We start from the raw sequence: 144,179 nt of genomic DNA, 5'->3' as shown, positions 1-144,179 counted from the left end.
AAATAGCTCACAAGACCGACCTCAAAAGTAACACAGCCGGGTTGAGCTACTGTTTGTATTGTGAGATTTGGCATATTGGTCACCCAGCTATATAAAGAATTGACCCGGGCGGTGTTGATCTACACACAATGCCATTTTCATATCAAATCTAACCAATTTGCTTTTATTTTACTTGCAGCTAATTCAAACTCTATAACGAACACCAAAAAAACCAAAACATGCTTATGAATCTTCATTAACCATTTTAACGATTTAAACTCCAATGTTTAAAGTTCAACAACTCCGATTAACTTTAGTTACCCGATATACCCTTCCGTTCAAAAACTCTCACCTCAAATATCTAATTAGTTGTATTCCCCAACTAAATTACCCTGCAATTAAGTTCATGACATTATCACATATACATATAAGTTGCTTTGGGTAGTAACTTGCCTTAGTACACTTTCAATCATTTTGGATACACCAACCCGTGCCCATTAGTGGCGCATATACAATGGGTTGACCTTAATCAACCACAACTCCTCATCATTATGTGTCTCCGTCCTAAACTAACAACACACTTCTCATTTTTACTCAATATCCCTGTTTCATCATCTATTTTCTTAAAAGCTCATTCTTTCATAACAAACTTTCTGTTTCCTGCACTAAAATCTTACAAATAGTATTAAGTACAAGGCATTTAACAACCCATGATAAACCCACTTACACTTATAACGGGTCAAAAAGGCCCGTCTCCACAAGTTAAAGCTATGCAATTCAAATATTCTAAATCTCGGATTTGCAATTTAGAGACGAGTATATTTAAGATAATTTAGCCCATTAAATGTAAGCTAAACTTACCTTTGTCCGAGGAGCTTGAGTGCATTATGTCCATTTGAACGGTTGACTTCCAAGCTTTAACATACCTACCTTGAAGACAAGTCAACTTTCAAATAACTAGAATACACAATATGGATGTTTAAATCACTCAACAATAATGTTCTTTTATAAAAAGTCCAACCTACAAGGTTCATCATTTCACATATAGCCCGTTTGCACAACACTAACATAATATCATACTTGGAATGATTTCAATACCTCAAACACATATAAATAGATATAATATACCATTATATATGAATATTCAAGTTTGACTCAAAGACGTATTTCTATTCATTATTAAATAATATTTTTACAAGACTTATTTTTTAGTAGCTCTAAACTGCGCAGCTGCTTTAAATGGTTCATTTGACCTGCCTAAGGATCATATGTTTCTTTGTTCTAAAAGTATGTAGAAACTAAACGCATAGAGATTTCCAGCTATATATAATACACCTCAAACGGAGTTACGGTTGGTTTTATACATATTTTTGAAAAACAGACCCGCGGCATATTCGCTTCCAAACAGCTCTTCACTTTCTTTTGAATGAGGCATTTTAACAAACAACTTATGTACAACATTTTGGATAATTAATTTTCCGAAATCCCCAACTTACCCATGAACCCTAAGATCACAAATCATCAAATTGATTGATTCTAACCACACATGATTCTACTACATGAAGTTTCTAAGCAAACAACATCAATATTGTTCAATTTCGTTCATGCCCATAAAACCCCACTTGTAGGTTCTAGGTGAATATAATGGAACTTAAACAAAGAGATGATACTTACAATGAACATATTATGTTATGGAAACAAGATTATGATGTTATAAATCGAAATCAACATCACAACGCATTTGATCTTCTTTAAAAGCATCCCCCTTCTCTCTTGTTTTGTCTTCTTGTTGCCCCAATTCTATGGCAGCCGCATACATACATCATCATCATCACCATCGTACTCAGTATATCCCACCAATAGCAAAGCTATGATAGGGTCTGAGGAGGGTAAGATGTAGACAACCTTACCTCAACCCCATAGGGATAGAGAGGCTGCTTCCGGTGAGACCCCCGGCTCGATAGTAGTTTTGCATCAAGCCTTGGACATAAGACACATAAGACACAATCATCGGGACACCGGCTGATTGGTGCATGTACCGTTGTCTTTCGGCTATCAACGCCACCACATGATGCCTGATTAACCTTCCGCCACTTTTAACGTTATTTTCACGAGATTAGTAAAATAACGTCAAAATTAGTGCAATTTTACTTTTGTCCACCCAAGGGTTCACACATATATACATTATATGTGCGCACCGCAAGCAGGGCGTTGTTCTTAATTACAAATCTTCTTCAATGATTTTCCTGTAATTCTTAATCCGAATTTTATGAGAGCTTAATAACTGATAGTAGATGTTGTCGTTTTCAACTATTATTGACAAACCCTAATTTTTCCAAGCCGAATAGCAATTACAGATAAGGCATTCATCTTATTTACAGTTACAATAATAGATTTGCAGTTCTGTTTTTTAGGTTATTGTCAGTCACATATGGTGAAATCTAATTTGAATAACAATGAGTGATACGTGTGACTTGGTTTTATTCAATTGATTAACCCAAAGTTATGTACATTGCAATTAAGTTCTTAGTAATGGATTAGTGTTATGATTTACATTATCATACTATATATGAACAAATCAGATTGAATAATGTTTACTGATCTATAACAAAGTTAGGATCTTTAATGTAATCTATACATGACCTGGTAAATCTAAGTTTATTAAAACAACACATATCATAATGCATTCCTTACACAGTAATTTTAATGTTATATTACTTGTGAAGCCCATCATAAAGAGATTCTAAGATGTCTTAACAGACATTGAAGAATGTCTCTAAACCCCTGTTTATTCTTAAGATGGTTTTGGAACTAATGATGTTTTTATTTAAATGTGAATATTTTCTTTCTACAAACAAATTAGATTTTATCAAAGTTGCATTAAGTTAAACTCCATACAATTGTAATACTATTATCTTTATTTGACTTTCATTTGCATCATAAAAAAAAAAAGAAAAAAGAAAAGAATAGAAAAGTTTTGACATAATGTTTCTCTGTTAAATTTTACTTGAATTCTTAGCTATAAAAAAAAGTGTCATAACTTTACACTGTAAATTAAATACATAAAAGTATAAGGGGTAAATTGGTTTGCATCAGGGGCTGCCAAGGGCAATATGGTAATTTGGAGTATTATGGATAATCAAAAATGTGGTCAAACTGGTTAGATGTGTGATGTTGACTTTTTTTTTTGCAATGCTGACTTTTTTGGGTCAATCCAATATTCTGGCACGTTTAGAAAGTTTATGACAGGGCGGATTATTCAACTTACCAAGGTAAGCCAAAAGGTTTTTGCTACTACCATAATGTTCGAAGAATTTTATTAATTTGCATATGGTTTTAAGTATTAAAACTTTAAGAAATTCTTGCTAAAACTTTAAGTATATAAGTTGGTTTTCTGGTTTGTGTTTACAGTTTTCAAATACTTGCTAAAACTGTAAGAAATCACCCCAAGTTCATAATATTCTTCTCTCTTTTTGTTTCCAGAATGTCGACGCTTAACTTGATTTCATGAATGAAAGTGCCGTTAACACTTAACAGCATAGCAGAAGTGAACAAAAACAACTGAGGTAAATACATTCCATTCTTTTTTAATTTAATATTTCGTTTCAAAAATTAATAATAGTTATCTTAGCTTATTCAAATTGTAGGTCAAGTCTGTTATCATTACCGGTTAATTATAAGTATTTTACTTGACATGGAGTGGCATTATAATGCTTGTACGACTTGTAACAAGAAGGTTGCTACTATATATATTCTCAGTGACTATGTAGATGGATCTGATAAGGTGGAACAAACATAGATTATCCAATGTTCTATTATCTGTGCAATCTAACAAATGTCTATTGTTCCCAGGTAATGCAAAGCTACTTATATGCATGTATGATTGTATACTACTAACAATTAGTTTGTTACTATGTAATTTTTTTTTTTATGAGTCAGCATTTTCTTTATATTCGTTGAAACCAACCAAACGATTTACAATGAAGTGGCAGGTAAGCGGGCAACAAGCTGCGCCGCAACCCCCTTTTGGATAGCAAACTCAATCCTACTAAAAACAAAATTTTGATTCTTATGAGTCGATAAATTGCTATGCATGACTTTTTGAACTCTGTTTAGAAGGTCCACGACATCTGGAGCTATGTAATCTATTTTTCAGTAACCAATTTATTTTTTATTAGATTTTTCAGGATCAAAATTCCGTAAATGCAGCAAGGCAGTACCAGAGTTCTTTCTCTAACTGTCTTTGATCGTGAAGCTACATTAATGATGAAAAAGGCTGCTAAAGACTTGATTGATAGGATAATGGCTTTATAATTTTATCTAATTTAAAGTATCTGATTTTTAATTTAACTAACTGCTTATTCTGTTTTTTTTTATTTCAATTTTTCTATGGGATGATACTCTACCAATGGTTCCATTTGAACTAACTGGTTTGGTTGGGAAAAAAATTTCGCTTTTAAATGACCAAGTACCACAAACAACAGGTGCTTCACCATAACCAAATACACCGACAATTCCTTAGTACTTTCTCAGCTCGAAGCAACATACTATATGTATATTATATCTTCATTTCTTCATTATTTAATATATCACTTTACGTTTAAGTTATAAATTGACCCCCTCAAAGTCAAAACAGTATGACATCTGGTATTTTTTATTACCAAAACTCATTGATTTCCAAGGTCACATTGTTATATGTTAGTTTGTCATTTTTTATATATGATGTCTTAAACCTAAGTTTATTAACAACCTTAGTTTATAATGCATTCATTAAACTATAGTTTTAATGTTATTTTACCTGCGTAGGCTTTTGTTAGATGTTGAAATGATGATGACTCATTAGTTTCCCGCATTTTGGATAAATATTGGTAACTTCTCTTAGTTATTATAGTTGGCTTGGTGTAACTTGTGAAGTATGGTTAAACCATAATTGACTTAATGTTGTCACATTATGCACTATACATGCTTTGGCTGACTAAATGTTATGATTATATATGAATGTTAATGTTTGTTGGTACAAGCTGTTATTACTTATTCATGTTATTTGGTTTGGTCGTTTGCTCAATGTTTTGTCAACACTATAAATAAAAGTCAATGATAATGATTGTTATGTATAATTCTTTCCGTAAGTCAATAGGAAATGTGCGTCTAGAGTAGAGTATAGATAGGGGTGCATTTGGGCTTACAAAGAAAAAAATTACTCATATTTGGGCAATTAGACTTAACAATAATTTGGCTTTTTAAAATAATTCAATGAAAACATATACGATTCAGTTATGCTTGGAAGTCGTTTTCGCATGTTGTAGATGGAATTAACGTAATGGGGTGAATTGAACCACAATGACTTTTTTCTCCGCGTTATCAAATAGCTTTTATTTGTATATTGAACTTTTAATTACGTATTATTCGATCCTTTTATTTGTTGATGATGTGCTTATGTGCATGCATGTTAAACATAATTAATGATGTTAACTTCAGTTTTTTTGTATCATAATCCCGTGTAGTATACGGGTTTATAACCTAGTTTTCAATATAACCCTTTTAACTTTGGTTATTTACATTTTAGCGCTTCCAAAATGTTTTTACGTAAAAGTTGTCATCTTTATAAAAAGATTGATTTACTTAAATTTTGTTTTAGCTAGGTTATATAGATTAACAAGGTAATAATCATAGTTATTATAATAAATAAAAATGAACAAGTTTCCTCCAACTAGTGCGCGGATCAATCTCATCAATTTACTTATGAGTCGGCACCTGTGGTTGGAAATACTTAAACCCAAACCGCACTTCCTGTAACAGGTGTTGATAAAACCAATCAGCCCACTTTTTGTTATCACGATTAATAAACAGTTTGTTTGCCAAAGTTCTTATATCCCATCTTTGCATAGATAGCACGTTAATGATACGCCTGAAGTACTGTATCCTGTGTTCCCATTTACTACACATACTTTATGCTCGGTGAAGAAACACTAAGTGAACCCTGGGCAGATTATAGATAATCTGGGGGTTAAGTAATGTTTCCCACGAGGATGAGGTTCAGCAGAGAAGATTGTTCTTCAGATGACCTGCAAAACAGACACCGTAAGCTCGTCACTGAGAAGGGGGGGTTCCTCCTTGTGACCACCCTCCGGCGTGAGAATCAGACTAGATTGCTCTGAATATAAGTGTATATTAAGAGATTGCTAGATAAGATGAGATATCAGATGATGTCCTTACCATTCCAAGGTGTTGGAGTATTTATAGCCGAAGGTAGGTTTCCTAGAAGGTACAGTCGGCTGAATAGTATTCCTGTTCCACCAACAGTGGACTACGCACAGGCCATGCTGGTTGGTGGATAGGCTACGGCCAACAGTAAAGGTCGGCTGTACACTGTTCCTTTACTGCCGGCTACGCACTGTTCCACCAACTGTAGGCTGCGCACGTCCCATCGTAAGGGTTGGTGAGTAGGCAGCGGCTAATAGTGACAAACAGTACTAGAGGGTGCTCCTCCTCGTATTGTTGTCGGTGAGCTGTCACCCTGTGATTGGTTCATGGGCTGTTCTGGTCAAATTGTCTGTTCCGCCTATACCTTAGTAGGTATAGTACGAAAGATCTTCCAGAAGCATACGGACTGGCTCATTTAGGCGGGAGTATTCCTGCCTTGCTCATTCCTTCATGTGACTATTGAAGTAGCTAATGCCTTGTGCGTGTAGCCTTGCTGTTAGTGCGGGTAGCCTTCCCTGATGGATTGTATCCGCAGCTGCGGGAACAGGCGGGGTACTTCACCATTGGGAGGCTTTCCCTGCGGGTACAGCTGGCGTACTGCGCGTAAGGTTCTCTGAGCATGGTGGGTCCTGCTGGAGCAGTTGGTCGTTGCGCAGACGTCCCTGTTCAAGGTGAGTCTTGCGGGTCCAACTGGGCTCTGCTGGGACCTACCTCTTCAATTCCCCCAGTCCAATGTTCTTCTCATGAATTATTAATAAGTGAGGTGAACTTTTGGACTTAGCAAGGGGTTTTGAAAAGGGTTTAGTTTTTAGGTTTTCCGTGGTGATTCTCCCCGCGGTTTTCCTGATGTCACGCAGAAATTCCCGACTTTTCTGCTTGATCTTAGGGTATGAAGCGGGTAGGTTTCTAACATTCTCGCAAGTCAGGATCGTTGAGTCCCACTTCTGTGGATTCTCCATGGGGTTTTGATAGTTTTCAACATAGTGATCAATTATGCTAAAACCACAAATTCCATCTTGGAGTTTCAAACAATATAGTTCTCGACGTTCCCGTCATGCGGGGATGTTATTCCCGTTTCCGCAAGCATGGCCCAGAAGATCCTTCTTGGTTTAAATTCCCTGCAGAGTGCTAAGTATGTGAAGGGTTTTGCCTTGACACTGTACCCGCACTCGTCTTACGGTTACTTTATTCCCAAGGTATTCCTGGTGTCAATTCCCTGCGGGTGCTAAGTATGTGAAGGGTTTTGCCTTGACACTGTACCCGCAACCGTCTTATGGTTACTTGGTTACCAAGGTAAGGGGTATTTTCCCGCTTACTTTTGAATCTTTTTGAATTTTTTTGAAATTCGAAGAGTTGGTGAAAGGATAAGAACAGTCCAAACGTCTGAAACGTCGTGCGACGGTTTCTTCTGACTGTGTCAGGACGTGCAGGAAGTTATGGTGACGTGACAGTACCTGGTCATTCCAGACGTTTTTTCAGGCGCGTGGGCGCGTTTTTTCGGGCGCGTGGCCGCGAAATTAATGGTACGCGTCCTTTCAACAGCTGTTGCTAGCTTGCTTTTTGCCACGTGTCATAGTTTCATTGCTCCTTCGATTTCTCTCTCTTCCGCATTAAATGCATCGCATTAATTGCGATTAGTATATAAAGGGGAGAGGGTTCTTTGTAATCCACACTTTCACTCTTCTCTTCATCTTAAGAACGATTTCCGGCGAATACTCATCTTTCAGTCGAGCATTCTCTTGAAATCGTTTTCTTCTTTCTTTTTGCAAGATGTCGTCTCGTGATCTCGAATCTACAGCCGATGACAAGAGTACTGCTGGCGAGTGCCAGTGTGCTCTGCCTGGCGATCTGTATCAGTACATCGTCAGGAAGTTCATGCTCGAGTCTCTCGAGCCTGAGTTTCCTGAACCCCACCAGACGGTGTATGATGCCCCCAGAGGCAAGATCGGGGTTTATGCTGCATTCTTTGTTTATGGGAATCTTAGGTTCCCATTGACAAAGTTTGTTTACAGTGTCCTTGAGAGGCACGGTGTGCACCTGACTGAGGTGCACCCGATGGCGATTGCCAAGATTCGGCACTTCGAGTGGGTGTGCCGGATTCTGGGCATTGAGCCCTATGTTGACCGCCTGATGACCTTCTACACTTGGAGGTGCATCCAGGGGTGGTACACGTTGATAACCCGGATTAAGGGTTTGAAGATTTGCGCAACCGAGCGCAGTCTTCGCTCGTGGAAGCGAGAGTTCTTCTACATTTCCGCTCGCGCCATCCCCCTTGCCATGAAATTTAAGAATGGGCAAGCACTTCCCAGCCTTCACGCCTCCAACTACGAGGAGGCGGAATGGTTTTCGAAGATATCCCGAGTCCAATCTCCGGTTTACCGGTTTTCGGAGTCCGGGATGGTGATGCTGGGGATGAGCCGGGTGTGGAAGGATGCGGATGCGCATAAGATCCCAATCGTCCTCGAATACGGTTCGAACTCTGTTCCTTACGGTATGCTTTATTTCTTTTTGTTGATTTAGAATCTCTTCTAACTTTTTTCCTGTTTATTTCAGAGGGGAACGACTTGCAGTCGCTCTTGAACCCGCGGGAGGCTGACGGTCCCGCTCGGATGGGTACTCGAGCTCTAGATGAGAACGAGTTGCCCATCCTAGAACAAACGGCGGATCGGTTCGTGGAGGTCTACCCGCTAGGCCACGAGATCCTTAGCGCCAGGCGGCCAGGTAAGGCGCTATTCGACCCTCGACCCCTCAATGTTGAAACCTCTGCTGGAATTCCTTTAATCGTATGTTCTGATGAGGAATCCGCAGATGGTCCTCCGTTGGTGCGGAAGAAGAAGGCTGCCGGCGGGAAGGGGAAGGAGAAGGTGGCCTCCACTGCCGATCCGGCGCCTCGGTCTGATTCGGAGACTGAGAGCGAAGAGGTGGCGGGGAATCCCGGTGGTGATAAGACCACCGCTCCGGAGGCTGCGACTGTCACCTCCGGAGAGCCCCGGATGACGACGGTGAGCGGCGCAAAGAGGCCGGCTCCATCGGGTTCATCCCCGCCTGTCCTGTGACAATCGTCAATTTCAGGTTAACTCCGTTAACTCAACTCCGTCAATTCAAACTTTAAGATCGTTGAATCTATAACGTACACTTCATTACATTTAAACTAGGGTTTAAATGACGCGTAACACTTACTACATGTGTAGTCTTTCGGGATTTGCACCGAAACGCAAACGAGTTGACGCAAACGATTGATAAATAAACGATAAACGTAAAAACAATAATTATGTGATTATTATGTGTTAGGATTATGTGCTATGTGATAAAACTATGGTCATGTTAACTTATTGGGCAAGTATGATGGAATGTTCTAGAAAAACAACACTTGGAAAGAAGAGGGACTAGAGTGTAACTTGTATTATTATAAATACATCACTAATAAACAAACCCTAACTTATTATTAACCTACAACCCTAAATCGGCTCTCTCTCCCTCTCTTGATCCACGGCTGCCGTCCACCTTCATCACACACACACACATCAATCAAGAGATTAATCCAAGAACTAGGTGCTAGGAAGGTATACTTGATCATCTCTTACCTCCTTGTTGTGTAATTTTGATGTTTAATGGGTTGTATGTAAACCCTAACTCAGCCGATTATATGTATGTATGTGATCAATATGATAGTTGTTAGTTGGATAATAGATTGATAACTAGATTGATGTTGTTGCATGATTGATTGTTGTTCTTGATTTGAATTAAAACACAAACCCTAATCTTGTATGTATGGTGTGATTTATATGCATGGATAGTAGTTATGGTGTCTAGAGGGTTATATGGATGCATGATAGTTCATAGATTGTTATGATGTTGAGTTTTGATGTGAACAGATTCTGGACAGAATATATATACGATGTTTAACTGACTGTAACGAAGTGTAAACGTGAAAATTGATTGAGATTGTGAGTACTGCAGTAAACTAGGTTGAGTCTAGTTTCTATAAAGTATAAATTCGTAATTTTTGGATAAGTGGAAGTATACTTTTATGATTTTACAAAAACGTGATGCAAAGCTGAGCTGTTAGACCTGCTGTTAGGTTATATTGTAAATTCTATATCTCATGAACTACGAGGCCAATTGGGTTGGTTCCACTTCTGGAAGTTGACTCACTGAGTTAGGAACCAAACCCAAGTGGTCTTGCATTTATTGGATTTTTCGTTTACCGGGAATTGCAAATAACATTCTGTTGTGCATTAATCTGACAGATATGAGTTTACTGTAGTGTTTTGATCATTATGAGAAATCTATATGGAATAAAAATAATATAAAATATGTTCTGGAAACCTAAGACATGTATGTTTCAGTGGTGATTTTTGGTGAATTAATTGAGATGATATGATCGGTGAAATAGTACAATCTTTCAAGTAGAAATTCTGTCACAATGAAACTAGCTGCTGAGTTGTATAGGAATGCATGAAATATGATAGTTTTTATATAATTGTGGTATTTTGACCAAAATACCCTTGCGGGGAATAATTGCTAGTTGATTGCCATGAATTGACCAAATTGCCCTTATGGGGAATAATAGTTAGTTAGTCTTTGTTTGTTGACCAAAATGCCCTTACGGGAATAATTGCTTGTAAGTATGTTATTAATACATGACACGAAAGTAATTGCTCACTCGTGTATCGTATCACAATTGTACTTGTTTAAATCACACACGGTTCACAAACGAAACACGAAACATGATACGTGCATAGGTATTATGTGCCGAGTCTAGAGACTCGTTAAACGTTCCGATACTTAGAAAATCTCTTTGTTATTTTAGAACGCTAGAGAGTTTTCTACGACGCGCATCACTCGGTGATCTAATTTGGAATATTCTTCGCAAACAGTGAGTTTCACTTACCCCGCTCTTTGAACTGTTTTCAAACGTTTTTCACTTGGGGGAGATAACATACTCCGATAAACGCATTTTTGAGATAAACGCATATTTATGATTTTGTTATAAATTATATATCACTTGTAAAGGCTAAGCGGCAAACGTAACACTTGAAGTCCCACACATCGAACCGGTTAATATTTAGAATAGCGAGTCACTGTTGAGTAGTACTACTGGGTTTGACAAACCCCACCCGACGCTAAGCTCAACTGGAGGTTGAGTGGGTGTAATTTTTGGCTAACACTTACCATGGTCTGGGTTGACCTGGTGACGGGCACTTGATAAACAGTCAGCTTCGGTCTCGAACCACTTAGTAATACTTGTTGTATAGATTAGCTACCTATCGATATATAATTTGACATAACATTATCTGGTAACACTTAAACGCTGTAACGTGGTTACACACTTAAACGCTGTAACGTGGTTACACACTTAAACGCTGTAACGTGGTTACACACTTAAACGCTGTAACGTGGTTACACACTTAAACGCCGTAACGTGGTTACGCAAAACTTTTAAACGCCGTAACGTGGTTACGCAAAACACTTAACGAAAACGCTGAACTCAAACGCTAAACGATTTGTCTTATATAACTTGTGAACTCACCAACCTCGTGTTGACCCCTTTTAGTATGTTATTCTCAGGTAGCCGAGGCGGGCGCGCGGTTTAGGAGCATGCATTAATTGTTAAACATCTTACTCTGCAAACTTAATTTTAACATTTACATTTGGTTTTAAGTCGTCCTGCGTGACGCAACTTTTGAATTAAGGTTTTACGCTTCCGCACTTATTTTTCATTTAAACGTTTTCTTTGGTTTGGTTATAACTAATGATTCCGATCCTGCCAGTTCACACCCTCTGACGGTAAAACTCCGTTAGTGGATTTTGAGGGTGTGACAGATTGGTATCAGAGCCATTGGTTATAGCGAACTAGAAACTGCATGCATACTAGACTATAACCGCGACGACCCATTAGTTATAATGATACGCACTGCATAGGTTTGTGTAGTCTTGAAATCTTATTTCTTTACCTCCTTCACTCTTACGCGCGCATATACCCGGCTTACCTGTAGGAATGTCGACGCCACCCTCATCATCATCCGATTCGATGACGCATGCTCACGGGAAGGAACCGCAGTTACCTACTGCCTCGCCACCTCGTGTAGTCCCGGAACTCGAAGCTCCTGCACCAAAGAGGTACCGCCTATCCGGAGGCTTGTATGACAACAACGTTAGCTGGGAATGGTACCCCAACATGATCAGACGTATGGTCTACCGTGAACAAGTTCCCCCATTGCCTCACCCGAACCACCCTGCTTACCCTAACACTCTACCACCCATAACCGAACCTGTGGAGCGAGTCCTCGCAGCTGTCGTCTCTTGTTTGGAGCGTGATGTGGGTTACATGCGCTACACAAGAGAGAACGTTTCCAGATTGTTAAAAGACGAAACCGAGAATAAGGAGGAGATTGCCCGCATGGCGGCGGCAATGAAAGAAATGCAAGGGGCTAGTGATCAACAGATGAAGGTTATGATGAAGATGCAAGCCGAAATGATAGACTTGAAAGAGCAACTCCAAGAAGCAAGGACCCGAACTGAGATAGCGTTAGAACGTTGCGATATCCTACAAATGCAACTTGCTCAGAACGCAGCAGAACCTGAGGCAGAGCCTGAGGCCGAGCCCGAGGCAGAGCCTGAAGTAGAACCTGAAGAAGATCCCGAAGAGGAGCCTGAGGAGGATCCCGAGGAAGATCCCGAGGAGGAACCCGAAGAAGAACCGGAGGAGGAACCGGCTGAGGAGGAGGCACATTCGGAAGTGTCCTCAGATGACGACATCTAGTGATGATGATACTTAGATGGAGGGGTTGTCTCCATCCTAACTATTATTTTTCTATGATTTTAAGGATTGATTTGAAATACTTTGTAGCGAATACAATGGTTTTAATCATGAATTTCTATTTAGACTAATATGTGGTTGTGATGTGATTTTTTTTTCTTTCTTACCTATCTCTTATTACATGTATGGTGTGTTGTATATGAAAGAAAAATTCATGTTTAACATCTTTATACTGTGATTCTAGGAAATGGCTGGAAGAAACGCTGGACGAGGACGTGGTAACATCAGCATGACTGCAGCTGAACTCCAAACTCTGCTGAATGACCATGTCGCGGCCGCTTTAGCCGCACACGTTCAGAATCAAACAGGAGGTCCGAATGGAACGTGTACCTTCAAGAACTACCGTGACTGCAAGCCCAGTACGTTTAAGGGCACTGAGGGAGCTATAGGCTTCCTGCGTTGGGCTGAGAAGGCCGAGTCGGCCTTTGAGATGTGTAACTGTCCCCCTGCCAGTAGGGTCAAATTCGCTGCTGGGACACTTGAGGATTCCGCCCTCACTTGGTGGAATTCGAACGTCCAGATCCTTGGATTGGAACTGGCTAACGCGATGAACTGGGAGGAGTTCAAAAACATGATGCGAGAGGAGTACTGTCCGAGGGAAGAAATTTCGAAGTTAGAGTCGGAGTTTTGGTCGTTGAAAATGGTGGGTTCAGAGATTGAAGCCTACACTACTCGTTCGCACGAGTTGGCAGTGATGTGTCCGCGGATGGTGGATCCGCCGAGCAAGAGAATAGAGATGTACATTGATGGGTTAGCACCACAGATTCAGGGTATGGTGACGTCTTCCAGACCAGCCACGATCCAACAAGCGATCCGTTTGGCTCACAAACTGACGGATCAGGCTGTGACCCAGGGTGCGTTACCACCGAGGGGTTCGACTGTTAAAGCCCGTGACAACCCGAGTAATGACCACGCCAGCAACAGTAACAACAACAGCAACCCGAACAGCGGGAAGAGAAAGTTCGACAACACCAGATCTTCATCCTCGAACCTCCCACCGCAACAACACTACCGTAAACCCGAGTTCACCCGGAGCTTTAACACTCAGAATCACAACAACAACAACTCCAACAACAACGGTAGCGGGCAGGTTTCGAGCGGATATGCTGGGAAGTATCCAAAGTGCAACAGGTGCAACTATCATCATGTTGGCCAGTGTGACCGTGTCAAGTGTCAAAGATGCGGAAAGATAGGTCACCAAGCGAAAGAATGTAGAGGAGACCTTGCGGCAAAGGGTGCTCCTAAGCAACCGATGACGACTAAGGGATGTTTTGAATGTGGACAGGAAGGTCATTTCCGGAAGGATTGCCCCAAGCTGAAACATAATGACAACAATGGGGGCAATGGAAGTGGCACTAACGGTGGAGGAAATGGCAAAGGAAGAGCGTTTGTGATTGGATCGGGTCAAGCCCGCAATGATCCGCATGTGGTGTCCGGTAAGTTCCCTGTAAACGATTATTTTGCTTCCATTTTGTTTGACACTGGAGCTGATAGGAGTTTTGTGTCGAAAGCCTTTAGCCAACTTTTAGACCTTACTCCAACCCCGTTAGACGCTAAGTTTCCTGTTGAATTAGCTAATGGTAAAACTGTAGTAACAACTCATATACTTGCGGGATGTAAGTTGAAACTGTCAGGTCATGTTTTTGACATCGACCTTATTCCTTTTACGCTTAGTAGTTTCGATGTCGTTGTCGGCATGGACTGGTTATCCGAGAACCGAGCGGAGATTATATGCCATGATAAAATAGTCCATATTACCACCCCTTCCGGCGAGATCATTTCGGTCCGAGGCGAGAGAAGCGGCATGACCAACAGCATCATCACCCTTATGAAAGCACAGAAGTATCTACGAAAGGGTCATCCGGCAATTTTGGCGCAGATTGTTGAGAAACCCGCGGAGGAGAAACGAATTGAAGACATACCGGTTGTGCGAGACTTTCCGGAAGTTTTCCCGGAGGATTTGCCCGGACTCCCTCCTATTCGTCAAGTCGAATTCCAAATCGAGTTGACACCCGGTGCAGCACCCATAGCACGAGCCCCGTATCGACTCGCACCGGCGGAACTTCAGGAGTTGTCCACTCAGTTGCAAGATTTGTTGGATAAGGGTTTTATCCGACCTAGCTCATCACCATGGGGAGCCCCTGTCTTGTTTGTCCGAAAGAAAGACGGGACTTTTCGGATGTGCATCGACTACCGGGAGTTGAACAAGGTGACGGTCAAGAACCGTTATCCTTTACCCCGAATTGATGATTTATTTGACCAGCTTCAGGGATCGAGTTACTACTCGAAGATCGATCTACGATCCGGTTACCACCAGTTGAGAGTGCGCGAAGAAGATATTTCAAAGACGGCTTTCAGAACACGGTATGGTCACTACGAGTTCTCGGTTATGCCTTTTGGCCTAACCAACGCGCCAGCCGTATTTATGGATCTCATGAATCGAGTATGCAAGGCGTACCTCGACAAGTTCGTGATTGTTTTCATCGATGATATTCTCGTCTATTCCAAGAACGAGACTGACCACGAAGAGCACTTAAGGATAATTCTGGAACTACTGAAGAAGGAACAACTGTATGCTAAACTCTCGAAATGTGAATTTTGGCTTCGCGAGGTTCACTTTTTAGGACATGTGATCAACGAGAATGGTATCCATGTCGATCCCGGTAAGGTAGAGGCCATCAAAAACTGGGAAGCACCTAAGACTCCGACTGAGGTGCGACAATTCCTAGGACTGGCCGGCTACTATCGGCGTTTCATCGAGGGATTTTCAAAGATTGCTCAACCCCTCACCGCTTTGACTCACAAGGGCACTAAGTACAACTGGGGTGACGCGCAAGAATCCGCTTTCCAACTATTGAAAACCAAGCTTTGTAGCGCCCCTATTTTAGCCCTCCCCGAGGGAACGGAAAACTTTGAGGTACACTGTGACGCATCTATACAAGGTCTCGGTTGTGTGCTGATGCAACTCGAGAAGGTTATAGCCTACGCCTCTAGACAACTACGGGTTCACGAGAAGAACTACACGACCCATGATTTGGAACTCGGAGCTGTGGTGTTTGCTCTTAAGATATGGAGGCATTACTTGTACGGTACCAAGTTTACCATTTACACCGACCACAAGAGTCTCCAACATATCTACGATCAGAAAGAGCTGAACATGCGACAGCGTCGTTGGGTCGAGCTGCTTAAAGATTATGATTGTGCCATCAAGTACCACCCTGGCAAGGCCAATGTGGTGGCCGACGCCCTCAGCAGAAAAGAAACAGAAAAACCCAGACGAGTAAGAGCATTGCAACTTACGATTCATGCCAGCTTACCCGATCAGATTCGCGATGCGCAACTGGAAGCTTTGAAAGATGATAATCTTCCATCGGAACTCATGCGGGGCATGAGCAAGCAACTTGAAACCAGATCGGACGGGGTCCGATATTTTGAGAACCGGATTTGGGTTCCACGATACGGAGAATTGAGAACTCTAGTGATGGACGAAGCTCACAAGTCCCGATATTCTATCCACCCTGGCTCAGATAAAATGTATCATGATTTAAAGGCACTTTACTGGTGGCCGAACATGAAAGCCGACATTGCCACCTACGTGAGCAAATGCTTGACTTGTGCCAGAGTCAAGATTGAATACCAGAAACCATCTGGTCTACTGCAACAACCGGAACTCCCAATGTGGAAATGGGAGCACATCTCAATGGATTTTATTACGGGTTTGCCTAAGACACCGACGGGATGCGATACCATCTGGGTGATCGTTGACCGGTTGACTAAATCGGCACATTTCCTGGCGATTAAGGAAACGGACAAAATGGAAAGACTGACTCGTGTCTACATGAAGGAAGTAGTGTCGAGACACGGAGTGCCTGTCTCGATCATTTCCGATCGAGATTCTCGTTTTACCTCACACTTTTGGAAGTCGCTGCAAAGCGCACTGGGCACACGTCTCGATATGAGTACAGCATACCATCCTCAGACGGATGGGCAAAGTGAACGGACTATTCAGACCCTGGACGATATGTTGCGTGCATGCGTTTTAGATTTCGGAAAAAGTTGGGAACCCCACTTACCCTTGGTAGAGTTTTCGTATAATAACAGCTACCACGCAAGTATTAAGGCAGCGCCGTTTGAAGCGCTGTACGGACGGAAGTGTCGATCACCACTCTGCTGGGCAGAGGTGGGTGACAGCCAAATCACTGGTCCAGAACTGGTACTCGAAACCTCGGAAAAGATTGTTCAAATCCGAAATCGCATGGCAGCAGCACGGGATCGCCAAAAGAGTTACGCCGACAAGCGCCGAAAACCTCTCGAATTTAAAGTGAACGATCGGGTGTTACTCAAAGTCTCACCTTGGAAAGGTGTAGTTCGCTTTGGTAAGCGAAACAAACTCAACCCACGGTATGTTGGTCCGTACCGGATAACTGAGCGCATTGGTCCGGTGGCGTACCGACTGGACCTACCAACAGAACTCAGTGGCGTACACGATGTATTCCACGTATCAAATTTGAAGAAATGCCTATCTGATGAAACCCAAGTAGTCCCTTTGGAGGAACCGCAAGTTGATGAACAGTTACGGTTCATTGAGGAACCAGTCGAAGTTTTGGATTGGGAAACCAAAAACACTCAAACGCAGCAAAATTCCAATCGTTAAGGTTCGTTGGAAATCGAGACGTGGACCGGAGTTCACGTGGGAACGCGAGGATCAAATGATGAAAAAGTATCCTCACCTTTTTGAAGGGCTAACCAAACACCGAAAACCGCGAAACCCGGCAAACCGTCAAACATCACCGAAGGTATGAATTAAATTTCGGGACGAAATTTCTTTTTACTAGGGGATGATATGACAAACTGAAAATTTTTCTTCTTACTCTTTCAGACTCTCATCACGACTTGACTCAAATTTTCGGGACGAAAATTCTTTAACATGGGAATGATGTGACAATCGTCAATTTCAGGTTAACTCCGTTAACTCAACTCCGTCAATTCAAACTTTAAGATCGTTGAATCTATAACGTACACTTCATTACATTTAAACTAGGGTTTAAATGACGCGTAACACTTACTACATGTGTAGTCTTTCGGGATTTGCACCGAAACGCAAACGAGTTGACGCAAACGATTGATAAATAAACGATAAACGTAAAAACAATAATTATGTGATTATTATGTGTTAGGATTATGTGCTATGTGATAAAACTATGGTCATGTTAACTTATTGGGCAAGTATGATGGAATGTTCTAGAAAAACAACACTTGGAAAGAAGAGGGACTAGAGTGTAACTTGTATTATTATAAATACATCACTAATAAACAAACCCTAACTTATTATTAACCTACAACCCTAAATCGGCTCTCTCTCCCTCTCTTGATCCACGGCTGCCGTCCACCTTCATCACACACACACACATCAATCAAGAGATTAATCCAAGAACTAGGTGCTAGGAAGGTATACTTGATCATCTCTTACCTCCTTGTTGTGTAATTTTGATGTTTAATGGGTTGTATGTAAACCCTAACTCAGCCGATTATATGTATGTATGTGATCAATATGATAGTTGTTAGTTGGATAATAGATTGATAACTAGATTGATGTTGTTGCATGATTGATTGTTGTTCTTGATTTGAATTAAAACACAAACCCTAATCTTGTATGTATGGTGTGATTTATATGCATGGATAGTAGTTATGGTGTCTAGAGGGTTATATGGATGCATGATAGTTCATAGATTGTTATGATGTTGAGTTTTGATGTGAACAGATTCTGGACAGAATATATATACGATGTTTAACTGACTGTAACGAAGTGTAAACGTGAAAATTGATTGAGATTGTGAGTACTGCAGTAAACTAGGTTGAGTCTAGTTTCTATAAAGTATAAATTCGTAATTTTTGGATAAGTGGAAGTATACTTTTATGATTTTACAAAAACGTGATGCAAAGCTGAGCTGTTAGACCTGCTGTTAGGTTATATTGTAAATTCTATATCTCATGAACTACGAGGCCAATTGGGTTGGTTCCACTTCTGGAAGTTGACTCACTGAGTTAGGAACCAAACCCAAGTGGTCTTGCATTTATTGGATTTTTCGTTTACCGGGAATTGCAAATAACATTCTGTTGTGCATTAATCTGACAGATATGAGTTTACTGTAGTGTTTTGATCATTATGAGAAATCTATATGGAATAAAAATAATATAAAATATGTTCTGGAAACCTAAGACATGTATGTTTCAGTGGTGATTTTTGGTGAATTAATTGAGATGATATGATCGGTGAAATAGTACAATCTTTCAAGTAGAAATTCTGTCACAATGAAACTAGCTGCTGAGTTGTATAGGAATGCATGAAATATGATAGTTTTTATATAATTGTGGTATTTTGACCAAAATACCCTTGCGGGGAATAATTGCTAGTTGATTGCCATGAATTGACCAAATTGCCCTTATGGGGAATAATAGTTAGTTAGTCTTTGTTTGTTGACCAAAATGCCCTTACGGGAATAATTGCTTGTAAGTATGTTATTAATACATGACACGAAAGTAATTGCTCACTCGTGTATCGTATCACAATTGTACTTGTTTAAATCACACACGGTTCACAAACGAAACACGAAACATGATACGTGCATAGGTATTATGTGCCGAGTCTAGAGACTCGTTAAACGTTCCGATACTTAGAAAATCTCTTTGTTATTTTAGAACGCTAGAGAGTTTTCTACGACGCGCATCACTCGGTGATCTAATTTGGAATATTCTTCGCAAACAGTGAGTTTCACTTACCCCGCTCTTTGAACTGTTTTCAAACGTTTTTCACTTGGGGGAGATAACATACTCCGATAAACGCATTTTTGAGATAAACGCATATTTATGATTTTGTTATAAATTATATATCACTTGTAAAGGCTAAGCGGCAAACGTAACACTTGAAGTCCCACACATCGAACCGGTTAATATTTAGAATAGCGAGTCACTGTTGAGTAGTACTACTGGGTTTGACAAACCCCACCCGACGCTAAGCTCAACTGGAGGTTGAGTGGGTGTAATTTTTGGCTAACACTTACCATGGTCTGGGTTGACCTGGTGACGGGCACTTGATAAACAGTCAGCTTCGGTCTCGAACCACTTAGTAATACTTGTTGTATAGATTAGCTACCTATCGATATATAATTTGACATAACATTATCTGGTAACACTTAAACGCTGTAACGTGGTTACACACTTAAACGCTGTAACGTGGTTACACACTTAAACGCTGTAACGTGGTTACACACTTAAACGCTGTAACGTGGTTACACACTTAAACGCCGTAACGTGGTTACGCAAAACTTTTAAACGCCGTAACGTGGTTACGCAAAACACTTAACGAAAACGCTGAACTCAAACGCTAAACGATTTGTCTTATATAACTTGTGAACTCACCAACCTCGTGTTGACCCCTTTTAGTATGTTATTCTCAGGTAGCCGAGGCGGGCGCGCGGTTTAGGAGCATGCATTAATTGTTAAACATCTTACTCTGCAAACTTAATTTTAACATTTACATTTGGTTTTAAGTCGTCCTGCGTGACGCAACTTTTGAATTAAGGTTTTACGCTTCCGCACTTATTTTTCATTTAAACGTTTTCTTTGGTTTGGTTATAACTAATGATTCCGATCCTGCCAGTTCACACCCTCTGACGGTAAAACTCCGTTAGTGGATTTTGAGGGTGTGACATGTCCGTACTTTCAGGCTCAAGAAAACCCGTGAGTACAAAACTTCCTTTATATTTTAACTTCATAGTTTTTTCATCATTAATACTTATCTTCTTTCTGCAGGCGTGGATGTTGACGCATTCCAGGGTGGAGCGCAGAGGAGTACCTCCCCGCCAATGACGGTAGGCTTGGTCAGCCTAGCTGAGGCGACGACCCAGGCGTCTGCGCCTGCTTCCGCTGGTTCAGTTGCTCACTCCTTTGAGCCGACTGTTCCAGCTGTGATGACGTCACCGCCGGCTGTGAGTGCTGTTTTTACCGCATCTTTCACCGAGCCGGCGGTTACTTTTGCTGCGGATTCTGCGGCGGCGACCGCGGCAGCTTCTACCATGCCTCCGTCATCGGCAACGACGGCCGAACCTTCAGGTATGCATGGGGCTTACCGCCAACCTCTGCCTCCTTCCCATCTGCCTGACCTATTGGATGGATTTCCCTTGGGTTCAGGTGATGGGTTTGGCGGCTATCGGCCTGTTATTGACCCTACAGGTGCGTAGGGTTCTTTTGGCCCCTTTTATATATTTTTTTGTCATCTTTTCCTAACCGCTTTATGTTTTTTGCAGTGTCGGATTCCAATGAAGTGTATGTTCCACGATGGAACATTCGCCGAGGAACAACCCTTCGCACCCCTGTGGAGTGCGTGGAGTGGGCTCGTCACGCTGCTCCCAGTGGTGCGTTGGGGGAAGCCATGGCTAGCTACCAGGAGGGTAGGCTAACCAATAGCTTCGGGTTCTCCTGGCCCGGATGCAGCCGCGCGTCGAGCTGCTTTGTCGTGAAAACGACAAGTTAAAAGCAGCTCGTCTTAAAGAAGTAGCTCAGGCGCGGGCTGTCCGGGAGGAGAACCAAAGGCTTACCGCAGTGGCTGCGGAAAAGGAGAAGGCCTTCAAGGCCCTCGAGGTTGAAGTTCAGGCCCGGCTCGAGGCCCGTTCCAAGGCTGCCCAAGCTGTTAATGAACAGCTTCGGCTGGCTAAGGAAACTGCAAGGAACGCAACCGAGAGGGCCACCAAGGCTGAAGCTGTTGCTGAGCCTCTACGCGTGGAGAATGAAAAGCTTAAAGCCAAATTAGAGGCTCTCCAGCAGGCTCATGATGCCTTGGCCAATGGAAGACGCCAAAAAGCTCCATGAGATCTTGGACCAGAGGGGGGTGCTTGACCATACTGAGCGGAAGCTAAAGGGCGTCGAAGAGGCTGCGGCTAAAGAAGTGTTGCTTGCCAACCTCAACCAGAGTGAAGCCGAACGCGCCCGTAACGAAGCTCAAGCTGCCCTCCAGTAAGCTATGGTTGCCAAGGAATGGCTTCTTCGAGAAGCGTTGTCTCATGTATGCTTTTCATGTCTTTACGCTTTTCTTTGTAAATAGAAAAGCTTCTGATACTTGTATATTTTCTTTGTAGGTTGTGCATCGGGTCTTCTCAGAAACGTCTTATGACGATGCTATGAGCGCAGCCCTCAACGCTTCTCATGAGGATGGGGAAAAGGCCGGCTTCCTGCTTGGTCTAGGGTTCGTTGAGAAAGGCATCCCGCCTTTTAACTTCCCTTTGTATAATGTGGATACTGAAGCTATTTACGACCAAGCAGTGAACCAGTATGCCGCCTTCCCGCATCCGGTGGTGGAGAAGGTGAACGAAGTCGCTGCTGCTGATGATGGGCTAGCTTTTCTCAAAGCTTTCCTTGAACCACCACGCTCTACTGATGGAGCGGGTCCAAGTGGAAGTGGTCCTGAAGCTTGATTCTGAAGATCCCTTTCCACCATTAGCGTAGATTTTTGCTTTTGTATAGCTATCTTTGTAATATTTGAATTTGATGGAATAAAGATTGTGTTAGTTCTTTGCCTTGTTTATTTTACGCATTTTTTGATCTAACTTAGCAATTTCTTTAGTACTTAGATAAGTTAACTTTTAACGTGGTAAATTATAAGTTTGTTTCGCTTCCTCTTTCATGATTGTGCGGGTATGACCGTCACTTACACTTAGTAGGATGGCTTAACTTTACTTATATCTGACCTGCGTGGAAGTTTTCCTCATCTTTTCCTTTGAAATTTTCTAAGTGTTCAGAATAAGTTAACCTTTGAACGTGGTAGATGGTAGGTTGAAGTTTTGCTTCCTTGTTCGTGATTGTGAGGGTAAGACTGTCACTTGCACTTACAAGGATGGCTAGACTTTACTTACATCAGACCTGCGTGTAGGTTTTCCTTAAAACTTGAGATTTCTAGCGTTGTGTTTATGCGGGTTTTGCCGCCTTCCACACGTAACGACTTACTTCTTCCCCCATTTATGCGGTGAATACCGGCACATTAGTGCGGGAAGTTCATAAGTATAAAGGTAAGGCTATCAACAGATTGTGAAAGGAGAATCATTTCCATTAGAAGTGGCTCTAGGCTTTTTCTTTACAAGTTTGGAATTGATCTACATATAACATTTGCGTAATTGAGCTCCATTCCATGTTCTTGGGATGGGAGTGCCATCGAGCCTTTCGAGCCGGTATGCGCCCTTTCCCAGGACTTCTTTGATAATGTATGGCCCTTCCCAGACCGGGGCCAGCTTTCCCGGGCGTTCTTGGTTCGAAGCCTCGTTGTTACGCAGTATGTAGTCTCCTACATTGAAGTTGCAGAGTTTTACCCGCGTGTTGTAGTACTTTTGCATTTGTCGCTTGTAGTTCTCTTCACGCACTGCGGCTAAGTCTCTGCGTTCCTCGGTTAGCATAAGGTCCAACCGTCTTTCCGCATCATTGTCTTCTGGCTGAATCAAGACCCTTGGTGAGGGTAAACCAATTTCGACCGGGACCATGGCTTCAGTGCCATAAGTGAGACTGAACGGGGTTTCTCCCGTACTGGCCTTCTTTAGCGTTCTGTTTGCCCAAAGGACGTGCGGAAGCTCGTCCACCCAGCCGGATCTGTGTTCCAAGAGTCTTTTCTTGATGCCTTCGACGATGCTCTTATTTGCTCTTTCCACCTCACCATTACCTTGCGGGTGTGCCACTGAGGTAAAGGTGTGGGTGATTTGAAGTTCTTTCAGCCACTGTTGTAGCTTCTTGTCAGCAAAGTTGGTGCCATTATCGCTCACCAAATTCTGGGGAATGCCGGTGATCATCGCTACACCCTCAGCTGTTGGCCAACCCATCATGCCGTGGACTGAGGATACCACGGCGTTGAATCTTGCCATCCCGTCTCTTCCGAAGAGAATGTCGTATGTGTGGTGTGGCTTCCTCATTACGACAAAATCCACGTCTTCTGTGCGTGAGTGATTCCCGTCCGTAAGAGTGACGGGGAAAGATAGGATGCCCAGGGGGGTGTTTGTGCTGCCATCGAACCCTTCCATCGAGGCGCAGATCGTTTCCAGGCGCTCTTTGTCTTCGTCATCTAGCTTGTCGAAGAACTGCTTGTACATCACCGTTGACGAGGCGCCGTTGTCAGCAAGAGTGCGAGAAGTGATGTAGTGCCCCAGCTGGCTTTTGATGACGATAGGGCCTTCTTTGCTGGGTCCTCCTGGCACTCGCGGGAAGCGCACCTCAGCTTCCTTCCACGCACATGGTTCTGTCGTTCGCCTTTTTCTTCCTCTGATCTTGCCATGAACCATGTTGATGCTGATGTCAACGGGCTTTCGTCCGTTGCCTCGGTACCGGTTGTCGTTCCTTCCTCCCTTCTTGATTGATGCCACCAGGTGTGCCAGTCTTCCATCCTTGACGAATGCTTCAACAATATCCTTCAAGGATGTACACTCTTCCGTACTATGACCTTTTGTCCCGTGGAAGTCACAGGATTTGCTCTGATCCGCATTAGGTCGCTGTCGGATCATTGGACCTTTTGGCCATGGTAGCTTTTCAGTGGCAAATATCTCCGTGACGCTTTTGGTGAGTGGCGTCCACCGGTGTTTTTGGCTTGAAGGGTGTGTGTGATTTCTTCCGCCAACAAGAGGGTGAGAGCTGGATGAGGTGTCAAAGTTTACCCTTGACTGCCAGATACCTAACTTCCTCTTTTTGTTCTGCCGGGCGATCCGAACATTGTTTTCTCTAGTCCTCTGCGTGTAGAGGTGTGTACTCTGGGGAAGATCCCTTCCCAGCTGCTTCTCCGTCTCGGCAAAGCGCTTGGCCGCCGTCATGATGGCATCCTATGTTGATGGCATGCCATCTTTACCCGTCAATGTGCGGATAAGCTCTGGGTATTCGGTGCCCTGGATGAAAGCGGTGCGAACAAGATCTTCACTTATGTTGCCGAGACTTAGCTTTTTGGAGTTGAAGCGAGTGATGAAGTCTAGTAAAGATTCATCCTCCTCTCTAACGCAGTTGAGGATCGTCCACTGTTCTTCAGTATATTTCCTCTGCTGGCTGAAGTGCTGGCTGAACTTGTTCTGAAAGTCCTCCCAATCATAAATGTGGAGGACCGGTAAACGGTCGAACCATGCCCTGTCCGCTCCAACCAGAGTCATCTGGAACATATAACACCACGTGGGTTCCGTCCAGTTACTGACGGTTGCCCCCGCAATGAATCTGTTCAAGTGGTCGTCTGGGTCGGATAGGCCATCATAAGTGCCAATGTTGGACATTTGTTTGGCACTTCTCGGGGCGATTGCTTCCGCAATGTCCCTTGCGAACTTTGACTTTCCTGCATTTGTAGCAGTTGGTCTAAAGGTTTTGGAGAAGTCACGCAGGTTTCTCTCCGCATTCGTTGGTTTAAAGGCTTCCCCAAAATTCCTTTTTGGTTGGAAGTCCGTTTCCTTACGCTTCCCTTTCGCCTTATGGCGAGGGTTTGCGTCGGTATCGGATTCTTCCCTCTCATCGTCTGAGTACTCGCACTCACTGTTCATATTGAGATGTTGGCGAGTACTGCCGAATTCGTCAGCCTGTTGAACTGAACGCAAGCGTTCATCCAATTCAGCTTGGAATTCTTTCTGACGTGCCTCGGCCCACGCCTTAACTTGATCTAGTGTTTGGCGAGGGACCCTCGTTCGTTTTTCCAACTGGGCCTCAGTGAACCCCAGTGGAATATTTACTGCACTTGCCCCGGCTTGGGTAACCGGGGTAGTGTTCGTAAGATTTGTATAACCGCCGGTGTTCTCCCCAGTTGCTGGGGTTGTGGTTACCGGGGTTTCTTGGTCGATTACTGGTCTTGGGACCGGAGTAACGTTAACCATTTCTTCAGAAACTTTGAAAAAACTAAGAATTAGTTCTAGCTTTTATGCACGGATGGCGCTAATGAAGAAACACTAAGTGAACCCTGGGCAGATTATAGATAATCTGGGGGTTAAGTAATGTTTCCCACGAGGATGAGGTTCAGCAGAGAAGATTGTTCTTCAGATGACCTGCAAAACAGACACCGTAAGCTCGTCACTGAGAAGGGGGGGTTCCTCCTTGTGACCACCCTCCGGCGTGAGAATCAGACTAGATTGCTCTGAATATAAGTGTATATTAAGAGATTGCTAGATAAGATGAGATATCAGATGATGTCCTTACCATTCCAAGGTGTTGGAGTATTTATAGCTGAAGGTAGGTTTCCTAGAAGGTACAGCCGGCTGAATAGTATTCCTGTTCCACCAACAGTGGACTACGCACAGGCCATGCTGGTTGGTGGATAGGCTACGGCCAACAGTAAAGGTCGGCTGTACACTGTTCCTTTACTGCCGGCTACGCACTGTTCCACCAACTGTAGGCTGCGCACGTCCCATCGTAAGGGTTGGTGAGTAGGCAGCGGCTAATAGTGACAAACAGTACTAGAGGGTGCTCCTCCTCATATTGTTGTCGGTGAGCTGTCACCCTGTGATTGGTTCATGGGCTGTTCTGGTCAAATTGTCTGTTCCGCCTATACCTTAGTAGGTATAGTACGAAAGATCTTCCAGAAGCATACGGACTGGCTCATTTAGGCGGGAGTATTCCTGCCTTGCTCATTCCTTCATGTGACTACTGAAGTAGCTAATGCCTTGTGCGTGTAGCCTTGCTGTTAGTGCGGGTAGCCTTCCCTGATGGCTTGTATCCGCAGCTGCGGGAACAGGCGGGGTACTTCACCATTGGGAGGCTTTCCCTGCGGGTACAGCTGGCGTACTGCGCGTAAGGTTCTCTGAGCATGGTGGGTCCTGCTGGAGCAGTTGGTCGTTGCGCAGACGTCCCTGTTCAAGGTGAGTCTTGCGGGTCCAACTGGGCTCTGCTGGGACCTACCTCTTCACTCGGAATCATACATCCAGGAAATAATATTACCTTTCACCGTCTTTGGACTCACGTACTTCTTCATTTGGTATGCCGATACTCAAACCTTCGCTTGTTTGTAGTACTCACGCTCGTTGTAACGTAAGGTCTCGATCATCTTGTTCATTTTTTATACATTATGTCTGAACATACCATCGGAAGCATGTGGTGCCTTCTTCTCAACCTCCTTTTCTTTCCCTTTACCTTTATCTTGTCTCATATGCTCTTTGGCTACTTGAAAATGTTCTGTCGTGAAGAAAGGAACTTCCTTCTCAGAGTTATTACTAGTATACATGTTAGGATATTACTCAGCTATCACATCCTCGACCTCAACCACTTCAAAATCAAACGACATATTCCCAACCAGAATATTCGTGTCAGTACTTACATTATCCCAAACTCTATCTCCACCCATCCTTCTTTCCCAACTCATCCACCTCATCCTCGTTTAACCCAAGAAGCAAGGCGATATGTTCTTCCAATAAAAAATTATCAACAAACTCGCCTTCTTCGATTTCATCCACGTTCACCATACTCTTAACTATCCCATCCGCGTTAATAAATAGTATCATGTTAGCCTCAATCATGTTTACTGGCTTAACATTCGTATAATCCATATAGACTATTATCTGAAATCCACTCCCACTACCACCAGTCTCAGCTTTACCAGACGACGATGCACTGCCGCCTGGTTGCTGATCACCACCACATCCGGCTGCATCAAGATCTTTGTCGTGATCATCTCCCTTTAATTTCTTCAGCTCATCTTCTTTGCATGTCAATTGGAGAATGATCTGATCCTACTTATCAGTCCTCTCCCCCTAAGCAGCAAAAAGGGCTTTTAAGTTCCCTGTTTTCTCGCTGAATAAACTGAACATTCGAAACATATTACATTGCTTGATCCTTATTTGTTCTTAAAAAGCTCGGTCCGCAACCATTTGATTCTGCTGAAGATGAATCAAATTGAGTAGCTGGAACATCTGACCATGAGGAGTCATCTAATAAAAATTGGGAGGGACAGGTTGCATCGGGCCTGAGGATGTTTGAATGAAATGAATGAATGCTCAAGCCTCTACAATGTAACCGATGGACTAACCGGAGCCATCATTTGTATTTGTGGGCTCAACATGAAAACCTCAGATCTAGCAATGCTATAGTCACCAACGTAACGGTCGGTGAAACAGGTGGAGTAGTCATCACAAATATCGAAATCGTCGGAGTAATAGATATAGAAACGGGTCCGTGGAGACGATACATTAGCAAGAATCGAAGGTCGATCCTGTATCTCAATACCAGTATCCCATCTCACCCTCGGCTTGTCAGGCTGTTCAACCATAAGAGCCTTGCCTTTACGCTTACGAGCGTCAGAACCACCTTCACCACCATCACCGCCATCATTGCCACCAACACCTCCATCCACACCTTCACGCTCTGAATCTGAATCATCGTGAATCCAACGATTATCAGGTGAAGCAATATAGTCAATTCAACAAGGTGACCAATCAACCATTTGTAGCGCGGTCGAGTTCGTGAAGTCGGGCCCCTATAAGTTCTAATCCTCCTCATGGTGTCATCATTCATGTGCTCGAGGACCATAAGATCAGCCCATTTCTCTGGATCTTTAATCAAGTTTGGCTGTAGACGGTTAATAATCAGCTGCAAGAATCTCGGGTACATAACGAACTTATGTCGTCTGGTTGTGTAATTCTCCTTGAGATGGTTGAAGATCATCTCAAAAAAGTTGAAAGGCTTGTTTAACACAAGAGCAGCAAATGCAGACTGCATCATGACTCTACATTCATCATATCTCCCTTACGACCTCCAAGGCAATGAATCAGTAGATGTAAAAGATACTTGTACTGTTCACACAAATTTGCCTTGTTATACATAGATTTCTCCAAATCCCCCTTATACCTTATCCTCACAAACAAACCCCTGATCAACGACCGATCAAATTCACACTTATCATCAACAGTATCCTTAAAACCCAGTACATCTTGAATCACCGATACATCAATCACAACCGGTTTATCCTGAATAACAGCCTCTATATGATTCTCTTCGGCAACATACTTCGCAATATCCCAAAAAGCTCGAATAATACTTTGATGAATATAAGTATCTGTAGATATAGCAAAATAGATCCTTAATCGCTTAAGAAAGCTAATACCCTCCGAGCATAGCAGTACCGAAGAATTCATCTTCTAGAAAAGCACATATATTATACTTTTTATCCCAATCAAGCACTGGTAACTCAGCTTCAGGTTCAGGTTCAACTATGGGTTCTGCAGCTTGAACAACAGGTTCAGGTTGTTGTTCGGAAACAGGCTCGGGAACTATATCTTGCATATTTTCATCCATCCTGTTTTAAAACAAATGTGTTAATAACAAATTCCAATTTTACCCTTAAAATTAACGAATAGCCACTTCATTCGTTATCTTTTACTTAACGAATAGGAGATCAGTCGTTAATATCTTAACGAATAAGAATTCGTTCGTTAATACTTTAACGAATAGGGAAGTTCATTCGTTAATACTTTATGGACATTCGTTATAGAAGCCAATGAATAAGCTTATTCGTTATGAAAGTTCTTATTCGTTAAAATCCTACTAGCGAATGAAAAGACATTCGTTATTCTTAACGAATGATACTTTAATCAGCTGGTGACAATCAAAAGTCTTAAGCATAAATTCCCCTATGATTGAAGATGGGGAATCATCTACATCAACTTCTTGACCACTGAAATAAACATAATTCGATCGGCTCCCACATTTCAATATGGGGAATATTCCATTTGATTATACTGTTCACGTTTCATGGTCGAACTGATCAAATGGGTCTGCCCTATGGTATATGCATCAAAACAAGACTTTCATATTTAGTCTCAGCTCGCAATTTAATGAAGAATGAAAGAGAAAGAAAATCAATGGTTTTTAAGCCACCTCCCATATAAAAGTCTTATTAAGCTACCTCGTATATATATTACATGACTATACGAGGTGCATTCATATAAAAACTAGAATATATAAAAACACGGTTTGGAAGTCAAGTCTCTTTTAATCATCAAAAACTGTATCAAGCTATCTTGTATATAAATTACATGACTATAAAACTGTACAATTTAGACAGTCAAAAAGATGATCGGTTTAACAACACTGATATTAACCAAGTGTTGCAAAAATCACATTATATTAGTGAGACAGAATATTTAGGAGGGAGGTCCTCGTTTTGATCAACTTCCGAAACATGCACTCCAAGCCATTCTCAATGACTTCAATGCTGCAATCCAAAGCCTCAAAGCAAATTTGAGGTTGATCTTTGCATCCCGTTGTTCCTTTCTGAATAAACTTCGAGATTATGGACCATTTCGTTGCTGACTTCAACTTTGAAACAGCCACAGAAAAAAACGACATGAGCATTTCAAACACTGAGATGCTGATTTCACTGACTTCTCTCAGTACTCTAACAACCGAAGAGAGATGGGCGTCAAGGTTCAAGGGTTTTGGACCATAAGTGTGATCGATATGCTTCAAATCCGAAACACCTTTTTTGGCACCCTTCATTAGTTTCTTTAAAACTGAAGTCTCAATAACAAAATTCTCCTTTCTCCTCCTTAGAGCTGATTGAACGTCTCTTACGTGTTCTTTCACATGTGAAACTACGTCTCTGACAGAACCACAGATGTCCAAAAACACCATGGATCGATCGCACAACTCATCGACCAATTTCTGATGTTGATGGTGAGAAAGGGCTTGTTGGGTTAGTGACAAACTGAGAAGATTGTCGACACATCTGTATAATCTATCCATACCCGTAAGACCACTGCATATTGTCTCTGGATCAAGGATACAAGAAATGGATGTCTCCCATGTTTTTAAATTGGTGAGCTCTTCTTCGATTAGAAGTGTGCTCGGGTGCGATCGGGTTGGCAAACTAATAGATCGAATGGCCAGACGGTTAAGCTTTGATAGTGAGAAAGCCATTGTTTTGGTAAAGGTTTGGCCAATGACCAAAACTTCGGGATGGTTGCTACAATATTCTTTTCTAGTTCTATTTATATAAACATAAGATCGCGTAGATAAATACCAGAAATCTATAGAGCATGTGAAACCGCGTGTGCGATCCAAAAAAAGTGCGGTACTTGCCTCCAAATCAGCCTACATATTTCTTATTTCTTGGTGGCATTTGGTAGGATTGAAGTAAAGAACTAACGTGGAAAACAAGATTAATTAATTTACTAATGCAAGCCCACGTATGGCCTGTCTCGTTAGGCCAACATTTAAGATGGCTGAACAATTTTATTTTTTTTTAATGTTTACACGTGAACAAATATGATCATATGACTTGTAAAATTATATAATACACGTGTGGCTTGTTACCCTCCGTCCAAAATTTTGATTGCAATTGCAACTAATTAATTTTTGTCATGCTCATAAACGTTCAAATCTAAGAGGACCTCTGGCTTTTTTTTTTTTTTTTTTTTTTGAGGCATACCAATTCAAACAAGCATGCGTGTTTGATTATGAAGTTTAAGCCATTACTTAGGAAAAGGTTTAATTGGAAATTAGAGTTAAATAGTAACTGCTTAGTCATTATAGGTTCCTACTGTCGATATCTCCACCGGTAACATATCCTTCTTTTTAGTATTAAGTTGCATTGAACTGGTGACTTCAATAACTTAACTTTTTCATCCTACAATTTTCGTTTAAAAGTCTAATAGAACTTTTAGACTCAACATTATAAATCAGTTTAGTAAGTTTTAGCTAACTACTAGCCAGCTTAAGGTTAAAGATTTAATATTATATAAATGTCAATCAAAATATCTTATAGTTGCTCCTCATCTTCTCTCCCGTCATTAAATTTTCTGATTTGTGATTTGAGGCTTTTCATGCGTTTGACCCAAATTCTCGAGAATAGGTCTCACCTAACTCGTATATTCCTTAAATGAGTTATAGCATCTCATTTATTTGTGAAACCCTTTCATAACTAAACAATAATTTTCAGGGGTCATAGGTATCACCAAACCCGGATAGCTCTTAAACAGGTTATAATATATCATTTATTTGTGTTATAATCTGTTAATCGTCAAATAATAATTTTCGCTGGTCATGGGTCTCACCAAACCCGTATATCCCTTAAACGGATTATAAATCTCATTTATTTGTGAAACATTTTTATCATCAAATCTTAATTACATTTATTTCCTCGGCATATTCTTCGTTACGGGATATCATCCCCATCACCGGTTAACTTCTGTTTATCACTCACCATCGTCACCTACATCAACCACCTCATTTTCATAAGATAAATATTTGTGTTCATTTTTATTTCTTTAAAAATCAACATGTTCATGTTTGTATGTTAAAAATCGAAAAAATCTACACATCTCAATTGAAATAGCTCAAACGTTAAAAAATATAATGAACGTAACCAACTAATATATACGTATTAAATTCAACACTACTACAAAATCTCGAATTAGAAGCGATCTACTTTTTATGTCAACGGCGGTAATCATAAAACCGCTTCAAATAAAATTTTTTAGAACACAATAGTTAGAAGCGGTTTGGGTTGGGACCCTTCTAACCCAACCAAATACAAATTAAAGTCAAAACGTTTTCATATTTCTTCCAGCAGCACATGTTCAAATTAAACTAATTCATTCCTTCTAGTATCCAATATGTTTAATTCTTGTCTTCTCCAATAAGTTTAATTCATGTCTTCTACAAATCTTTATTATATCAAACCATAATAAGAAATAAAATAATCAAAGAAAGGAATAAAAAAATGAGAAAGAAAAGAAAAGAAATAAAAAAAAGAATGGAAAATATAAAAGAAAATTTCATCCAACATTAGTGGAGGAAAGAAAATGGAAGGCTTCCACCGTGGTATAAATAGGATTTCTAATTCTTGTCCCAAATCGCTAGATTACAAAATTTGTAAGCTCTTTATAAGGAAGAGAGTTCACATGATAATATTCTTATATGCCAAATCACACCCAGTAGTCCTAGCGGAGGGTGCAAAGCACCCGACGCGCAGGGGCTCGGGCGCAATGTGGCGCTTTAATGGCGCACCTTGCACTTCGCACGCTCTGCACAAATCATTCAAAAACTTTTGATCTCTCTCTAAAATTTTCTTATAAGGCTAGTATTATACCAAGTAATTGTAACGGTACCTCTTCGATCGAAAGAAACTTTTATAACACGAATCCAAAAACTCTACCTAACCAAGGTATGACATTGTGTCATCGTGTAAAGTTTCATGTCTCGTGATTATCGTTATGATTATGGGTTTATACTAATAGAGATATACTACATTGTGTTGGCTTGTTAAATATAAACTTGCAAGGTGAGACATTAGAATTTTTGTATAACTCACGTTTGCGTGAGACAAGATGCTTTTCCAAAACCATCAAACTCATGACGGATAGTTTAAATATTTTCAAATGATTTAAACTACATTACAGTGGTCTCTATAGACTTACGGGATGGTTACTACTGGTATTGTGGGGTTTTGTATACAATGCTTGCCTACTGGGCTATTACACGTTACTTATTGGACAAGTGTTAGCCAATAAGTAATATGACCACAGTCACAGATACGGTCGAGTGACAAGTACCTTTCGGTAATTTATAAGTAGACAGATGTAAAAACATCTTAATGCTGTAACTGTAAAACGTGTCATTTATTAATGAATGTATGTACTCACCAGTATTTCCTGCTGATCAAATATTTTTAAGCATGTTTCAAGTGACTTGTTAGAGACAACGGAATGATGCTTGCGGGCTTCCAGCTTAATTAAGTGGCTTGTCGCCAAAATAAAGAAACGTGTTTTGTAAATTAGGGTTTATCCCTATAAATCTTATGTATGTATAAAAACGGGTTTTTATCCTAGTTTATGAAATAAGAATTATGGTGTTTTTACAACTCTGATCATTTTTCCTAACTACGGTTCTGTTAAGATATTCCGCTGCAAATTATTTTATTAAACACCGATACCATCACTCAACGTTCGCGGCTCCCCTCCCGGGGTATAGGGGTCGGGGGCTGTGACATTTATAAAGCTTTATAATTAAATACGTTTATGAAAGTATGAAAAACATTGACTTTTTAGCCCGGTCTTTGACTTACGAGATCTCATGCTCGATCTTGGTTCGTTTATAGTTGTTTTTTAAAGCTTCATCTCGGCTCATTTATTATTTATTAGCTTTTATCCCTCGTATTACGGGGCTGTTTTATATTTTTCGTTTCTAATATTTATATATTTTTTGAATTTTAATTTTATTTTTTGTACGGAAGCTAATAATATACTTAGGGTTTGATGATAAAAGTGTTTCACAAATAAATAAAATATTATTACCTGTTTAAAATATGCCTAGGTTTGGTGAGACCCAAGACTAGCTTATTTCTTTTTTACTATAAAATTTTTTCTTAATTATAAATAATATCTCTTTTTAAAAAAAATCGGATATTAATTTTTAGTATATGTATATTTTATAGGATTTTCATATAAAATTTGGTAAGATTAATTCTTAATTTAATGAGAGTTATAACCCGTTTAAGGGATATCTGGGTATCACAGTATTAGCGACTGATTATGAGTCACTAATATTAGTCACATAAAAACCAGTCTCTAATATTATCGGTGACTGATAAATCAGTCCTAGATACTATGTACTAAAGACTGATATATGATTCCTTGCAAATTTAGTCTCTAATGTTCACTTTTTGTATTAGCGACTGATTATGAGTCACTAACATTAGTCACATAAAAACCAGTCTCTAATATTATCGGTGACTGATAAATCAGTCCTAGATATTATGTACTAAAGACTGATATATGAGTCCTTGCTAATTTAGTCTCTAACGTTCACTTTTTTTGTAGTGTGAGACCCATACCCATGAATTTGGGTCAAATGCATGAGAAGCCTTCATTTACATATAAAGCAATCTGGTGGCTTGAGAAGGGGTGAGGAGCAACCAGAGATCTTTTAAAGGTTTATATATATATACATATATATATATATAAGATTAATTAATTTATATATATTTTAATTATTTTATGTATTTTTGAAAAAACCTTTAGCGCGCCTAACCTCAGCTTGAGCTCGTGTAGTGTAACACCCCGACCGATGGCGGATTATACATCGGGGCGCCACGTATTGTTTCATTACTCGCGACACTATTTGGGTGTCAATATTTAATAAATACATTTCCTTGCGCACGCGCAGAACATGACATAAAGTAATATAAATCATATCATAACTTAAAATATTCAAATAACATAAACTTGTCTTGTTACATTTTAAACTAGGTCCAAAAGAAAAGAAAACATCCTATGTGTCCTCAAGCTTCCAGAAACAGCTACAGCAAACCTGAACATGTGTTAAAATAAAACGTCAACACTTGCGTGTCGGTGAGAAATCAAGTTTAATACATATAAATAGATAACAATATCTGCGTGCATCATGTGTATAACTGGTGTTCAACAAGGGTGTAATCAGATTGGGATCAAGCCTTAGATCATAGCTCATAGTTCAATCCGTGCTCCCAATTGAGCACAAAAACAAGAAAACTGTGCAAGTGTAAACAAAAGAGAAATCATAAACGATAGTTCTCCCGTGTTCATCTAATGGATCCATGAAAACTGCGGAATAGGCCGACAAGACGGTTGATGATCCACACATACAAATAAACAGCCAAGTCTACGTCCATAACACATGGGGTTTTGCGCGACAAAAGTTTATAAACAAGTTTAAGACTCAAGTTTGTACGAACACATGAACATCCCAAAACATTAAAAATAAAAAGGGATTAGGTACGAGATTACTCACATGTAAACGGTGCGTTGAAAGGTAATGCAAGAACCAACTTTTAAACAAGCACAAGTTAACCTATAAATAAGGGGTTATTGGTTTAACAATTGGTTTTTATGTCTAGAATATATGTAAGTTACTTAAACAAAATATATATATTTACCGAGATCTGGGCAGAACAGAAGAGAAGACGGAGGCAAAGAGAGTGGAGGCGGCTGAGGAACTAGGGCAGAGAGCAAAGGGAGAGAGATATGGGGAGTGTTTAAGTGTAGTGTGTGAAGTGTTAAGAAAATAGCTATATTTATAGGCAAACCCTAGGGAACACAATCCCTAGAAAAGAGGAAAATATCTTATCAAATCAAGCAAAAGATATCAAAAAGCACAAGAAAACAAAAGCAAAAGATATGGAAAGATATGGCAGCTGGGGAACAGGAAAAAGGGCTGACAGGTTACAGAATAAAGCATGGGAGGAGTCAGATAAAACACTGTTCAAGGCATGCAAAAGAAGATTTCAAAAGATTATGTCAGTCACTTTTTCTGTCAACCAATAGGATTGGTGCGCATGCTGCGCCGAAAGTGGCTTTTCGGACAGATGTCGGAACTGACCTAAGGTGCTCAAACAAAAGATAAGATATCTCAAAAGAATACAGGCTGACCTAAACAGAAGAAAAGACTTAAGGTTTAGCGCGAGAAGATACGAGCGCACGCGCTAGGGCGAAGGCAGACAGAACAAGCCTTAGCGTGCCGCGGGAAGAACTTAAATCCTTAGCGCGTCGCGGGAAGAACTACAAATCCTTAGCGCGTCGCGGGAAGAACTACCATTCTTAGCGCGCTGCGGGAAGAACTACAATTCTTAGCGCGCTGCGAGAACAGTTCGCCTCGCGTAGCAGGAACTGGTCTTCACGCAGGCTTCCTTGTAAGGAGTCTGGCGTGTGGAGCTGCGCAGACATCCTTAGGCGGGAAGAACCAAAGGACAAGCAAAAAGTTAAGGAAAAAGGGGGTTCAAGGCTCAAGGGTAAAGCAGAGGGGCGGGACGGCGACAAGAGAGAAAAGAGGCGGGAAGGAATTATTATTATTAGTAAGTAATATAAAAATATATATATAATTTATTTAATGTTAAATTTACAAAGTTTAATAATCAAATTATAAATCATAAAAAGAAGAATCGGATTCGAAAACGGGTACCTGGGTCAGGTCGGATTGGGCAGTTGTCACAGTCTCCCCTACTTTAAGAAATTTCTTCCCGAAATTTAACTCGAAGTAGGATTTGCAGAGAAAAGGTGCGGGTACTTGATCTTCATCTGATCTTCCCTTTCCCAAGTGAACTCGGCTCCGCGCTTGGACTGCCAACGAACTTTAACTATAGGGATGCGACTGCGCTTGGTTTGCTTTACCTCGCGATCCATAATCTCAACAGGCTTCTCAACGAAATGCATAGACTCATCAACTTGGACTTCATCAAGTGGTATGTGGAGGTTCTCGTCAGCTAAACATTTCTTGAGATTGGATACATGGAAAGTTGGATGCACATTGCTGAGCGCGGGCGGCAGGTCTAGTTTGTAGGCAACTTTTCCCACCCTCGCAAGAATCTTGAATGGACCAACATAACGAGGCGCAAGCTTACCTTTCTTCCCAAAGCGGACAACACCCTTCCAGGGCGACACTTTGAGGAGAACAAGATCACCAACTAGAAATTCGAGAGGCTTCCGCCTGCGATCTGCGTAACTCTTCTGTCGGCTTCTGGCAGTCAGCAGATGATCACGGATCTTGGCGATTTTATCGGTTGTCTCTTGAACTTGTTCGGGTCCTGTGATTTGAACTTCACCCACTTCGTTCCAACAAATCGGTGAACGGCACTTTCGACCGTAAAGTGCTTCAAATGGGGCCATACCGATGCTGGAATGATAGCTGTTATTATAAGAGAACTCGACCAGAGGTAGGTGTGAATCCCAATTACCTCCAAAATCAAGAACACAAGATCGAAGCATATCCTCAAGGGTTTGAATGGTTCGCTCAGACTGTCAGTCGGTCTGAGGATGATATGCAGTACTCATGTCCAAACGAGTTCCTAACGCAGATTGGAGAGATTTCCAAAAGCGAGATATAAAACGGCCATCGCGATCGGATATGATGCTCAAAGGAGTACCATGACGGCAGACAATTTCCTTGACATAAAGCTGCGCAAGTTGTTCTACACGGTAGGTTTCACGAATGGGCAGAAAATGGGCAGACTTGGTCAATCGATCCACTATTACCCAAATGCTATCATGTTTGCTTGCGGTCAAGGGTAACTTGGTGATAAAGTCCATTGCTATACTTTCCCATTTCCACGTAGGAATTTCAGGTTGTTCGAGCAAACCAGATGGGCGTTGATGTTCAGCTTTTACCTTAGAACAAGTTAGGCATTTAGCTACGAACACAGCAATATCCTTTTTCATACCAGGCCACCAAAAAGAAAGGCGCAAATCTTTGTACATTTTGTCAGCACCAGGATGAACTGAATACCGAGATTTGTGCGCTTCACTCAGTATGAAAGAGCGAAGATTCTCATCATTGGGGATCCAGATGCGATTGAGATAGCAGAGAATTCCACTCAGATTAGGGACAAAATGCGCTTCCGCGCCACACGCTAACTCGGCGCGAAGGTTGCCACTGCTGATGGATGCGCGCTGCGCGTCACGAATGCGTGATTCAAGATTGCTTTGAATCGGCGCGAAGTGAAGCTGGGTGCGCGGCAAGATACAGTTAAGTTGGCAGGGTTTTCGGCTGAGCGCATCGGCTACCACATTAGCCTTTCCAGGGTGATATCGGATCTCACAATCATAATCGCTGATGAGTTCGTTCCATCGGCGTTGTCTCATGTTAAGTTCCTTTTGATCAAAAATATGCTGAAGGCTTTTATGGTCGGTGTAAAGGATACACTTAGTACCATAGAGGTAGTGTCTCCAGATTTTCAAGGCAAATACAACTGCACCAAGTTCGAGGTCGTGAGTCGTATAGTTCTTTTCATGAATTTTAAGTTGCCTAGACGCGTAAGCGATAACCTTGCCTCGTTGCATAAGTACACAACCGAGACCTTGGTTGGAGGCATCACAATACACGATAAAATCATCATTACCCTCAGGTAAAGCTAGAACAGGAGCTTCGCACAACAATTGCTTGAGCGTCAGAAAGGCTTCTTCTTGCTTCGAGCCCCAAATATACGGTTTGCCTTTGTGCGTTAAAGCTGTTAAAGGCAAAGCGATCTTTGAGAAGTTCGAAATAAATCGCCGGTAGTAACCAGCTAAGCCCAAAAAGGAACGGATTTCGGTAGGAGTGGACGGCGTAATCCAGTTCTTGATTGCTTCAATCTTGGATGGGTCGACATGAATACCTATCTTGTTTACAACATGTCCAAGAAACTGTACTTCATCCGACCAAAACTCACACTTGGAGAGTTTGGCATAGAGTTGCTCAGTTCGAAGCTTTTGCAACACCAACCGAAGATGTTGCTCATGCACGGCCTTGGTTTTAGAATACACCAGAACATCATCGATGAACACGATCACGAATTCGTCAACGGCGGGTGCGTTGGTTAAACCGAAAGACATGACCAAGAATTCAAAATGGCCATAGCGGGTTCGAAAAGCAGTCTTGGGAATATCCTCATCACGGATACGCAACTGGTGATAGCCAGAACGGAGATCGATCTTGGAGAAACAAGAGGCACCTTGGAGTTGATCAAAGAGGTCGTCAATACGCGGTAAGGGATACCGGTTCTTAATGGTGAGCTTGTTCAGCTCGCGGTAATCAATACACATGCGAAACGTACCGTCTTTCTTTTTAACGAACAACACCGGAGCACCCCAGGGCGAAGAGCTAGGGCGAATGAATCCTTTAGCGGTCAACTCTTGGAGTTGACTTGCTAATTCTTGCATTTCAGCGGGTGCAAGTCGATAAGGAGATTTGGCTACGGGGGAAGCACCAGGGACAAGATCAACACGAAACTCGACTTCCCGAGCGGGAGGTAAACCAGAAAGATCATCAGGAAAAACTTCAGGGAAGTCGCGCACGATAGGGATATCAGAAAGTTTCTTCTTTCCTTCATCGGGTTTGACCACATGGGCTAAGAATGCAACACATTTCTTCCGCAAAAGTCTTCGGGCTTCAGTGCATGACATTAGCTTAAGACCGTTAGATGGTTTCTCGCCGTAGATATGCAGATCACCATTTTCCCGAGGAATGCGAATCAACTTCTTGGCGCAAATAACTTCGGCGCGATTTTGCGAGAGCCAATCCATACCGATAATAACATCAAAGCTTCCAAGCGGCATAGGAATGAGGTCGATTCGAAAATCGTTTTCGTTAAGGTTAAGCGTACAATCTTTGATCACAGAGTTTATTAAAATAGTTTCACCATTAGCCAATTCAACAGAGAAGTTTTCGTTTAAGTTTATGCGCGGTCGCGCAAGTTTTTGCTCAAATGCGCGAGAAATAAAACTTCTATAGGCGCTAGTATCAAAAAGTATAGATGCATATTGTCCGTTAAGTAAAAATGAACCATTAACCACGTCATTATTCGCTTGCGCTTGGTGCGCGGTTATATTTAAAGCTCGGCCGCACGTCACTTGGTTCGAAATTTGGTTAACTGGGTTCGCTTGCGTAATCTGAACTTGTAGTCTCGGGCACGCATTCCGGAAATGACTGGGATCACCGCAGTTATAGCACGACCTGGGTCGTGGATTAGGGTATGTTGGTTGTGGGTTTAGCGGGTAAGTTGGTGGTGTTTGCGCGATTGGGTTGGAGGGAAGGACTCTACAGTTTTCAGCAGTGTGACCAGTACGGCCACATCGGTTACATTGTCGACACGGAACTTGAGGTGGGTGGTGAAGTCTACAGGTTGGGCAAAAGGGTTGGTTTCCTGTGTAGGGTTTCTTAGTTGGCGGGGCAGGGAGTGCTGGATTAGTTAAGGCATAGTTGTGGACTACAGTAGGTGTTGGGTAGGTCGACAGTGGGTTAGGCGCGTAAACTGGAGGTTGGTAGGTGGGTTGCTGGACAATGGGCGGGTTGGTAAGCGCATAGGCTTTGCGCCTGCGCTTGAGGTTGTTACGGTTTGAGGGTTCTGGCTTGGTTTCTGTTGGTTCTGGGACAGTCTTGGTGGGTTTGGTCTTCTCAGCTCCCCGCAGGAACAGGGTTCCTGCCCTGACATGGTTGTCGCTGAGCACAGCGGCCAACTCGATGGCGTCAGAGAGGGTTAGTGGGTTCCTGGCCCATACAGAATCTTGGATTTCCATGGGGAGACCCCCAAGGAACTTCTCGATGGCTCGGCGGGAAGGGGTAACTAAGTGTGGGACAAGCAAGCTTAATTCATGGAAGCGCGTCGCGTACTCGCGCGCTTCGCCACTGTACTGTTTCAGGTTCCAAAACTCTTCCTCCAAGCGCTTTACTTCGCTGGGAGGGCAGAATTCTCGCGTCAAGATTTCCTTGAATTCCTCCCAAAGCATGCTAGAAGCAGCCTCTGCGCCACGCGCATGAGCTACTCCGTTCCACCAAGTAAGCGCCCTTGATCCTAGGACACTTGAGGCGTATAAGGTTCGTCGGTCTGGAGGGCATTGGGTATGGAGGAAAGTGTTTTCAATTTTCTCGAGCCACTGGAGCATTACGGTGGCTCCTTCAAGTCCGGTGAATTTCGGAGGGTTACCCGCATTGAAGGATTTAATATTGTATCCGGAGGAGTTGGGATTATTTTGGTTTAAGGCTTGGGCTATCGCGGCGGCCATTTCCTGGGAACGTTGCTGCCTACGTCTGCGAGAGGCTTCTCTCCTTTGATAACGAGCTGATAGCGGAGGCATTCTATAAAAGTTTTAATTTTTGTTAATATCCTGGTATAGGAAATCGTTTTAGCGCATAGTATACCGTCGTAAAGCTTGTCTCGTGAAGTTAAATGCTATCAAATTTTGAAGTAAAATATGAATTTAAATGCAAACTTAATACAGGTAATGAATTCGAATTGGAAATCGACAATTCATGCATCACCATGACTTTCCGAATTCTCAATTTAAAATATACAAGTAAATGAGCATTGAAGTTGACAATTCATGTATCACCATGACTTTTCAAATCTTCAATTTAAAATATCGAGTAAATGAATATTGGAGATTGACAATTCATGTATCACCATGACTTTTCAAATCTTCAATTTAAAACATAAGGTTAATGGTAATTGAAAATCAACTATTCATGTACCACCATGACTTCTCGGATTTTCAATCCCCACAACAAACGAATATGTAAGGAAATAAATTGAAATTTAATAAAAATCGAAAGATCGCGAATAAAACATGAAATCAAGTGCTGCGTATGCGCCAGCATATTTTATAAATATCGAGTAAATAACAATTAGCGCGCAAACATGAGATATTTATCATGCGCGAAAAGGGACTCTTAGGTATTCTAGGTCGTTACGTCTAACCACCTATCCTAAAGTCACGGAGCTCTGATACCAATCTGTAACACCCCGACCGATGGCGGATTATAAATCGGGGCGCCACGTATTGTTTCATTACTCGCGACACTATTTGGGTGTCAATATTTAATAAATATATTTCCTTGCGCACGCGCAGAACATGACATAAAGTAATATAAATCATATCATAACTTAAAATATTCAAATAACATAAACTTGTCTTGTTACATTTTAAACTAGGTCCAAAAGAAAAGAAAACATCCTATGTGTCCTCAAGCTTCCAGAAACAGCTACAGCAAACCTGAACATGTGTTAAAATAAAACGTCAACACTTGCGTGTCGGTGAGAAATCAAGTTTAATACATATAAATAGATAACAATATCTGCGCGCATCATGTGTATAACTGGTGTTCAACAAGGGTGTAATCAGATTGGGATCAAGCCTTAGATCATAGCTCATAGTTCAATCCGTGCTCCCAATTGAGCACAAAAACAAGAAAACTGTGCAAGTGTAAACAAAAGAGAAATCATAAACGATAGTTCTCCCGTGTTCATCTAATGGATCCATGAAAACTGCGGAATAGGCCGACAAGACGGTTGATGATCCACACATACAAATAAACAGCCAAGTCTACGTCCATAACACATGGGGTTTTGCGCGACAAAAGTTTATAAACAAGTTTAAGACTCAAGTTTGTACGAACACATGAACATCCCAAAACATTAAAAATAAAAAGGGATTAGGTACGAGATTACTCACATGTAAACGGTGCGTTGAAAGGTAATGCAAGAACCAACTTTTAAACAAGCACAAGTTAACCTATAAATAAGGGGTTATTGGTTTAACGATTGGTTTTTATGTCTAGAATATATGTAAGTTAGTTAAACAAAATATATATATTTACCGAGATCTGGGCAGAACAGAAGAGAAGACGGAGGCAAAGAGAGTGGTGGCGGCTGAGGAACTAGGGCAGAGAGCAAAGGGAGAGAGATATGGGGAGTGTTTAAGTGTAGTGTGTGAAGTGTTAAGAAAATAGCTATATTTATAGGCAAACCCTAGGGAACACAATCCCTAGAAAAGAGGAAAAGATCTTATCAAATCAAGCAAAAGATATCAAAAAGCACAAGAAAACAAAAGCAAAAGATATGGAAAGATATGGCAGCTGGGGAACAGGAAAAAGGGCTGACGGGTTACAGAATAAAGCATGGGAGGAGTCAGATAAAACACTGTTCAAGGCATGCAAAAGAAGATTTCAAAAGATTATGTCAGTCACTTTTTCTGTCAACCAATAGGATTGGTGCGCATGCTGCGCCGAAAGTGGCTTTTCGGACAGATGTCGGAACTGACCTAAGGTGCTCAAACAAAATATAAGATATCTCAAAAGAATACAGGCTGACCTAAACAGAAGAAAAGACTTAAGGTTTAGCGTGAGAAGATACGAGCGCACGCGCGAGGGCGAAGGCAGACAGAACAAGCCTTAGCGTGCCGCGGGAAGAACTTAAATCCTTAGCGCGTCGCGGGAAGAACTACAAATCCTTAGCGCGTCGCGGGAAGAACTACCATTCTTAGCGCGCTGCGGGAAGAACTACAATTCTTAGCGCGCTGCGAGAACAGTTCGCCTCGCGTAGCAGGAACTGGTCTTCACGCAGGCTTCCTTGTAAGGAGTCTGGCGCGTGGAGCTGCGCAGACATCCTTAGGCGGGAAGAACCAAAGGACAAGCAAAGAGTTAAGGAAAAAGGGGGTTCAAGGCTCAAGGGTAAAGCAGAGGGGCGGGACGGCGACAAGAGAGAAAAGAGGCGGGAAGGAATTATTATTATTAGTAAGTAATATAAAAATATATATATAATTTATTTAATGTTAAATTTACAAAGTTTAATAATCAAATTATAAATCATAAAAAGAAGAATCGGATTCGAAAACGGGTACCTGGGTCGGGTCGGATTGGGCAGTTGTCACATGTAGTACCTTAAACGAGCTAAAGCTCGGCTCGAACTCGTTTGTGCAATGTAATATTAATGCATAAAAATCCAGAAGAGGAAAAACTTAAATTTACACAAGGCTCGTTAAGGCTCTTTGAGTTTAAATGAGTTTCCCATACAATGCCCGAGCTGGGGATCAATAACTAAACGAGCTTGAAGCGATATGGAAAACATTGATTCACTTATAAACAAGTCGGGCCGAGCACGAGCTCAGCTTGTTTTGACTTATGAGAGCTCGGGTTGGAGCTCTGCTCATTTCGACATCTTACTTTAAAGCTCGAGCTTGGCTCATGAGTTGTTTTTTCAAGCCGGAACTTGGCTCATTTTATTTATTTATAGAAACCATTATTGACCTGGCGCTTGTCTTATAGAAGGATATCCGTCTAAAGAGGTGGATGAGTTTTGCGCAAGTTATTTAGACAACATCAAAAGTATAGGTGTCCCTCAACCTCTTCATTGTTGGCTAAACCCCTATAATTACCTAGGTTTGATGATTTGTTGATATTTTGGTTATTTCTTCGTTTATGGATTATTATTCGTGGATTAAAATTATTGTAAACAACTCAATTGAAATTGACCTGATGTGTATGTTGGTCTGATTTATTGGTACTCCATAAGAACAATGGTTGGCGATTTGTTAACGCTTCATATTCTACTTATCTAGAGAGCTGAGAAGTGATAGATGATGGTTGGGCAAAATAAGCACATAAGGCAATCAAGTAAGCACGTATAGGGTCATAAACATATTACTAGAACTTTTCTAACGACCTATCTTATAACCTTCGGCTCTGATACCAATCTGTCACACCTCAACCTAAGACGGAAATGCCGGGGTGCGAACCGTTGGTTCACAGCTCACAATGTACTATCATACAATTTAAATATGACAATATCTAATTATTTATTTATTACAAAATTTCAATCAAGTAGACAAAGTTTAACAAATTACCAAAATAAAAGTAATAGACAAATATCCTTTATTTCATTAACTAAGGTCTCTCTAAGTGTTTTTTCATCTTAGCTTCAAACCAAATGATAATCTGCAAATGCGTACAAAATAATATAGATTTGTCAACATGAGGTTGAGTGAGAAAAGTCACTAGTTTTGACACTAATAATAATGTATAATTAAAATGAGCAAAACTGATATTGTGAGTATAAATCAATCAAACCATGAACAAATAGTTGTGTCAGTTGACCGTTGCCTTGCGAATCGGGTATTGGCTACAATGACTAGCATATACAAATGTGGGTTTCGGTTGAGCATTGCCATGCGAATCAAGATTTGGCTATTAAGACAATGTATGATCATACTATAATATGATTATGATGGACCTCTTCGAATGCGATAAGGTAAACAATTAAACAATTAAGCAATTAACATTTAATTGATAACACACAACACTCACAGTTTGCTAGTGCGAATAATATATAATATGTAAATACTAACAAAGTACACAAGTGTCCCCAAAACATTTATAAGTTGTAAAAAGTGGGGAATGACTTCTCACCTTGACGATTAAGCGAATAAATCGAGAGATAGAATAAACGAGCAAAGTTAACGTGACAAGTTTTCTAATCCAAATAGACCTAAGAATTATATTAAATAAAGTAGAGTCAAAAACGAGAACATAGCCACTGAAATTAATCCAAACGGAGATCTAGAACTCCGGTTATGAGATTTTCAGTAAATAAGCGAGCTGGGACTGACCAGAATCCGAACAGCAAGTCGGGAGCCGGGTTTTGGTCAATACACTCAAAATTTCGAAACAAACATAAAAGTCTTTTGTCTCGAACGCTAATTTTGACCAGAAGGTTGAGTAATCGAATAATCAAAGAATTTGATTATTATGCCCTAAAACGGGTCGGAAAGCAATTGACTGACAAAACCCTGCCAATCAGTAAAATTGATTGAGGGCTTTTGTTATTTATATAAAAATACACATTTTATCAGAAAATAACTTACCTGGAAAGATTAAGGAACAAGGAAATAAACGAGGTCAAGGAGCCTTGAAGCTTGAAAGTCAATGGAGGCTTGAAGAACTTGAATAATTTTGAAGAAATTGATAAAGGAGAAGGGAATTTCGTGGGATATGGGAAGGATGGCTGGAAATAAATAGTTTTTAGGGTGTAGAGATGTGTTTTGATTAAGTATAATAGGTTATAACTTGTTTATGAAGTAATCTGCTCGATTAGGAAACGAAATAAACTATTAATGAGTAAATCGGGTATAATAATTAACAAAATTCGGCTTGGACAACAAGAAAACGAGTTTGGACCTGAAATAACATTTCTTGGAGTTCAAATTTCCTTAATTTAATCGAAAATAGGAAATAATTGGCAAAATTAGTCCCTGTAGTTTCCGAAAATGCGTTTTTAGACATTTTAAACAATTTTAAGAGTTTCTAAGGACTATTTGGCATGATTGAAAGTTGTGAAAGTATAAAATAAGTTAAACTAAGTTAAATATCAATAAATACAATTTTTAAATAGTTTAAAAAGATCCAAATTAAATTCCCGAATTGGTTTAAACATTAACGAGTACAAATACAAAAACTCCGAATTGTTACATCTCCGCCGCCACCAAAACTGTAAGCCCTCGTACCTTTGACATTGCCACCTCAACAGATTGAGTTCTACCGTCGTCATTGCCGCTACCTGCACCATTACTATGGCAATGGTGACGATGTCAATGGGTGAGGTAAGGGTAGCGGTTGCATCGTTCATGACGGCAACGACAATGCAATGGTGGAGGTAGTTATGATTGATGACGACAATAGGTGCGATAACAGTGTTTCCTAGAAGATTCTAATTTCATCTAAATGCATATTGGAATTCTTTTATGTTAAATTTCCTTGGTGTTATTTTCAAATCGTTTTTAACCAAACATATTGAAAATTTTTATGTTTAAAACTTTAAATACACTTTAAAAAAATATCACGTACAAAACGATCAACTTTAGCAAGCAAACATATTAACAACCACCAACATGCAAAGAAAACATTTTGTTGAGAAAGAACAAAATACTAACTAGTTGGTTATACGTAAAATCATAGTTATTTATATGAGCATTTTTCAAATAAATGAAGAATGATTTGTTACACACGAAAGAATAATCAAAGTTTATTTTCTTAACAGTTAAGTGTCATTTTCATACCCGTGGTTTTCTTAATTACGCAACTTAGTACCATTTTAGAATTCATTGAAAACTGGATATCTGACATTTCAAAAACATGTCATTTTAGTACTTTTTTCTAACCTGTATATTTTATCTGTTATGTCAGGGGTAAATTGGTAATTTTGTTTATTCTATTTATTTTATCTTGAGTTAACCGTCAATTTCATGCCTGTGGTTTGTTAGATTACACAGCTTTAGTACCTTTTTCTAATTTATTGCAACCGAATACTCGGTTTAGTTTTGGATACATATGCAAACTAAAAAGACATTGCATATTAAAATTAAAATGTCATCTATAACCCTAAATGAACATATCACCCCTGTCATCTATCATTCAACCCCTACCTATTGTTCATCTTCAAGTTCAATGAATTATGATATGATGTTTGCCTACGTGGTTCGTCAACCAATGTTCAAACATCTTGAACATCATGTAACCCTGGTCGACATGTTTATTGTTGTGGTAGAAATATATGCTAAAATATTAATTTTTTTCACTTCTGACCTAATTAATCGATGTTGGTCCTCCAATTTCTGACCTAATTGATATTATACTAAATGGTGCGAAGCTGTAAGTTTGTTATTTGGCTTGATCCTTCAATGTGTCAAAGAACTAATTTTATAATACCATGATTTTTGAACAAAATTAACGCACATGAAGAAAATGAAAGAACACTAGCTAAGATGAACTCAAATATCTTGAAGCTACCGGATGAAAGCAATCAAGAACAAAAGCTAAAAATTATGTTATGCGTTTCATTGTGGTTTTTCATCTTCTATCATGTGTTAGTGATATTCTAATCGTAATATGTAATGTCTCTTTTGGTTTGTCTATATACCTAATTACAATAAATTCAAAAAAGATACTAAATTTGCGTAATTAAACAAACAATAGGTATGAAAATCGCATCAACTCTTTCCTTAATAAATTCTATGCAACTTCACATGATTCAACGAATTGTATTAAAACGTTTTAAGTTACTACCTCACTTTAACAACTATTGTTATCAATCATCATTTTCCTGAAGAAGCATCATAATCACTTGTAGTCCTGTGTTGCAAGGAATCAGTTTTGACACCATTCAAAAAAAAAAATATTATTCGAAGTTCTTGATGGAGCACTCCTTGCACTCAGGTCTCACAAAACAGATCATTAACATCATTTACTATCCTATAACCACTCAAACGATTTGTAGCACTCCTTTCAAGTACTCTCAACCTTCTCTTCTTTTTTCGAGTTATAGTACCCCAATTCTTCTCTCCAACTACCTCAAAAGCAGGCGACGGTATACCCACATAAAGGTACCATGCCCGGTAGAGGTTACCCACAGGCGCAGCTACATAATTTCAAGCCTATCATTGCAATCACAACGAAGAAACAAAAAGTAAAACCCATTGATTTAATATTTCACATAAAGGATCCACAGAATACGAAACACATAGTTTAGACATTCAACTCTTAACCAACGATTACAAAACCCGTGGGGAACGCTCTGTGCCTTGGGATTTTCAGGACGGCGTCGTTTCATTCCATCTACATTCCTACGAAATACACCTGGTTGAGTACATGGCCACAGATGAGTCAACCGCGGGTGCACCATAAACCCTAGGGTGGTCACTCTCCACACCATAATCCATCATCGGACGGTACTCCAAATCCTCATCATGATCACGCACAAATTCCGGGATCTCCGTCTCATTTCTCCTCACGTGGTCCCACAGATAATCCAATCGACTCACGTACTTGAGCTTCCCATATAACCTGCACACACACAGAGGATTATCAACGGCGCACTGACAACTTGTACGGTACAAGTAACCAAAGCGCGTACCCTCCGGAAAACATGAGACGGCCGAAAGTGGCGAGGAAGAGCCTGGACTGTAGATCCGGATGAAGGAAGTAAACCGTTTCGAGATTCTGTTTGACGGTGATCGGAATGGAATCGTAAACCGATCGCAGGAAGGATATTCCGGGGAAATTCTCGCTCTTGCAAACTTCGGTGTGAATATAAACCACCGCAAACGGCCGTTCAAGTTTAGGAAATATCTTCTTCTCCAAATACAAATTCAACACATCCAGACTTAAATCACGAGCTGCAACAACAGATCATATATTAGATCATATAATCCCTAACTTGTTTTCGCTATCACACTAGCCATCCATTGAGCTTCGATGGTATAATAGATCATATAATTATAAACTTACCTGGAAAGTATTTTCCGATGACTCGAAGGATTTTACGGCCGCGTTTGTCTCGGCCTTTGATTTTGAATATTTTAAGTTTTTTGATGAGTTTTTCATGCTCCGGTGACAGTTCTTCCGCCATGGCCGCCGCTGATGACTTGAATAAAGCGATTCGATAGAATCTTGATTGAGATAAGATGAATGAAACTGTCGATAAGATTTATTTATTTATATCAAAAAAGAGGATTCGATAACTTTGAATAATAAAATAATGGAAGATGGAGATGAACATTTAAGGGCGGAATGGATATGCCGGAGGAATATTCCAACTTTGGACGGTTGTGATGAGTTATGGGGCAGTACGCTTTGGAATTTAGGCCGTTGCTTGTCGCCCTGATCCTGACCGTTGGTTGATTCTAGGGTTATTGGCCGTGATTGACGGTTCTACTTTTGTTTTGACCTATGGTTATTGTTGCTTTAGGAAAAGGTCAATCTTTGAACAGTTTTAGTAATGTCTTATTTATTTTTTATTATTCTTATGATTAACGTTAACATCAGTGCGTATACTTTTAAAGATGCAAAAATATTATTATCCCGTTTCTTATGCATGTTCATTGTTAGGATTATTAAAGTAAGATATCCGAAATATCCAAAATTATTCAAAATTTATAAATAATATTTATTTTTTAATAATTAAAAAAATATTTCGAATAGTTTAGATTTCCTAACTATCTGAAAGTTTTCAAAATCACTATCTGAATTCGAATTCGAAAATTCTGATATCCGAGATTCGGATATCTGAAATTTTGGATATCCGAGATTCGGATATCCGAATTGTCGGATAATTCGAATTCAAATTTTCAGTTATTTCGAAAACGGATTCTGATTTTTTTAAACACCCCTACTCATAGTGATACGTTTGTGATCGCAACAATTTTAGTTTTATGGGTGGGTTAGTATAGTTTTTGTCACAGTTATACACGGAAAATAAAATAATGGATAATCTAAAAAAATGGAATATTATCTCTTTGTTTTAATAATTATCATAAACTTGTAGAAATCTTGTTACAATGTAAAAGATTGACTTCGGAAATTTTTGCAATACTTTTAATGATATATTTAAAATATTCTTTTTGTATTATTGTTTATCTAAAATAAAACATTAGTTAATTATCATAATTAAGAATGTCATATACGTAACTTTGAATTCTAGTAACAAAAGAGTTTAAAATTGTGTGTGTGTGTGTATGTATATATATATATACTATTTTAGGAAATTGAATAATAAAAGTCAATTAAGTGATTATTGAATTTAATTAATAATGAATTAGGTGGAAATATTATAAACAGTAATAGAATGTGTGACATTTTATGTGGACAAGCTGTATGGTGCCATGTGAATAATATGTTTTTGTTTTAATAACATAGTTAGATTAGATATGGGTAGTCGCTTATTTTCTGTTTTTGGATACGGATTCGGATAGTCATATCTTTGAAATTTCGGATATCCTATTTTGAACACCACTAGTTTATAGTATAGGCATAAAGTCTATATATTGAGTTTGTACGTTGTTCTTTTTTATGAATGAAATGTGAAAATGTTGATTTGACACACATAGTCTCACTCCCTCCCCCTCTCCATCCATCTCTTTCTATACTTTCTTTCAGAAAACCGAAGTTGATTAGCAACCCTAATAATTGGCATTCAAAACCAAGTTCCATCAGAAGGTGTAAAATGCCTACGTGAGACTCAATTCCTAGATCTTCGACGAGCTCCGATCAATTTGAACCGCGTTTATAGCCCTTTACACCCTTACGCCTCTAGAACTTGTATCTGCTCCTACGTCACCATCGCCAAAACCATCTCGCTCGCGTTGTACCTCCATCCCATGATACAAGAACCTCTCATGATACAAGAACCTCTCAAAAAAATTCCATCAATGTTGGGGTTCCACAGTTCCCATGTTTCCACATATCCCAAAAATTGCCAACCTCTCATGAACATGGACTTGCTGCTAAAGTTGGGTCTGATACTAATGGCATGTGGAAGGTTGCTTATTGGATAAATAAGCTATGCATTATCTTTACTTAAAAAAAATCAAACTATTCATCATAGTGGCAACTTTATGCTTGGTAGTTTAGGCGAGAGAATTTAATAGCGTGGGCTATATATGTTGTCAGATTGAACTAAAGGTGAGTTCTGTATAGGATTGGCGATATGCCCCAAAAAGAACAGTGCGCTACCCACCGTGGTTTTGTACAAAGTTTTCAATTTTGACCAAACTCCCACGATCGATACCTCCTTTAAGACTTCTCTTAGCACTCGATCACCAAGACTCAAAATGATAAAGCCATATGCCTTCTCTAAGATACCTTTCTTCTCTTTGTCATTTAATGTCGCAGGTAAATTGGCTTCCCCTAACAACATATCACTAGTCCCATGATGAGCAAGAAAAACTCGCATTTTTACCCTCCATAACTGAAATCATTCTATCTATCGAATTTCTCTAGTTTGAATTTCACTGGAAAGGAATAGGAAGGAAGAATTCTCTCGAACTTAATAAAGAGTGGTGCACAAAATGAATGGAGAAGCAGGCTTTTATTTAGACTAAAAGGAGAAGGTTACTTTAAGAATGTTTTAAATGATGAAATTGATTAAGGGGTGATTTGAGGGAGGCAGTTTGACCTTTTTAAAAATGTTTAAAAAATGTATTTGTATATGAAAACATATGGTAAGAAAAAGATGTTACAATATTTATTTGATGGATGCACATGTTAGTAAAAAGTATAGTGTAACATGTAATGTGTCATATTATCCATGAATGTATATAATTGTTATGAAAATATTTCTTATGGTTAAAACATACTTTATTACTATTCAAAGCTTCTAAGGTCGGATTACGTCACATAAATTCTAAAAATGAGTTGTGCGCATAAAGTGACATAAGTAAAATAAAATAACAAGGATTTGGAATTAAAAAAATTCAAAGGGGTACGGTTTTCTGGTATAGAATTTGACGAATATCACACTCTTTTTCACTCAAATTCAAAACTTTCTCTCTACTAGAAACCAAAAAAGATCCCAACTCTAACCCTATCTCGGAATTAACGCAAGGTTCGGTTTTAGCTTACAACGAATGGGTCAAATATAATGCATACCTCGAGCAACAAGGTCTTTCTAATCAAACCTTTCAAATCAAAGAGGATTGTGGGAACGTGTTCGTGCCGTGAACAAGACGTAGATCGGTATCTAGAATCAACGTGAAGGTGCGGAATCCCTAAACGTGATCGAAACAACAAGGTTTCTCATTATCTTCTTTCTATTTCTCACACACACATATATATATATATATATTAAAGTTTACAATAAGATATGACAAATATTAGTACAGGTACGTTCTGGACCAAAAAGTTATGAATGCATATGTCAAGATTACTATTTATAGGGAGGTTAGAACATTTCTGGCGCATAAGTACATATGCGGCGCATAAGTACTTATCCGGGCGCATAAGTATCCGGGCGCGTAAGTCCGGACAAATAAATTATACTCTAGAAAACTTATACTCCAGAAAACTTATACTCCATAAAATTGTTTCGCGCATAACTTTCTGTTCCAGCCTCCGTTTCGCGTGCCGTTTGATGCGTTAGAACCGTAATTGATGCAACCTTCATTTGATAAAGACGAAAGAGATAGACGTATGCACTAACAGACTCCCCCTCTCTTGGTTCAGCACAAAATCTTGAACATAAATCCAATGGACGTCCACATAATCACACCGACAATGATCTGAGTTCGACTTCAGTATGTTCTAGGTAACTTGTTTCTAGTTCTTTAACACTATTCAAATGCTAAATACAATACTCAACTAAGCAGTTAATGCGGAAAAATATCGGATGTCGGTTATCGCAGTGAGATATCGGTAATTTTTAATATCATGTAAAATTCATATATATAGCAATTTAACACTAATAATTTAGTATAGTCTCCTACCATTAACAAATTAACCTTTTGCAAATTACAAAACACTAACAATCGTATAAAGTAAAAAATTGATTAAGACTTAAAACAATAATATTGAACACTAAAAGTTGATAATTAATACTTAAAACACTGATATCGGGAATATTGGTGATATATTGGTCAAATATTAGTCCAATATCAAACATCGGTCAATATCGTTGATTTTATCGGTACCGATATTCTGAACCGATATTCTGACTTATATATCACCAAGGAACCGATAACCGATATATTACTGATATATCGGTGATATATCGGCGATATCGACTGCATAGGTACTCAAGAAACCATAGAGCTTGTAGCACTATTGTTTGATTGCTTAAAGTTTATTAAAATCAGCATTCCACAAAATGCCGCCTTTCATAGATAAGTTATGACTAAACGGCATGTTTCACTGAACCCTGCATTCAGTTTTTATTGAACAGCTCTAAGTTCATCAGTTGTATGATTTGGGGAGTTATGTATGACAAATTATCTAGCTCTTACGTACTAACCGATGTTAATTTAAGCTGCTGTTCTTATAATTGTAACAATTCAGACATGCACTTTCTCAGGACTTTCCATACCTGCTTTTGTTGATTTGTATTCATTCAATTAGTATGGTCTTTCACAAATTTATGTATACATGTTTTTCCTACTGATAACTTTTGTACCTGAAGAGGTATGTACCCGCCTCAACATCGAGCGAGGCGGGTCAACCCATAAGATATAGACAAGAGACTTGAAATCAAGATATTATGAAGGCACAAAGCCAAAACCTATGCGCATGGCGCATATCACATATGCTCACGCATATCACATATGCTCATGCATCACATATGTTCACGCGTATCACATGCTCGCGCACCATATATGCTCACGCATATCACATCTGCGCGTGGGGCATCTGCGCGTGGCGCATATCGCATGCTCACGCATCATATATGCTCACGCATATCACATCTGCGCGTGGCGCATATTACATATGCTTGCGCATATCACATCTGCGCATGAAACATCTGCGCGTGAGAATAAAGAGAAGACTTCGCGCATCCTCAGGATAAGCGCATATCACACGTGCACATAATCAGCCTCGTCCTTATCCAAATCAGGATAAGGACAACCTTGATTGTGCTCGTCAGCAAACCTTCCAGAAGGTATCCTTTAAGGAATAAGAATATTCTGATGTTGACAGCTACCAATGAAAGGTGGACAACTCAGCAAAACCCATGTGCTACCACGTGATTGCACATGGGTCAGGTGAAATACCTGGGTCAGAGAATAATCAATGAAAAAGCACCAGGTGTCCTAAGGACACGTGGCGCAAAGCAACAGGAGGAGGCCAAAAAGGCCCTAATGGGATCTGAGCCCAATCATTGGAAACCCTAGCACTATAAATACCACACCACCTCCACAAGGAGAAGGGGAGGCAACAGTAAGCAAGAAAATACATTCCAATTCATTACTCACTCTCATATTATTATTATCTTCTCCTACAATCTCTTATTCTCACACCGGAGGGTTACCCCAAAGAGGACCCCTCTGTCCCTTTCTGAGGGGTAAGTTCACGGTGCTGCTCGTTTTGTAGGTGGAAGAACTCATACTCCGGAGAACCATCGGTGAAATAGCATACTCATACCCGAGGAAAGTTGATCGTCTACCAGTGAGCCGATCCACGTTTCTTCATTGGCGCCATCACCTGTTACAACGGCAACAAAATCTCATCAGTTCTCTCTGAAAAACTTCACCATGGTTTCTGGTATTCGAAACAACGATCAAGTTCTGGAGGATATTGAGCGTGAGGATGTTAATGAGGGACAGCAGTTTCTGAGGGTGCCGCGTGATTCTGTGCGCACCACCAGTAACCATCCTTTCATCACAACTCCTCATAGCCAGACTGAAACTCCTCCAGACGATCTCACGTTCCAAAATCTTACCGGCGCGAAACAAAAAGGACCAATGGGTCCAGAAGATGAAACCAATGACCCTAAAGAATGGCTCATAAACGAGCAACGACGTCTAATGGACAAGTACAATGAGCTGGTCAAACACAAAAAGTTAGCCGACTTAACACAAAGGCTAGCGTTTGATAAGCAAACCTTTCAAGGAACAACAAAAAGGGCACGCGCGCCGGAAGATGGTCACTCTGTTCACACTGAACACGCTGAGTTTAGTGATGAAGAAGTGCACAGCATGAGGAAGACGCGAGATACTCATGCAGGAGGCTCACAGCTCCGCGCGCACATGAACATGGCACCTGGAGCCAAAGCCGATCTGGATCTGTACACACCGTACAGCCCACCAGTGAGAGGGCAAGTGGACGTAACCACACCGTACAGGCCAGCCATCTTGGTGAAGCATTCAAAATTCACTGAGCGCATCGCGAAGGCTCCCATTCAGCACAAAACCAAGATGCCAAGTGGTTTGGGCAAGTACGACGGCAAAACTGATCCAGACGATTTCCTACAAGGTTTTACAACACTGGAAACCTAGAAAGCTGGACGATGCCGACATGGTGTCACATGTTTGCTCGCTGCCTTACGGGCGCGGCGCGTGTCTGGTTCGAAAGCTTGCCGACTGGACAAATCGATGGGTTCGAAGAGCTGTTGGAAAAGTTCCAAGCTCACTTCGTACAGCAGCGCAGACACACGCGCGACCCTGATGACATCATGCACTGCGTGCGCAGGAATGATGAAACGATTGAAGACTACATAACTCGTTTCAATCAGGAATCTCTTGCCATTGGAGGTATCACTGAGCAACTCTGGCGCGTGGCCTTTATTCAAGGTGCGCGCAGTGATCAACTCCGCAGAGCTCTCGTGAGCAGAGATGGCATGCCAACCACTTGGGCTAAGCTAATGGAAGCATCACGAGTCTTCGCGCGAAATGAAAAACAAATTGCCCAAGATAGAGCAAGAGAAAGAGGGCATCAAGCAGAGGCACCGCGCAACAACGAAAGAAGGGGCAAACAAAACTCTGTATGGTCCAGGTTGCAACAAACCAGTTTTTCTCCCGCAAAAAAGCAGGCGCAGCCAAGCTCACCCCAGCCCCAAAAAGACATTCGTAATCGCGGAGAGGGTGACAAAAGGGAAGGTGGCAGAGATCCTAACAGACCTCTACCAAGAATATGGACCCCCCTCACTAAAACGCCTTCACAAGTGTTAAGCACTGAGAATGTCCAGTTCAAAAGCCCCAAGCCACTACACTATAAGGGACCATCAAACAGTGGCAAGTATTGTGAGTTTCACAAGTCCACAGGGCACAACACCGATGCATGCCACCATTTGAAGGATGCAATTGAAAAAGATGTGAAATCAGGCAAGTTGGCTCACCTGGTGAAAAACCCAAGACCAGAAAATGAACAACCAGAAGGAGCCCCAGCCAACAAAAAGTTCAAAAGAATCTGTGTAGCCGAGGGAGGAAGGCAAGGGCAACGATCGAGAAAGAGAAGCGCGTAAGTCCAAGGAGATTGGCGCGAGCAACAAGTAATCTTCCCAAGAATCAGGGGAGGCCCTTCTATCAGCAGTCCTCTAGTCATCACTACACACATTGCTCATTATGAAGTGTCAAAAGTCCTGGTGGACACTGGCAGTGAATCAGACATCATGTATTAGCAATGTTTCAGGAAGTTGGATCCAGCAGACCAAGCAAGGCTCGAAATTGTGAATGCATCAATCTCTGGTGTTTCAAACGAAATCATTCACCCCCTAGGTCAAATACAATTTGAACTAACTATGGGGGATGAGAAACACAAGCGAGCCGAAATTGTCAACTTCTTGGTCTTGCCCACCACTTCATGCCACAATATGATCTTGGGTAGAGGAACGATTGCCCAATTCAACGCCATACCGTCGCCAGCGCACGGCGCGTTGGGGTTCCCAACACCAACAGGTGTAACGTTCGTATACCGAGATCATTTGTGCGCAGTGACAAGTATACCGCGGGAAGGGAGAATGAAACTTCCAATGGCAGACAACACGCCAGAGGAATGGATTCTCAACCCAAAATTCCCAGAGCAAACAATCACAATTGGAGCTACGATATCAGACGACACGAGGTTGAGAATGAAAAGATTCCTCACAACATATATGTCGGTCTTCACGTGGCAACACTCTGATATGACTGGGGTTCCGCGAGACCTGGCGCAACATTCTCTCAACACGTTCAAGTCTGTAGAGCCAATTGCTCAAAAGAAGAGAGTCATGGGGGATGAGAAGGTGAAGGCCATGAATGAGCAAGTTGAGGATCTACTGCGCGCAAACATCATCCGCCCGATACGATACCAGACATGGGTAGCCAATCCTGTGATGGTAAAGAAGAGCAACGGGTCATGGAGGATGTGCATTGACTTCAAGGACCTCAACAAAGCATGTCCAAAAGATTGTTACCCCCTCCCAAACATCGACGCAAAGGTGGACTCGGTGGCGCCATTCAAGTTCAAATGTTTCCTGGATGCCTACAAGGGCTATCACCAAATTCAAATGGCACCACAAGATGAGGACAAGACTGCCTTCAGAACCGACAAGGGTGTTTTTTGTTACACAAAAATGCCCTTTGGTTTGAAGAATGCAGGAGCCACCTACCAAAGACTTATGGATGCTGTTTTCAACGAGCAAATTGGAAGAAACCTAGAAGTCTACGTGGATGATTTGGTGATTAAAAGCAGGGAGGAAAAACAAATGCTCAAAGATATCGAAGAAACCCTTTCGCGCCTAAAGGAAGTAAACATGAAGCTCAACCCGAGCAAATGCACTTTCGGCGTACAAGAGGGGAAATTTCTAGGTGTAATGGTCACCAAGGATGGGTTCAAGGTGAACCCAGTGAAGGTGGAGGCCATCCTTGACATGCCCTCGCCATCCACCATGAAAGAAGTTCAAAAGTTGAATGGTAGATTGGTATCAATCAACAGGTTCCTAGCGAACCATGCAAGCAAATCTACCCCATTCGTTAACACATTGAGAAATTGCCTAAAGAAAAGCCAATTCAAGTGGACGCCTGAGGCTGAGCAAGCTTTCAATGAGATAAAAGAATGTCTGATAAATCTGCCCGCGCTCACAGCTCCACTGCCTGGCGAAACTTTAACATTGTACCTATCAGCAGGAGAACGCACCATCGGCGCAGTGTTGTTGGTGGATCGCAAGGGAATCCAAACACCGATATATTATGTGAGTCGGGTGCTGACAGATCCTGAGACGAGCTACTCCATCATGGAAAAGTTAGTTTTGTCACTAACACACGCGTCGCGCAAGCTTCATAGATATTTCAATGGTCATCCTATTGAAGTTCTGACTGGTTACAACATCCAGCAAGTCTTGCGGCGTCCCGCGCTCTCAGGAAGGCTGACAAAATGGGCGCTGGAATTAGGAGAGCACACGATCGCCTATAAGCCCCGTCCAGCAATAAAGGGACAAGTCTTAGCTGATTTCATCGCAGAAATCCCTGAAGGAAAAATTGAAGAGGCCCAGCGCGAGGTAGATCCTCCGCGAGCCAATGATGAAGAGAATGTTTGGAGATTATTCACTGATGGAGCTTCAAACAACGAAGGGTCCGGCGCAGGCCTCAAACTGGTGGATCCAGAAAATCATGAGTATACTTATGCAATCAGGTTGGATTTCAAGAGCACCAACAATGAAGCTGAGTACGAAGCCCTGCTGGCTGGCCTGCGCATCGCGCACAAATTCGGAGTTAAAAAGCTAGAGGCCCATGTTGATTCATACTTGGTAGCAGCACAGGTCAATGGGCTTTATGATGCCAAGGAGAACACCATGCCTCTGTATCTAGAGCAGGCGAAAAAGCTCATCGAGCAATTTGACTTCTTCAGAATCATACATATTCCGCGCAGTGAAAACAAGTCTGCTGACGCGCTGAGTAAGATGGCATCAACCAACTTCGATCACTTTGGCAAAGATGTCAGGGTAGAAGTAATGAGCAACCCGTCGGTGGGAGCGAAGTCTGTCCTGGTAATTCATACAACCCCTTCATCATGGATAACTCCAATAATGGAATTCTTGAAGGAGGGAAAGGTACCGGACGATCGCGCGCAGGCGAGAAAGATAAGACACAAGTCGCAGAACTATGAACTGCTTGATGGTACATTATATCGACGCTCTTATCTTGGACCACTCATGAAATGCCTAGATGCTGAGGAAGCAAGGTATGTGATCAGAGAGATACACGAAGGAATCTGTGGAATACATGCTGGCCCGAGCATTGTGGTTGCCAAGGCAATGAGCACAGGTTACTATTGGCCAGGCATGTACTTGGACGCGTTAAAAGAGATCCAAAAATGCAAAGCGTGTCAGAGCTATGCGCCAAACACCATGCGGCCAAAGAACAACTTGATTCCGGTGACCTCCGCATGGCCTTTCCACAAATGGGCAATCGATATTGTGGGTCCCCTAACGCAAGCGCAAGGGCAAGTAAAATTTTTGGTAGTGACAGTAGACTATTTCACAAAATGGGTTGAAGCAAAACCACTAGCAAAAATCACAGCCGAGGCGATGAAGCAGTTTATTTGGAGCCACATCATATGCCGTTTTGGCCTTCCCATGGAAATTGTGAGCGACAATGGCAAACAATTCACTGACAGGAAGATATTCAGCTGGCTCAAGGAATTGCGCATCAACCAAATTTTCACTTCAGTATACCACCCTCAAGGGAATGGCCAAGTGGAGCGCGCGAACCAAAGCTTGCTAAATGGGCTGAAGAAAAGGTTGGAGGGAGAATCCCATTCTTGGGTCGACGAGCTACCTAATGTCCTGTGGGCGCACAGGACATTAAGCAAAACCAGCAATGGCGAATCCCCGTTCAGCCTAACCTATGGAACGGTGGCTATGATTCCAGCAGAAATTGGATGCCCATCCCATAGAGTGCTCATGATGAACAAGATTGATAACGAGCGCGAAAGGAGGTTGGATCTCAACTTGCTTGAAGGGCGCAGAGAGGCGGCTATCATCAATGAAGCCAAATACAAGAAAAAACTGGAAAAATATTACAATCAGCGCGTGAAAGAATGCCACTTCAAGAAGAATGATTTTGTCCTTCGAAACAATGAAGCTAGCCGCGTGATACCCCCGGGAAAGATGTCCCCCAATTGGGAAGGACCTTATCAAGTCTCGGAAGAATTGGGAAAATGCGCATACGCTTTAAAAGATTTGAATGGAAAAAAGATCCCGCGCGCATGGAACGCAGCACAGCTTAGAAAATGTTTCATGTAAAAATTGTCAAGTTTGTAATCAAGGCTTTTTAAGCCATTATGAATAATGATACGCGCTATCTTCTCTTAATGTGTGTTCTATTACTTTTTGCATACATGTTTCACACTTCCCTTTATTAATTTTGAGCAATATGACAACATTGTATTGACATCAAAACAAAAATAAAACGAAGTAAAACATACATGCGCGAGCTTCAAGCTCATTCGCGTTAACGAGTTTTAACTCTAAAATGTCAGGGCCTTAGCCCAATAATATGAGCCTTAGCTCAGGGCCTTAGCCCAATAATGTGAGCCTTAGCTCAAATCACTCACAACATCCATCCTACATGCTGCGCAGCCTGACCATAAAAATACCTAAGCACAACTAAGGCAAAGCACATGCCAAAACATAGTTGTTAAGGTTTCAGGTCGAGGTCGCGCATGGAATTGTAATGGATATCAGAGTAACACATACTGACACGTAAAGGCTAAAAAACTCATAATTCCCTATAATAAATGCGCGATAACGTCGCGCAAAAGAGGAATAATGAAACGCCAAAGCACGTGTCAACATAGTCAGGATATTGCAAAATCACTTACAATATGACAAGGATTAAGTAAAATAATTTCCTTACAACCTTGTTCTTATTTCAACGTGCAAGCATATCTTATATTCAACAAGCAAACATGCAATATAAAGAGATGAATGGGGAATGCGCAAGATGCGAATAAAGGAAAAACAAATTTCATTCCAAAGCATTGAAGTTTACAAGTTTACAAGATGATGAGATACAAACTACAAATAAAAAAAAACATGAAGGGCTTCTCAAGTCTCCACGTCGACGTCAGCCTCTTCATTGCCCTCCTCATCACCGCCCTCAGCATCTGGCGCAGCCCGCTCCTCGTCATCTCCAAACTGACCATAGTCAAGTTGTTCGTCCTGAATGGAGTCGTCTTCTATCACAATAGTGTCAGGAGCGGATCCTTTGGCCACGCCAGAGCCGCTAGCAGGGGCAGCATTCCCCGCGCCATCATCGCCGCCACCAGCCCCTTCGCACTCGTCAAGTAATTTCTTTAGCGCGCCGAGATCGGGCTGGTCAGCAAGCGCGGCTATCTGCAAATCATAAGGAAAAATATGAGTACAAAAAGACTAGGAAAATAAGTCAAGGTAAACTCATTAAGGTTAAAATACCTGCTCAAGGATGGGAATGGGAGTATTCAAATACTTCTCCCCCATCTCGGCCATGTCCGCGCAGACAACGTCGAGCTGATAAGGGTAGTCGGATGGGTTCTTCTTCAGCATGCTATATTCACAGCCATCCTTAAACCCTTCAGCTCGACCCACCAAGCGCGAGGCAGCGTTGCAATCCATCACAAGGGTCTGAAACTCGTCTGAGTATTTCATCGCATAAGCACAACGAGTCATACCCTGTGAGACTAGCCATTGGCGATCCTGCGCGAGGGAAGAAACAGACGTCTCAAGAGCAGGAATCTGAGAGTTTAACAACTCAACAGTTTCCTTGGTCTGTTTCAGCTCCTCTCTGTAGGACGCTGCTGCCGCCAAGGCCTCTTCCCTTTCCGCTCGCGCAGCATCGAGAGCTTTTTGGCTAGACGCTGTCGTCGCCAGGGCCTCATCCTTCTCTGCCCGCGCGGCCTCTAGCTCCTTCTTCAGGCGCGCAACCTCACTCTCTAATGAAGATTTGTCGGTGATAGATTGCACAAGAGCTTGGTCAAGCGCCTCTGCGTCCAGCTCCAAGTCGCGCACTCGCCGCGCGTACTTGGCCGCGTCCGTCTCGGCCGCCTGCAGCTTCTCCCGCGCAGCCTGTAGCTCATGCCCGCGCTTCACGAAGGCAGCGTTGGCACTTGCTCGGTTCTCGCTGAGCTCTGCTTGGAGTTTCTCAGCTCTCTCTCTCGAGCATCAGAAAGATTCCAAGCAGATACTTTAGCCTCTTGCTTGGCTTCCGCAAGAGCATCACGTACCTTTACGTAATCATAGCGAAGCTCCTGGGAGGCAGCAAAGAAAGCCGACCCAGCGAAAAGATGGTCGTTGAGCAAGTCCACGCGGGCGCGCTCCTGAAACCTCCTTTCAGCTGGAGGCACAGAATGAGCCCAGAAGTCTTCACACACACCCATGGACTGAAATGAGCTATCCTCAGTAATATTCCATCTCGGGCGATAAATGTGATCGGCTTCCTACAAACACAAAGTAATGTTCTAAGTCATCTAAACACTAATATGGAAGTCCGCGCAGCGGAGCAAAACGAACTTATACCTGCGGGGAGCAAGCAGAAAAGTCAGCGCCAGCCCCACGAGAAGACTGCGCCACGAAATCTCGTGGCGCTACAGGGCTTGCGCGGCCGCCGTCGGTGTCTTCAAAATGGACCTCCTCATCTTCCTCTATAACAGGCCTTTTCTCCTGCGACCTGGAAAAATCAAAATCAGCCTCGCGAGGAGGGCTGCGCGCAGGAGGAGGTGAGGGAGGTCTCGACGACGCGAGATCAGCGCGTAAAACAGCCTTCTGCTCCTTAGTAATCCCAATGAGGGGAGATTCAGTGCTTGCAGGAGCAGGAGCAGAACCAACGGCGCTGGCACCGGCGCCAGCAGTGCCGCCAGCAGCTTGTACGCCAGCTATGACTCCTATGAAAAAATCAACAAAGAGAAATGATTCAAGAGATCCAAAAAGAAAAAAGTCAGAAAATAAAAGCGCAATATATACCTTGGCGCACCGCCGTTCACGAGTTAAACATCGCCATGAAGTCCATTTTCCCCCTTTTTGAGGGCAAAACAGGGGACTTCAAAGCAACCTTCGGCGCAGCCTCGGTACCTTGTTGCGCCTGAGGTTGATCCACCAAGGTCGCCGGCTCTACAAACATTTGAGTGAGCAAAAGATTCATTAATAATTCTATCCGAATCGTGCTCATAAAACATAAAGTATAAACAAAGTATACCTGTTGAAGAGAAAACAGCAGGCGCAGCGCCGCTTCCCTTTTCCGCAGCGCGAAGAGAGGAGGTGGCGGCACCATACCTCGTGTGGACAGGAGGACTGCCCACACCTTGAGGCAAAGAAGACAAAGAAACCTTGGAGGTAAACCCCTTGGTTTTCTTAAGTCCCTTCGCCTGAATAGGAGGATCCTGAGCAACAGGGGCATCATTTTTCTTCTGTTTTTTACTGGCCCCTACGCCAGTTTGCCCTTTAGCTTTACGCTTGAGCTGTGGCACCTCAGCCTCCTCCTCCTCCTCTTCTTCCGCGAGCTCCAGCTCGTAGTTCTCGAGCGCATCTACAATACGTGCAACAGAAATGTTAACCAAATTTGGTATTCTAAAGGCATAAGCATAAGTACAAGGGCTTACCAGGCGCGTCGCTGTCAAAGCAAAATCCCAGATCAACAGGGATGAACATGTCATCGAAGCGATCGGGGAAGCCAACTTCCCCAGCGCCCAGCACGACAGAGCCACCCTCCATATGCTCATCATAGGCGGCGTGGACATACTCCTTGCTGACTGCACAAAACAAGACAAATGATATCAGCAAAACGAATTATATTCGCGCAGAAGTAATGCAATGAGTTAATAACTTACACAAGCCGTCAACTTGGATAACAGGCTCAGTCGCGCTGTCGGCCCACCTCCTGCTCATGCCAACCCCCACCAGCGCCTCCTCGCAAATATTCTTGGCGGGGGATGGTTCAGCAGTCAACTTATTAACCCATGCGCCAGTTGGGTTCTTAAAAACATTCACATCCGCGGGTGCAGAAGTGATCGCGCGCAGGGTCATGCGGATGGGAATCACACCAGCCTTAATATAAAAAAATTTCTCAGACCAGTCATGAAGGCTCTTGAAGGAAACAGTGCAGCACTTGACCTTCTGACTGCGAGGAACGAATGAGAACCAAGAATCTTTGATTTTCGGCTTATAAAAAAATTGAAAGTGCTGAGGGGTGGGCTCCTCGCGCTGAGATTTGCACATGAACTCAAAATGAGTCATGCGCACAAGTCCAAACGGATGGACTTGGGATATGTGAATCCCATAAAATCGAAGCAGCGCACCCACAAACCTTGTCATCGGGAGACGAAGGTTGCAGTGGGTGAAAAAGTGGCAGTACAGGGAGATGTAGCCGGTGGGCGGATCCGCCGCCGTTTGCCCGGCCGCCGGGAGCATGCAGCCATACTCAGGGAGAAAACCCTGAGAGGCGATGAGACTGTCAAAATCAGACTGCCTCAATTTGCAGGGGATCTCATCCCACCTCTTCACTGCCTTGACCTTCCCCACCTCCTCCGATGAGGCCTCGGCAGCCCGTTTCCCCTTGCCGGTCTTCTTCAAAGTATACATCACCAATGACTTTACACGGCGTTTGCTGGGGGAGATTGTGGTGTCTGGGCTATCAGACATACAACCGAGAATCAGACAGAGGTTACTTCAACAATGGAAATCTGGAAGCAGAAGACAGGCCCTAATCGGAACAAAAATGGAAGGAAAGAAAAGCTCTGAAATAACAAGGAAGATGAAGAATAATAACTCAAAGGGCTTGCTTTTATAGGCCCAGGAGAGAGAGAAACAGGTACTGATCAGAGTCCACGCGCCCCCACTCGCAGGTGTAGACCAACGCGAGCGCGACACGTGTCCCTGACACTGTGTGAGGGGACATAAAAGGGAACGAAACAGGCACTGATCAGAGTTCACGCGCCCCCACTCGCAGGTGCAGGCCAACACGAGCGCGACACGTGTTCCTGACACTGTGTGAGGGAACATGAAACTGTAGCACCTCGAGCACACGAAAAGTCTGACACATGCCTCCATCTCTGACGCATGTCAGCACCAACCAACCACGTACATGGACGATTCGTTTCAACCAAAAGGATAGAATTTCGCGCAACGATGAGAAATAAAAAGAAAAGACAAACCCTATTAAAAGAGCAAACTATTAAGTCTAATATCTATCTTACCTCGCTCGCGCGAGACAAGACACACATTAGACTGGGGGGGGCTTGAAGAGGTATGTACCCGCCTCAACATCGAGCGAGGCGGGTCAACCCACAAGATATAGACAAGAGGCTTGAAATCAAGATATTATGAAGGCACAAAGCCAAAACCTATGCGCATGGCGCATATCACATATGCTCATGCATCACATATACTCACGCGTATCACATGCTCGCGCACCATATATGCTCACGCATATCACATCTGCGCGTGGTGCATCTGCGCGTGGCGCATATCGCATGCTCACGCATCATATATGCTCACGCATATCACATCTGCGCGTGGCGCATATTACATATGCTTGCGCATATCACATCTGCGCATGAAACATCTGCACGTGAGAATAAAGAGAATACTTCGTGCATCCTCAGGATAAGCGCATATCACACGTGCACATAATCAACCTCGTCCTTACCCAAATCAGGATAAGGACAACCTTGATTGTGCTCGTCAGCAAACCTTCCAGAAGGTATCCTTTAAGGAATAAGAATATTCTGATGTTGACAGCTACCAATGAAAGGTGGACAACTCAGCAAAACCCATGTGCTACCACGTGATTGCACATGGGTCAGGTGAAATACCTGGGTCAGAGAATAATCAATGAAAAAGCACCAGGTGTCCTAAGGACACGTGGCGCAAAGCAACAGGAGGAGGCCAAAAAGGCCCTAATGGGATCTGAGCCCAATCATTGGAAACCCTAGCACTATAAATACCACACCACCTCCACAAGGAGAAGGGGAGGCAACAGTAAACAAGAAAATACATTCCAATTCATTACTCACTCTCATATTATTATTATCTTCTCCTACAATCTCTTATTCTCACACCGGAGGGTTACCCCAAAGAGGACCCCTCTGTCCCTTTCTGAGGGGTAAGTTCACGGTGCTGCTCGTTTTGTAGGTTGAAGAACTCATACTCCGGAGAACCATCGGTGAAATAGCATACTCATACCCGAGGAAAGTTGATCGTCTACCAGTGAGCCGATCCACGTTTCTTCAGTACCAAATTGTACTTTCTAAATGACAGGCCTATGCACGAGATCCGTTTTCGACTATTGACAGACCAAAGCTCCTGAGTCAGGTATTAAAAGTCCCAATTTTTTCATAGGCTAGAAAGTTGGTATTATTCTTGTGTTCGGGTGGGCAGGGGGGAAACACGCCTGTGTGTATCTTACAGGAGTGTCTCCTCTTGTTGGGTTCAGGGACCGTGGGTTTGTTGTGGGTCAGGCTGCGTTGAAGGCTGAATCGGGCAAAGTTGTTAAACACGAGAAAGCTTGTTTAGATAATCAACATGTCTTTCTACCATTTGCCTTTGATACATTTGGTTTTCTGGCTCCAGAGGCTGTGAAATTTTTGAGTAGGGTTCAGCGCGTCGTACACGGAATCTCTTCAGCTTCTAGGTCCCAAAGCTTCGTTTTTAGCAGGATTGGCTTTGCTGTTCAAAAGGGGGTTGCGGCGCAGCTTGTTGCCCGTTTGCCTGCCACTTTATTGTAATCGTTTTATAGTAAATTATATAAAACTTCGATTGTGATTAACAAACTTTTCACAAATTATTTTACCAAATCTGCAGTTAACTTCTTTACTTTCTGAGGCTGGATTGAACATTCACGAAGCTCATGCTTTCTCCACCGCTGGTGGCTTCTCATTGGATGTCTTTGTTGTTGATGGATGGCCTCATGAGGTACTATCTCTTGATCACCGAAACAATTTCCAATAAAACAGAATACTATTTTTCATCATATGTGTCTGTTCATTGTCGCGCGCACCTAGTATGATTTTGTGGACAATTGGTTTGAATGTTGGAAATATGGTTGTAAATGAGTTGACCGGAGCCAAGCCAGGTTGGGTTCGGGCTCTGCTCGCTTATTTTAACAAGTTGAAATGTTGAGCTTGAGCCGGATTGTTTTTTTTTTTTTTATTGAAAGAGTTCGTTTTATGCTTTTATACATGTTGATGTGTATAAAAAGAAAAAAAAGTATTAGTTTTTAATGGAAAGCATCAATTATATGAAACTATTATTCATTCCATGATTGTGAGAATTCCCTTTTATTACATTCCTTATATGTTGGCTAAATTAATGCCTTGACTTTTAAGGCTCGTAGACTTTATTTAGCTAGTTGCAATTCATTATGAAATGTAATAATTTTTCCATTCAGTTATTGTCTTCTGAACCTTCTGGTCATAATGAATTTTATTATGGCATCAGAGCAATTATAAAGATCTATAGACTAAAACCAAACCCCAAAAGCCACCACCATGGCAGTGACGAACAACAAAGGGCAGCCTTGGGTATCAAAAGAATCATCACCAAGGCAGCAACTTTTCAGACTCACGTTTCCGCAAAGCAAGACCAGCCTTAGGATAAACTCAAACAAAGAGAAGGAAGACAAAACTTTGGTGAGCATGTCGAAGATGAGGCATGTCCGGTACCGGGAATGACCAATGCACAATATCAACAATTTGTGCACCTTTTTAGAAGCAATGATGTCGTAACCAAAGAGGAAAACACGCCCATGGCAAATATGGCAGGTAACATCGGTAGGGAAGATAAATGGGTAATTGACTCAGGGGCAACCGAGCATATAATCTACGATGATTACATGCTTAAAAACAAGACAAAAAGGAACTATGAACCACCGTGACTATACCGAATGGGGAAGCTATAGCCGTAGAAGGAAAGGGGGATTATGCCTTACCAAATGGATTGTTGATAAACGGAGTCCTCTTTGTTCCTAAGTTAATTGCAACTTGTTATCCGTTAGTAGGCTATCACAAGATTTGCAATGCGCCATAACATTTTTTCCAGATTTTTGTGTTATGCAAGACTTACGTTCGAGGGCATTAATTGGAGTGGGTGATTGCGATAATGGTCTATACAAGATGGGGATGGATAGAGACAAGAGGCAAGCTATGATGACTACTCTTGGTACATGGCACAAAAGATTGGGTCACCCTTCAAACTCCAAACTTCCACATGTCGATTTTCTTAAAAATGCTCGGTTAGATTCAAAGACCTTTTGTGATTCTTGTGTTAAAGCCAAGTTTACAAGATTACCATTTCCTATAAGTACAAAAAAAACCCATGCTTGTTTTGAATTGATACATTGTGACATTTGGGGTAAGTACCGAACCCCCTCCCTCACATGTGCAAATTATTTTTTGACTATTGTGCATGATTTTAGTCATGCCGTGTGGGTATTTCTCCTTAAACACAAGCATGAAGCAAGTGCATGTCTTATAAACTTTCACAAAATGGTACAAACACAGTTTGAGAAAAACATTAAAAGGATAAGATGTGACAATGGGGGAGAGTTTACATCTAATAATATGCTTGATTTTTATACAAAAGAAGGAATAATCCTCGAAACCACTTGTCCTCACACACCACAACAAAAGGGTGTCGTTGAGCGAAAACATCGTCACTTGCTAGAAACTGCACATGCTTTGAGATTTAAGGCAAACTTACCTGCAAAGTTTTGGGGCGAGTGTGTCCTCACTGCTACACACGTCATAAACCGAATGCCCTCCGAAGTCATTGATAACAAAACACCATATGAAGTTTTGTATGACCAAAACCTAACTATGAATATATGAGGGTTTTTGGTTGTCTCGCCTATTACAAAAATATGGAAACAAAAGGGGACAAATTTGAAATGAGAGGGAGCCCGGGAATTTTTTTAGGGTACCCACAAGGAACGAAAGGGTACAAAATTTTTTGATACCCAACGTCACAAAATCATCATATCAAGGGATGTCAAATTTATTGAAAATATTTTTCCTTATGCCAACAACGAAACTGAAAAGGAAGAAATATTTGTTTTCCCGCAAGAGTAGAGGTGTACATTCAAACCGGTTCCTGGAACCGAACCGGTGGACCCGAACCGGACCCGAACCGGTTCCTACCCGATTTTTGTAGGAACCGGACCCTATCTGATTCAACCCGATGATCCGTGACCGGTTCTTGCATTTCTGAGTGGGGGCGGGTAGGAACCGGAACCGAACCGGAACCGGTTCTGGAACCGAACCATCCGGAACCGGTTAGGAACCGGTTCTAGCCGTTGGATCGATTATAGCCGTTGGAAATCGTTTTTTTTTGCCGTTTTTTGACCGTTGGGGTCAAAAATAGCCGTTTTTTGGCTCCCCCAAGCACCCCACTACTAGTATAAATAGGTATTTGGTGTCATGGGTTCATCACAACACTCAAAACGCAAACCTGAACGCAAAAAAATACAAAAAAACGCTATTACAACGTTTTGAGTTCTCTAATCTCTTGTTTTCTCTTCTTCTATATTCATATTTGTTGTTATGGCTGCCTCACAATCATCGGTTGGTCAAGGTTCCAACGCCGAACCAAGTTTCGTTCGTATTGTACCTCATAATCGTAATCAAGAGATTTGGTGCAATTGGGATTTAGTTGAATTGAGTGACCATTCATTGAAGGCTCGGTGCAAGTTTTGTGGGGTTTATTTAAACCCACTTTCGAATTCAAATTTGAAGAAACACATCGAACAACCGTATTGCAAGGCGTTGAAAAAGAACGTCGATTCGCAACAAACGCAAATGGATAGTGAAGGCGGAATATTTACATACCAAATTGATCGAGTTCAAGATCGTATGGCGAAGTTTGTGATTCAAGAAGCTTTGCCGTTTAGCCACTTCGACAACCCTCGCTTAACCGCCATGATTCGAGATACGCTTCAACCACAATACACTCACGTAAGTCGTCATACTCTTAAACGTTATTGTTTAAAATTGTGGAAGAAGGCCAAAGAGGTACTAATTGCATATTTTGAAAATATAAATACGGGAATAAACTTAACTAGTGATGTTTGGTCGGCTCCACATGGTCTACCCGAATCTTATCTTTGTGTCACCGCTCATTGGGTAGACCCGTCATCGTGGGAAATGATGAAACGCACCATTGCTTTCGAACTCTTTGAGTATCCACACACGGGAGATAATTTGTTTGAAATTTTAGATTATGTTATAAAAACTTATAAACTAGAAAATAAAATATTTTCAATGGCATTTGATAACGCGTCGAATAATACATCGGCGGTTGATAAATTAAAATTAAAATATACGCCGATTTGCAATGGTGTATTTTTTTCACTCAAGGTGTGTTGCACATATCATTAATTTAATCGTGCAAGACGGACTTGCTTCGGATGAGGTTACATCGGTTATAAACGATTTTAGACTAATGATACATGAAGTTTTTAAGAAAAGTAAAAAAAGACAAATGGAATATAGAAAATTTTGTAAAGATACGGGAAGAAAAGCTTTGGGAGCTAATTGGGATGTACCTCATCGATGGAATTCCACTTGCATAATGTTTCAAAGTGCTTTGGAACAAAGAGAAACTTTACAAATGTTTCATTCTAGTCTTGCCGAGAATGATTTGGCAATCCCCTTTTCAAATGAGAAATGGGAAATTATCAATGACTTATCGACTTTTTTTGAAGTTTTTAAAACATCAACTACGAAACTATCGGGAACGTATTATCCGACAAGTCCCTTGGTTCTTTCGGAGTTATTTTTAATGGTTAACAATCTTAAAGAATTTGAAAATAAAATCCAATGTTTTCAAACATCATATTACCAATGAAGTTTAAATTAAAAAAATACTTTCTTGAATTGCCACCGGTTTTTACTTGCGCCGCCGCTTTAAACCCAATGTTAAATGTTACGGGGGTTGAATGTGTGATAGACGAAATTTTTTCAGCCTTAGATATGCATGAAGTTGACCCAAACTTTTCAACAGAGACAAAAAATTATTTTAACTTGAATTTTAAATTTATGTATGACTTTTATTTAAATAAATATGGGTCAAACATACACATGCCTATGCCGGGGGGTCTTCATCAAGTTCAAGTGCTACTAGAGTACGAGATCCCATGATTAGCCTTATGAACACCGTTCGCAACGTAACGGCTAAAAAACAAAGGGGTAACACCCCTTCAAACGAACTAGGAAGGTATAGTGCAAATGATTACTCTACCGGTTTATCCGAAGAGAAATATGGCACTTTTGATGTTTTGGCTTGGTGGAATGTAAAGGAAACCGAGTTTCCGATTCTTGCCACCATGGCCCGTGATTTACTAACCGTCCAAGCTTCTACGGTAGCTTCGGAATCGCTTTTTCTCTTAGTGGCAGGGTAATATCGGTGATAAGAACAAGACTAAATTCGGAGTCGGTGGAGATGTGCATTTGCTTAAAGGATCACTTGGACTCAATCGATCGTATTCAACACGTAACCACTCTCGAAGATGAAACACCACTTGATGTTCGAGTGCACGACGAACAAGAAGGCATTTCTATAAGTAATTCCGAGGAAGAAGTCGCCGCTCAATAATTATGACGAAAAAGAAGGCTTTTCTAGAAATAATATGTCACAACTTTATATTTATAAGTTTAATGTTTTGTTAGTTTGTTTTTGAAGATTTTAAAACATGTAACCTTTTTTTTTTGAACTTCTTAAAGTAAATAAAATGAATTTTATGTTAATTGTTTTTTTTATTTTTCATGTTATACAAATACGAATCGTAGTTTAGAATCCAAATCGCAAACGAAAAACGAAAAAAAAAATTTACACTGTAACCGGTTGGAACCGGTTACAGTACAGGAACCGGGTTAGGAACCGGTAAGAACCGGTTAGATAGGTTAGGGGTCCCAGGGTGGGAGAACCGGTTCGGTTCCTTAACCGGTTCGAGCCTGGAACCGGTTTAAAATGGGGTTTTGAATATAGGAACCGGTTAGGAACCGGTTCCGGTTCCTAGTCCCAAACCGTTTTGAACATCTCTACGCAAGAGTGGTCCTATGATGAAGTCAACGAGGTGCAAAATAACTCTCCGTCCAATGAACATGAGGTTATATCTAGCCCAAATAATGGACCAGAATATAAAGGTGAAAATGAAGTAAACACCGAACAAGAGGAGAATGGTGTTAGATTCTATGATGGGCCGGACACACAATCTGATGGAACTAGCCCATTGGTTGAAAGTAATATTGAGCCCAATAGTCCACCTGGCCAAACAACCAATCTGCCAACAATGAAGCACTTGGGCCAGAAAATGTTATTGAGCCCAACACAACAAGTACTCCATCTGTGCAAAATAACCAGCATGTTAATGCTGAACTTGGACCAGAACATGTTGACCAGCCCAAAGAGAAAAGAAATAGGTTCCGACCAAAGCATCTTGAAGATTTTCATGTTCAACTCCCCCCGTCTATAGACCACAAGCAACCCACTCCTAATCAAGAATCCTCAACGATACATCCCTTAGCACATTATATTTCTTATAATAAATTTACTAATGTGCACAAAGCTTTCTTATCGGCTATTACTTCGGGTAATGAGCCAAAGCACTATAAACAGGCTATACGAGACGCGAGATGGATTGAAGCTATGAAAAGGGAAATCAAAGCACTCGAAGAAAATAAAACTTGGGTGTTGGAAGAATTACCGAAGGGAAAGCATGCGATAGACTCGAAGTGGGTCAACAAGATCAAGTACAAACCAAATGGCGATGTCGAAAGATACAAAGCCCGTCTAGTTGCAAAAGGTTTTACATAAATGGAAGGGGTGGACTTTCATGAAACTTTTGCTCCGGTGGCGAAGTTAGTGACGGTTCGAACTCTTCTAACCGTAGCCGTGAAACAAAGTTGGCACATACATCAACTTGATGTGAACAACGCATTCTTACATGGGGATTTACATGAAGATGTCTACATGAACATACCCCAAGGGTTTGGGAAACCAGGCGATCATAGAGTTTGTAAACTAAAGAAGTCTCTCTATGGCCTTAAACAAGCATCGAGAAATTGGTATCAAAAGTTTTCCGACTCCCTATTAAGCATCGGATTCAAGCAAACAGGGGCCGATCATTGAAATCAAGGTTTTTCTTAACAAGTTTAGTATTAAAGATCTTGGCATTTTGAAGTATTTTCTTGGAATTGAAGTGGCCCGAACCAAAGAAGGAATGGTACTAAGTCAACGAAAATATACGCTTGATATCTTAGAAGAAACAGGTATGACGGGGTGTCGTCCAAGCTCATTTCCAATGGAATAAAACTTGAAACTTGGCAAATGTGACGAAGAACCACGTGTTGATGCTCACCAATATCGAAGAATGGTTGGGAAACTCCTCTACTTACAAGCAACAAGACCCGATATCACTTATGCAGTCAACGTCTTGAGTCAATTCGTTAGTGACCCACGACATAGTCATATGGAGGCAGCGAATCGTGTCCTTAGATATCTCAAGGCAACCCCGGGACAAGGAATTTTAATTCCTAGAGAAGGCGGAACCATTCTCAATGCATACTGTGATTCTGATTGGTTGGGTTGCCCATTCACTAGAAGATCTCGAACCGGGTATATATTACTTTTGGGAGGAGCTCCATATCATGGCGATCTAAGAAACAGGTTGTTGTCTCACGATCATCGGCTGAAGCCGAATACCGAGCAATGGCAAACACGATTAGTGAAATTTTATGGATGAGGTGGCTCCTTACTATACTTGAAATGCCACCCACGGGGCCTACTTCATTGTTTTGTGATAATCAAGCAGCCCGTCACATAGCCAATAACCCTGTGTTTCACGAGCGAACCAAACACGTCGAGATGGATTGTTACTTTGTTTGTGAACGGGTCGAGTCAAAAGAAATACACCCCATGAAGATCGACACAAAGACACAAATCGTCGACATCCTAACGAAACCTTTGGGGACGCACCAATTCCACACCTTACTTGACAAATTGGGCATTAAAGATCTCCATGCTCCAATTTGAGAGGGAGTAATGGAAAGTATCAATTATATGAAACTATTATTCATTCCATGATTGTGAGAATTCCCTTTTATTACATTCCTTATATGTTGGCTAAACTAATTCCTTGACTTTTGAGGCTCGTAGAGTTTATTTAGCTAGTTGCAATTCATTGTGAAATGTAATAATTTTTTCATTCAGTTATTGTCTTCTGAACCTTCTGCTCATAATGAATTTTATTAGTTTTAACATACACATTATGCATAGTTGATAATCTATAATTTATTTATATTAAAATTTACTTTTGGGTTATAATTTTTATATATTGAAATTTAGGCTTTAACTCGGCGAGCCGATGAGCAAGCCAACAATCTAGATAAATGATACCAACAGGTGAGCTAACCAGCTGAGCCTACCTCAGCTCGGTCTTGGCTCGTTTACAAATCGATTCGGCTTGGCTTGCTTACAAACCAAGCACACTCACCTCGGCTTGTTTGCAGACAATCCGATTTCTAGCGAGCCCCGGTCTTGGCTTGTTTATAAACTGATTTGGTTCGGCTCACTTACAAACCAAGCAGGCTTCGCTCGGCTCATTTACAAACAAGCCGATTTTGAGTGAGCCTCGGTCATGGTTTGTTTACAAACTGATCTGGAACCAGTCTGGCTTGGCTCGGCTCATTTACAAACAAATGATTTGGAGCGAACCTCTGTCGTGATCGTTTGCAAACAAGCCGATTTCGAGCGAGCCATGAGTTTTTTGAACAACCATACTTAAAAATCATTGTGCACTGATTTGTTTTGGAACTCTTAGGAAACCGAACAGCACAAACAAGCAATAGCAAAGGAGATAATGAAGGCAAAGGTAAGTTGCCCCGAAATTAGATTGATTAAAATAAACACGAACAAGGATGGTTGACCCGATTCGAGATGGGCTAGTCTCCAGTTAGCCGATTCGAGACGGCAATTCTCCAAATAAAAGATTAACAAACCCAAATATTTTTAATATATAAAACATACATACGTAGAACCTAAAACAAGATCCTATAAATAGACACAATTTTATAATAATTGTTGCGGTTACTTAGACCGTTCATTGTCCTCACCCATTTGTCTCCCTTGGATCCTTCAGCTCAAGAAGGGTTTGTATCAATACATCCCGCCGGGTAAAACGACTTGTCCTCAAGTCGACAACCCGTGTCGAAAACCCGGTATTTGTCGACTGTCGTGCCAAGCGATAAGCCATTCCATCATGGGCTGACCCGCTTCACGAACCAAATTATGTGTGACAGTCGATCGAAACACAATGTCAATTCCCCAACTTTTTGTGATAGGCATTCGAGCTACAGGTGTGGTGCTTAACTGATCTACACCCACCAAACTCACATCACAAAGATTAGATGGGTTCTCGAGGCTGTTTTCTGGATAGCACCCCATTATTACAACCAAAACTTTATGATTATTAGATTCTGGAGATAGCAACGACTCAACACCAAAAGCACGCTCGAATGTCTTGTTAATACTAGATCTGATCCACTTCAACTTTTCCTTGCACAGGTCTTCTTGTTTATCATTTTTTTCTTGATTTTTTCATTCCGTTATCTCATCAGTTACTTCAGAATCATAACTCTTGGCTACTCCTAAAACTCCGGACACAGAACTGTCACCGGTATCGACCCTATCTGTCAATGGACCTTGAGCTATATCCTCAGGGTTCTTGTTATCTCTGAAATCAGCAAAACATGGTTGAGTTTCAGAATCACCACTTTCATTGTTACACCTTGCAGGCTTTCCATATAACAAAGTTTTGAGTGCTGCCACATCTTCCTTCAAGGATTACAGGATGTCTAATTTAACTTCAATGGCCTCTAAATGAGTAGTGATAGCATCATTTTGAATAGGTGATGGCAGGTGATCTTTATCGTGGGTTAGATGAGAGGATCTCCGGATATTCCAAATCATCTTCTCTTTAATTTCCCGGCAATGGAACCAAATGATAGAACCCCTAAACTTAAACAAGAAATTAAAGGATAGTTGACCCGATTCGAGATGGGCTAGTCTCCGGTTAGCCGATTCGAGATGACAATTCTCCAAACATAAGGTTAACAAACCCTATTATATTTTTTAATATATAAAACATACATACGTAGAACCTAAAACAAGATCCTATAAATAGACACAATTTTATAATAATTGTTACGGTTACTTAGACCGTTCATTGTCCTCATCCATTTGTCTCCCTTAGACCCTTCGGCTCAAGAGGGTTTGTATCAATATAATTTACATCTTTTTTCTTCTTCATCCACTAGCAATAAAAATATTCAAACACCAAGTGAACCCGTGCCCTCAAATGATAATGTAAAAATACCCACTGATGGAACCGATGTATGGGTAATAGATGCCAAGATGCTGAAATTTGAAAATAAAGTTGCAGCTGGTACTTTTGGTGATTTGTAAGTTTGATAACTCCTTAAACTTATTTTAGGATTTGAAAAAATCATGGGTCTAATATTTGTATTTTTGTTAGATATAAAGGCACATATTGTAGTCAGGAAGTGGCTATCAAAGTTCTTAAACCTGAACGAATAGATTCAGATATGCTAAGGGAATTCTCTCAAGAAGTATTATTATGAGGTTTATATTTATTATATAATTCAAGTAATCACCATAGTTTATTTATGTTTTCTCTGTTTGTCATTTCTTGGCAGGAAAATTAGACACAAGAATGTTGTTCAATTCATTGGAGCATGTACAGACCCAACAAAACTCTGCATAGTTACTGGTAACAATATTACTTATAAAAGCTTTCTCATTTTATTGGCAGTTGAGTCAGAGGTAGTTTGTGATGTCATCTCTGAACAATATTTAATTTTACGTGTTTTGAGATTCGTCTAATTCTGTTCCTGACATGTCATACAATGTACATTGATAGATATGGGTTGGTTTGGGTTGGATTTGGCCCAAAACCATAACCATAATCAAACTTTCGGTTAACCTGAGAATGATAACCAGTCGGTTTCAGTTAAATTCGTTATGGTTAATTGGTTTTACTTGTTGGTCTGAATCGGTTATGGGTTGCTTAACGGTGAACTGGATCTGTTCTTGAGTTGGTTTGGCCTAACTAAAATGGCCAAAGTAATTTAACTGGGCCTGAAAGTTTCGGTTTTGAAATTTTTTAACTACTAAATAAATTGATATTACACATTCGGGCTTGAATAATTTGAGTTTTACCTATTAACTAACATTTGCATATATTACTGACCATTCGGTTATACAGATTCGTTATACGTTTTGGGTCGGTTCGGTTGATCGTGGATTTACTAAAGCTCGGTTCTGGTCGGTTATGTATCAATAACCAAAACCGACCCACTAATTTCGGTTTTTGAGAAAACATTAAGCCAACCTGTCGGTCGTTTGCTAGATTTGGTTATATCTGTTTGGTTAATTATGTTATGAGTTGGTTAATTGGTTACAGGTCATCATGAGGTAACATGTAATAATAATTATTATTTATTTTAATGAGAATGATTCTAACGTTTGTTTCTCTCATCAGAGTTCATGGCACAGGGGAGCATATATAACTTTTTGCACAAACAAAACGGTTCATTTAAGCTTCCTTTGTTATTGAAGATTGCAATTGATATATCCAAAGGCATGAACTACCTGCATCAAAATAATATTATCCACAGGGATTTGAAAACCGCCAATCTTCTGATGGACGAGCACGAAGTAAGAGTTACCTCAATATAACAATCTTTCTATTGTGTCTTTATATTTCATTTTTTTTTAAATTATTTCTATTGACAGGTTGTGAAAGTTGCTGATTTTGGAGTGGCGAGGGTGCAGACTGAATCGGGAGTCATGACTGCAGAAACTGGAACGTATAGGTGGATGGTGCCTGAGGTATATATGACTATGTTTCTATATAAGATGTTTATGAATTTTGAATGTTCAATATTATATTTCTGTATTTCTTACGGCTGTGCTGGATCTTTTATACATTCTTTTGGCTCCATGTTAGTGGTTATGGTAAATTATAAAAAGTTAAAAAACCAACTGCTAGGCTGTAAACTAACTGAACGTTCAGTGAACCGTTTGGCAGGAAGTTTGTTTATAATTTTTTTTATTCATTTGCTTAAACTAAGTAATGAACGAACATGAACTCATGTCTCATATGTTCATTTATGTTCGTGAACATTTGTTATGTTCATTAATGCTCATTCGTTTGCATTCATTTAAGTTCATTCAATTACATTTATTAACATACTCATTAAAATTTTTTGGCCTGTTACAATTTAGTCTAGTTTTAATAAATTTTTTAGGCTCAACACACTGTTATTCACATTTACTTTTAATTGGTTTTAGCTCAGTTATGTTCGTTCATATATTTTCAGCTATGTTCTTTTGTGAACTGCTTTTTTATACGGTTAATGAACGGACATAAACGAATATGAACACGCTATTTTTCTTAACGAACAAACATGAACAAGCCTGTTCATTAAATTTTTTTTGTTCGATCGTTTCTCACTAATATTAAATGAACAAACACGAATGAACAGCTAGTTCGGTACGTCTAAGAGCTTGCCAACTGCAACTATTGCTCCATATCCAATAATCCGAGGTCAGTTGAGTTCTCATTTTCACATTAAATTAACTGAAATTCAAACCACTCCAATAGAACCAGTTAAATGGTCTTACCAGAACCATCTCGGTCAGATTCTTGATGCTTTTCTTACAGTACTTTGTTTCTTGTACAAGTTGCTGTGAATACTACTTGAATAAAGACTTGTTTTCTTAACTTCTTTTATCTGATCAAGCATTTGACATTCATGACATGCTGCACATATATTTGTTACACAGTTTTTTATTCGTGGGCTTGTTTTATTAACAGTTGTTATGAATTGAAGGTTATCGAGCACAAACCGTATGATCATAAAGCTGATGTTTTCAGTTTCGCTATAGTGCTATGGGAGCTTCTAACAGGCGAAGTTAGTAACTTCTTAAACGCATCAACCAGTTATATATATTCACTAAAACCAATATCTTGAACAAACAGGTTCATTGCAACTTTTTCAAGGAAAAATAAACTCCAAGGACTTGTTTGGGTTTTTCAACATTACACACTCTGTCACTCACACACACACACGCAGTTAGCTATGGGTACAGCTCCTCAAGGATACTATTCTTTTCATATTATAATTACTTTTGAACATATTTTGGTTTTCTCTTATAACATTTAAAATACATTGTTTTACCAAATTGCGAGTGCACTACTGTGGCATGCTTATTTTTATCTACGTTTTTTTATATAAGTTCTTTTAAGTCTCCAAGCACAAAGGTACAACTCATTGAAGCTACTATTATTTTCATTTTATAATTACCTTTGGACATATTTTGTTCTTCTCTTATAACTTTCAAAAGATAATGTTTTACAAAAAAATATTTTGAAGAAAAATGTTTTACAAAATTCCAAGTACAGTTATGTGTGCTTTACAAAATGCGATATATATTTACTTTTTTTCCACAACCACGTAATGTTTTTTTTAAATTCTGAAAATACCGTTGCGGCATCTTATGTCTACCTATCTATTGATATGGATCTTATTCAAGACGAGCCACCGCAAAACACATGTAGTGAATATTAGTTTTCTTTAAAACATAACCTTAACTAGCTTATGTACCTGCAGAATTTACGGCCTACAATCCCGAAGCAGACTCACCCCACGCTCACAGAATTGCTTGAGTGTTGCTGGCAACATAACCGGACATTGAGACCTAACTTCACTGAAATTCTAGAAAGATTAAAGCGTTTAGCAAAAGAGGTATGGGCATGGTTAACACTTAATAAACATTTTTTTCAATATTAAAATTTATTTGGTTTTTGAAGTTAAAGAATGTAACGTAACGTAATAATGAGATGTGAACAGGTTGGTAACGGGGGAGAGGGGCAAAAGGACAAATCACATAGCGGATTTTTCTCGGGTTTTAAGAAGGGGCATCACTGAAATAGGTGCGGCACGAATTTTGTGTGAATGTAGTTTTGTTTCAAGATGCAAGTGTTTGAACTTATCACATCTATAGTGTTGTACCTTGGATTGATCTTTCTTTGGCTTATCAGTCCTTGAACTCAAACCAATCTCGTTATTCCCCTGTTCTTGATCTTGGTTAACTGACCAACCATGACTATACCCTCGATTTCCACAACTACCATGCCTTCAAGCCTGACTGTTACTGATGCAGTTTGGAAAGCGATCAGTGGCTCAAGAGACTCATGATTAATCAAAAGACGATAATTGAACCGAAGTTTCAAAAACAATGCTCTTATAATAATAAAATTAATCAAAAACTATTCAACTAACAACCATGTAACCCTATTTATACTAAACAAAGGAAAATAGATAAACATGGAAATGAGATAAAAGTAAAATAATAAAAGATAAACTAATAATTTAAAAGATTTCAATTTCTTATAATTCTCCTGCATTAGTTACTACCTCTATGTGTAAGTGGCGGAAAATGATTCCCTTCCATTATGCTTCACCAATGAGGGTAGATATACATTGTTTGTAACAACCTATTAGCTAACTTGGGAAAAAATAATCACAAACAATACATTTATATTACAATATTATTTACTAATATAGTAGTTGACTAAGACACCCCCTTAGTCTTAGCGGTAGGATCTCGAACGCAAAGACTGGACTTGAATCTGATGAACAGCGGGCGAGGCAGGCCTTTGGTAAAAATATCTGCATATTGATAATCGGCGGGAACATGGAGTACGCGGATGTCACCAACTCGAACTTTGTCTCGAACAAAATGTATATCAAGTTCAACATGTTTGGTTCGTTGATGTTGAACAGGATTCTCAGATAAGTAAACGGCCGAGAGGTTATCACAATAAACGATAGTAGCCTGACAAGTCGGAACATATAACTCTAGAAGAAGGTTTCGAAGCCAGCTTGTTTTAGCAACTGTATTAGCAACGCCACGGTATTCAGCTTCGGCACTTGATCACGAAATGGTTGCTTTGCGTTTGGAGGACCATGAGACCAAGTTAGTGCCTAAAAATATGCAATAGCCCGAGGTGGATCGACGTGAGTCCGGGCAGCCTCCCCAATCCGCATCAGAATAGGCGGTGAGAGATGTAGAGTGGGAGGCAGTAATGTGTATACCGTGAGATATGGTACTGCGAAGGTAACGTAATAACCTTTTAAGGAAGTGAAGATGAGGTTCCTGGGGTTCATGCATGAAAAGACAAATCTGTTGCACGGCATATGTTATGTCGGGGCGGGTAAAAGTGAGGTACTGTAATGCACCGGCAAGACTTCGATAGAGCGTGGGGTCGGAAATTAACGGACCGGTGTTCGCACTTAATTTTGAAGATGTGTCAACTGGAGTGGCAGCCGGTTTACACGTGGTCATGTTTGCCCGTGCCAAAATGTCTTCCGCGTATAGTTCTTGAGATAAAAATAATCCGCCATTTTGATGCTTAACAGAAATACCCAAAAAATGATGTAGCTTACCGAGGTTGGACATGGCAAATTCCTTAGAAAGAGAGCTGATGATGCTATGTAGCAAAGATGGATGTGATGCGGTTAATATAATGTCATCAACATAAAGAAGAAGATATGCCATATTGTCACCCTGTTTGTAAGTAAACAATGAAGGATCAGATTTCACACTTTTAAACCTGCATTTATGAAGATATGATGCGAAGCGTTGAAACCATGCCCGAGGTGCTTGCTTCAATCCGTACAACGACTTTTGTAATTTGCAAACGTGTCCCGGACGGTTTGGGTCCTTAAACCCCGGTGGTTGAAACATATATACCGTTTCCTTTAGATCTCCATGTAAAAATGCATTCTTGACATCCAGTTGATGGATTGTGTCACACCCCGACCAATGAAGGCGGAAACGTCGAGGCGCGACATGATTGCTCATTGCACAATGACACTATAAAGTTAGAATATTTAAAAAACTCATTTAAATCCATATCATCATAAATAACACAACAATTTTTCATACAAAATGCCAAATAGATAGATAAACAAATAACTTGTTCTTTTATTTTCTAATATCCTAAAGCCAAGATAATAAGTTTCTTCAAGTAATCCAATCAAGCTAACATCAAACCTGTAACATTGCATAAAATAGAGTCTGTCAACACGAAGGTTGGTGAGCAATTTTCATAGTTTTGGACAATAAGTATATAGTATGAAATCCACAACTAGTATATGAAAACAATAAATAATAGCAACAATTTAGATAAATGAACCGTCAATAAGAATACATTGACGAACCGTCAATAAGAATACATTGATGACAATAATGAAATCGTCAATAAGAATACATTGACGACACCTTTCTATATAGGGATACCATATATACTCGGAATTAACGTATGATCATACTTTGATGAGGCTACCCGCCTTAGCATTCAAGAATTTGTACATAATCATGTAAAGCATATAACACCAAATCGAGCATTTATTTAAGTAAACATATACAATACGTGTTGTGGTTTAAGACTCAAGTATAAATCATTTGAATTTGAATAAGTATGCAATGCCACCCCCAAAACGAAAGATGGAAAACAGGGGACGAAAAAGTACTCACATTAACAAGTAACTTGAAAGATAGTGTCGTGAATAATCGGAGAGATTGGTTTAACGAGCAAGACCTATATTAAACGGGTCTTGTGTTAGTAGGTAGTCTTGGAAGGGTTTAAAATAAAATACATGACAAATAAAGTAAATAAATAAAGTTTAGGATTTAAAATGTAAATATTTGAGAAATTAAATAAACGAGTTTTCTAAAATAAGTTTACTCGAAACCGGGTCTCGGTATTCTATTAATTAGTTTTTTTTCTTTTTTTACTCAACCTATGTTAAGTAATAATGTGGGTTAAAATGCGATATTGCAAAACCTTTGGTTATAAGAATACCAAAACGAGGTTTAAACGAGTGTTCGGGTTTTTCGGTTCGAGACTTGATAATTGACCAAGCTCACAGTTAACTTCCCAAAATAATAAATGTTATGAGATAACTCAATAAAATCAAATAAACTTAACCAAGTATGTAGTTCTATTGTGAATAACCTTAACGTTCGTTAAGCGAGTATACGACCTTATCGGTTCGAACTTGTTATAAGATCAAGTTGGTTACCGACATGCCAAGTATGTTTAGAAATTAACTAAAATTGATTTAAAATATAATCTTGAAGAAAAATATGAGTTTTGGTGGCTAAAAACACATTTGTGTGTCTTAAGCGAGTGAACTCGGTTTAGTTTGGTTTTTGGTTCGGTCCTTGACTCGGAATAAGACCGAGGATGGTTACCACATACCCAATTACCATGGAACTTGTAAAATAACTTATAAATAATAATACTCAAGTTTTACATTCAAAAAGTTAACAATAAAGCTTTTAAACAAAAGTTCGGTTTTTGGTTCGGTCCTTGACTCGGAATAAGACCGAGGATGGTTACCACATACCCAATTACCATGGAACTTGTAAAATAACTTATAAATAATAATACTCAAGTTTTACATTCAAAAAGTTAACAATAATGCTTTTAAACAAAAGTTCGGTTTTTGGTTCGGTTCTCAACTCGGGATGAAACCGAGGCTAGTCACCACATACCCAATACCATGGAACTTGACAAATATGAAAAATAAACTAAAATATGTAGAATTTAAGCAAGTATAACAAGTTATATGGTTAGATTTGTTAAATATATAAACAAGGACTACAAAGTCCTCCATGTAACCTTGCCTTACTAGTCCGACATTTCAACCGGCCGAGACCGGAGAAATGAAAGACCGAAGGTAAACAAGGAGTGTATATTATATATATGTTGTAACATCAAGCTTTAAGTATTGAGAAGTTAGTTAAAATGAAAGATTAGCTTATGAAGAACAACCTTAGAATTCAAGAATTTGAGAGAGAAATGAAGAAATGAGCAAGCACAAATGAAGAAGATGGGTGTGTATATATAGGGTAAGTTGAATGGGTCTTTCATAAAGGGTGTTTCATGAAAATGGGTTGGTTATAGACCCAAGAAAGCACAAACTACAAATGGGTCCTTCAAGTCTCCATTTTGGTAGTTTTAGTCCTTGGAGTTCGTTTTGAGCGTTTTCGAGGAATTTTAAGAACCAAAAAGGGTGTTTTTTTTATCCAACAACTATAAAACAAATATTTAACATACAATTCATCATTTTGATAATATCGAAAGGTTCGGGATACAAAACGGGTCGAGTTTACATTAAGAATACAAGTATAAAATAACCCGAAATTGACAAATGTCACAGATTGGCCAAGATCGTGATGTGGCTAGACTGAGAACTGTTCTGATTGTGGTCGGTTTTACAAAGGGGCTAAATGTTTCATCACAATCAACGGATAATATTTGCATCACCAACACGTTGAGATTTCCCGTTAACCACAAGCCGTGCTTTGTAACGATGTAGTTCACCCTCCGCATTATATTTGTGTTTGAATAGCCACATACAACGGATAATATTTGCATCCGGTGGCCTTGGAACTAATTCCCAAGTGTTATTGTGTAATAAGGCACTATACTCATCTTGCATGGCAGTATTCCAATGCGGATCGGAAAGGGCGGTTGGGTGTGATGTTGGTAACGGAGAAATGGTGGTGATGTGTACGTTTAGAGGGATTTTTGGTTTGGTGATACCCGCTCGGAGACGAGTGGTCATGGGATGTGAGGGCATAGGCGGAATTGGTGGTGTAGTGGTCAGGGTCGTGGGTGATGCAGTGGATGGTGATTTTGGTGGTGAAGTGTGTGAGTGGGGTATGGGTGATGTAATGGTGTGATGATTTGTAGCACGATCAGGGAAAGGGAAATGTTGGGTGGGTGAATTATGTGGGTTGTTTGTAGATGTGAGGTGTGAATTAGGAGGAGTTTGTGTTCCCGAAGTTGGTTGTGTGGGAAGTGGGTTGGTTGTGTTGGGTTGGTGAGGTGTAGTGTGGGTGGGAGTTGATTGGAACATGATAGGGGAAGGGTCAGTGTCTAGGAATGAGTAGTCAAGGGGAGCAGTATTGTTGTGAGATTGGAATGGAAAATTTGTCTCATCAAAAATTACATGACGAGATAGAATGATTTTACCGGTAGATAATTCCATGCATTGATAGCCACGAAAACTGGCCGGGTAGCCAAGCTACACGCATAAAGTTGACAGTGGGCTAAGTTTGTGTTGACGGGTGGCCGAGACGTTTGGGTAGCATGCACACCCAAACACACGTAAATGGTCGTATGTGGGATGGCGTTGGTAAAGTGCGGCCATGGGTGAGTAATAGTTTAAAAGTTTGGTTGGAAGTATGTTGTGAAGATAGGTCGCGACGTGAAGTGCTTCAACCCAAAAATTTTGTGGTAGGTGAGCATGAGCAAGTAGAGTTAACATAATTTGGTTTAAATGCCGAATCATACGTTTCGATTTCCCGTTTTGTTGGGATGTTTGAGGACACGAAAAACGAAATTGTAATCTGTTAGAAGCGGCAAAGGTTTTAAAATTGTGGTTATCAAACTCACCCCCAAATCACATTGGAATGATTTTATGTGAACTTGAAATTGTGTGAGAATGAATTTGTGAAATTTAGTAAATCTATCAAAAGTTTTAGATTTAAATTTTAAAGGAAAAATCCAAGTATATTGTGTTTTATCGTCAACCAATACCATATAATATTTATATCCAGATTTACTCAGGATCGGTGAAGTCCACAAATCACAATGGATAATATCGAAAGGTAATATAGTTTGTGACATAGACTTATAAAAAGGTAAGCGTTTACTCTTGGAGAATTGACAAGAATCACAAACGAGTTCACGACTACATTTATTACAAGAGATAAATTTATTTGAAATAAGAGAATTGAAAATTGGAAGTCCCGGATAGACCAAGACGGTTGTGCCAGAAATCTTGATCACGCGAAAGACGAAAAGTGGAAGCGACGGTGTTGGTGACTGGGTAAAGATGGCTATCACTGTCATGCCTCGATAGGATTTTCCCATCAGTGAAATCTTTCACTGAAAAACCAAAAGGGTCAAATTCAATAGATGTCCAATTATCGATATTGAATTGACGAACAGATATTAGGTCTTTAATTATTTCAAGGGTATAAAGGACATTTTTAAGGTGGAGAGGTTTGGTGAAAGTGGGTAGGGTTCCGTTACCGGATCTGAGAATGGGAATACGCTGGCCATTTCCAACAAGTATAGAGCTTATTGAACTAGATAACAAAGGGGAATTAAGTTTACCTTGGTCACCAGTGATGTGAGAAGTGGCACCGGTGTCCATATGCCATTGATTTTCCAAGTTGTTTGTGTGCATGGCAGCAATTGTTGGATTGAAAAATATGCAAATATGAAGGATTGCAGACCGAAGTCAGCACAATGTGTGGCTGGAGACCAAAGTCGGCAATAATAGGGTTATAGGATCGTTAGGTATGATACCATGTAAGTGGCGGAAAATGATTCCCTTCCATTATGCTTCACCAATGAGGGTAGATATACATGGTTTGTAACAACCTATTAGCTAACTTAGGAAACAATAATCATAAACAATACATTTATATTACAATATTATTTACTAATATAGTAGTTGACTAAGACTGTGGTGGTTAAACTAGTCGGACTATCCAAGCATTAGCTTCCCGCCCCGCAATTTATTGTGGAGAATTGGCTGTTGATTGCGTCGGCAAGTCATTTCTTCCCTAACATGTCGTGTGAGGTCCTTTGTTACCTATTCATTCATCATAAGCCTTCAATATGCCAACAATGTTGTCATGCCTGACAACTTTAATGTTGTCGATTTGTTCTATTGAGACAAAATATGAATGAACTTTCGGTGAAGGCTAGTAAGAAAGAAATTTCTTTACCATTTTTGTTTCATCAGTGATATCACAAGCGATCCAGACCTTGAAGCAATACCCGATGACCGATTAGCATACTCATCAACTGTTAGGACAAGAAAGGCGAGAATGTTGAACTTACCAAAAAAGACAAGAATACATCAACGCCAACAAAATGCTTAGTAGAATATATTTTAAGGTGGTTCAATAAAAAAATCTAGCGACCACCTTAACCCGCTATATGTCTCCTCTCATTAAAATTGTAAGGGCATTAAGTGGGTAAATTACTAAGCGATCATCAACATGATAAGATTCTGGGTGAAGAATGCTGATTCTGGGTGAAGAATGCTCAAAGAATGGAAGTTGTGAGAGGAAATGGAGGAGAGATGAGAGAGAAGAGAGAAGAAAGAAAGAGTATTTTTGTAGAGCCAAGTGTTGCATAAAAAACACCATTAATGGTAATTGTAATGGTCTAAACGATCGTCAATATTCATCATTGCAATTTTAGGTAGTGTTTGGTATTCAGAAATGACAGTAGGAATGGAATGACTTATTACGTGGGAATGAAAAAAGTGATGTTTGGTTGCTCAATGTAATGGAATCATTCATTACACATGGAATCCTATTCCATCAAAACCATTCCTTCCCACCTTTTTTTTTCATTCCATTCCTCTTTCACTATACTTTTTCAACAACACTGCCCCCTAACAACCACTACCATTGGCACCACCACCAACTCCGCCAACACCACCACCGCCGCCGCCACCATCCCCACCGCCACCACCATTTTCGTCGCCGGAGCTACCACCATCGCCTACCCCTAGTATTTTTTTCATTCCGCCCAAAGTTATATGCTTTTCTCCATTTTGCCCTCCCATAGCGATTCCAATCCATTGTCCCTTTCTTCAATTTCTTCGTTTCAATCTAACACGGAACCGTATCAATATCAGACAATCGATCGCCATAACTCAATCTTTGGCTCCATTGAACTTTTCACCTCATACGATGCCTTTTTTCTTCCTCACCTTCATTCCCAAATCCAAACGCTCTGAATTCGTTCCAGAATTAGAAAAATAAAGGAATCGAATCACAGCTCCTAGATGATATCTCGAAACAAAAATTGATTGGGTTTCTAATTGGATTGGAAACTGCACCGCCTCGGCGTTTTGCATCAATTTCAGCACCTCTCATGGCGAATTTGATGATGATGATGAAGAGACCAGACTTTAAAGATCGTCCACTCAATTTCATCACCTCTCATGACGAATTTGCTTCTATTTTAGGTTTTTCTTTGTACTGTTTCAAACTCATGAGTCATTGATGTTTTGACAATATCAAAGTCTTGATTTTGAGATTAGGGCAACAGTTTTCATATATCTTTTTCAATTAGCACTCATGTGGGAGAATTAAGATTTTGCAGACACCTATATATATGCATACAAGATTCATGTTGGGAATGTGTATAAAGCTGTTGAGAGGAGGTATTTGTAGTGATCTGTGTGTTCATAGGGTTTAATTTGAAAAAACAAGAGGTCACTGCAACATCTTCTGTACAATGGGGCTGTGTAAAGTAAACTGGACAATGTTATGAAAATTGGTAGTTTTTATTTGTGAAAATTAAAATGGTAAAAGTAATTTTATATAGTAAACTGGACAATCTTATGAAAATTGGTAGTTTTTCTTTATTTTGAGACAAGGATATTTTTGTCATTTTAAATAACTTGTATTTCTTTCCTTTATGGTAACCAAACAAAACAATAGAATGGTAATGATCCATTTCATTTTTCCGTCCATTCCATTCCCTCATTCATTTCATTCTCTCGTTCATTCCATTTCCACGTACCAAGCAGACCCTTAGATTTATTAATTATAGATCATGCATCTTAAAATATATATAGACATTGCAATTCCAGATTTATTAAAAGGGAAGAAGACCCCTCTTACAAAAAAATATAAAACTTAATATCCTTGTTCTTTCAAAACAGAGAAGATGCATCTTAAAATATATATAGACTTGATTACAAAAACCTCACCCTTCACCATTACGTATCTTTTATTTTATTAAATAAACCAATTAAAACCTAAACCGTGCAAATAGTTGCCAACAAATTAACATAAAGCATCAACTAAACTGTCATGCACCCTACCAAGAAAAAGGTGTCTTTAATAGATTACCACTTGTAGATAATAAACACAGGACCATGCCCAAGATATAAAACGACACAAAATGAACACGTGACCATGGTGTCCAGCTATATCATGCTCCAACTATTCTCTTATCTTATAATAATAATAATAATAATAATAATAATTATTATTATTATTATCTATGTAATATAAGTAAAAGTGATAGCTGCGCCGTCATTTTCTTTTGTTTTGTTGTTTTATTTTTTTAGTTTTGGTAGTTTATTTTGTTTTTGTTTTGTTTTTGTTGTTTTTTTTAGTTTTGGTACCATAATAAACGTAATGCTAACTAACAGAACTCTTTTGCTTTAGTTTCGGTACCGTAATGAAGGTGACGAAACCGACCGAAACATAACGTTAACCGACCGAACTATTTTGTTTTAGTTTCGGTGTCGTAATGAATGTGACGGAACCGACCGAATTTGCGTAGACTCACCGCCTCAACTCCTGAGTTTGACCAATGTCACTCAATTGGCCCACCTCAATTTATATCTATTTTTTGTTTTAATTATGGTACCGTAACGAACATTATGGAAATCAACCAAATTCACGTAGATTCACCGCCTCAACGCCCGAGACCGACATTGCTCGGGTTTTACCAACATCCGATTTTACCGACTGACACCACCTTATAGGCCCGCATCAATATTTATATTGTTTTGTGTTTTAGTGTTTGCTTTTGTTTTATCACTGTAACAAATGTAACCAAAAGCGTAATGAATATGACAGAAACTGACCAACTTTGCATAGACACATTGCCTCAACGCCTCACTTTGACCAACGCAACGCCATCTCATTGGCTCACCTCAATTTATATATATTTTTTTGTTTTACTTCTGGTACCGTAACGAACGTAACCAAACAAACTTTTTTTTACCTCTTGTATTGTAACGAACATCAAGGAAATCGACCAGATTTACGTAGGCTCACCCATCTCAACGCCCGGGACCGACATTGCTCGGGTTTTACCAACACTTGATTTTACTGACTGACACCATCTTATTGGCCTGCCTCAATATTTATATTGTTTGTGTTTTTTTGTTTGCTTTTGTCCCATCACTGTAGCAAATGTAACCAAAATCGTAATGAAAAAGACGGAAACTGACCAAATTTGCATAGACTCAACGCATGGGACCGATAACACGTGGGTTTTACCAACGTCAGAGTTTTAGCTACCGACATCACCCTTCTCTTCAATTTCTATATATTTTTTTTTGTTTTTGCTTTGTTTATGTTCTGGTACTTAAATGAATGTAACCGAAACTGACCGAATTCACGTCGAGTTAACGCATCAACTCCCGGAAGTCGCACAACGCGCGGGTAAATTACTAGTTTTATATATAATAAAAGAGGAGTTTGGCGGCGTTGGACTATGATAGGTCCGTTTGGCGACGCCTGATTGGGTTCGATAATTAAACGTTTATTCATGTCGACTCACCACTACAACACCCGGAACAGACAACAAGCAGGATTTATCAACGATTGGATTTGACGGACATTTTTGTTTTAGTTCCTGAACCATAAAAAACGTAACCGAAACCAACAGAATTGATGTCGACTCACCGCCGTGCGCCGGGACCAACAATGCTCGAGTTTACTAACGTCCAGGTTTTATCGACCGAATAAATGCTATTTTAGATATTTTATATGTTAATTTGACGAAATTATTTTTTGGGTCTTAACGCTTAGGGTTTATCAACATCCAACATTTTTTATACCGTACCATAACAAACGTAACTAAAACCGACCAAATTTATGTTGACTCATCGCCACAATGCTCGGGTTTACCAATGTTCGGATTTTAACAGCCAACTAAACGTCATTTTAAATATTTTATTTATTTTAACGCTTGCGTCTTAGGATTTAGAGTAACATGATGGTATATAAGCATATCTGACTGGGTAATTTACTAGTTACTCACATATCAACTTAATTACACTACATCTAAAGTTTAAAACAGTATGCATCAAGACTTCTTTCATAATTATCCACTACGTACAACCGAAGAACCGAGTCACTTAAGCCCATATCTACAATGCATGATCATGTTCCAAACTTGTTTCAATTTACAAACCAACATATGTTCATGCTCTTAGTTATTTGCATCGATCAATATCCTTTTATTCATACTAATAATTCATTATCAACTCTCTATTGGAAGCCCATTCTGGTTCCATGCAGCGTACCCGCCCGCTATGTCCGTCACACCAGTAAAACCCTGCAAGCAACAAACATAACTCCAGATTATATATGTGAACATTATATAACTTATTATTATTATTATTATTATTATTATTAATTTAACTTCTTTATAAACATTAAAAATTCAATCATTTGCACTTACAGCAGAAAGAAGATCGGTGGCAGCCATTAGAGATCTTTTGCCCAATTGGCATCCCTGTATAAGTTATGTATGTGTATGATATAAGTAATTATTAAATAATAATAATTATTATTACAAATACGGTAGAATGAGGGTTTGATACTTACAACGATGATCTCATCATCTTTCCCGAAATGGGACAATACTTCTTCCACAAAATTCAGGTTTTTTGTCATCCCTGCCAACATTAAGCCGTTTGATAAATATGCTGAAGAAAAACAACCTACGACCTAAATGTTTCAAGTTTGGCCAGAATTTATTAGGAAACCATAAATTCAAATAGGTAAGTTAAATAATATTCTGCATTAATAACAAGCAAGTAGGGTGGGGGGCCAAATTAATATAGACTATAACGATTTCGGCCTAACCAAACTAAATTACAGTACCTTTTTATGTACTCATTTTTTAAAAGAAAAATGACTAAAGCTTATAAACTTATTAAATCAAAAACCTGATCCGAGTTTGAACAAATAAGGAACATTAATGGCCCCGACAGCATGTCCAGCAGCAAACTCTTCAGGAGTCCTGCACAATGTCAGGAGCATACAATCCAGATTAGCTATACAAAATGACACCCTAAAACTATTAAGTAATGGATTCTAGACCCCTGCAATTCAGTCATACAACAATATTCTCTATTGTTAAAGATGTCACTTTTAACCGAAACCCGAGAAAACTCGAACCCAACCCGAACTAACCCGGCCTAGAAAAACCAAACCCGAGAAAAGGCCAACCCGACCCGAAGTAATTTGGGTTGGTTTTTGAGTCTGATTTCTAGGTTTCGGGTTTACCTACCATACCCGAATCACTTTTAACTGAAACCTGAGAAATCTCGAACCCGACCTAAAAAACCCAAACCCAAGAAAAAGCCAACCTGACCCGAAGTAGTTTGGGTTGGTTTTTGGGTCTGATTTCTAGGTTTCAGGTTTACCTACCATACCCAAAGTAATTTGGGTTGGTTCTTGGGTCTGATTTCTAGGTTTCAGGTTTACCTAGAAAAACTGAATATGATATTATCATTAGGTATATACTTCGAATATAGAACACTCTATATCTATATATTTTGCTTGTTCCTATTTCACATGTTATGGTTGATCGACTATTTATTATTCACAAATATTTTTTATTTATGCCTAATAAAAACCGTAATCGAAAAATATGTTGCTTTTTATGTTGCTTTTCCAGGTTGTGTTTATTTATTATTTGGTTATATACGTAAAAAGTAAACCGGGTATTGGTTACTAGTTGAGTGCCCGCACGATGCAGCAGCGTGCACACAAAAACACAGTTGAACGCATAACCAGTTGAGTTACACGCGTTATGTGGCGGTGGACACGTATTTATTCATTCTGGTACGTGTAAAAATCTCATACGCGTAACTAATGCCTGAACGCACGTAATAGGTGGCAAAAATCAATAAGCAAAGCAGAATTATACAACAATTTCAAATAAACTTATTATTATTTAAATCAACCTGCTTCAACCCGAATCTCATTCAAGCCCAACATCGTTCCAACTCTAAACCTATTCTAATTTGACCTCTTTTAACCCGATCCTGTACCGACCCGACCTGTACCAAGTTAAACCATTTTTTGTATCTACTCGTTCCTACTCTAATCTGGTCTGACACATGACTCGAGCCCAACCGACCCAATCTATTGCGTGTCATAACTAGTAATCACCTAATATGTTACCTTGTTACAAAAAAAGTATGGCAATAACATACTCAAATAAAAAAAAAATGAAATACTCGTTTTATGATATAATTTTTTTAGAAAAAAATTAACGTGCGAAAAAGTTATGGCCGTTCAAAATTGTAGGGGTAGTTGGTTTAGAAGGAGGAGGAAATGTGTAACTATTTAGTAAGTTGCAAAAAATTGATAAAAACTAAAGGACCATTGTTGTAAAGGAATTTTTAAAACTAAATTGTTAACCGTGTATTATATGAGCAAAGACATTATTATCTCTAGATTCTCACAATTATATATCCCTTGATTCTCAAAATTATAGGTATTGTTGATTGTACTTAAAGCAATAATACTTGTACCTATTAAATTTTAAGAGGTCATTATCATTTACTTTATATATAGTATATACGTAAAAGGTGAAAAAAAGTAAAAAGAATATGTTGCTTTAATTTTTATGTTGTAGCTTTTGTTTACGTTTTTTATTTTCCTTTTGTTTTCTTAGATACCCGAGACCCAATTAACCCAATCCGAAAAAACCCGAACGCATAGATTTAGGTTGGGTTTCGGGTCTAAAATTAAAACTTTGAAACCCGAAAACCTAACCCAAAGAACACCCTTGCTCTACATGAATCTTCCAATGGTGTAGGATCATTGTTTCAAACAATATCTAGATAAAGGTAAGACGGAGTTTGGACCAAAAAATTTAATTTTCCTGTCAGAAGTTTGACCATTTGTATCATAACCGATGGCTGTTTTAACTAATAATTTTCAAAGTTTGACTGCTATGGTCTAAATGTGGTATGGATTATGGATATTGTTTGAATGACTATTTTAACTAATAAATTTCAAAATTTATGTCAAAACGACCATCTAGCGTTTTGTGAACGTCATTGAAGGTGTGAAATAAAATGTAGATGGTGTAGCTATAGCAGTCCAATTTGAGTACCTGACATCCAAATAACGGTGGCCCGCTTGATGAAGCTCATGAGCCACACGCACAGGTACCGACGTTGGTGTCACCGGCGTTGCAGGTGCCACATTCTCTCCCGCCGTAGCCATCCAACTGTTTCACATCACCGCCACAAAGTTGTTGGTAAATTAATTGAGTTTATAACTAAAACATGAGAATGCGTGTCTTAACAACCCAGTTGCTTTTCACACTTTTGATTTCCTCGTGTCCGAAACTGTGGAGTTACTTACTTATGTTGGGTAAATCATGAGACACTAAGATTAGCAAATGTAGTTCCTAAAAAATGGGGTTTTGCAATTCAAAAAGGGTAGCGGATTCTGTTTCGATGTAATGTAAACGTTTGTTTTTGTTAAAATTAAAACCCAAAATATGTTCACACACCTGAAATTAAGCTTTCGGCTGCGGATTCCACGGATGCGTTGATCCGACAACTGAGCCTTTGTTGTCAAAGGTTGCGATCTGGAATGCATGCAGTCATTGAATTTATTAAAATTTAATAAAACATTATTTATCAAATGGCATCTGGTGGTGTGACAGGTCCTCTCTCACATAGAGGTCGAGGGTTCAAATCCGACAATATACAGCAACTTGATTAGTTAATTAATTAATCAATGAAATAAAACTACCTCTGGTTGGGGATGCATTGAGAGGGAGATAGACGAGGGACTGAGGAGACTGGAGAAACAACAGCAATAAGTTTCATCATCATCATCATAAAGTGGAATATTTAAGCACTTTGTGCAATATATATATAAATAAAATGTATGAGTAGAATAGAATATAAGATCAGTATGTATTCTGTATGGAGGAGTGTGTGATTATATAGAGGGGAAGGAATGAAGGAAGTATGGGACGCCATGAATTAATATTGTGGATAAATAGGCCGGGTGACTCATCGTCATGCTGATGGTAAGTCTGTGAGTAGATAAGTTCGAGAGACCTTCTCTTTGCCACTTCTTTACTACTCCTTCGCACGTGTCTCTCTCTTTATTTTCTTTTAAATTATATCAACTACAAAGCGTAAATCTTTTTTTCTTTATTGAATTAATTATGTATTTAAAAGTTACACGTTTGAAATAGTATACAAGAGGCCGGAAGTCGCCCTTAGGGTATGTTTGGTTGGAGGTAATGGAATGAAGGAGGAATGGAATAGGAAAAGGAATCGAATGGACAAGAGAATGAAATGGATCATTATCATCCTTTGTCGTGTTTGGTTAACCTATAGGAATGAAATCAATTATTAATTTTTATTGTTTGGTATCCTAAAAAATTGTAGAAATGAAATAGGATTCCATGTGTAATGGATGATTCCATTCTATTGAGCAACTAACCACCATTTTTTTCATTACCACGTAATGAATCATTCCATTCCTACTGTCATTCCTGCATACTAAACGCTACCTTAGACTATCCGCTATGGGGTACAGAAGAGAGAGGAAAGGGGCGCGGAAGGGAAAAGATCACCGTCGGGGGCGTCGTCGATGGCAGCGCCTTCTGGACGGCCGGCACGGAAGATGTGGGGTGGACCCTTCCAACGACAGTTTTGACCGTTTTAAATATATATATATATATATATATATATATATATATATATAGGGGAGGGTTATCCTAAAAATAAATAGTTTTTTAGGAAGAGTAGGAATAAATCATAGCCATTGGATCATGTTAAACAATGATTGAGATTTAAAATTACCAAAAACCGACACAGTTTCCTAAAATTACTCTTTCACCATTATAACCAACATAGTTTCTAAGAATTATTCTTTTACCATAGGTTTTAATGCCAAATGTCAAATATCTATTGGTTCTTATCATTCTTAGGAAACTCTTTATTCTTATTTAAACCATTTATATATATATATGTACATATATATCTCATTCACCCAATCACTACAAACACCCCATTCACCTCTTTAAACTTTTTAAAACTTTCTCCACAAATATGTCTTTCGAATCATTTTCGACACCCGACTCCTACTCTAATATCGACATTATTTCAGATTCGGATTTAGAGGATGAAGCGATATTTAGTGCTATTCGAGTGGCTGCCCAACTCTTAGTCCAGCATTGCGAAAGCTCTCAACCACGACCAAGACGACCTCATCTTCAACGGGATCGCATAGGTGCTCATGACCGGTTGATGAAAGATTATTTTTTATCGAACGCGACTTTTGATTCGGAAAGATTTTGGTGCCGTTTTCGGATGAGTCAAAGACTATTTTTACAAATAATTGGTTATTTAGAACGCGATAATGCATTCTTCCAATAATAGGGGGACGCTAGAGGCAAACCGAGATTTTCTCCTATGCAAAAATGCACAGCAGCAGTTCGTCAGCTAGTGTACGGGACTGCGAGCCACACCGTGGAAGAGTATTTACATATGTGAGAGACAGTGGCTTGTGAAGCGCTTCACACGTTCTGCAAATGTGAGTATTATTGTTGTAATTATTTATTTCAAAACCTTAATAATTTGAGTATAAATTTTATAAACTTTGTTAAACTTAGGTATTCTTCAACTATAATATAAAAAAATATTTGAGGAGGCCGACTCAAAGTGACGTACAAAAAATATACGAGGTGGATCAATAAAGACACGGTTTTCCTGGAATATTTGGTAGCCTCGATTGCATGCACCTGCTTTCGGAATCCTGCCCAGTTGCTTGGCAAGGTCAGTATCATCGGGTTGATAATGAACGCCCAACAATTATGCTTGAGGCGGCTGCATCATTTGATCTTGGGATATGGCATGTATTTTTTGGGATGTCCAGTGCAAACAACGATGTAGATGTGATAAATGTGTACCCTATTTTTTACCGCCTCATAGACGGAGTCTCAACTGACACCTCATTTTCCATGAATGATGTCAACTACGAATACGGATATTATCTTGTCGACGGTATTTATCCGGAGTGGGCCATGTTGGTTCTTAACTTTATTTACCCGACTAACAATAAACGTCAGTATTTCAAGAAAAAACACGAGTCGGCCAGGAAGGACATCGAAAGGGTATTCGAGGTATTAAAGAAACGTTGGTCTATCATTAGACAACCGGCTCGTTTTCAACAAATGGATAAGTTGAGAAACATAATGTACACTTGCATTATCTTGCTGAACCATTAAGTGATGAACCAATAAGAGGTCTGAATGATTAAGAGGCTCTGATCCAGTAAGTGCTGAACCAACAAATGTTATTTGGTTGGACATCTGAATGACTATGCAAAATGACTATTTTACCCTCTAAACTATTTCGTGCTGAATGAAATACATATGAAAACAAATTTTTATTATAACCAACCAAAATACATCTTAAAACAAACTTTCATTATAACTAACCAAATTTATCTTAAAAGAAACTTTCATTATAATAAACCAAAATATATCTTAAAAATAGTTCACCAGAAATAACTTAACAATACACCCACAAGTAGATGGCGCATATCCATGCAGTCCATCACTCCCTTCATGACCTGAAAATATAGACAAACTAGTATTTTGAATTCCGCGTTTCGAGGGATGGGGATGATTTAGTTTCAACAAAATTAGTGGAAACATAAACATAAACATAAACACAATGATAAAAATATGTTTGAAATAACAATTAAGACACTGTCTCAACTCGAAAGCATCAATCTTATTGTTTGCTCATGAGCTACTTTGTACATCAAATCAAACATATCGCTTTCCCAAAGATTTTACTTTGAACATTTGTTTGTTCAATGAAATGCCTTAATTAAAAAAAACTCAAGTAAATTAAAAACTGATCTGAGTGCTTATAGGTTTCTTTTGAGTTTCTGCACAAGGCAGTGACAGAAAGGAGTATGTGACCAAAATTTGGTAAGTTTGTGGGAGGAAAACAGAATATTGTCAAGCACCATAATGGCCTACACCAAAAAGTTGGGTAACTCCGATCCTTGCCAGGGAATAGAACAAAGCCTCATCCCAAATTAACTATGGTAAACAACGAACACGTGAATATACCTAAAATATGGTTAAACAAAACAAAGTTTTGGAATATAAATTCAAATACAAAGAGAAACTTAAATTGAGTTATACCTGAAAAGTTTGTATGGTTAGATTTCCATTTCTTTGACTAACCAATCTCGTGTTGCTTTCGCAGGAAAAAAGATGCCCATCAATGAGCTCCAAGCTTTTCAAAACTCAATACTTCAGTTTCCCACAACTTATTCTATATCTAAATCAATAGATTTTGATTCAAAACTAAATCTCAAAATCCCAATGAAAACTTGAATGACTTGTAATGTGAAAATTACTTATGTACAATAATAACTCAAACCATAAGACTTTAGGTCAACAATAACTTACCAAGCTCTAATGATGATGATGGCTCTTAAATGCTCCCGACTTTTCCTGTTCCTAACCCAACAACATAGAAACGACTCCATTTAAAATCTTAGAAAACGTAATCATTAAGATTTGGAGCTTTTGAGTTGAAAATAGCTTAACCACATGTTGATTGAAGATCCAATGAGTCATGTTTGTTAGTGAATCTCTTCGAATTTATCTGCTAATAGTCGATGAACACCTCAAATTCCAAAGAATCCAGCCAAAGGGGATGACACTAATAGCTTATGTATCATAACATATGAAATTGTAAGCCTTTTATCAAAGTAATTAAAGTTGGGTTTTTAAATGGGACACTTGCACACCTTGGAAGATGGTAGAAGATAGGAAATTTTAATTGGCGTAAACATCGGATCTGCATCCACTACGTTAGTAGAACCAATAATATCTAGCACATATAACCAAATCAAAATCACCAGGAACTTCATTATAGCTATACACAATACAATAACTATGCAACTAAAATGACACTTTAAGAAATAACTTGCCTCTTCTAAAAATTAATCCGCGCCATAATTGGAACCATTTTGCATCAGAATGGTAGACGTTTATAGTTTTCAGATTGTAGGGTCAGGCGAAAAGGAAGTTGTTTCCACAGTTAACGATCATATTAACCATTGAAACGATCAATAAAAATGTTACCAGAAAGTTTGATTGGAATTTACAACATTCAAGTATTCAAACAAAGATGAAAGATTTGAACCTGCAAACTGAGATAATGAGACCGTCTCTAGGGTTTGAACCTTCAGTTTGGTAAAGCAGCGATGGCGAGCAATCTGGTGGGGCGAACGGTGGTAGGTGGGATAGTGCAAGCGGTGGGATGGTGCAATCGGTGGCAGTGGGACGATGCCATCAGTGTTCACCAGGGAGGAAGAAGCAGGGGCAGGGTAGTTTGGTCTTTTGTTTCATTTAGCGAGATTTGTGAAGCTGAATGGGTAAGAGGCCATTCACTCATTCAGTCTAGACTTTTGTTGAACCAAACATCCCAAATGTCTGATGATCGATGTCGAAAGGTCAATCAAAAACATTTATAAATTACCTTTACTAGCTAGGGCAATTAAGGTGTCGAATCCACGGGGAATCAGTGGAAAGTGCTAATCGAGCTTAATGTTTATTGTTTACTAATTAATTAACCTAAGGCGGACAGACGATGTCAAGCAGATTAAATATTGATTTGGTTGTAAAACAATTAGAGAAAACAGTGACACACTTCAGGTTCAGGTAATGCAATGAACTGACTGATTAAACTTTACCAATTGGGGAATCACATAGACATAATTCATTTATTAGAATAAGAAAATAATTACTAGACACAATTATTTGGTTATGATGATTCACAGAACTTAATCCGAATAATTGACACAATTGAACACGGTCTATCTAATTACCAGTTCATTAATACAAAACTTAGCATCCATCAATGATTAATGATAAACGGTTCAATGACGATAAGAACTTAATCCTAAATGTTGATGAACACAAACCAAATAATTGATGATAAACGAAAGTTCCAGAAACACAACTGTTTAATCAATTCCAATAAACATATAGATTCAATCAACCAAAAGATTAATCAAAACTAAATCCCAATACATGTAATGTTTATAAAAATAATCACTTCATATGCAAACCCTACGCCTGAAGTGGTCACGAATGGTTTAGTGTAAGACCCCGAATCCCGGGAACCCTACAGTTGGTATTCGTACAAATACTTATAAAAATATTTAAACTTGAAAATAGTTCATTTCATTAAATCAACCAATTCAGAGTATAATTTAGCGGAAAACCGTAAGTAATAAAATAAGTTCCCAAAACCCGGGAATAATGCCCAAAAACCAATTTAAATGTATTTGATAAAACTTTTAAAAAGAAATGTTTAATGTTTAAATCTTCCATCCAAGTATGCCCTTCACCGTCCAAGTAACTTCATGCATGTACAAGCGGTAAGGCATCTTTCTCCTAACCTGAAAACTCACACTAACATACACACAAAGTCAGCTTGAGCTGAGTGAGTTCAAGTTTTAATAAATAACATCAATAATTAATAATCATAATAGTCATTCCAAAGGTTTTAAACTATAAAAGGGATACATCAGTTAGGCCATCATCTTCAATAAATAATCATCCTTATATATATACACACACACACACACATACATATATATAAACATCTTTATAAGTGCATCCCTATATATATATATATATATAACATCCAAGTAATAACATCAGGGTCGAGCAAACGTACAACCCAAACACGTAACATCTCATCAACGTATGCAAACACAAAGTAGGCATACGTAACATCCGTAGTCGATAACGACTACTAACATCACCAAATATTGGCCATACAATAATAATACATACATACATACATACATACATACATACATACATACATACATACATACTATAACATCCCAAGGCCTACCATATACAAGCAAGCCTATATAAAATAGTTTAAACGTTTCATCAAGCAAAATCGTTTAGGTGTGCATGCTAGCCCAAAATTTAAAAAGAGTTAAAAGGGGCATCATGAACTCACCTGACACAAGACACGTATTCACCACGAGCTAGATGATCCCTAAGTAATCCCAAAACTCAAACACCTGTCGGTGTACATACAAACATTACAATCGACATCGAAAAACTCGTTTATCCTACGAGACGTTCTAGCATGGTTCGAGTTACCTAAAGTCTCGACCTCATCAAACTCAATCATAACAGCCCCCGAGGCCTCACATTCACCAACACGACCCTTAGATACTCCTGGGAATAAAGAATTCCAATTTACCCCCCGGTAGCATTAGGTGACACTAACACGCGCGTTTAAGAGTCGTTTAGGCCATTAACATCCAACTCAGCCCCGTGTGGACCCAACATGATAAATCACAGCCAACAAGTCCACACGACGCTACACAAGTCAAATGGGTCGGTAACTCGCAAGTATAACGCACCAACCATTCAATAAACGCAATTGCGCGTTGTACTGACCTGTTTGAGTAACCGACAACCAATTCAGCCCCATAACTTATAAAAATGATTTTTCAACAGCCCGTACATCAAACCAAGTTCCCCCGAGCTGAATTGGTCGTTAATCACTTCAACCCTCGCGTTAAACGCATCAAACTACAATTCTAGTCAACCGAACACTAACACTCAAACTACAACTAGTTCACCAATCTAACGAACACCAATAACATGATTTTTAAGTATGATATACTAGACATACCTAGGAGTATTTTGGTGCAAAAGCCTCAACCAAAACAGTCCCGAAAAGGTTAGGATTGACAGCCACCCGGTAAGCCTACATGACGCAATTTAACGATTAATACGCATGATATAAGAGTCAATTAAGGTGTAAAAGACTTGGGGAATTGTAGTACTAACCTTTAATTGATGTTTTATGCTCAACACTTGGCTGGAAAAAGGAAAATCACAGAGGGGGGGGGGGGGCTCCTAGCTGCCGATCGGGATTAGAGAGGGGAGGGGGGTTAGGGTTTTGTGATTAGTTTTAGAACATAAAAATATTTCATTCTAGCCCCTTTAAATTGAATAATAAGGCAACTTGGAAGAAAAGTTAAACGATTAAACGTACCGGGATGACGTAAAGGCTTCCGAGAAACGTCGTTTAAATCCTAAGAATTATACATACTTTACAAGCTTTAAATCTTTGAACCGAGATTAACGGGTGTTACATTTAGCCTTGCCTCTACATCATGATTAGCTTGATCATGGGTTGGAAGGATGAAACCGTGGAAGATAGTGGTGATTGGTAGGTGTTAGGATGGTGGAAAATGGCTTCCTAGTACCCCAAAACGGCTGGGAGAAGTCCCCTTTTCGTAACCCTAATGCTATATTTATATATGGAGGCAAAAACCTAAAATTCGCGTCTTTTTACAAATTAGGCCGCAATTTGTGCTCATAAGACGGCAACTTGCGGCCTCCCTTCCAAAATTGCCTGATCAGCGCCCCTGCTTGCGGTGATGGCCACCCTGCACTGTTTTACCCATAACTTCTTCGTTATAGCTCCGTTTTACGCATCGTTTTCGGCCACTTCTTCGTCTTCAAATTCTCTATCATTCCATGCAATAAAATCTTCATTTCCATTCCATCTAATATGCTCCAATTTAGCTCCTTTAAGCTTCACTCACCTGTAAATGTAAAACCACTCAAAGTAATCGTGTCTAGGGCATATAAACACACAAAACACATGATATAACCTTAAAACACATTATTTCACCCACACATCACATTCCCACACTTGTCCTTTTCGTCCCGAAAAAGATTTACAATGGAATCTGATGTTCGGTCTATTTGTACATATATTTGTATGTTAACTTGGTCGTTTTACTCGTTTAGTTTAGGAACTATGGTACTTCATAAATGTTTATTGTGTTTCAGGTCACAGGTACTTAACGCGCTTAATTTGGACCTATACGAGAATGGAATGAAGACCCGGGATGTCCAGCACGCTTACCGAGGCAATCATGTGGAGTTGTTGAGAAAAGAGACCCATCGTGTAGCGCGATGGGTGTTGAAGGTGGGGCATCGCGCTACGCGATGCCCTGTAAATGAGACTGCGTTGATTTTGGTCCATCGCGTAGCGCGATGGACTAGGGGAGGAGACCATCGCGCTACGCGATGGTCCTAGAATCGTGAAAGTTAGGGTTTTTCATTTATTACATTTTGACGACCCTAGACGCCATTTTCCACCTTCCAAGCGATTTTCAGAGCAGCAAGGAGATCCACCATCACTTCTAATCATCTCCAAGCATCATACATGTCATACCAGATCATAACCAAAGCCCGAGAGATGCCGATGCGTGGCTAGTTCCTGCGAGTCATGCCCGGGATGTAGAGTATTGTATCTTTCAGTTTTTCTCATGTATTAAGAATGAATTGATTGTAACTATCTTTAATGTTAATCTATGAGTATTGATGTCTAGTATGATTGTGCACAACGTCAGTTTAGGTTTATTTCGATCAGAACGATTAGTGTGTCAGTTACTACGATAATTGCTTGTAGGATTGTTTTGACCTGTTAATTGCAAGAAAGCGTACGTTTGCCCTTAGTTGAGTCACACTGGCAGGAACCGTTTGATAACCAGTGCCGTGTGTTAGCGAGCGTGGATGCCTAAGGTTTAACCGGTTAGTCAGTCTGTTGTTAACACGGGACAGTTTATTTGTTAAGTTGCATGAGTTTGCTGTTAGGTTATGTACTTGGATTCCCGGGTGTGACTTGTCTTTGTTAATTGCTTGAAAGTTGTATACGTGTTTAATCAATATGAAAACCAACTTGTTTGCTAGGGTGATCAGCACTTCGTTAATTGAATTACTTCATAATGTTAGGAATCATTTACACTTTACACTGACCAAATACTCCTCATGGATACGATACCTGACTTACCCTAGCTACTTAGGTTAATTAGGTTTTTGCATGACTCAAATGACGGTTTATTTCGATCAGAACGATTAGTGTGCCAGTTGCTATGATAATTGCGTGTAGGATTGTTTTGACCTGTTAATTACAAGAAAGCGTACGTTTGCCCTTAGTTGAGTCACACTAGCAGGGACCATTTGATAACCAGTGCCGTGTGTTAGCGAGCGTGGATGCCTAAGGTTTAATCGGTTAGTCAGTCTGTAGTTGACACAGGACAATTTATCTGTTAAGTTGCATGAGTTTGCTGTTAGGTTGTACTTGGATTCCCGGGTGTGACTTGTCTTTGTTAATTGCTTGAAAGTTGTTTACGTGTTTAATCAATATTAAAACCAACTTGTTTGCTAGTGTGATAAGCACTTCGTTAATTGAATTACTTCATAATGTCAGGAATCATTTACACTTACACTGACCACACACTCCTCGTGGATACGATACCTGATTTACCCTAGCTACTTAGGTCAATTAGGTTTTTTCATGACTCAAGCGAAGGTCATCAGAATCAGAACCCGAAACTGTTTTAACTAAATACTCCATTTATTTTATTATAAACAAGTAACACAAAAACCGCGATTTCCGATATTGCTATCCACTTAAACCCATGCCCTAATACTTACCGGGACAAATAAGGTGTGACAAATTCATTAGTTCATATGATTAAGTGGAACCCACACATCAAGCCCTGAAGCCGCCTTACCATGCTTCATTATGGTTTTACCGAGCCAGACAACCCCAACTTGACTTAGATCTTAAAATTAGATGATCAAAACTTTTCACAACAAAGTGTACAATTTTAAGCCCATATGTAATAGCTAAAACAATCAAGGATATTATCGCCCAACCTAAACTTAAGCATCAAAGTCTACCAGAATGGCCATTAGATACAATTAACGTGCAATTAGGTAACTATCTAGCAAATGGTCGCCACCACATGGCATACCCCCGTTATCAAGTAACACCCTAAAGCCCATCTCTATAGGTGAGTATGCACAAATTCATCTGTAGGGCTTACATATGACGTGTCCCGTGTGGTCCGTTTCTTAATGGTAATGAGACGCGAACACGGGGACCCCATATGACTAACAGCGTGGATGATCAAGTCAGTAGTGTAATTGTACTTTAAAAGCACATAATGATCATATTTAATGACTTATATTTGGCAGATAAACTACAGGTTTGCTCTTTGAGCTCTTTTAATATTCAAAAATCCACTTTGGAGATATGAATACCCAGATGATATACTGCATAAAGACCCATGGTCTCCGAACCCTAGAGCATCCCATCAATACAGGATTTAAGGTTATAAAACCATACACCTATGAAGAGTTAACCACTTAAACTAGAAGCATTTTCGTTATGTTTATATCACAAGCCATCTAGCATACTCTAGCGTTAAGCCTATCCAAGCATCGTTCAATAGTCTATTCGTATTTTAAAATTTTCTTTTGGTGATCAAATCTAACAAAAGGCTTGAGTGTGGCCCGACCTTTCATCCCAGTCCTTACACAGGCTTAGCTAAAAAAAACAAAACTCGAAGGCGTTTCCCACTAACATCAAGCAATTAAAGGTTCAATTATGTCAACAACCAAACCGTCCTTTCATTCTTAAAGGCTGAGTCTACCGACACATCCCAAATTAAGTGTGTTACTGTCCTTTTATTATTATTATTATTATTATTATTTATTTTATTTATATAAATTTTTACAAACAGTTCCAGTTTTTCTATCATTTTCCATTGTGTGCAAAAATTTTAAATTCGAGACATTTTAACATTTTTCACCTCTTCAACTCCAATCCCGCATCCCCACACTTAAACATTACATTGTACCCAATGTAATTTTTCATTTAAATTTCGAGTGTAGTACACGAGAACTTAAAAAATTTTAACAACCAAAGTATAGGAAAGAGACACATGCACCTGATTCGAATCTCTTGTCAAACGGGTCTTGCTGATGAGTGTTGTTACAAACTTGACCCACACTCCTTGAACTTTGATGTGACAATATATGCTCCGCCGAATCATGACTAGACCACCATGAACTTCCCCACACTTAGGGTTTAGTATGACTTCTAAACACAAACAAAAAGTAAAATGCAAAAAGAAAAACAAAAAATAAAGAAAAACAAAACAAAATAAAATAAAAGGTCGGGTTGCCTCCTGGTCAACGCTAAGTTTTTGTTAAGGTTTTCAGCCGGACCTTTACCTGATTTGGCGATTACGGTGGTTTGATGGAACATTTACCAACCGAATTTCCCAAGTAAGCTTGGTAATTAGGACGCCTCTGCTTTGCTTCATCTGACATGTTCAGCATATCCAATGAACCAATACGGGCCGGTGTGAACGCACGTTTGCCCTTTGAATTTCCCACATATGCCCGATACTTAACACATCTAGCCCGAGAAACCGTTCCTTATCTTCGAAGCATCAAATGTTGATCGGGGGCGAACCGAGCATTTTCCCACCGAATTCCCCATGTATGCTCGGTAGTTAAGGTGTTGTGTCCAGACTTTCTTTCTTGTGGTGGACACGTTATTAGAACCAATATGGGCCCATTTCATCATGTTTTGTACAAGGTCTTCCAAACCCACCTTCCTTTTCCTTGAACTTGAACCATCCCCCTTTACTTTGTTTAGTGGTGTGCTTATTATAAGAGACAACAGGGATTCACCTGGGCAGCTTCAATAACTTTCAACTTCATGCCCTAAATGATCTGAATTGTGTCCCTTAATATCATCATCTTCATCCACAACCACAACATTCATTTGCTCATTAGTAATTGACTGAGTTGGTACGGTATTAATCTCCGCAACCTCTTCCTCCACTTCATGCTCTGAAAGTCCCTGAACCTCATCTATCACTTCATCATCCACCACAACACCACTAGCCAACTTCTCTCGTTCTCGTTTAATTTGGGCCACCTCTTCTAATAGTTGACTCATCAGTTCATCTTGGGCAGCATTAGACGTTTCTTGAAACTCTAACCTTTCATTTATAGCCTTATTATGAACTTCTTGATCTCTCTTCATCTCCTTTAGAAAATCCATAACGTCTTTAATAGACTCTTCATTGTTAACCAAGGAATCTTCTTGATCATGCTGACAATTCCTTTGATAAGTACTACCATGATTATAATATTGAGGGACTTCTTCATATATCGGTTAGGGGTACTCATCATAATAGTAGTTTTCCTCATCTTGGTAACTTACAAAAGTTGGCATCTCAGGTCCATCACTATCATACACATCAGCTGACTCATAATACCCATGATCATTAGGTGGAGGTGTAAGACCCCGAATCCCGGGAATCCTACAGTTGGTAATAACATCCACAATTTCACAAAAATTTAAAACCAAACAATTCTTTGTATTTAAAACCAGTTCAGAGTAAATAACAGCGGAAAAAGTGTAAGTATTTTAAAATCCCAAACACGGGTACAGGTGTCCAAAATCAAATGTAAATAAAATATTTGTTTTATTTGAATTCCTCGACCAGAAATACCTTCAACCTTCCGAGTAGTCTCCAGCACGTCCAAGCGGTAGCATCCATTTCTTAACCTGAAAGTCAATCTAACATACACACAAAGTCAGCTTGAGCTGAGTGAGTTCAAGTTTTCATAAACGACATTCATTAAAAATTTAAATTCCATGAGTATGGAATGTAGGGGAAAATCATGAGTCCATAAAATCATAAATAGCTTTTCTTAACCAAATCATAAGTAAATAAAATATTAAACATCTTTTCGCGCAGCACGGGACTCCTCACCCCGGGTCTTCCCCGAGTAATATATTTGACCCAGCCGCGGTTTAATAAAACCATTAAAATCATGTAACACGAGCCTCCTAACCTCGGGTCATCCCCAAGTAATATATTTGACTTGGTTACAGTTTAAATAAAACAATTCACGCAACACGAGCCTCCTCACCCCGGGTCATCCCCAAGTAATATATTTGACTCGGTCGCGGTTTAACAAAACCATTAAAATCATGTAACACGAGCCTCCTCACCCCGGGTCTTCCCCGAGTAATATATTTGACCCGGTCACAGTTTACCAACACATACACATTCACATACACACATACAAACATCTAATTTGAACATCCAACCAACAATATCACCACATACGATCCATAAATAATGGATAATCTAGGCATTCAATACTAAGCCTAATATTAATATAATTCACCAAATAATACATTCATCATCGAACACACGTACACGGGCCTCTCCACCACGAGTCAAGACTCGAGTAATATATTTGACCCGGACGCGGTAAGACCTAAGCATGTGACACGAGCCTCTCCACCACGGGTCAAACCCGAGTAATATATTTGACTCGGTCACAGCTTAAACATCCAAGCACGAGATACGGGCCTCTCCACCACGGGTACAACCCGAGTAATATATTTGACCTGATCTCGGCTCACACATCCAAGCACGTGATACGGGCCTCTCCACCACGGGTACAACCCGATTAATATATTTGACCCGATCGCTGCTCAACATCCAACGGGCCTCTTCACCATGGGATTTTAAAACCCGAGTAATATATTTGACCCGCCAAAATGATGATCACGTCACACGGGCCTCTCCACCATGGGTACAACCCGAGTAATATATTTGACCCGACCGTGAATCACCATGCACACACACATCAATAAGCCTACTCACATCATTCTTAGTCACGAGGAACTAAATATCATCACACAACCGTAGGCTATAAGGTAACACATACCCATACATACATACATACATACATACATATAGCTATATATATATATATCATCCCATACGGGAACTAAGTAAATAGGTCTACTCATATTCAATTACTACCAAGTCTACTAATATCCTCGAGTCTAGACCATTAATAATGTACGTAACCTTAAAGGATACAAGACCATAAACGAGTCTAAAATATCCTAAAACATATAAAATAATTCAAATATAACTTTCAAAATGCACCATCAAGAGTGAGACTATGTAGTACCATTCAAATAGTTGTAACGGGTAAAATCGTATAAAATTGGATTTCGGTGTGTATGCTAGCCCAAAACGTAAAAAGAGTAAAAAGGGCATCATGAACTCACCTGGAATCGATCGAACACCTGCAACGAGCTAGGAAATCCTTAAATACACACTCACAAGTAAGGGTCTGTAAATAGTACACAACGCGTTACTAAACTAGACCGTAAGAACACTCTTGCCTAATGGGCCGTTCAAGCCCAACACGTTGGCCCAAGGCCCAACACTTGGCCCAAGGCCCAACCCATACCCAATTACTTTACCTCAGCCCCTAAAACCTTTCAACTAACCAAATCCACCGGTTAAGCCTAAAACGAACTTATCGATTAATAACGAGTAAAACATGTAGATTTTAGCATGCGAAGATGCATTTAATTACATAGGATAACCTTTGAAATAAATTATTAGATTTTTACCAGACTTTAATAAATATCTTAGGTTTATAAAAATATTTTTATTATATTTTTCTATTGGATACAAAAATTATAAAAATTCCTCCAACACAGCAAGGTACGTGCAGCTATTTCAGTGCGCAACAAAATGGTTTTATTTTTATAAAATTCATTACTGAACCAAATTAAACGATTCCAATTGGGTTTGGTTCCTAACTCAAAATACTAACTTCCAGAAGTGGAACCAACCAATTTGGACCTGTCGAAAAAAGGTTATGACATCGGGAACACAAAACCAGAATCTGTCATCTCGCATCAGCTTTAACACTCGATTTTATAAATTCATAAAAACCATTCAAATCTCGTCCAAAAATTACGTATTATATCTTTCTGGAAACTAGACTCAAATTAGAACATCATGGAATCAAGAATCGATAAAAAAAATGGCTTATCATCGCGTTACAGACCCTACAATAAACGTATACGAATATGTCAGCAAACTGTTATCATCAAAACTCAACCTTAACGACCAATAAGCGCGTTAATATGATCAATTGAGGTGTAAAAGACATGGGGAATCATAAAACCGACCTTGAATTGAAGTTTTCACGGATGAAACTTGGCTGGGCAGAATAAAAACGAGCAGGGGGGTCTTGAGGCCGATCGGCTGCTGGGAATAGAGTTAGGGTTAGGGTTTTTCTTTTTTAATATTATGATATAAAATAAATTACACTCTAGTCCCTCCAGTATGAAATGTGTAGCAACTTGGGTGGAAAGTCAATTAATTCAACTTACGGGTATGACAAGGAGGTCCCCGAAGTAAGCCGGTTCAAACCCAATAAATATACAAACTCTACAACGTGCATGCCGATAAACGAAAATGTCGGGTGCTACATACAAATATAATACTTTAAGTCGTAAGAGGGGATGTTTTGGGAAAAAGGGTGGACAAACGGACTTTTAAAACGTATTACAAGGCTCTAAATTAGAAAGATGAAACCCCGGTTTTTTGACCAACATTTATAAACGATCGAGCCGATTAACGAATTTTACGGGTGTTACAGGAGGCGGTGAATAATTTTGGTATTGATTGTTACGACCTTGCTGATTGAAGTTCCTTTGGTTATAATTATCTGACTTGCAGTAGCCTTGAAGGTTTGGTGAATGTGGTTCATGATATGAAAATGGAGGGTACGAAACGTCGTCCTCCACGGCCTTATATCCTTCAACTGGGTCATAAACCCAACTCCATGTCATCTTGAGTTACCTGCACACATGAGACACCCAAATACCTCGCGTAAAATCAAACGAATAAATGTAAAAAAAAAACAAAAACAAAACAAAGCAAAACACTAAACTAGCACTTTGCGCTTTGATTCCCCGGCAACGGCGCCATTTTGATCAATGTCGAAAGGTCAATCAAAAACATTTATAAATTACATTTACTAGCTAGGGCAATTAAGGTGTCGAATCCACAGGGAATCAGTGGAAAGTGCTAATCGAGCTTAATGTTTATTGTTTACTAATTAATTAACCTAAGGCGGACAGACGATGTCAAGCAGATTAAATATTGATTTGGTTGTAAAACAATTAGAGAAAACAGTGACACACTTCAGGTTCAGGTAATGCAATGAACTGACTGATTAAACTTATACCAATTGGGGAATCACATAGACATAATTCATTTATTAGAATAAGAAAATAATTACTAGACACAATAATTTGGTTATGATGATTCACAGAACTTAATCCGAAGAATTGACACAACTGAACACGGTCTATCTAATAACTAGTTCATTAATACGAAACTTAGCATCTATCAATGATTAATGATAAACGGTTCAATGACGATACGAACTTAATCCTAAATATTGATGAACACAAACCAAATAATTGATGATAAACGAAAGTTCCAGAAACACAACTGTTTAATCAATTCTAATAAACATATAGATTCAATCAACCAAAAGATTAATCAAAACTAAACCCCAATACATGTAATGTTTATAAAAATAATCAGTTCATATGCAAACCCTACACCTGAAGTGGTCACGAATGGTTTAGCCTTGCCTCTGCATCATGATTAGCTCGATTATGGGTTGGAAGGATGAAACCATGGAAGATAGTGGTGATTGGTAGGTGTTAGGATGGTGGAAAATGGCTTCCTAGTACCTCAAAACGGCTGGAAGAAGTCCCCTTTTCGTAACCCTAAGGTTATATTTATATATGGAGGCAAAAACCTAAAATTCGGGTCTTTTTACGAACTAGGCCACAATTTGTGCTCATAAGACCGCAACTTCTGGCCTCTCTTCCAAAATTGCATGATCAGCGCCCCTGCTTGCGGTGATGGCCCCTGCACTGTTTTTCCCATAACTTCTTCGTTATAGCTCCGTTTTACGCACCGTTTTCGGCCACGTCTTCGTATTCGAATTCTCTATCATTCCATGAAATAAAATCTTAATTTCCATTCCATATAATATGCTCCAATTTAGCTCCTTTAAGCTCAACTCACCTGTAAATGTAAAACCACTCAAAGTAATCGTGTCCAAGGCATATAAATACATAAAACACACGATATAACTTACTTAAAACACATTATTTCACCCACACATCATTTGACCGAATCAGATGTAACATCTGAATGATCCCATCCAGATGCAAACAAACACCCCCTAAATGAAGATGAGAAACTTGCTAATTTATTAAGAACATGACAAAGAGAAACAAATTTCAGCCTTTGATCGAATTTGGTTGAATATCTTTGGAGTAACAAGCAACATGATGGCGATGACAACGACTAAAAATAGCTGTAATTTTTTTAGTTTTTATTTATATGTTTTTATATTTATTTTAGTTTGTTTTTTATTATTATTGTATTTTATATTATTATTGTATTATATATTATTGCTTTGGTTTTTTGTTTTATGAAAAAAAAAGTTGGGCTTCGATACGGGCTTCGAAACTCCCCACCATAGCGGATGATCTTAGTGTCAAATTAATCTTATTTTTGTTTAAAACTTTAAATAATTATTTCATTTCTTTGTATGCAAAACTTAGTCGATGTTACAACTTATAGAACAATAATATATATATATAATATTTATTTATTTATTTTGTAAAACTAAGTCGATGGAAGTTTCGTCCTAATTTCAGCGGATTTTACAACATCTAGATTATCCAAAATATTAGGGGTCCAGATATTAAATTTAAGAACACACATGAAACGATCAATTAGGTAGCGTTTGGTATGCATGAATGAGAGACGGAATGGAATAGACCATTATGCGGAATGAAAAAAAATGTGTTTGGTTGGTCAATGGAATGGAATCACCCATTATTATGTCCATTTCATTCCCCCTAAAACACCCCAAGGGTCTATTTGGTATGAGGTAATGGAATGAATGACCGAATGGAATTAACGTGGTAATGGAATGGACAAGGGAATGGAATGTGTTATTACCATTCCAATGAGATGTTTGGTTATCACGTGGGAATAAAATGAATGATTACTTTGTGTTGTTTGATAGGTATGAAAAAAAAAAGAAAAAAAAATTAAAACGGTAGTGAGTGGCAGTGGTAGTGGGAGGTGAGTGGCGGTGGTGGTGTGAGGTAGGTGGCGGTTGTGACATTGGTGGGCGGTGATGGTGGTTAGTGGTGGCGGGTGGTGGTGGGCATGGGAGATAATGGTGGTTGGAGGTGGTGGTGGTGGTGATAGGGGAGGGTGGTGGCAGTAACGGTGGAGATGGCAGGCATTGGTGGGAAACGGGTGGTGGTGGTGAGCGACGGGGGCAACGGTTGATGGTGGCGGCGGTGGGCGGCTAGCACTGATGGCGATGGTTGGTGGGGGTACCGGCAGCAGCGAAAATGGTGGTGGTTTGTGGCGGTGGTGGCAGTAACGGCGACGGCAGACGACAATGGTGGTGGTTGGTGGTGGCGGCAATGGTGGTGGGTGGTGCCGGTGGCGGTGGGTGTTGATGGTGGTGGAGGTGATGTAAGGTGAAAGGGAGAATGGAATGAAAAAAACATGGGACATGGATGGAATGAAATTGTGGTATTTTAGAGGGAATGGAATGGACTAGGTAATGAGTCATTCCATTCCTTTGGTCAACCAAACACACTTTTCTCCATTCCCTCATAATGAGTCATTCCATCCGCCCTTCATTTCTGCATACCAAACGCTACCCAAATTCATTTCATTCACCCCCCTTGTTTTTTTTCATTCCATCCCACTTTCACACTATGTCACCTCCACCATTACCCATTGCCCTCTCACCACCTTCCCACCACCATTACCCATTGCCCTCTCACCACCACCACCACCCTCCTCCGCCGCCCATCACCACCACCACCACCACCCTCTTATGCCGCCCGTCACCACCACCACCCACCTCCGCCGCCACCACCCACCACCACCTTCTAGCGCCGCTCACCACCGCCACCACCAACCATCGCTCCCGCCATCATCACCACCGCCCACCACCGTCACCGCCACCACCACTCACTATTAGCACCACTTGCCACGACCAACAATCGCTCCTGGCTCCCGCCCATCGCCACCGCTTCCCACCGCCATTACTACTCGTACCACCACCATCCCACCGCCACTCACTACCATTTTTATTTTATTCCAGCCTTTTCTAGCTTATCAGAAAATAAAGACTAGTAATTCATTTCATTCCCACATGGTAACCAAACATGTCAATGGAATGGTAATTATCCATTCCATTACCTCGTCCATTCCATTATTTCGTTCATTCCATTCCATCATTCATTCTAATATTCTATTACCCCATACCAAACAGACCCTTAGAGTTTCAAAATGGTGTGCAACCAAACATTATATTTGGAACTTTCAAATGTGACTAATGAATTTATTATATGCTGGCTTTTAGTTCGCTTGTTATGTGAGGTTTTCGTTTTATATATTACTAGCATTAGAGTCTGTGTAACATATGAGATAATCCAAATAATAAAGTTATAAATAAAGCAAAGAGTAAACTGCGGTTTTCGTTCCTGTGGTTTGCCCAAATCTGCGATTTTAGTCCAATAGTTTCAAATTTGCTATTTTCCTCCATGTGGTTTCATTTCACTTGCAGTTAAACCTGATCACACTAACCCCGTTAAGTCACGTGAGGGGAAGTTTTGTTTTTTTCCTCCCCAAATAAACCCCATCTCTAATTCGCAAACCCCCTCATGTGAGAGGTCTGGGGTGTATTTGAGAAAAAAGGATAAAATGCCCTTAACGTGACGGGAACGCTGATGGGTTTAACGGTCATACTTAACGGGGTTAGTGGGATCGGGTTTAATTGCAAGTGAAATGAAACCACAGGGACGAAAATCGTAAATTTGAAACTATTGGACTAAAATCGCAGATTTGGACAAACCACAGGGACGAAAACCGCATTGTACTCCAAAAGCAAATAAGTACACATTGTATTTGGAAAATAATTACATCTATGCTTATATCTATACTATGTGTACACAAATTGATTTTATTTATATCAGAAAATGATTTTTTTTTAAAAAGAACTTAATAAAATAATAACACAAGTTCAAAAACATACCTGAGAACGATCCATCTATTGAGAAATTTGATTCTCAGAATCATATATATATGTGTGTGTGTGTGTATATATACACACACACATATATATATATATATAATTGAAAGAACTTTAGTTATGAACCAATTTCAAAAAAGACTTTTCATACAATAATAGTTCTGAGTTACACCACACACACACATATATATATATATAATTTTGAGAAGGCTTTTCGACTTTTCTATAATGACAACACATAAAAATAACCCGTTAACATGTTCAATTTTGTGAATGTTTTGTTTCACTTGAACATAATTTTGTATGACATGTTTCACACACTACATTTTAATCACCATTAAAAGAAAAGTCAATGCTGATACAAATATTTCAAATCTGATAAAAGTTAGAAGCATTGATATGCCTAGAGGTAGCATGTCGAAAGTTTTCGCCATCTTTTCTTAAATTTTAATAGTTGTGGGAAAAATAGTCAATTAGCCAAATCCCGAATCTTTTTATTATCTCCAAAAATGTCATTGAAAATAAATTCGAAACCTAAATCACGTTTAAAATTCTAACTTTCATTTGTTTGACATTTTCAAGTTAAAACTTTGAACCCGTAACAAATTTGATGATAAATCTACTTGCATTCTCAAACTTTTAAAAATACTCATATTACCCCCTTTTGACCTGCAACAAATTTTAAGCCAAATGTAGTTAACTTGTATCACACAATCTATTTACCAACTTTTGACCTGTAACAATCAAATTTAAGTTCCACAAAAAACTTGAAACAATCATTGATAAGGAAAACCGAGAAACTAATTATGATAAACTTGATTATATATGAAAGTGAATGGTATATATTATTAAATTTTAACATATATTTAGTAAATTAACTGAAAAATAAATGGATAGATTTTATATATTTATAATTTATAAGAATACTATTTTTATAAAATGTACAGTATATATAATAAAATAGAGTTTAAAGGAAAGTGAATAATTTAATCATGTTATGGATATAATATAAATGGAGTATAAAAGGAAAGTAAATAATTATTGATCTATGACATAATTATTAGTTTGGAGGGAAAAAAGTTAGGTTTAACCACAAACTGACATGTACCCACAATTATTTTATGTTATTAGAATAGTTAGATTGTGAATACATAATTTTCGGTTATGATGTGTTTAGTTTTAAACTTAAACTTTGAGGTGTAATTTTTGTATTAAAATCAATGGTTAATTACATGAATTAATAATTTTGTTGTGTTTATAGTTAGAGTTTAAGTTCAGTTTGTGATTTTTAGTATGTTTGATGGGCTTGTTGTTGTAGACTTGTTTTAGACTTACATGGGTTTATAGTTGGGTTAGAGTTTAAGTATAATTTTTAGGCTTATTGTTGTTATCATCTAAGAATTACGTAGCACGTAATACTTTTAATATGTTTCATGTTTGTTGTTTTTTGTTGCCGTATGTGGTTTCATTACATTTTATCCAGTATTTTAAATTTTTTTAGTTTTATTGGATTAAATGGGTTGTTTATGTTATTTTTTTTATTTTTTGAATATGATGTAAAATGTGAATACGCCCACTGGAATGCTCATGTATTTTATTTTATTTGTCCACTTTTCCACTTTCTGGTCACTATAATTACGTTGCAAATATATTTATTTCTAGGTGTCACATAGTAATTGCAATTTATAAACCTTTCAATTTGAAAGTACTTCAAGAAATATGTCATACAAATGTTTGAACACTTTCACATTTTAGATCATTGTACTTGGACACCTGAATTTGGAAATAACCAACATATTTATGTTGACGTGGTAAGTTGCTTTATCAGAACATTTTTAGAATTTTGCAAATACAAAATAGAGCTACACGCGGGCTTGAACTCAGCTCAAGCCCTTTAAGTGAAACTCAAGCTTGGCTCAATGGCTCATCAGCCTTCAAGATACAAGTTCAAACTCCGCTCAAAAAGAATTCAGGATTAGCTTGAGCTCGGGTCAAAATGCTCAAGTACATATAAAAGTTATTTCTCATAACCTAACTTAGGGGGTATTTGTTTGGGTCTAAAAAGACCCATTCAGAGGTGAAGGTCTGACTCAGTAAGTTATAGGTATGTTTGGTTCGTGAAAATAGAACATCTTAATGGTTCAGCCACCTCTTAATCGTTCAGCGTCAAAATCTTGCTGAACCATTCAGCAGACACATATACCCTTCTTCACCTCCCCACCATCTCCTCTCCCTCTCCTTTTCTTCACCACAAATCTTCATCACCGCCCTTCCCTTCCGCATCGCGACCACCATCACTACAGGATCCCGAACACCATATTTATTTCTACTCCATCGATTCTTTCCTCGTCCTTAAGCAGGTTCAATCTCTATTTTTGACTCAACTGATTATTTTATTCTCAATCGATTCAATAATCAATTTATGATTCTTTTTTAATCAATTTCTATTTAATTGATTTTTATTGAATCGATTTTTATTTAATTGATTCAGATTCAATCTGATACCTCACACTGACTTCATTCGGAATTGTTTTTGCTTTCTTTGATTTTGGAAGTCAGTATTTCTAAGATTTTGATTTCTCTTATTTGTATTAACAAAAGCTTTCTTGTGGTAATTGAAACTATTTAATTAGGTTGCTTTGTGAGTATACTCTTTTTATGATTGTAGGTTTTTTTGTTTAATCAACCATTGGCAAAGCTATGGGGTGATCGTTGTCTTTCGTCACCGATCCAGACTTCATCTTCTTGGTATAAACCCTATTTTGTAGCCTTACGATACAAACAGTCTAATAAGTTAAGTGGCTAAAACATGAAATATCCATGCATATAGATTGATATTTATGACTGTTGACATAGCAATATGATTCATATTGTTTTTTTAACAAAAAATTTTATTTCCATCAAAACCATGATAATCCTGTGCTTAGAAGGATTTAAACTCACCACCATCATTTTAAAAGGGTGAACACCATACCACTAGATCATTAGATCATAGACTGGATTCATATTACTACTGAAAACATATATTATTTTTTGCTTTTTAAATTTGTCTATTTATTTATATGGATACAAGTTTGAGGCCCGTGTATTACACGGGTAATTGATGAAAATTTTAAATTTAACCATTAAGTGAAATACAGTCAATAAAATTATCATATATTGTTAATACAATAACAATTTACATTAAAATTACAGAAATTATATAATTAAGATTACACAAATATGTTATAAATAAGTAAAACCTACTTGTACACTACATTTGTGATTGTATTGGTTGCTATACATTATTTAATCAAAGGGATTTTTACATATTTCCCCTTCCTAAACCTTTGAAATTACATATTTCCCCAAAATACAAGTTTTTAATGCAAAATGAACAATGCTCTTTAAGCATGGTTTGGGGAAATATGTAATTTCAAAGTTTAGGAAGGGGAAATATGTAAATGCCCCATCAAAAATCAAAATCTTTGGTTCATGTCCGCTTATAACTCTTGATAATGTAACATATAGGTTTGCTTATATCTCTTCTGTGTGACAAATAAGGCTCTTCAAGTACATACCAACCCTAGATAAATGATAATGTATCCATGAAACTAACAAATATATATATATATATATATATATATATATATATATTCATGCACATAAAATATCATACCTTTTAATCAATTAATATGATGTTATTTGAGATCATCTGCTCATGTTTAAAAAAAGAATGATTATCCCAAAAACCAGATTACCTGAACGTTGTTGATATAATCATCCTTATAATCTTTAGAATTTATGATAATTTTGTTGGCATTTATATTCTGTGTATGATAAATTTTTAATTGATTTTATATTTTACAATTAACAATTGTATAATCAAGCAACATATAAAACCGAAAAACTATAACAAAATGATTTGTTTCATTCAATATAAAATTTAATTGCTAGGAAAATAACAAAAACATATTAATCTTAAAGCCATGTTCATATAACAGCAAGTTAGCAGAATATTAGAAGATTTAAAGTTGCATTAAGTGAAAGTAGTTATTCTTATTTACATTAGTTGAAAATATTATATTAAAAATGCTTAAATTTGAATACTTATCCCGTGTTATTAGTTAATATTATGGAAAGTTGTTGAAATATTTTATTAATCGACACACACACACACACATACACACACACACACACACACATATATATATATACTTTAACAATTTATAGAAAAAAAAAAGAAAGAAAGCAAAGATTTGAGATTTTATGGAAGCATGGTAACTGGTTTTAAACTGGATTAACAATCTTTTTAAATTAATGTGAAAATGGAATATTTCTTGAAATGTAATGAGGAGCATGATTAAGTTTTACAAATAATAAAAAAATAATAATAAATATTTCAGTTAAGTTGCATTATAATAAGTGTGAATCTTAATGAATTTTTATAACATATTTTAATAATAAATGTTATGATTGTAATTATTTTTAAATTCTATATATAGCTTTATTATTTTGAATATAAATCATAATAAACACTTTAATTATGTGTTAACCAACATGCAATATTAACGTAAACCCAATTTGTTGTACTTGTATAAAAATAAAATTAATATGTTAATATAATATTGAAATTACGTAAATAATTAATGAAAACGATATTCTAGGTTTCCTATGATTTTGGAAAACAAAAATAATGGAATGGGATTGAAATAGATTTTTTGGTTTAAAATTTTGAATGCTTTAATTACGTAATTAGTCTTATAAGACATATTAAAATAACTATATTTAAATGTATAAAAAGGTATAAATCAAGTAATAAAATATATGTTTATGAAACATTTTGGTCTGAGTTGTGAAAGAAAATATTGAAAACAAATATTGACCTTTTTATCGCTAAAACATTTTACACTGCACGAAAAAGTAATACAAATAAAGGATTAATTTCATATGTATCCTTACAAAATGACAGATGGTTCATATAGTAAATCGTTATACATACGAATTATAGTTATAATATTCAACTTCAATGTTTTAATGCTAAACACCAAGATACATATGATATGTATTTTCCATGTTTGCAATTTTTATACAAAATGCTTGGAGAAAATTAAGAAAAAACACATTTTCTTGAGCTCAAATGCGTATGAGAAAATTATTAAATCCAAGTTTAAAACCAATCTTATATAAAAATTTATGCACTGCTGTTCGAATCCCAGTTTAAAAACAACTTGTAGTTTACCATAAAAATCCAAATTCTTCAACAATAATGCACATTTATTTTCTTTATTTGCAATTACTCGTGACTTTAAAATTTTATTCTAACAGACCTGCAACATCAATTTTTATATTTCCTTATTTCAACATTAATGTTAATAAATGAATCGGTTAAGATTTACATTTAATAAAAATATTGAATTCATGCATTGAAATAACTTAAAAGATAAAGACCATATATTAAAATTAGTTGAAAAAAAATGTGTGGAGGGCTATAAGATTGACAAATGGCAAAAGTGGTAGTATTTTATTAGAGTATATAGATAGATTAACTATATGGATTGTTAGTATACCTCTCACCCCACTCCCCACTTGTCGGCGGCTACAATTCTTTTCACCAACACTATTTGGTGGTTCGAGACGTTCTATGTGATGCTTAGAATGGGCAAGATATTCTGCGGAAAAGGAGGCATTCGCGAACTTTATAACAGACTTGTTTGAAGGAAGGTCTACTGTAAAACCGACCGATATTTTTGTGTTCGGATGGACAAGGGGACACGTGATTTTCTGGACCTTATAGGAGCATCACCTCTAGTTGGACTTAGTGACAACGGGCTTGTTGCAGGTCAGGTCGGCTTGAATACGGTAACAAGCAAACTTGCTAAACATAAGAAAACATGTTTAAAGAATCAACACGCGTTTATCCCTTTTACTTTCGATACATTTGGTTTCTTAGCTTCGGAAGATATGGAGGTTCTGAATAAGGTTCAACTGGTTGTGCGTAATAATTTTAAGGTTAAAAATAGATAAATCTGACGTCATAAAGTTTTAAGTAATCATATTTTTTAAATAAACAGATATTTCATGCATTCACATACTTTCAATAATACAGCCTAAAATTTTCTTCGATTGAGGCTCCAATATTATCTTACTTTTCATACCCAACTCATATTTCTTAGGATATACATGTACTTATATATTCTTATGACTCACAATTACCAATTATTTCATACGCACATATAATTCATTATATATTACTTGTACCACAAACTTTAAACTAAGTCTGAAAGCATCCCTAAAAGGAAATTATAAGGAAACTTTCTTTTTGTTAAAACACCTATCAATACGTCCCGTATAGAACTATGCGGAGCGTATTGGGTCCCTGTATAACCTCCATATAGTCCTATACGGACGTATAGAAAACCCAATACGTCCCATATAGCCATATACAAAACACAGAGAGGGATGCCCAAATATATTTGAAATATGTACCTAACCAAAGCATCCAATATCTAAAATCTGTTATACAACGTGCACATACCGAAAGAAAACTAGCTAGTCTAGCTATGACTAACCATATAATTTACCTTTTTGAGCCACACCATTTGTCATACATTAAAGATATTATACTTTTAATGTTTATGTGAAAATAAGGTGTCATTTATTTTTGATAATAATACTAATTCTAAACATAAACAAATTACTCTTAAGATAATACTCTTTTCCACTAGACCAATTGGTTATGATAATAAACATAAGATCTAGATCCTTCAGAAGGTTGTCAGTTCGAATCTGAGTAAAATTGGGGATTTTTATCATGTTTGGGTTACGCTAGAGAGTTTCGACTCTTGTGTTAGTGCAACTGGTATTATATGACATTAGGGGGAAGGTTCCCCTGAGAACGCGAGGAGGACCATGGAACTAGGAGTTATGCCTTTCGAAAGAAACTTTCTGAGAGTTCCAAATTGGGATCGGCCGCATACCGACTAGCGACAGCATAGTCATACCATAGATTGGTTATTAAAAAAACAAAAAAAAAGCCAAAACTCTTACAATAAACAAATTGATGTCCTCTTTATTTGATCGTTAGTTGTCTTCTTTAATATGGTAAACAACGTTATCGGTTGGCGACCATCACTAGACTGCTATCGTAGACCCTTCTCTCCATACATTCTCGCCTCTCTGTAGACCCTTCTCTCTATACATTCTCGCCTCTCTGACCCTTCACTTTTGCTTGTTCTAACAACATTCACGATCTTGTTGGCGTGCTCCTTTATATAATCGTACTAAAAATCATTAAATTTTTCTTTCATTTTCAATAAAATAATACTCTTTTATACTTTTATTATTATTATTATTTTTTTCTTTATTACACTAATAACCTTTTTCAAAAACATTAGAAAATTAATAAAGTAAAACATAAACTTTTCAAGTATTTAATATGAGCAATGATATTTTCTCTTATTTGCTTACAATCATTCATAACAACAACCTAAGTTATAAAAACCGTTTATAAATTTGCAATAAGGCATATAATTTTCTAAACAAATTTTACACATATTTTACCAAATGTTCAAAAGATAGATTTCTTTTTTAAAACAATGAAAAAAAAAGCAATGTTTTCGTGGATCAAACCGGCCGGTCGGATGGGTTGGACCGGAGTTCAGTGAGGTTGATGGTCCGGTTCGACATAGTTGGCTCACTTCTGTAAAAACGGCCGGTTAGGTGCGGTCATGTGGTTGAACCGGAGAATTGGGATCAGAAATCGGATCGTATATAGACAAGAATGAACTTGCTTTTGTCGGATCTTGATTGAAAAGGATATGAAGCGTCGGATCAGATGGTGAAGCATAGCTGGGTTTTGACCTTTTGAGGTTTGACAACCAGCCAACCACGATGGCAGCTTCTGTGATGAAAATTGAATGTGCAGGTTTTCATTTTTGTTACCTTTTCAAGATGGGCCATTGGGTTAATAGTTAATATTAAGACAAAAGTATTCATGGGTTGATAGGCTTACATTTACATCTCAAACTAGAGGTGCACAAAAAAGTCGAACCCGGAACCGGACCCGAAAAAAATACCCGGAACCGGTTTTTTATACCCGGGTTTTTAATACCCAAACCCGTGCCCGACCCTACCCGTAGGGTACGGATAGGGTATGCATTTTAGTATCAATACCCGTACCCGGAACCGGGCCCGATTTATACCCGGTAATGCCCGAAAACCGGAACCGGTTCCATACCCGGAACCGGGTTTTTCCAATACCTGAAACATTGTTTTTCAAATACCCGATCTATACCAGAAATTACCTGAAAAATACCCCTAAAAATTGTAACCACTTAAAAAAATCCAATCTATACCCGAAAAAAAACCCGGAAAAAACCTCCAAAAACCCAAAAATAGAGTTTTTTCAATACCTGGAAATAGGTATTCAAATACACGGTTTTAGAATACCCGGTTCTATACCCGACCCGAACCCGATGCATAGGGTATGGTTTTTAAAGACAATACCCGGACCAGAACCCGACCCGAGTATTACCAATACCCGGTCTACCCGAACCCGGTTTCATACCCGAACCCGGGTATTTGAAAACCCGATTCGTGCACCTCTATCTCAAACTAATGCCATGGCCCATGCTAAAAATCTGATGGATTGTAAATACTTAATATACATACGTAAACAAGCGTATCCGGTTCAACCGGTCCGACCTGTCCAACCAGTGAACCTATAGAGTGTCTGATTTGATATCCGATCCGGTTATAAAAACGTAGAAAAAAAGTTAAAAGAAGTTAAGTAAAGATTTTAAAAATAGTTAATGTTTTAAAAAAAACACCCCTTTTTCAAGCTATAGTTAACTAATCAGATTTTACAGTTTTTATCACCACATCCAAAAGAAAAATAAAATCTATGACTATATTTCTTTTAACCGTCAAAAGTTACAACGTGCAATAAAAACAAAAGTATAATATTCATATTGAAATTAAAATGTTAAATTATAATCGTGTTGATACGTTTAAAAATTATTTTTCTATATCTAGTTTAAAATTTGTAATATTATTTTCATATTATGTGATCAACATATGCATTAAGTGCAGATGCAAACAAAAGTAACACCTTTTCCCAAACACCAACATAAGCCAACCAGCTGACCCGAAGATTCTTTTAGGTTGGTAGTTTCTAACCAATGACAGCATGACTTGTGGACCTAAGACACCCACGAACTCAGCTTAATCCCCTGGGATATCTTCTTCTCCAACCATTGGGCTTCTAGATAAATTCACTAACACTTCACCTCCCAAACACGCAAAATGATCCAAACAGGTAGACTAACTTCACTCAATAACATGTTTTCTCGAATAAAATTTGATTAGTACAATATTAATGCCACCAAATCCTTGAATGTTTGACAGTGGGAAAGAGAGATGGGGCATTGTGTATCAACGATGACAAGGTCGCCAACGGGGAACGGGATTCGTAAAAAGGATTGGACATGTCGCAGTATGCTTAGAAGGAGTGGTAACCGATGTTTGGCTGCGGTTCGAGAAAAGCGTTCAAGATTATATATTGTCCGTAAATGTGTTGTCATGCTCATATTTTGGCACAAATATGGTAAGATATGATCTTTAGATGATCAGAAATTAAGTAAATTTATATATATGAAAATACATAATAAATGACTTTTTGGTTGTTTTGTCCACAATTGTCTACAAGATTACTACCTTTTACTGGATTGTTTGAGGTACTAAAACAGTAAAACATGTTCCTAAAACGCAATATCTTGAAATCTATGTCGAAATGACGTAAAAGATGTGTTTTTAGATTGTTTCATGAATCCACTGTCATCTGTTTTTTAGATTCAAGCACACGTGGGGATTAAGTGTTAAGTTTTATTTTTGAAAAATAAGCTTCATTCACCACAAACGACCTGCAATTCCTCAAAACGAGGGCCGCAAGGAAAACCAAGTTACATCAACCCAAAAGGATATTTACACCAATCGTTCCATTCTATATATTTAAACATGAAAAAGCGTGTCTTGACAACCAACATGTATTTATTTCTTTTGCTTTTGACACTTTTGGTTTTCTCGCGCCTGAAGTTGTGGAGCTACTTACCCGTGTTCAGCGGGTCATGCATAGTAATGTTATGACTCAAAGATCAGCAAATATAGTTTTTAAAAGATTGGGTTTTAAGATTCAAAAAGGGGTAGCGGCGCAGCTTGTTGCCCGCTTACCTTCTGTTTCGATGTAATCCAATAAACAATTAATTTGATTAATATGATTTCAAAAAAAAAATCTAGACCTATTTTGAATCCAAAAATACAAACAATATTTAATCTTGGACACCACCTCGAATGCTTTTGCCTATTTATCCTGAAAAGTATTCTCATTTCTTGCATTCCACATACGCTATAAGGTCGTAAACACTATACAATGAGCCACCCTTTTGTCGAGTTTCGTCTTCTTTAAACCTTTCGCTAACCCAAGAATATCCCGAACTTCAAACACAAAAATAGGATCCAAACGGCACCACACGGCAATCCTATTCCATATCTCAGCTGCAAAAATACAACTTGTGAAAATATGATTAGCGGATTCCTGATACAAATCACAAAACGGACAACTGTCCTCGCTAAGACCCATCACTCGCTTATTTAAAGCAATTTTAGTAGGAATTCTGTCCTTGAAGAAACACTAATCGACCCCGGGCAGATTACAGATAATCTGGGGGTTAAATAGATGTTTCCCACGAGGGGTTAGATCCGGCGAAGATGGTTCTTCTGATAACCTGCAAAACAGACACCGTGAGCTCGTCACTGAGAAGGGGGGGTACCTCCTTGTGACCACCCTCCGGCGTGAGAATCAGACTAGATTGCTCTTGAATATAAGTGTATATTAAGAGAATGACTAGAGCAGATATCAGGTAATATATCAAGATATGAGATATGATATAAGATATAAGATAAGATCATACCATTCCAAGGTGTTGGAGTATTTATAGCCGAAGGTAGGTTTCCAAGAAGGTACAGCCGGCTGAATAGTGTTCATGTTCTGCCAACTGTGGGCTACGCACATGCCATGCTGGTGGTTGGTGGGTAGGCAGCGGCTGATAGTGACCAGGCCGGTTGTGTACTATTCCTGTTCCACCAACTGCAGGCTATGCACGTCCTCCGACAGGTTGGTGAGTAGGCAGCGGCTAATAGTGACATACAGTACAAGAGCGTGCTGCTCGTCATACTGTTGTCAGTGAGCTGTCGTATCTTTGGTCAGATCTTTTGTCCATACCTCGTCAGGTACAGTACAAAAGATCCTCCAGTATCGTACGGACTGCTCATTTAGGCGGGAGTATTCCCGGCTTTGCTCATTCCTTCTTCAGGTGACATTACTGAATTATTATGAGAGCTAAGTGCCTTGTGCGTGTAGCCTTGCTGCGCGGGTAGCCTTCCCTGATGGCTTGTAATCGCAGCTGCGGGAACAGGCGGAGTACTTCACCATTGGGAGGCTTTTCCTGCGGGAACAGCTTGCGTACTGCGCGTAAGGACGTCACGTCTCTGAGCATGGTGGGTCCTGCGGATCCAGTTGGTCTCTGCGCAGACGTCCCTTAAGTTAAGTCTTGCGGGTTCAACCGCGCAGACGTTCGTTAAGGAGTCTTGCGGGTTCAATTGCGCAGACGTCCCTTTTCAAGGTGAGTCTTGCGGATCCAACTGGGCTCTGCTGGTACCTACCTCTTCAAGTCCCCCCAGTCCAATGTTCTTCTCATGAATTGTTAATAAGTGAGGTGAACTTTTGGACTTAAGCAAGGGATTTTGAAAAGGGTTTAGTTTTAAGGTTTTCCATGGGGATTCTTCCCGCGGAAGTCCTAATGTCACGTGCAGAGTTTCCCACTGTTCTGCTTGATCTTTGGGTATGATGCGGGTAGGTCTGTAACCTCCTCGCAAGTCAGGAGCGTTGAGTACCTCTTGTGTAGATTCTCCATGAGGTTTTGGTAGTTTTGAACATAGTGATCAATTATGTTAAACCAATTCCATCTTGGAGCTTCAAACAATCTAGTTCTCGACGTTCCCGCTATGCGGGGATGTCATTCTCGTTTCCGCAAGCATGGCCCAGAAGATCCTTCTTGTTTTCAATTGCCTGCGGAGTGCTAGGTATGTGAAGGGTTTTGCCTTGACACTGTACCCGCACTCGTCTTATAGTTACTTTACTTCCAAGGTATTCCTGGCTTCAATTCCCTGCGGGTGCTAAGTATGTGAAGGGTTTTACCTTGACACTGTACCCGCACCCGTCTTATAGTTACTTGGTTGCCGAGGTATTCTTGGCTTCAATTCCCTGCAGGTGCTAAGTATGTGAAGGGTTTTGCCTTAACACTGTACTCACACCTGTCTTATAGTTACTTGGTTGCCAAGGTAAGGGGTATATTCCCGCTTACTTTTGAATCTTTTTGAAAATTTGAAATTCGAAGAGTTGGTGAAAGGATAAGAACAGTCCAAACTGTTGAAACGTCGTCCGACGGTTTCTTCTGACAGTGTCAGGACGTGCAGGAAGTTATGGCGACGTGACAGTACATGGTCATTCTAGACGCTTTTTCAGGCGCGTGGGCGCGATTTTTCGGGCGCGTGGCCGCGAAATTAATGGCACGCGTCCTTTCAACAGCTGTTGCCAGCTTGCTCTTTGCCACGTGTCATAGTTTCATTGCACCTGCGATTTCTCTCTCTTCCGCATTAAATTCATCGCATTAATTGCGATGAGTATATAAAGGGCGAGAGGGTGCACCTTAGTCCACACTTTCACTTCTCTCTTCATCTTCCAAACGATTTCCGGCGAATACTCACTATTTCGTCGAGCATTCTTCTGAAATCGTTGTTCTGTACATCCAAAACATGTCTTCTACCCGTGATTTTGAGGCCACTTCCGAGGAGTCTGAGTTGTTCGTCGAGAACCCGACGTCGACGTCCGAAAAGGACGACAAGAGCACTGCTGGCGAGTGCCAGTGCGCTCTTCCTATTGACCTCTACCAGTACATCGTCCGGAAGTTCATGCTCGAGCCTTTCGAGCCTGAGTTTCCGGAGCCTCATCAGACGGTGTACGATGCCCCCAAGGGCAAGATAGGTGTAAGGCCCCGTTACCGGTAACCCTACTTTCGTGTTGGATTTACTCATGAACACAGTTCTAAATATCAGAGTTAATTAAAAATTTTACGCGGAATATAAAACTTTCATAAAACATTACATATCGATTCATAATCATGTCTTAAAACATTCCTCTTGTCTTTCAAAATCAAAACATAACTTATAAAACATATCAGATCTTCAGATGCCAGGCTTTAGTCTTCTGCCATGTGTCCTCCACTCAAGCCAGCTGTCTCAACCTACTCACCTGCGTGCATACTAAAAGTCAGCTACGCTGAGTGAGTTCTAGTTAATCATACAATACCATACAATACCTTATTACATACATACGTACTTAACCTCATAACTTTCTTTCATACACACATAAGTACTCATGCCTTCATTCTTACTTACATACTTTCTTTCTTACTTACATACTTTCTTTACATTCATAATCATACGTTTTAAAGAGCCTTTCGCCCTGTAACCTCACAGATATTATAAGGGTCTGGTCCCTAACATCACAGATATTATAAGGGTCTGGTCCCTAACATCACAGATATTATAAGGGTCTGGTCCCTAACATCACAGATATTATAAGGGTCTGGTCCCTAACGTCACAGATATTATAAGGGTCTGGTCCCTAACATCACAGATATTATAAGGGTCTGGTCCCTAACGTCACAGATATTATAAGGGTCTGGTCCCTAACATCACAGATATTATAAGGGTCTGGTCCCTAACATCACAGATATTATTAGGGTCTGGTCCCTTGTTTTCGAATATTAGTAGGGTTCGATTCCCTCTTCGTTACCATACAACCATACATCATACCTCGAGTATTATTAGGGCTCGGTACCCTTTTCGTAACCATACAACCATACAACCGTCATTTCCTTCTTTTATTAACTTTATTACGTTCATACACATAAACACACATATCATACTTGCCATCTTTATAACGTTACAACCTGACAGTACGTGCAATATCCGAAGATCGTTCACGTACCATCAAGCAATCGTTCATACATACTTACCATATTTATAACGTTACAACCTGACAGTACGTGCAATATCCGAAGATCGCTCACGTACCATCAAGCAATCGTTCATACATATCACATATATCACATATGGCATACACTTATCACTTAGGATAAATGTATTAACAACACATCAAGTATGCACACAGCCCCGAAAACATAACAAGGAATGGGGCTAGAAACTCACCTGGATCCTGTTACGCTCGCCGTTGATCGTAATTCCTTTCTTTAACTGGGCTCGGCTAACTGTATAATATTTACACATATCAATTAACTACTACTACTCGCTTTGTATTTCTATCTATAAATGACCCACAACGAACGGGGGTCCGGGGGCAGCGCCCCTGGCAGCGGGGTTCTAGGGGCGGCAGCCCCTAGCGGGGTCCAAGGGGCAGAGCCCCTGGCTGGGGTTAAGCTGCCAGGTTAGCTTGGAAAAATTTTATTTTCGATAAATGCCTTAACACATTTTCCATTAGGTTTTTACTTTATTTTATAAACGGACTTCACTTCAGGCGAAGTTAAACCTTAGGCGAACTTGGCTTCAGGCGAAGTTATACCTTAGGCGAACTTGGCTTCAGGCGAAGTTAAACCTTAGGCGAACTTGGCTTCAGGCGAAGTTATACCTTAGGCGAACTTGGCTTCTGGCGAAGTTAAACCTTAGGCGAACTTGGCTTCAGGCGAAGTTATCCTTAGGCGAACTTGGCTTCAGGCGAAGTTAAACCTTAGGCGAACTTGGCTTCAGGCGAAGTTAAACCTTAGGCGAACTTGGCCGTAGGCGAAGTTATCCTTAGGCGAAGTTACGCTTGAAGGCGAAGTTACGCTTGAAGGCGAAGTTCATCAGGCGAACTTATTCTTGCAGGCGAAGTTATCGCGCTGCAGATCTGTTTTGCCCATAAATCCTTCGTTTCTTAGCCAAATAACTCGATTTTGGTACCCACGGAATCGTATGATCGGCGCCTACAAATCCCAACCATCAAATCGGCCTAAAATCGACGTTTTAGGGGTCCGATTTGGGCAGTTTGGGTTTCGGGTCCGGTTAACCCATCAAATCCTAACCATTTTCAGTACTATAAGCTTTGGTGGATTTGTTCTTACCTTACCAACTCAGATCTATCAACAAAATATCGGGTCTCGGCTTCGAATCTTGATCGGTTAGTATGTTTGTGTTTTGAGGAGTGTGTGGAGTGTGGTGAGAAATGAGATATTTTGGGATTTTGGGGGTATTTATATCCCTGAAATCCCATTCTCATTTATCCTATCTCAATTAATCCAAGTCCATGACCCGCTCCTACTCGATATTAATAATTAAAACGCGAAATCACTAACAAAGCTTTCTTTATTCAACATTATAAATTTTAGGATGTTACAAGTCTTCCCCCCTTAAGGAGGTTTCGTCCCCGAAACCTAACTATTACATAAACAAACTAGGGTAAAACTTGCGCATCTCATCCTCGGCTTCCCAAGTAGCATCTGATCCCTTGCGGTGTTTCCATATTACTTTTACCAAAGGTATAGTTTTGTGACGAAGCTGCTTCTCCTTGCGATCAACGATCTTTATCGGTTGCTCGATGTAGTTCAATTGTTCATCAATCTCAATGTCCATTAATGGCACGTGAGACGTGTCATCAGCTAGACACTTCCTCAGATGAGAAACATGGAAGGTTGAATGAATTCCTTCTAACTCATCGGGTAAATCCAGCTTCTAAGCTACTTCCCCCACACGATTCAAAATTTTAAATGGTCCAATGTACCTCGGACTTAGCTTCCCTCTCTTTCTAAAACGGATAATTCCTTTCCAAGGCGAGACCTTAAGCATCACATAGTCGCCAACGTTAAACTCAATTGGTCGTCGCCGCTTATCTGCATAAGACTTTTGTCTGTCTTGAGCAGCTTTCATTCTTGCTTTGATCTGATCGAACTTTGAAGACGTTTCTTGAACCACTTCTAGGCTTCCCATTTCTTTCTGACCAATCTCACCCCAACACACCGGGGTTCTACATCGTCTACCGTAAAGCATCTCAAACGGTGGCATACCAATACTCGAATGGTAACTGTTGTTATAGGAGAACTCTGCCAGATGCAGATGATCATCCCAACTTCCACCAAAATCTAAAACGCAAGCACGTAGCATATCCTCAAGGGTTTGGATCGTCCTTTCAGACTGTCCATCGGTTTGAGGATGATACGCCGTACTGATGTTCAACCTCGTCCCCATAGCTTCATGGAATTTCTTCCAGAACCTCGAAGTAAACCGTGTGTCTCTATCAGACACGATCGATAACGGTACTCCATGCTTGGTTACCACTTCCTCGATGAACAAGCTTGCTAACATTTCTGACGAGATGGCCTCTCGTATGGGCAGAAAGTGAGCACTCTTGGTCAAACGGTCCACAATCACCCAGATGGTATCATGTTGTTTAGCTGTACGAGGTAGCTTAGTTATGAAATCCATGGTGATGTGTTCCCATTTTCACTCAGGTATCTCTAGCGGTTGCATCATCCCATAAGGCTTCTGATGTTCGGCTTTGACTTGTAAGCAAGTTAAGCACTTACCGACATAATCTACTACATCATTCTTCATTCCAGGCCACCAGTAATCCCTTTTCAAGTCTTGGTACATCTTTGTAGCTCCAGGATGGATTGAGTACCTTGACTTATGAGCTTCATCTAAGATTCGACTTCTAAGATCACCATGGCGTGGAATCCACATACGGTCAAATCTAGTTTTAACTCCATGAGTGTTTTCCATCAACTCATCTTGCTGGCCATAAATCCTTTCTTTCTTTACTAACCCTTCGTCTACTAACACTTCAGACTGCACTTTGATGATTTCTTCAAAAAGACTTGAGTTCATGATCAACTTGTATGACTTCACGGTTGCAAGGACTTCCTCATTCTTACGACTTAACGCATCAGCGACCACGTTAGCTTTACCGGGGTAATACTTAATCTCACAGTCGTAATCCTTTATCAATTCTAACCATCTTCTCTGTCTCATGTTCAGTTCTTTCTGCTCGAAGAAGTACTTTAAACTCTTATGATCGGTATAGATAGTACACTTAGTACCGTACAGATAATGCCTCCATATCTTAAGAGCATGCACTACGGCTGCTAACTCCAAATCATGCGTCGGATAAGTACTCTCATGGACCTTCAACTGTCTAGACGCGTAGGCTATCACCTTCCCTCGTTGCATCAACACGCAACCTAACCCTTGATGCGAGGCATCAGCACAAACAACAAAATCCTCATCACCATCGGGTAAAGTAAGGATTGGAGCTTGCGTGAGTCTTCTCTTTAATTCTTCAAAGGCTTCTTCTTGAAATTTTCCCCAACTGAATACTATCGACTTTCGGGTCATACCGGTCAGCGGTGCGGCTATCTTGGAGAAACCTTCGATGAACCTCCTGTAGTAGCCGGCTAACCCTAGGAAACTTCGTATATCAGTCGGATTCTGTGGAGTCTTCCAATTCGTTATCGCCTCAATCTTAGCTGGGTCCACGGTAATCCCTTCCGAATTAATCACGTGACCTAGAAATTGCACTTCTCTTAACCAGAACGCGCATTTCGAAAACTTGGCATACAACTTCTCTTTCTTCAGAACTTCCAATACTTCTCTCAAATGCTCCGCATGGTCAGACTCGCTCCTTGAATATATTAATATGTCATCAATGAAAACGATAACTGACTTATCCAACATTGGTCGACACACCCTGTTCATCATGTCCATAAATGCTGCAGGAGCATTTGTTAGACCGAATGACATTACGAGGAACTCGTAGTGTCCATATCGCGTTCGGAACGCCGTCTTAGGGACGTCTGCCTCCTTTACCTTCAGTTGATGGTAGCCTGATCTAAGATCTATTCGTGAGAACCAACTCGAACCTTGCAGTTGGTCAAACAGATCGTCAATCCTAGGCAAGGGGTATCTATTCTTTACCGTAAGCTTATTCAACTCACGATAGTCTATGCACATTCTCATACTTCCATCCTTTTTCTTCACAAACAAAACCGGTGCGCCCCAAGGAGAAACACTCGGTCTGATAAAACCCTTGTCGAGGAGTTCTTGCAGTTGGGACATCAATTCCTTCATCTCGGACGGTGCTAGACGGTAAGGCGCTTTCGCGACGGGCTGGGCTCCTGGTACTAGATCTATCTGAAATTCTATCTCTCGCTCAGGTGGCAACCCCGGAAGATCCTCAGGGAATACTTCTGGGTAGTCGCGCACAATAGGAACATTCTTCATTTCTTTCGTCTCGGCCGTAGCGTTGACAACATACGCCAGGTAGGCACCGCACCCTCGCCTTAACAAACCCTCGGCTTTTATCATCGAAATGACATTAAGCCCATAACTCTCCTTATCACCATAAACCGTCACCGCACTACCATCCAATGACTTCAACCTTATCATCTTACTTTTACATACTATCTGAGCCTCAAACTCCGACAACCAATCCATACCCAAGACTACATCGAACCCTCCTAAGGCCATAACATACAAAGTAACAGGGAACTCATGTCCCTCTAACTCTATCTTACAATTCTTAACCATTTTTGTTATTTTCACCGAAGTGTCACTTGCGGTTTCTACTACAAAAGTTTCAGACACTCGGCAGCCTTTCATTTTAGCTAGTTTACTAAACGTCGTAGCTACAAAACTTCTATTCGCACCAGAATCAAATAATACAGAAGCGGAAACATCGTTCACTAGAAACGTACCTGTGACGACATCCGGAATCTGCCTGGCTTGTTCCTGGGTCAGCATGTAAGCTCTAGTTCTGGGCCTAGCTTGATCGGCATCCTTCTTTCCACTACCTCCAGCTACACCTTCAGTGCACTCCCTTGACATATGGCCTGTCTTGCCACATTTGTAACATGCTGGCTTCACACTGCACTCATTGGCATAATGCCCTACCTTCCCGCACTTATAACAGGCATTCGACCCCATTCTGCATTCTCCACCATGAGCCTTTCCACATTTGAGACAAACATTAGAACCTTTACCCCACTTGCACTCACCACCATGCCTCTTCCCGCAGGTCTTACACGATCTCTTCTCCCACACTTTCTGTTTCTTATCCTTGGAGTTCCATAACTGAGTACCGGGTCGTTTAGCAGGAGTGACCCCTTTCTTCTCTTTCTCTTCATCCCTTTCCACCCTATCATCCGCGGCCACGTCAGCATAGACCATTTCCGCGAGTCCAACAGCCGAATCAAAAGTAGCAGGTTGAATCGCCCTGACTAACATGCGGACCTTTTGTGGCAACCCCCTCACATAACATTTGATTCTCTTGACCTCGGTGTCAACCATGTCAGGCACCAACCTAGATAGTCGGTTGAACTCCGTGGTATACTCACGATGCGTCATCATACCGGCTTTTAAATTCTGGAACTTCATCTCCGTTCTTTCAACCTCGGCATCTGCACAGAACTTCATCATTACCAACTCTTTCAAATCTTCCCACTTCATCTCTTTGATCTCTTCACGGGTCTTCCTCTGCTCCACACTCTCCCACCAATACATAGCCTCATCTACGAATGACTGAGTAGCATAACCCACAGCTTGGTCGGGACGGCATTCGCTAATGCGGATAACCTTGTCCATAGCGGTTATCCACTGGAGAGTAGCGATTGCGTCTCCTAAACCAGTCAGCTTAGGCGGGTCACAACCTTTGAAGGACTTATAGCTGCACCCACCTTGTCCTCCTCTCCTATCATCGACTTTCACAGACTTATCCCCACTCGAGGCCCCTCTTTCACCTTCCCCATCCTTTCTACCATCACCACCCGCCCCTTCAGCAGTTCGCTCACGGCTTCCAGCAGATCCTTCGGGATTCAGGTTCTTCACAGCCGCAACTACAGCCTGAACGATGGCTGCTTGAACTGCGGGGCTAAGTTGAACTTCTTCGTTGTTGTTCTGGTCTCCTCCAGCTGCGCTTCCTTCATCTTCGGTGTGGGAAGCTTCTTCTACCGAAGGTTGCCGGACAAGACGAGGCCTGCCACGACGTCCAGTGCGACCCCCAGTTTCAACAAATTCTCCAGCTCCAGCCATTAGTATTCTAAAGGGGAAAACACAAACATCATCACTCAAGGAACTATCTAGTACAAGGATAGTAAGGCTAACAGGTAATAACAGTGGCCAGTTGTGATTAGCTGATCACGTTACTTTCCGTGTCCTATACACCTCCTTTTATGAGTCTATTTGTGCTGGTTCTACTTAAGTAGTTAGTCAATTCAAACAATCAATTATTCCTATCCGTACCATTCTCATATCTTTTCTTTCTCATTAACGTATATCATTTAATCATACCTTTCACCTTTACTGATCTTGCTTGAGCGACACATGGCATTCTTGAACTGGCATCTTCTTTCTTTTCTTACTTAAATCCCATTCTCTGTTCGAGTCTAAGCATGTAGGATGCTTAAATCTCTCGAACTTTGCTCTGATACCAACTTGTAAGGCCCCGTTACCGGTAACCCTACTTTCGTGTTGGATTTACTCATGAACACAGTTCTAAATATCAGAGTTAATTAAAAACTTTACGCGGAATATAAAACTTTCATAAAACATTACATATCGATTCATAATCATGTCTTAAAACATTCCTCTTGTCTTTCAAAATCAAAACATAACTTATAAAACATATCAGATCTTCAGATGCCAGGCTTTAGTCTTCTGCCATGTGTCCTCCACTCAAGCCAGCTGTCTCAACCTACTCACCTGCGTGCATACTAAAAGTCAGCTACGCTGAGTGAGTTCTAGTTAATCATACAATACCATACAATACCTTATTACATACATACGTACTTAACCTCATAACTTTCTTTCATACACACATAAGTACTCATGCCTTCATTCTTACTTACATACTTTCTTTCTTACTTACATACTTTCTTTACATTCATAATCATACGTTTTAAAGAGCCTTTCGCCCTGTAACCTCACAGATATTATAAGGGTCTGGTCCCTAACATCACAGATATTATAAGGGTCTGGTCCCTAACATCACAGATATTATAAGGGTCTGGTCCCTAACATCACAGATATTATAAGGGTCTGGTCCCTAACGTCACAGATATTATAAGGGTCTGGTCCCTAACATCACAGATATTATAAGGGTCTGGTCCCTAACGTCACAGATATTATAAGGGTCTGGTCCCTAACATCACAGATATTATAAGGGTCTGGTCCCTAACATCACAGATATTATTAGGGTCTGGTCCCTTGTTTTCGAATATTAGTAGGGTTCGATTCCCTCTTCGTTACCATACAACCATACATCATACCTCGAGTATTATTAGGGCTCGGTACCCTTTTCGTAACCATACAACCATACAACCGTCATTTCCTTCTTTTATTAACTTTATTACGTTCATACACATAAACACACATATCATACTTGCCATCTTTATAACGTTACAACCTGACAGTACGTGCAATATCCGAAGATCGTTCACGTACCATCAAGCAATCGTTCATACATACTTACCATATTTATAACGTTACAACCTGACAGTACGTGCAATATCCGAAGATCGCTCACGTACCATCAAGCAATCGTTCATACATATCACATATATCACATATGGCATACACTTATCACTTAGGATAAATGTATTAACAACACATCAAGTATGCACACAGCCCCGAAAACATAACAAGGAATGGGGCTAGAAACTCACCTGGATCCTGTTACGCTCGCCGTTGATCGTAATTCCTTTCTTTAACTGGGCTCGGCTAACTGTATAATATTTACACATATCAATTAACTACTACTACTCGCTTTGTATTTCTATCTATAAATGACCCACAACGAACGGGGGTCCGGGGGCAGCGCCCCTGGCAGCGGGGTTCTAGGGGCGGCAGCCCCTAGCGGGGTCCAAGGGGCAGAGCCCCTGGCTGGGGTTAAGCTGCCAGGTTAGCTTGGAAAAATTTTATTTTCGATAACTGCCTTAACACATTTTCCATTAGGTTTTTACTTTATTTTATAAACGGACTTCACTTCAGGCGAAGTTAAACCTTAGGCGAACTTGGCTTCAGGCGAAGTTATACCTTAGGCGAACTTGGCTTCTGGCGAAGTTAAACCTTAGGCGAACTTGGCTTCAGGCGAAGTTATCCTTAGGCGAACTTGGCTTCAGGCGAAGTTAAACCTTAGGCGAACTTGGCTTCAGGCGAAGTTAAACCTTAGGCGAACTTGGCCGTAGGCGAAGTTATCCTTAGGCGAAGTTACACTTGAAGGCGAAGTTACGCTTGAAGGCGAAGTTACGCTTGAAGGCGAAGTTCATCAGGCGAACTTATTCTTGCAGGCGAAGTTATCGCGCTGCAGATCTGTTTTGCCCATAAATCCTTCGTTTCTTAGCCAAATAACTCGATTTTGGTACCCACGGAATCGTATGATCGGCGCCTACAAATCCCAACCATCAAATCGGCCTAAAATCGACGTTTTAGGGGTCCGATTTGGGCAGTTTGGGTTTCGGGTCCGGTTAACCCATCAAATCCTAACCATTTTCAGTACTATAAGCTTTGGTGGATTTGTTCTTACCTTACCAACTCAGATCTATCAACAAAATATCGGGTCTCGGCTTCGAATCTTGATCGGTTAGTATGTGTGTGTTTTGAGGAGTGTGTGGAGTGTGGTGAGAAATGAGATATTTTGGGATTTTGGGGGTATTTATATCCCTGAAATCCCATTCTCATTTATCCTATCTCAATTAATCCAAGTCCATGACCCGCTCCTACTCGATATTAATAATTAAAACGCGAAATCACTAATATAGCTTTCTTTATTCAACATTATAAATTTTAGGATGTTACAATAGGGGTGTACGCTGCATTATTCGTTTATGGGAATCTCAGGTTCCCATTGACGAAGTTTGTATACCGTGTCTTGGAGAGGCACGGTGTGCATCTGACGGAGGTACACCCGATGGCGATCGCCAAGATCCGCCACTTTGAGTGGGTGTGCCTCATTCTGGGCGTGGAGCCCCACGTTGATCGGTTGATGACTTTCTACTCCTGGAGGTGCATCCAGGGGTGGTACACCTTGGTCAATCGGATCAAGGGTTTGAAGATCTGCGCTACCGAGCGCAGTCTTCGGTCGTGGAAGCGGGAATTTTTATATATTTCCGCTCGCGTCGTCCCCCTTCCGATGACGTTTAAGAATGGGAGAGCACTCCACGCCCTTCACGCCCCCAATTACCAGGAGGCGGATTGGTTCGCCAAGATCTCCCGGATCCAGACTCCGGTGTACCGCTTTGCGGAGTCTGGGATGGCGATGCTCGGGATGAGCCGGGTGTGGAAGGAGGCGTCACAGATTCCCATCGTCCTCGAATACGGTTTGAACTCTGTCCCTTACGGTATGCTCTGTATTCTTTGTTGATATAGGTTTTTCTTCTAACTGTTTCTTCTTTTTATTTCAGAGGGAAACGACTTGCAGTCGCTCCTGCATCCGCGGGAGGCTGATGGTCCCGCTCGGATGGGTACTCGTGCTCTCGATGAGAACGAGTTGCCCATCTTGGAGCAAACGAGGGATTGGTTTGTGGAGGTCTACCCGCCAGGCCACCCCATTCTGAGCGCCACGCGGCCAGGTAAGGAGTTATTCAACCCTCGACCTCTCAATGCTGAAACCTCTGCTGGAATTCCTCTAATCTTGTCATATTCTGATAAGGATCCGCAGATGGTACTCCGTTGGTGCGGAAAAAGAAGGCCACTGGCGCGAAGGGCAAGGCGAAGGTTGCCTCCACCGCCGATCCGATTGTCCGGTTTGACTCGGAAACCCAGAGCGAGGAGGCGGCGGGGAACCCTGGTGGTAGTGAAACCACTGTTCCGGAGGTTGAGACGGCTGTCACCTCCGGGCAGACCAGTGTGACGACGGTGAGCGGCGTGAAGAGGCCGGCTCCATCGGGTTCGTCCCCGCCTGTCAGAACCTTTAGGCTCAAGAAACCCGTAAGTATAATCTTCCTTTACATTTATACTTATAACTTTCCACACTGATATGTTGGTCTTCACTGCATACATAAGTGGGGAAAGAAGTCGTTGCGTGTGGAAGGCGGCAAAACCGGCATAAACATAAAAAACGCTAAACCTTCACGCAGGTCAGTCATAGGTAAAGTTTGGTGATCCCACTAAATGAAAGTGCCGGTCCTAACCGCACAAATCATGATAAGAGGAAACCGAACTAACCTATTGACAACCGCGCGTCGAACGGTTAATTTATTCAAAACACTGATGCCGATTTTCACTGCATAAATGTGTAAAGAAATCGTTGCGCGTGGACGGCGGCAAAACCCGCGTAAACACAATAAACTAAAAACCTTCACGCAGGTCAGTTATAGGTAAAGTTTGGTGATCCCACTAAATGAAAGTGCCGGTCCTAACCGCACAAATCATGAGAAGAAACCGAACTAACCTATTGACAACCGCGCGTCCCACGGATGGCGCCAATGAAGAAACACTAATCGACCCCGGGCAGATTACAGATAATCTGGGGGTTAAATAGATGTTTCCCACGAGGGGTTAGATCCGGCGAAGATGGTTCTTCTGATAACCTGCAAAACAGACACCGTGAGCTCGTCACTGAGAAGGGGGGGTACCTCCTTGTGACCACCCACCGGCGTGAGAATCAGACTAGATTGCTCTTGAATATAAGTGTATATTAAGAGAATGACTAGAGCAGATATCAGGTAATATATCAAGATATGAGATATGATATAAGATATAAGATAAGATCATACCATTCCAAGGTGTTGGAGTATTTATAGCCGAAGGTAGGTTTCCAAGAAGGTACAGCCGGCTGAATAGTGTTCCTGTTCTGCCAACTGTGGGCTACGCACATGCCATGCTGGTGGTTGGTGGGTAGGCAGCGGCTGATAGTGACCAGGCCGGCTGTGTACTATTCCTGTTCCACCAACTGCAGGCTATGCACGTCCTCCGACAGGTTGGTGAGTAGGCAGCGGCTAATAGTGACATACAGTACAAGAGCGTGCTGCTCGTCATACTGTTGTCAGTGAGCTGTCGTATCTTTGGTCAGATTTTTTGTCCATACCTCGTCAGGTACAGTACAAAAGATCCTCCAGTATCGTACGGACTGGCTCATTTGGGCGGGAGTATTCCCGGCTTTGCTCATTCCTTCTTCAGGTGACATTACTGAATTATTATGAGAGCTAAGTGCCTTGTGCGTGTAGCCTTGCTGCGCGGGTAGCCTTTCCTGATGGCTTGTAATCGCAGCTGCGGGAACAGGCGGAGTACTTCACCACTGTGAGGCTTTTCCTGCGGGAACAGCTTGCGTACTGCGCGTAAGGACGTCACGTCTCTGAGCATGGTGGGTCCTGCGGATCCAGTTGGTCTCTGCGCAGACGTCCCTTAAGTTAAGTCTTGCGGGTTCAACCGCGCAGACGTTCGTTAAGGAGTCTTGCGGGTTCAACTGCGCAGACGTCCCTTTTCAAGGTGAGTCTTGCGGGTCCAACTGGGCTCTGCTGGGACCTACCTCTTCAGTCCTGCTTGCTTATTTAAAGCAATTTTAGTAGGGATTAAGTGTTAAGTGTTTGACTTATATTAATTCATGAAGAGATTTTAATAAACCTTGATGAGCAAGTTAAATTAAAGAACAAGCCTATTTTGAAAGTAAGGATCAGTTCTGGTTGGATATGATTTAAAATAAGAGGATTGTCTTTTGCCTAAGTATTATATGTAAGAGTTCAGTGCTATTTGTAACCAAGGTTTCGTCAACTATAGAAGTTCAATACATTTTTTTTTAAATTTCTTTGCAGCTGAACACTTAACGTTTCAAAAATCATGTCCTTTTCTTACTTTTCGCCAACCCCGTATATATTTGAAGTTATTCGGGTGTAAAACGATCATTTTGTATGTATATTTTTATTTAATTTCTTATATCTTAGTTAAGTGTCATTTTCATACGTAAGGTTTAGCCAACTACGCAACTTCAGGACACTTTTTAAATTATTTGCAACTGAACACCTGACGTTTCAAGAATCATGTAATTTTCATACTTTTCGCTAACTCGTCTATTTTAACGGTTAAATTAGGGGTAAAACGATCAGTTTATATATATATATATTTCAATTTCTCATTTCTTTTAACTCCTTAAAATCATTTTTTCATGTTAACTAAACCCTAACACAAAATTCATTTATCAAACTCAATCGGCAACACAAAATTCATTTATCAAACTCAATCGGCAACTCAATCGGCGCTAAACTCAATCAAACTCATAATTACGGTTCTTTGATTCTTCACACGTATGACCCCTCTCGTATCTTTTGCATTGGTCATTGCTAAACTTTGCACCATGATGAACTTCCAATGTAAATGTATAGGAGCCCTTTTGCTAAAATTTGAAAGTAAACAAAATATGAGTTAAGGTTTGCAAATTTAAGTTTTCATATGGAACACAAAGATATCGAAGTGAAAAACTGACTAGCCATATAAAGTCGTAGGATCGAAGTCAGACCATTTATCATGAACAACCCAAATTACAGCCTATGTGCGAAGAATTGAGGAACCAAGTTTTGAGTTAGAGCATCAATTGAGTTGTCGATTGACTTTGAGAAATGAATTTTTTGTAAGGATTAAGTTACCATGATAAACTGATATAAAGGGGTTAAAAGAAATGAAAAATAAAAAATAAAAGTAAAATACAAAATGACCTTTTTACCCCTTAATTTAACTGTCAAAATAGATGGGTTAGCAAAAATTATGAAAATGGCATGAATCTTGAAAAGCCAAGTGTTCAGTTGCATATAAATAAATAAATAAATAAATAAATAAGTAATAAAAAATAAAAATGTACTGAAGCGTAATTGGCCAAACATCAGATATGAAAATGACAATTAGCTCAATGTAAAAAAATGAGAAATTAAAAAAGTACAGAATGGCCATTTTACCCATGACTAAACGTTAAAATATAAATGGGGTTAGCGAAAAATACGAAAATGATATGAAGTAGCAAATAATTTAAAAAATATTCCAAAGTTATATAATTGACCAAACTTTATATATGAAAATAACAACTCCAGATATAAATAATAAATAATAAATATAGAGGCAAAAACTAGATGGAGAAAACTTGTAAGGATCCATGGGTGTGAGAGTTGAACGTCTTATCATGTTAATCCAATTTTTTTTTTATTTTATTCAAAATTTTAGCCATTTTTTGCTTGTAGATTATTTTAAACTTTAAGGAGATGAATTATACTAACAATTGGGTTGTTTGTTTTTCCTATATTGGTGTGTGAGCTGTGACGGATCTGGACATAAATCAAAGAGGCAACGTTTAATTTTTTTTTGTCGTATTTCATACAATGTAAACGAAACAAAAATGGAAGCGCGATACATGACGTGCAAATTTCTCCTATACGGTTTTTAAAAGTTTGAAATTGAGCCATTACACCATTTTCTTTTACTTTATCGAACGTTTCTTTTCGCTGCACAAATTAAAGGATTGTTCAAATACTTAAGCTACTCCTATTCACAACCCAACCAACCCAATTTTTTAATAAAATAATAATTTCTCTCTCTTTCATTTACAAAATCAACCCTAATCCAAATTTTCATTCACATTTACAACCCAACCCAACCCAACCCAACCCAACCCAACCCAAATCAATTTTTTATAATAAAATAATACCATCTTGTTTTATTATCTTTTTTTTCCTTTCATTTTAGTTTTCAGTTTATTTAAGATTAATTTTTAGTTGATGATAGTATATAAATATTACACCTTATAAATAGAGAAAATAACATTATAAATTATAATATTCTTTTTATAATTATTTGAGTCCCGAATAGTAGAATTTTCTAGATAATTAGTTTGGCAAGAAAATTACATATGCATCAATCAACAGATATTTTGCATGTAGAATAATAATTAAAAAGAAGTATAGAAAAGGAATTGTTCCAATCTCACGACCGACCGTAGGTTGGTAGACCAACCAACTTGCTTATATAATAGGAATATATATTTTCTTTTAATTGCTTTATGTCCAACCGACCGACTTCTAATACACCGATGGGAGTAGCCTTATCTCCCATTCACGTACACAAATCTGTATTGATAAGTTTTATGTGACACCTCAGTTAAAGCGGAAACGTCCGAGTGTGACGTATAGGTTGTTCAAAACACATATGACACTATTAAGTGACAATATTATCATTAATTGGTTTAAACATCATATACACAAGTTTGCAAACAAAGAATACAAGGAAATATATATACAACTAAACATTTTATCCATTTGTTTAAATAACCTAAGTTTAGTGTCTTCTCCAAGTATCATCCTCTAATCACGGTACTTGTAACATATGTATAAAATAATGTCAACTATCTACATAGTTGGTGAGTTACCACAGTTTTATATAAATACATAAAAATCATACAATTCATGGACAAGTGTTAAACGAGTAAGTAAAGTCATTTCCAGTTGGTATCAACCAACGTACTCGGGTAATCACGCAAGTAAGGTCCTTTCCAGTTGGTAACAACCAACGTACTCGAATAAGGGGGCCCTTTTCCACTCGATACAATGGACAGTGCAAAGGGGAGCGTATGATCATACTTATTGAGGCTACCACGTGCAAATAAATTCGAGAAAGTAACCAAGTAACACACAAGTCCATATAGTGAATTGAAGTTTGTAAGCGAAATCATAAATAACTTTGAATTTTGTAGGATACATATGCTACCCCAAAATATGAAAATGCTT

The 144,179-nt window shown here is 39.7% G+C and overlaps 3 protein-coding genes and 1 pseudogene across 5 annotated transcripts; 1 reads left to right on the top strand and 3 right to left on the bottom strand.

The window, feature by feature from the left end:
* Positions 1-30,112: 30,112 nt before the first annotated feature.
* On the bottom strand, positions 30,113-31,237 carry LOC143558211 (uncharacterized). Its single transcript, XM_077047094.1, has one exon. The coding sequence runs from the start codon at positions 30,902-30,904 to the stop codon at positions 30,113-30,115; it is 792 nt and encodes a 263-aa protein (XP_076903209.1). The 5' UTR covers positions 30,905-31,237.
* A 17,581-nt stretch (positions 31,238-48,818) lies between these two features.
* Positions 48,819-49,683, bottom strand: LOC143558219 (uncharacterized). Its single transcript, XM_077047102.1, has 3 exons — positions 49,547-49,683; positions 49,173-49,434; positions 48,819-49,102 (listed from the first exon to the last, which is right to left on the bottom strand). Exons 1-3 carry the CDS (start codon positions 49,665-49,667, stop codon positions 48,883-48,885), a joined length of 603 nt encoding a protein of 200 aa, XP_076903217.1. The 5' UTR covers positions 49,668-49,683; the 3' UTR covers positions 48,819-48,882.
* Positions 49,684-49,796: 113 nt separating this feature from the next.
* On the top strand, positions 49,797-80,492 carry LOC143558213 (serine/threonine-protein kinase STY17-like; annotated as a pseudogene). The gene is made up of 13 exons (XR_013139698.1): positions 49,797-49,884; positions 49,946-50,012; positions 66,702-66,782; positions 67,272-67,382; positions 75,283-75,333; positions 76,731-76,921; positions 76,996-77,091; positions 77,165-77,250; positions 78,022-78,197; positions 78,276-78,371; positions 79,376-79,456; positions 80,141-80,290; positions 80,396-80,492. The product of XR_013139698.1 is annotated as a serine/threonine-protein kinase STY17-like (transcript).
* An 11,068-nt stretch (positions 80,493-91,560) lies between these two features.
* LOC143558210 (thiosulfate sulfurtransferase 16, chloroplastic-like) lies at positions 91,561-95,275 on the bottom strand. 2 transcript variants are annotated; one of them, XM_077047093.1, is made up of 7 exons: positions 95,190-95,275; positions 94,945-95,022; positions 94,540-94,656; positions 92,357-92,430; positions 92,013-92,083; positions 91,867-91,920; positions 91,561-91,740 (listed from the first exon to the last, which is right to left on the bottom strand). In XM_077047093.1, exons 1-7 carry the CDS (start codon positions 95,273-95,275, stop codon positions 91,666-91,668), a joined length of 555 nt encoding a protein of 184 aa, XP_076903208.1. In that variant the 3' UTR covers positions 91,561-91,665. The 2 variants fall into 2 exon arrangements, with proteins under 2 accessions (XP_076903208.1, XP_076903207.1); XM_077047092.1 differs by lacking the exon at positions 95,190-95,275 and having other exon boundaries at positions 94,540-94,636; positions 94,943-94,974.
* Positions 95,276-144,179: the final 48,904 nt, after the last annotated feature.

This window comes from Bidens hawaiensis, unplaced genomic scaffold (assembly GCF_021521415.1).
Source record: "Bidens hawaiensis isolate Kalapana, Puna unplaced genomic scaffold, B.hawaiensis_p1.1 tig00019361_1, whole genome shotgun sequence".
NCBI classification, from domain to species: Eukaryota; Viridiplantae; Streptophyta; class Magnoliopsida; order Asterales; family Asteraceae; genus Bidens; species Bidens hawaiensis.
This window is presented reverse-complemented; position numbering and strand designations above follow the sequence as displayed.

What these genes read in the sequence shown, in the direction of transcription:
- LOC143558211 (XM_077047094.1), bottom strand. Translation starts at nt 30,904, where the DNA reads ATGGCTTTCTCACTATCAAAGCTTAACCGTCTGGCCATTCGATCTATT.
- LOC143558210 (XM_077047093.1), bottom strand. Translation starts at nt 95,275, where the DNA reads ATGATGATGATGAAACTTATTGCTGTTGTTTCTCCAGTCTCCTCAGTC. An exon ending in AGCCGAAAGCTTAATTTCAG is followed by an intron (nt 94,657 to 94,944) that starts GTGTGTGAACAT and finishes GATGTGAAACAG; the next exon opens with TTGGATGGCTACGGCGGGAG. An exon ending in AAGATGATGAGATCATCGTT is followed by an intron (nt 91,921 to 92,012) that starts GTAAGTATCAAA and finishes TAACTTATACAG; the next exon opens with GGATGCCAATTGGGCAAAAG.
- LOC143558219 (XM_077047102.1), bottom strand. Translation starts at nt 49,667, where the DNA reads ATGGCGGAAGAACTGTCACCGGAGCATGAAAAACTCATCAAAAAACTT. An exon ending in CATCGGAAAATACTTTCCAG is followed by an intron (nt 49,435 to 49,546) that starts GTAAGTTTATAA and finishes CTGTTGTTGCAG; the next exon opens with CTCGTGATTTAAGTCTGGAT. An exon ending in CGTCTCATGTTTTCCGGAGG is followed by an intron (nt 49,103 to 49,172) that starts GTACGCGCTTTG and finishes GTGTGTGTGCAG; the next exon opens with GTTATATGGGAAGCTCAAGT.